The sequence below is a fragment of the Capra hircus genome, chromosome 13 (genome assembly GCF_001704415.2).
Source record: "Capra hircus breed San Clemente chromosome 13, ASM170441v1, whole genome shotgun sequence".
Classification (NCBI taxonomy): domain Eukaryota; kingdom Metazoa; phylum Chordata; class Mammalia; order Artiodactyla; family Bovidae; genus Capra; species Capra hircus.
Genome location: NC_030820.1, coordinates 72,650,909 through 72,780,142, shown reverse-complemented (window position 1 = coordinate 72,780,142; position 129,234 = coordinate 72,650,909). Strand labels below are relative to the sequence as shown.

At 49.7% G+C, this 129,234-nt stretch overlaps 3 protein-coding genes across 4 annotated transcripts; 1 reads left to right on the top strand and 2 right to left on the bottom strand.

Annotated features, from left to right (window-relative positions):
* RIMS4 (regulating synaptic membrane exocytosis 4) lies at positions 19,087-90,303 on the top strand. The gene is made up of 6 exons (XM_018057912.1): positions 19,087-19,242; positions 66,465-66,603; positions 79,760-79,872; positions 80,155-80,256; positions 80,873-81,012; positions 85,783-90,303. Exons 1-6 carry the CDS (start codon positions 19,146-19,148, stop codon positions 85,999-86,001), a joined length of 810 nt encoding a protein of 269 aa, XP_017913401.1. The 5' UTR covers positions 19,087-19,145; the 3' UTR covers positions 86,002-90,303.
* KCNK15 (potassium two pore domain channel subfamily K member 15) lies at positions 91,138-96,766 on the bottom strand. The gene is made up of 2 exons (XM_018056901.1): positions 96,484-96,766; positions 91,138-92,073 (listed from the first exon to the last, which is right to left on the bottom strand). The coding sequence occupies exons 1-2, from the start codon at positions 96,764-96,766 to the stop codon at positions 91,391-91,393; spliced, it is 966 nt and encodes a 321-aa protein (XP_017912390.1). The 3' UTR covers positions 91,138-91,390.
* On the bottom strand, positions 114,125-128,932 carry WISP2 (WNT1 inducible signaling pathway protein 2). 2 transcript variants are annotated; one of them, XM_013968914.2, is made up of 5 exons: positions 128,335-128,932; positions 128,079-128,193; positions 123,823-124,039; positions 117,314-117,568; positions 114,125-115,308 (listed from the first exon to the last, which is right to left on the bottom strand). In XM_013968914.2, the coding sequence occupies exons 2-5, from the start codon at positions 128,136-128,138 to the stop codon at positions 115,088-115,090; spliced, it is 753 nt and encodes a 250-aa protein (XP_013824368.2). In that variant the 5' UTR covers positions 128,139-128,193; positions 128,335-128,932; the 3' UTR covers positions 114,125-115,087. The 2 variants fall into 2 exon arrangements, with proteins under 2 accessions (XP_013824368.2, XP_017913396.1); XM_018057907.1 differs by having other exon boundaries at positions 128,079-128,932.

Here is a 129,234-nt window from a genome sequence, read left to right as displayed (position 1 = left end):
AACACCAAGTAAATGCTAAACTGTTATTATTCATCCTGTGTTCATTTCTAATTATTTCCGTAGGAAAAATTCCTAGAAGTGCTGGATCAAAAAACATCCTTGTCTGTAGGGTTTTGAGTACAGTCTGCCAAATTGCCCTCCAGATAAGCTGTGCCAATTCACAGGACTACCAGCTGTGTGTGAGAGTGCCCTTTCCCTGGTCTCTCAAAGATGAGTATCATCATTAAAATAGAAAGTAAGAAAAAACAAGAAGCAAGAGGAAGGAAAAAGAAGAAGGAAACCTTGCCAATCAGATAGGGGAAAAGAAATCCCTTATTTTTGTTTTGCTTTCTAATGAAGTTGAAAAACATTTTTTTGTATTAGCCATTTGTTTTTCTTCATTTGGAAATTTACCTGGTCAGGCCTTTGCCATTTTTTTTTTCTGCTGGGGACCATGTTGGTGTTTCCATTCAAGAAATCATATTCCATCCTAATGAGCTGCAATCCCTGTAAGAGGACTTTGGCCTTGGTCCCTGTTCCCAAGTTTCCATCTGGTGGTCTATCTGGTTTCTTGGTTCTTCTGTGTGTAAGCTTCTGCTTCATGCTTGCTAGGACCCCCAGATATCTGGTGATCCCTTTTTCCTGCAACGTCTAGGTGCCCAGAGCAACCAATCATTCAGTGTCTGTGTTTTCTTTAAATACGTGCTTGTTCAAGGTTTGTTTAGAAACGGGAGCGATGCATGAAGAAAGAGCTGAGATGAAAGGCTCCTTGTGGCGACAAGCAATTCAGTTCTGGCCCCAGATTTGCATATCTCTTGATGAAACTAGCACCCTGCAGTTAAACACACACATCCACATCTTCCTTAGAAGGCAGTTTAATGGTTCAAAGCATCTCTTTCCCCCAACACCCCAAGTAGTTTTTGAAAGTATCACCTTCCATTAGGTATAGTGACACACCTGAGAGGAATTCAGGTCACTGTAATACTGTAAACCTCATTTCATATCTAGAGGTGATTTTTAGCACCCCAGGGATGCTTCTTCTATAGATTGATACTCTTGGCAATTTCCCATTTAACTAGTGCATTACTGGTTTTGCTTAGTCTGTATGGGGCCCTGGGTTTCCAAGATGTTTGAGGTTGTTCCTTGCGAATGAGGTGATCCAGAATACAAGGTTATAAAGGGAAGTGTACAGAAAAACGTGGCTCCCCTGAAAGAAGATACCATTCCCATTCATTAGATCACAGAGCATTTTTTTTTGAAAAAGAGAAACTTAATTATCTAGAATTTAATTTAGTCAAGCATGCCAGGTAAAACCTACAAAAGGAGATTTTTATCTCCTGGATCAATAGAGAAATATACTATGTGTATGGAAAGACAGGCATAACATTGTAACGGTATCAATTCATGGAATTCTCACTAATATTTGAGGGAGAGGAACTGGATAAGCCAATTTAAAAATGTGTATGGAAGAATGACTTTTCACAAATAGCTAAGACAAGTCATCTCAAAAATAAAGGCACAGGGAACTCTGCTCAGTGTTACGCGGCAGCCTGGGTGGGAGCGGGGTTTGGGGGAGAATGGCTAAGTCTCTGCTGTGCACCTGAAACTATCACAACACTGTTAGTCAGCTGTACTCCAACAGAAAACTAAAACTTAAAAACTGTAACTCAAAGGTGGGAAACTTCCCCTGCTAAGCTGCTAAGTCGCTTCAGTCGTATCCGACTCTGTGCGACTCCATAGACGGCAGCCCACCAGGCTCCCCCGTCCCTGGGATTCTCCAGGCAAGAACACTGGAGTGGGTTGCCATTTCCTTCTCCAATGCAGGAAAGTGCAAAGTGAAAGGGAAGTCGCTCAGTCATGCCTGACTCTTAGCGACGCCATGGATTGCAGCCTACCAGGCTCCTCCGTCCATGGGATTTTCCAGGCAAGAGTACTGGAGTGGGGTGCCATTGCCTTCTCCTACCAGATATTAAAACATAAATTCTAATTTTCAAAGTGTGCTATTAATGCTAGACCAATGGGATGGAAGAACCCAGAAGCAGACTCACATATATGGATATTTGGTATGCAGTAGAGGTGGCAACAGAAGTCAGTAGGGGAAAGGGTACCTTATTTTCATGGTATTGGGGAAAGTGGATCCACTGTATGGAATAAACAAAATGATATCCTATCTCATACCACAAACCTCAGATGGTTTAAGCCGCTATAAAAAATTCAAGGTAAATTATTATGATGTGGAATGAAGAAAGTATTTCTTTTTTGTTTTTTTTTTGAAAGTATTTCTTAAATAAAACACATAAAGAAAATGATTGATTCTGTTCGATAAATGACATCACAGACACAGTTAACAAATGAGTAACAGATTGGGAAAAGGTATCTGCAGCCTATTTGCAACAACAGTCATTAAAGAATGAAAAGCTAAGATGCACAAGAAACTCAGTAGTAAGTCAGCAAGAAAAAAATCTAGCAACCCAACAGAAAAATAAGCAAATGTACTTTCTGAGGAAATCAAGTAGTGAATAAACAGGTGAAGAGAAACTCAACTTAGTAACTAGAGAAAGAAAAAGTAAAACAACAATGACATACTGCTTTACATTCATCAGACTGGCAAAAAAAAAAAAAAAAAGATAATTTCAAGTGCTGAGTAGGATGTAGAGAAAAAAAACCTAATGCCTTGTAAATTAGCATAGCTATTCTGAAGAGTAATTTCAAAGCATGTAGTGAGACCAAAGACATTTTAATCTATTATTTTTCAAATTGTGAGTCATGGCCCATTAATATGCTAAATAATCTGTTTAGTAGGTTGTGATCAAAATAGAATAAAATAGACTTAACTAGAATAAAACACATCAGAATGCTTTTCTCATGATAAAGATAGGTATTATTTTATGAAATTTTTGTTTTACTTGTGTGTGTGTGTAGGCAGCCTTACCAGATTATGATATAAAATGTATTTCTCATTGTGAGTCACAGTCAAGGAAGTTTGAAAGACCCTTCAACCCTACCATCCAGGAATACCTCCCCTTCTTAGACACTCTAGCAAAGACAAAAAGATAGGTATTGGGTTGGCCAAAAAGTTCATTTGGGTTTTTCCATAAGCCTTGATGGAAAATCCTGAATGAACTTTTTGGCCAATTCAATATAAATATATCCATCACAGCATTGATTATAGGAGTAAAATGATGGCAAACACATCAGTCTGAAAATGAATTTATAAAAAAATGAAGAGAAACCTTAAACAGTAGTTCTACTTAAACATAAATTGGAGTTAACGCAAATCTCAAATACCGTATTGATTGAACAAAAAGGGACAATAGAATAAAATATATGACACGATAGAATTTACATGAGGTTTAAAAAATGCCCTCCCAAAGCAATACTGTATATTAGTGTGGATACATGTATATGTAAAGAAAGGTTTCGAGGGTGGATTGTTTAAGTTTATACATGTGACGCCTCAGAGTGGGTGGGTGTCTGGTGACGGTGGGAGCTGTGAAATCACGGCATTGTGATGGCAAACAACAGCAACAACAAAACCACAAAGACGAACTGGTTTGAGAGAATGAGGAAGAATGTACGTGTTCCTGGCGAGAGTAAAGAATGCTCCAGTATTGTTGGGGCAGATTTGTCAATGTTTATTAAAAGCTTTGAAAACACGCATCCTTTTGACCCAGAGGTTCCACTTCAAGGGAACCCACTCTGGATGTGTCACCAATATAACTGGGAGAGTCGTTCTTTTTTTGTTTGCCACACCAAGCAGCTTGCGGGATTTTTTTTCCCCCGACCACGGATCAAATCCTCACCCCCCACCCCACACTGGAAGCACAGAGTCTTAACCACTGGACCACCAGGGAAGTCTGAGGTATATTTATTCCTGTGGGAAGATGTTTACAACAGAAAGTTAAGTGGGGAAAAAACAAACACAGGCCATGAAACTACTTAGGGTATGAGAGCATTGAAATGCACTTAGATGGAAAAAAAAAAAAAGGAAGAAAACAGATTTTAAAATAGCTATCTCTGGGTAGTATGTTTTTTCATTTTTCCCTTGTGCTTACTTTTCCCCTAAATTTCCTATCATGGGCAAGGGTGTTTGCAGGTTCTCTGTGCCTGGGTATGAAACCAGGAGGTAATATCATCTTAGAGTCAGCCCATAATAAAGGGTAACTTAGAGAAGACAAGTCAAAGCAAGACGGTCTGAGACTACAGAGTGCAATGGGGATTCCCTGGTGGTAGGGTGATCAGCCATCCTGGTTTGTTTAGAACTGTCCCAGTTATGAAAATACGTGTGTGTGTGCGCGGGCGCACATTAGTCACTCAGTCGTGTCTGACTCTTTGTGACCCCATGGACTGTGGCCTGCTAGGCTCCTCTATCCATGCAATTCTCCAGGCAAGAATACTGGAGTGGGTTGCCATTTCCTTCTCCAGGGGATCTTCCCCACTCAGGGATGCAACCCATGTCTCTTGCATCTCCTGCACTGGCAGGCGGGTTCTTTACCAGTGAGCCACAAGGGAAGCCCTTAATTATGAAAGTACATCCTGGGAAACCTCAGTCCTAGGGAAGCCAGAACTGTTGGTTACCCTACCTGGTAAAACACAAGAAAATGATTTTAGGTGACCTGCATTTTACTGAGAAAGTCTTCTTTCTGTGCTACTGTGTCTCTTCACTTCTCTTGGTTGTCAATCAGCCTTTTATCAAAGAGATTGCTGACTTCAGACTCAAGCCTTCTGCAAGCCACAGCTGCTGTTCAGTTGCCGAGTTGTGTCTGACTCTCTGTGACCCCATGGACTGCAGCATGCCAATCTTACCTGTCCTCCACTATCTCCTGGAACTTACTCAAACTCATGTCCATTGAGTGGGTGATGCCATCCAACCATCTCATCCTCTGTCGCCCTGCCCCCGCCCTCAGTCTTTCCCAGCATCAGGATCTTTTCCAATGAGTCAGCTCTTTGCATCAGGTGGCCAAAGTATTGGAGCTTCAGTTTCAGCATCAGTCCTTCCAATGAATATTCAGGGTTGATTTCCTTTAGGATTGACTGGTTGGATCTCCTTGCAGGCCACAGTATCTCCCTATAATTTAATATTGTTTCAGTTGTGTTCCATTTATTTATTCGGCCACCTTCTATTTATGGCATGATACTGGTTCTTATTCTATAGCAGTAGTATAAAATTTTCATTTCAAATCAATGTACTTAAACAAAAAGTAAGTCAATTTAAGGAACAGAATAAAATAGCAATATTTGTGGCTTACACCTATTGCACAAGTCAAGGAGCCTAGACCATCTTCCCACTCCTCTCTGTCATTGACTCTCTGACCACATGTTGTACCACCTTCCCTTTCATTCATCCACACTGGCCTCCTTTCCTTTTCTCTAACACACCAGGCACTCTCCCACCTTCGGGCCTTTGCACTTGCTATTGCCTCTGCCTGTAACACTCTCTCTGGTTATCTGCTTGAGTCACCTCTTCAGGTCTTGCTCAGATGTCACCTTTTCATGATGCTTCTTTGGCCATCCTGCATAACATTGTAAATCTGTCTCCAGACACTCCCAATCCTCCTTCTCTACCTTATATATATTTTTTTCAATGTCACTTTCTACCACCTAAACACTATGTGTGCATGCTAAGTCGTGTCCAACTCTTTGTGACCCCACGGACTGTAGCCCACCAGGCTCCTCTGTCCATGGGCTTCTCCAGGCAAGAACACTGGAATGGGTTGCCATGCCCTCCTCCAAGAGATCTTCTCTGCTCAGGGATCGAACCCATGTCTCCTGTGGCTACTGCACTGCAGGTGAATTCTTTACCACTGAGCAGCTGGGGATGCCCCTAAACACTATACACAGTTGTTGTTTTTTTTTAACTTATATCTCTTCTTCATCTTCTGTTTTTCCCCACAGAATATCACTTTCATGAGGACACAAATTTATTGTCAGTTTGGGCATTGTTTTCTGCACTTCCTAAGACCTCAAACAGTGCCTGGCTCAAAGGAAGTGCACAGTAAATACTCACTATCCAAGGGCTCTCTGATGTGTGAGTGAGTCAGCCTGGTTTGGAGGTACAAGACTGGGGAAATGGCTACCATTACCTTCCTCCTCTCCCACATGTTTCTCCCATGGTCCAGAAGAGACTTGCACCCAACTTTCCTCCCTCCTTCCTGCCCCTTTCTTCCCTGGAGCAGAAACAAAGACACCTGCATTAAAATTCACATTTAGAAGTGTCTTAGAGAAGCTCTGCCTGAGTCTGGGGTTACTTGGTTCCAAGAAACAAGACACAGAGAGGGTTTTAGTGCAGGGATACAGGACAATGTCAAAGACTCATTGGCAGAAAATACAGGCAGGTAAGTGTATCCTCCGGGATGCTTTTGGTGACTGAAAACAAAATCAAAAGGCCCCAAGCCATATGTGTTAAGCAGTAATGAAATGTACATGCTAACAATTACACTAAGCCACTAAGTAGGGCAGCTCCAAGGTTGGTTAATTCAGTGGCTCAATGACATCATTAAGGATCTGGGTTCTTTCTTTTACCTGCTCTGCCACCCAATTTTTCAGGTTTGTCCTAATTTAGCTTCCCTCCTGGTTTCAATGAGTATATGTCCAGCAATGGAACATATAAGGTGTTTCTTTCTAAGGTGTTTATTTTTGAAGAGTGAGGGAAGGGGCTTCCCTGGCGGCCCAGTGGCTAAGACTCCACACTCTGAATGCAGGGGGCTCAGGTTTGACCCCTGGTCAGGGGGCTAGAGCCCACACGCTGTAGCTAAGAGTTCACAGGCCGGAAGTGAAGATCCCACTTACCACAACTAAAACCCGGCGCTGTCAAATAAACAAACAAATATTTTTTAAAAAGCAAGTGAGAGAAGCTTTCCAAGGAGCTGCTTGTCCCTAAAATTTCACTCACCATCACATTGGTCAGAACTGCATCATATGCATAAACCAAAGACTGGCAGGAGGAATGACTGTATGGTGGAGGGTGAATTATCCAGATAAAAACAGAGAAAGATATAGGAAGATGGATTTGGGCAGGCAACCCAATATGTGTGTTTCAGACAGTTTCACAAATAAATGAAATTGAGGACTGAAAAAAAAAAACAAAACAAAACACCAAAAACTGGGCACCAAGGTTGCCCCCTCCCTATTTCCATAGCTTGATTTTCTTTTCATTTCTTATAGAGTTCTTTTTCAGCCTCCTGCTGCCCTAGGAAGTCTGGCTTTCCTTGCCCGCTATGGCCCATGGGGCAGACAAGGCTTCTTTGGCTCCAACTTAATTTCGCCTCCCAACTGAAGTACAAGACCCACTAGTGAACCTATTAGGCAGGCTAAACTAATGGCTGCAACAAAGTCTAAAGTCTCAGTGACTTGAGACCATCTAGCTCCCTGTACTATACAGCGGGGCTTCCCAGGTGGCGCTAGTGGTAAAGAACCAGGCTGTTAAAGCCGGAGACAGAAAGACATGGACTTGATCCCTGGGCAGGGAAGAGCCCCTGGAGGAGGCAATGGCAACCCACTCCAGTATTCTTGCCTAGGGAATCCCATGGACAGAGGAGCCTGGCGGGCCACAGTTCCTGGGGTCCCAAAGAGTCAGATACCACTGACTGACTAACTCAGCTATACAGTAGGATTTTGTCGTTATTCATTCTATGTTTACTAACTAGTTTGCCCCGGCTAACCCGACTCCCAGTCCATCCTCCCACATCTCTCCTCCCCCTTGGCAACCACAAGTCTTTTCTCTATGTCTGTGAGTCTGTTTTTGTTTTGTAGATAAATTCATTTGTGTCATATTTTAGCTTCCACGTATAAGTGATAGCATATGGTATCTTTCTCAGAACTACATTTCACTTAGTATGGTAATCTCTAGTTCCACCCATGTTGCTGCAAATGGCATTATTTCATTCTTTTTATGGCTGAGTAATATTCCATTGTATATATGCACCACTTCTTCTTTAGATGATGGTTAGTACTTATTGAGCTACTATATCTGCCAACTATCCTATGAGGTATATTATTTCCTCTGATGAAAGTGAAAGAGGAGAGTGAAAAAGTTGGCTTAAAACTCAACATTCAGAAAACTAAAATGATGGCATCTGGTCCCATCACTTCATGGCATCCAGTCCCATCACTTCATGGCAAACAGTTGGGGAAACAATGGAAACAGTAACAGACTTTATTTTGGGGGGGCTCCAAAATCACTGCAGATGGTGACTGTACCCATGAAATTAAAAGACACTTGCTCCTTGGAAGAACACCTATGACCAACCTAGACAGCATATTAAAAGCAGAGACATTACTTTGCCAACAAAGGTCCATCTAGTCAAAGCTATGGTTTTTCCAGTAGTCATGGTATGGATGAGAGAGTGAAGTCGCTCAGTCGTGTCCAACTCTCTGTGACTCCATGGACTGTAGCCTACCAGGCTCCTCTGTCCATGGGATTTTCCAGGCAATAGTACTGGAGTGGATTGCCATTTCCTTCCCCAGGGGATCTTCCCAACCCAGGGATCAAACCTGGGTCTCCCACATCGTAGACAGACGCTTTACTGTCTGCTGAGCACTGAAGAATTGATGCTTTTGAACTGTGGTGTTGGAGAAGACTCTTGAGAGTCCCTTGGACTGCAAGGAGATCAAACAAGTCCATCCTAAAGGAAATCAGTCTGGAATATTCATTGGAAGGACTGATGCTGAAGCTGAAACTCCAATACTTTGGCCACCTGATGTGAAGAACTGACTCATTTGAAAAGACCCTGATGCTGGGAAAGATAGAGGGCAGGAGCAGAAGGGGACAACAGAGGATGAGATGGTTGGATGGCATCACCGACTTGATGGACATGAGTTTGAGCAAGCTCTGGGAGTTGGTGATGGACAAGGAAGCCTGGCGTGCTGCAGTCCAGGGGTTTGCATAGAGTTAGACACAACTAAGCGACTGAACTGAACTGAAACTAAAGTTCAGAGAGGAAAGCAACTTACCCAATATTACACAGCTCGTGACTCTCAGAAGCCAGTTACTTTCAGTTACTCATTAAAAAAATATGTATTTATTTATTCTTGGCTGTGCTGGGTCTTGTTGCTGCATATGGGCTTTCTCCAGTTTCAGTGAGCGAGGGCTATTCTTCATTACGGTGCTCAGGCTTCTCATTGCAGTGGCTTCTCTTGTTGCAGAGCATGGGCTGTAGGTTTGCGGGCTTCAGTAGTTGCAGCTTGGAGGCTCAGTAGTTGTGACTTGCGAGCTCTAGAGCACAGGCTCAGTGGTTGTAGCACACGGGCTTAGCTGCTTTACATTGTGTGGGATCTTCCTGGATGAGGGATCAAACCCGTGACTCCTGCATTGGCAGGGGTCTTAACCCCTGGACCACCAGGGAAGTCCTAGTTACTGTTTTGAACTCCAGGCTATCCAACCTGAGGGAGTAAATTCAACAGAAGTGGAAGGAGCATCCAAACAAAATTAGACTCAACAAGACGTCAGAGCTGGGAGGCCTTTCAGTGGTCATGCTGTGCCACTTCCCTTTTGACAGGTGAGCACCAGAGAGAGGGAAGGTCTTCCCCAAGGTCATGCCATCCACTTGCGACAGAGCAAATTTTCATCTTCCCCTAGGTCTCTAGACCCCAGCCGGCTCCTTTGATCTGGATGCCGTCAAAGGAGCGCTTCAGATGCTGAGGTTGCCTGGTGGGAGAAGGGGTACCGAAGGAAAAGGTCCTGGGTCCTGAAGAGAGGAGTCTACCGTTCACACCCAGACAGGGCCTCCCTTGGCTTGGGAGAGCAGGTGATGGCTTGGGAAATGACAGGTGGTTATTTTGGGCAGCTAAGCTTCCCCATTCCCAGGAGCTGGACATGGAAGCATGCTCCCACTTGATCCATGTTGCTAGTGACAGAGTTAGCAGGGAGTTAAGAGAGTTAGTGTGCAGCCTTGGCCCAAGTAACACACGGACACTTCAATTATTTACAAATAGTTACTAATCACCCCTTATTAGGTGAAAAATGTACTTTTTTTTTTTTTTTTTGCTACACCACGCAGCTATGGGATCTTAAGTACCCCAACCAAGGATCGACCCACGCTCCCTGCAGATGAAGCATGAAGTCTTAACCATTGGACTACCAGAGAAGTCCATGTACTTAAGTTTTTTTATTTGGAAAAATACATATTCATTGTAAAAAACCTGACGCTCCAGCTCCAATATTTTGGCCACATGATGTGAAGAGCTGACTCATTAGAAAAGATCGTGATCCTGGGAAAGATTGAAGGCAGGGGGAGAAGGGGATGACAGAGGATGAGATGGTTGGATGGCATCACCAACTCAATGGACATGAGTTTGAACAAACTCTGGGAGATGGTGAAGGACAGGGAAGCCTGGTGTGCTGCAGTCCATGGGATCAGAGAGAGTCAGACATGACTGAGCAACTGAAGAGGAAGGCATAAAGCAAAGAATACTGACTCCCACCTGAAAGTTTTCTGTCTTGCTTCCCAAAGGAAACCACAGTTAATAGCTTCCTTCGTATATTGCTCCTGAAATTTTCATGTCTGTTCAAAGACATATATATAAGTATGAATATATATTTATATGTATATAGGTATATACACACATATGTATATGAACACACACAGATGGGATCATACTATATATACTATTCAGATTTTGCTTTTTTATTTGTGCATCTAGGATATCAGTGCATATGGAGACCTACATTGTTCTTTGAAATGACTGTACAATTCCTTGTATGGATGTATCATAGTTTATTTAATGGGCATGCGGCTTGTTTTTAGTCTCTTGCTATTATAACAATGCTACAACATTCTTATTTTATATATGTGCATATATGCAGGTATACCTATAGAATAAATGCATAGAAGTGGAACTGCTGAGATAAATAGTAAATTTATAAATGAAATTATTTGTAGATTTGAAAATTAAATAGGTACCAACAAATTAATCTCCAAGGCGTGAGTGCTTACTCACTAAATTGTGTCCAACTCTGTGACCCCATGGACTGTAGCCTGCCAGGATCCTCTGTCCATGGGATTTTCCAGCCAAGAATACTGAAGTGGGTTGCCATTTCCTACTCCAGAAGATCTTGACTCAGGGATCAAACCTGTGTCTCTGGTGTCTCCTGCACTGATAGGCAGATTCTTTACCTCTGAGCGACCTGGGAAACCCATAATCTTCAAAGAGTTTCCATCAATATATACTCCCAACACTGTGCATCTGTGTCTATTTCCCTATTCCCTCTCCCTACAATTCACTGTCAAGCAATTTCTTCTTTATTAGACTGGTAGGTCAAAAAAGGTGACTCGCTTTTGTTTTAATTAACATTCCCTTAATTGGGAGAAACACTGAATAATATTTTGCTGTTTACATGACATTTACTCATGTTGATACCAAGGGAATATTTCATGCAAAGATGGGCTCAATAAAGGACAGAAATGGTATGGATCTAACAGAAGCAGAAGATATTAAGAAGATGTGGCAAGAATACACAGAAGAACTGTACAAAAAAGATCTTCATGACCCAGATAATCATGATGATGTGATCACTAATCTAGAGCCAGACCTCTTGGAATGTGAAGTCAAGTGGGCCTTAGAAAGCATCACTACGAACAAAGCTAGTGGAGGTGATGGAATTCCAGTTGAGCTATTTCAAATCCTCAAAGATGATGCTGTGAAAGTGCTGCACTCAATATGCCAGCAAATTTGGAAAACTCAGCAGTGGCCACAGGACTGGAAAAGGTCAGTCTTCATTCCAATTCCAAAGAAAGGCAATGCCAAAGAATGCTCAAACTACTGCACAGTTGCACTCATCTCACATGCTAGTAAAGTAATGCTCAAAATTCTCCAAGCCAGGCTTCAGCAATACGTGAACCGTGAACTCCCTGACATTCAAGCTGGTTTTAGAAAAGGCAGAGGAACCAGAGATCAAATTGCCAACATCCGCTGGATCATGGAAAAAGCAAGAGAGTTCCAGAAAAACATCTATTTCTGCTTTATTGACTATGCCAAAGACTTTGACTGTGTGGATCACAATAAATTGTGGAAAATTCTGAAAGAGATGGGAATACCAGACCACCTGACCTGCCTCTTGAGAAATCTGTATGCAGGTCAGGAAGCAACAGTTAGAACTGGACATGGAACAACAGACTGGTTCCAAATAGGAAAAGGAGTACGTCAAGGCTGTATATTGTCACCCTGCTTATTTAACTTATATGCAGAGTACATCATGAGAAACGCTGGGCTGGGAGAAACACAAGCTGGAATCTAGATTGCCAGGAGAAATATCAATAACCTCAGATATACTGATGACACCACCCTTATGGCAGAAAGTTAAGAGGAGCTAAAAAGCCTCTTGATGACAGTGAAAGAGAAGAGTGAAAAAGTTGGCTTAAAGCTCAACATTCAGAAAACGAAGATCATGGCATCTGGTCCCATCACATCATGGGAAATAGATGGAGAAACAGTGGAAACAGGGTCAGACTTTATTTTGGGGTGCTCCAAAATCACTGCAGATGGTGACTGCAGCCATGAAATTAAAAGATGCTTACTCCTTGGAAGAAAAGTTATGACCAACCTAGATAGTATATTCAAAAGCAGAGACATTACTTTGTTGACTAAGGTCCATCTTGTCAAGGTTATGGTTTTTCCTGTCGTCATGTATGGATGTGAGAGTTGGACTGTGAAGAAGGCTGAGTGCCAAAGAATTGATGCTTTTGAACTGTGGTGTTGGAGAAGACTCTTGAGAGTCCCTTGGACTGCAAGGAGATCCAACCAGTCCATTCTGAAGGAGATCAGCCCTGGGATTTTTTTGGAAGGAATGATGCTAAAGCTGAAACTCCAGTACTTTGGCCACCTCATGTGAAGAGTTGACTCATTGGAAAAGACTCTGATGCTGGGAGGGATTGGGGGCAGGAGGAGAAGGGGACGACCGAGGATGAGATGGCTGGATGGCATCACCAACTCGATGGACGTGAGTCTGAGTGAACTCCGGGAGTTGGTGATGGACAGGGAGGCCTGGCGTGCTGCGATTCATGGGGTTGCAAAGAGTCGGACGCGACTGAAATGAACTGAACTGAACTGAACTGTGCTGAGAATCACATAACATAGATAAATATTTCTGACCAAGGATCAAACCCAAGTCTCTTGCATCTCTTGTATTGGCAGGTGAATTCTTTATCACTATGCCACCTGGGAAACCATGCCATTTATAAATTATATATCTGAGAACTGACTCTTCGTGACCTTTCTCCATTTCCTATTGGAGCAATGGCCTTTTCATAATGTTTTGTAAAAACTCTTTATATATTATATATATTAAGGAAGCTCTTTTTTTTTTATCCTTTGAAAAACTTACTGTAGTTTTGGGCTTCCCTGATGGCTCATTGATAAAGAATCCACCTGCCAATGCAGGAGACACGGGTTCGATCCTTGATCCAGGAAGATCCCGTGTGCCACAGAGCAACTAAGCCCGTGTGGCCCAGCTACTGAGCCTGTGCTCTGGGGCCCTGGTGATGCAGCTACTGAGCTCACCTCCTGCAACTACTGGAGCCCCATGTACCCTAGAGCCTGGGCTCTGTAACAAGAGAAGCCACTTCAATGAGAAGCCTGCTCTCCACAACTAGAGAAAAGCTCACACAGCAACGAAGACCCAGCAAGCCAAACATAAATAAATAAAATTACATTAAAAAACCTCACGGTAGTTTTACAATGTTTTACCATCTGATAGGGCTCAGTATCTTTTATTCTTCCCTACTCATTTTCCTGATGATTTTTACATGTTTATTTTCCCTATGAACTGTAAAATCAGCTTGTCTAGTTCTAAAGGTTCTTCTCCAATTTTTTCTCCATTATTTCTAAAACTCTTTGACCACATCATACCATTTAGCCTTGAAGTCACTGAATGAGGTTTGAAGTTTATTTTCCAAATGAAAATACAGTGGCTTAGCACTGCCTAAGGTCACACAGGAGGTTTCCTTCGGCCAGAATCTGCCCCTGCCTCCTCCTCCACCTGCTGCTCTGCATGTGCGTGCATGTGTGAGTGTGTGTGAATGTTTGTGTGTGTGAGTGTGTATGTATGTGTTAGTTGAGGATGATCCAAGAAGTGCAGCAGCGCCTGATGCAAGGGCTACTGCAGTAAGTCTTGCTTTGGAGAAGCTCAAACCAGGTGTGCAGTAAAGCCTGACCTCATTCCTTCCGTCTTCCCATCTCTAACTCTCTCTCTCCTTCTTGCTGGTTTCTGTCTCTGCCTCTTTTGTTCTCTGCCTCTTGTGTCTCTCTATTACTATGTCCCTGTCTCTTGTCTAGTCTGTCTCTTTCTACCTTTTGTTTCTTTCTTTCTCTCTCTCTTGTCCTAAAGGGTCGTTTTGGAGGGCAGAAATCACACTCCCTACCCAATTCCTTTATTATTTTTCTTTCTTTTTTTAGCCATAAGGCCCCTCACCAAATAGTAAGTGAAGATGTTCTTCCTGGACCAGGATGTATGTTCCTGCCCTTCGCTCCCTGCGCCCCCACGCTCATCTCCTGCCATGAGAGAATATCAAATGCTTCCCCAGAGGGAAAACAGAATCCAGCAGGGATTTGGAGGAAGCAGCGACCTGAGCCCCACAGTGAAAATGGGTCCTGGCTTTGTTCCAACTCTGCCTGACTCTCCAGATGACCCAGGACGGGCCCCTGCCATTCTTAGGCTTGGCAAGGGAGGGGTCCCCAGCCTGCTCCATAACTGTGCATAGCTCTTGGCAGTTTGTGAAGGTCAGGTGCACTAAGAATTTCCATAATGGAGGTGAGGCAAGTGTGCTCTCTCTATTGTATGGTCCAGAGCGGGCACAGGCTTTATCCAAGGTCACAATAGAACGTGGTGGCAGAGGCACCTAATGGCCTCTGCTATAGTAGGGCCCCACCAGCTCCTAGCTCAGGGCTGGCCTGTAGTAAAGTGCTGATGAGAATTTGCTGAAATATACCGGCTGCCACAATGATGATGATAATAGTTAATGTAGAAAGCACTTACTATGCACTATGCCATGTGGTTAGTGTTTTATATGCAATATCTCACTTAACTCCCACACCCCTACTTCCAGATCTATTGGGTATTATTCCCATTTCATGGATGAGAAAACAGAGACATAGAGAGATAAAGTCATTTGTCTAAGAGAGATAACTATGTAGCTAGTAAGTGTCACTATGAGCTAGCAAGTATCAGTGCAATTAAGATGAAAGGGGGGGAGGGTGGATAGTTGGGTGGATGACTGAATGGATGGTTGGAAGCATAAATGAATGGTTAAGACAGTTGTCTAAGGGACTTGGAATTAATAAAAGATCTTAATATCTCTATCCCCATCAGCTCAGTCTTGTGTTAGCCAACTAAACGCAAAAATTAATCCAAGAAGATGAGTCCCCTCTCAAGCTACCAGCCTACATGGACAAGTTCACAGACAGCAGCCTTCACACACAGTCAAGGATAAATTCTCACTACCAGGATTTAAGGGGACAGATACATACACACATGGACAAGAACAGACATCTGACGTTGATACCCAAATAAAACCAACACAGCCTAGTTACATACACACACACAAGGATCCTGATAGACTAAGAGGTGAAACAGATGCTGAGAAGCACAGTAGGAGACACCAGCCCACTCGAGCAGATACAGACCCACACAGACTGGGACACGTGGTGTGGATCACACACATAGAGAACGGACAAGTGCTCTCTCATGTCTCTGTCTCTCTTGTGTCTCTGTCACACACACACGCACACACACACACTCACGCACACACACACCAGTGCATACAAAGACCAGGAGGTATGTTGCATTTAAAGCCAGATTGGATTCACTTAACACAAAAACATGCATCTTCCAAGGACATATTTAGAAACAAGGTCATTCACAGACAAGGACACAGATATGCAGAAGTGCCCATCTATTCAGAGACATACCCACAGAGATGCTTACGCGCACACACACACACATATCCGCACACCCCTACCCCAGCAGGCAGAACACAAACAGGATCAGTCTTTTCCTTATCAGCAGCAACCAGGGCTCTCTTGGGTTCAGCTACCTTCCAGCTGCCTCTCCCTTCCTCTAGAAAGGTGCTCACCTGAGTCTTGCTACACACGGAACATTTTGGGGCCACTTCGCTTCGCGCTTCATCTTAGAGGACGGATGCTGAAGAGGAGGAGTTTCATCCATCTGTGCTGTTTTCTCTTGATGCTGCAAAGCTTGGCAGTGCCTTGCTCCCCCCTTCCCTTCCCGATCCTCACCCATCCAGCCTGCCTCTTAATCCTGCCCAAGGTTGTCTCAGCAACTTTCTCAGGCTCAGCCCTTCCTGCCCTCTTCCCAGCCTTGGCCCTTGCTGCCTCCCACCCCGGGCCCACAGCCTCCCATCTGGCCTCGGGACCCACGGTCCCCCCACCTCCTCCATTTCACCTTCCCACGGGACATTCTTTCTCAGCCTTCCCTTCCATTTGCATTTTAGAAACAATCAGTGGCTTTTGGGTTCAAATCAGGATTTATCTGAAGAGAAGAGGGGGAAGCAACCCGCTAAATTCACTCCAATCCATTCCTCCCAGAGCAGTCCCAGAGATGATTTTTAAATGCAAATGTGAGGGCAGTGACTTTATTTCATTTGCTGGTATTTATATCTCCAGGGCCAAGAACAGTGCCAGGCACATAGCATTTTCAGCTTAAATGTCACCTCTCCAAAGAAGCCTTCTTATATCCCCTCGGGCTGGGTGAGATACCCTCACACACACGCATGCAGGTGCACACACATGAACACACACGCACTATAAAACACATGCATACACATACATCTTACAAGTATATATGATACACACACAATATGTCATATATCTAGATGTGTGTGTCTATCGATATTATTGTTGTTGTTTAGCTGCTAAGTCGAGTCCGACTCTTTTGTGACCCCATGGACTGAAGCCTGCCAGGCTCCTCTATCCATGGGATTTCCAAGAACACTGGAGTGGGTTGCCATTTCCTTCTCCATACGATTTTCCCTACCCAGGGATGGAACCTGCATTTCCTGCATTACAGGCGGATTCTTTGCTGCTGAGCGACCAGGGAAGCCTGTCTCTCTATTAATATACACACACACACGCATATATATATATATATATATATATACACTTAATCTAATCACACAAGCACTTTAATAGCAGAGCTTTCTCAGTCCAGAAAGTAGAAGGGAGGTGAGAGAGATGCTAAGGAGGAGAAGTGTTCAACATCCTAATAACAATCTTGAAGATGAAGAGGCCATGTGCAAGGACCACAGACCTGTTTCTAGGAATGGCAAGAGACTTCTGGCTGAGAGTCAGAAAGGAAATGGGACCCTCAGTTCTACAACTCTGAGGAACCAAATAGTGCCAACAACTTGAATGACCTTGGAAGCCAATTCTTTTCAAGAGCCTCCAGATAAGAACCAATACCTTGTGAAGTCCTAAGCAAAGAACCCAGTCAAGCCTGCTCAGACCTCTGATTGAGAGAATGGTAAACTAATAAATGGGTGTGTTTTTTTAAGTCTCTTTGTTATACAACAACTGAAAACTAAAACACGTTATCTTACTTAATCCTCACCACCATCCAAAAGTGGGGCGGGGGTTGCATCCCTCCTGTACACATGGAAAAATAGGCAGGTGAAGGATAGCATCACGGTCTGGTGGAAACTGTGCTCTTGCCATCTCAGCAGGCTGCTTCCTGAAGCAGATGTAGGAACAGCTGGGAAAAGTTAGACATCTGGGCCCAACTGTGTAGGGACAGAGGTCTTGGGTCAAGGCCAGGGAATGGAGTGCAGGTTTCGAGTTATGACTGTGTTCATCTAGGGGGCTCTGCATTATCGGTGTGTGTGTCTGTATGTGTGTGTAAATCCCTGGGGGTTTATACGTGGGAGTGTCTGGCGGAACATGTGAGTCTGGTGGAGTGTTTCTCAGTGTCCCCGTATGAGTCTGCGAGTGTCGATGCATCAGAATGTATCCATCACCAGGAGTGACTAAGTCTGTGCGACTGTGTCTGGGTGTGAACCTGTGTGTGCCCACTGAGGTGTGTCTGAGTCTGAGGGTGACTGTGTGAGTCTGATGGTGTTTCTCAGGGTATTTCTGGGTGTGCCTGAATCTCTGTGAGAGAGATCAGTGTTGGAGGGGCACTGGTGCTCTACATGCAGGTCTGGTCACTGAGTATAGGTAGGAGTGTCTGTGAGTGTGGATTCTGTGGATAGGGTGGGTTCATGATGGTGTGTGTGTTCACTTGAACTTCTCAGTTCCTGTGGGTTCCGAGGGTCTCCTGTGTGGCCAAGGGTGTGCCTATTTGTTGCTCCGAGTGTGTCTCCAGGTCTCTGGGTGTGAATCCGTGTGTGTCCGTGGATGTACCTACCTGTGGGGGTCTTAGGGGTGTCTGGAGTCTAAGGGGTTCTGTCGTTTGGTTCCCCAAGTGTCGCTATGAGTGAGTCTGGGTGAATCTCTCTGGGTGTGTAAGTCTGAGGGTGTCCGTGGTGTATCTTGCACAAGCGGATGCAGTCGTGGGGGTGTCTGTTTGAGCTGCTCTGCGGGTTCACGTGTGAACCTGAGGGTCTCCAGTGCCGGTCACCGTGACTGTATCCCTTTCGACTGCGTTTCTGTCCCTGGGGTTGGCCAGTCTCAGGTGGGGACGGGATGCCTGGAATTCGGGGCGTCTGGGGGGCTCAGTGTGGGGGTCGGGACAGCGTGGGGCCGTACCCCAGGACTGGGGGCGCAGCAGTCGGGCGCGCTCGGCGCTCGGGGCGCGCACAACCTGCGGGGCCCGGAGGCGAGGAGTGGCCCCGCCCGCGCCCTCCGGCTCCCACGCCCGGCGCGCGGCGCCCCCTCCCCCGGGCGGCGCCGATTGGCTGCGGCAGCGGCTGGAGCCCGCCCCGCGCGGCCGGCTGGGGGCGCCGCGGGCCAGAGCGAGCTGCGCCGCCACCGCCGCCGCCACCGCTGCCGCCGCCGCCGGGAGCACCGCGCGCCTCGGGCTCCGCGCGCCGCCAGCTCCCGGCCCGCCCGCCTGCCGGCCCCGCCGCGCCCGCCAGCCCCGCCGCGGAGCCCCGGCCCGACCCCGGGCCGCCGCCACCACGCCGCGCGCCGTACTCCGCGTCAAGAATGGGGCGGCCAAGCTGCCCAAGCCGGCCGCCGCCGCCGCCGCCGCGGCCGAGGCGCCCGGCGCCGGCGCGGGCATGGAGCGCTCGCAGAGCCGCCTCAGCCTGTCCGCCTCCTTCGAGGCGCTCGCCATCTACTTCCCGTGCATGAACTCCTTCGACGACGAGGACGCGGGTAAGCGCGCGGCCCGCCCCCGCTCCGGGGCGTCCCGGGAGCCGGAGCCCGAGGCCCCGTCCCCGACCCGGTGCGCCCTCAGAGGTGGCCACTCTCCTCCCCACCCCCAATCCCAACCACGCTCGGGGATGCGCCCCCAGGGTCTAATTTCCCACCCACGGGCCCTCAGACTCTCTAGGGTGTGGGGTCTTCCCGCCTCCCGCCGCCCTCAGGTACCCAGATCCTCCGCATTCACCCCTTTTCCGCAGGTGGGCCCTTTGGGTCTCCTGGACTGAGCTCTCCCTACTCACCTGCGCCTACCGAATGCTCCCATTCTTGTCCCTGCATCCGACCTGCCGCCCTCCCCGAGCCTCCTGTCAGTGCCCCCTCCTCAGACACCCGGGCTCCGGCCGCCTCACCCGCGGGGCTCCGACGCGCCCCCCGCCATTGGAGGTGGCGCGCAACCTTCCTGCTCCATCTTTGTCTTGGCCGCATCCTGAGACTCCCAGTGCCAGACCCCTGCCCTGCGTCCGGGGCCTTGAGCGCCCCCCCGTTTGTCTCTCCTCCTCTTTCCCCAGGGGCGGGGGCTTCGGGCTCCAGGGCTGGGGTGGACCTTGAGGGGACCGGCGGGGGGACGGCCTTTCCTCTCGGTTCCTCCCGGCTGGTCCCGGAGGGAGGCGTAGGGCGGCGCCGACTCTACACCTGCGCGCCCTTCGGAGTGTGCCTCTGATCCCGGGTGCTCTTGGGCCTGGAATGGCCTTTCTGGGTGGGCTGGACCGGGCCACCATTCATCGGCCGGAACCTCAGGCTCCCAGGCCTGCGCGCAACCTCGGCCAGAGCCCAAGGGGCGGGGAAATGTGAAGAAACCCGCTCCTGGAGGCCCTGGGACCAGACCGAGGAAGCAGAAGGGCTTCGGATACGCTTTTGCGGTGAGGAAGCGAATCCACCAACAGGTGGGGTAGCTAGAGGGCTTTGGGTAAGAGTTGCCCAAAGAGTGCCAGAGAGGGAGTCGGAATCAGGCTCCGGTCTTGGACTTGCTTATCTCATTAGCCGTGACCTTGGGCGAGTCGTGCTGCCTCTAGCCTCCATATACTGGTCTGTAAAATGGGATGATGGTACCTCAGACACAAGGGTTAAGCTGAAAGTGTTTTATACGCTGATCTGAGAGTATTTTAGTTCAGTGAGGAAATGAAAGGGGAGGGGAATGTGTAGTGGGGGGGCAAAATGGTTTCCTGACGATATGGGGATCTTGATGACAATACGGATGAGTTCTCCCCCAAAAACATACACGCACCATCCAAACATTTTTGTCCATAGTTTTAGGGAGTTCAAGGGCCCTGCTTAAGACTCTCTGCCTGCAGGGACGCTTATCTGGTCAGCCAGTTATCTGATAAGCCTTGGATGGAGCGGTGGGTGATGGGTACTCACCTCTTCTGTTGGAGCAGGATGCAAGTGGGGAGAAAGTTCTGCAGCAGAATGTGTTGGCTGAGTGGGTGAATGGGGGCATGTGAGGCTGACCCCTGACACACCCTTCTTGGTGTTGACCTGAAGAGGGAGTGGAATGAAGATGGTTACGGCAGAGCCAATTTACAGAATCAGCGTTTTACAGAAACAATAACTGAAGCTTTGCTTCCCCCTTGATGCAGCTGAGGGGGGGTGTATTATTATTATTATTATGGACAAGGCAAGGTGAGGAGGGGTGGAGGAGCTCTCCTAACCCAGTGGCCTCCCCTGGAGCAAAATCAGAGAGAGGAAATCTGGCTCAACTGGGGGTTTGGGGAGGGAGCCCCACCTGCCTCGGTGGGCAGGCTCCCCCATCCCTCCCCTTGATGTTCAAGGACACTCCTGAAGTTCAACAGGCCACGTGGGTCTCAAGAGCCAACTGTCCTACCACAGGGACAGTTGGGTTTTTCTTCAGAGTCATGCTCCTTGTCATGATTCAGATGCTTTGGTTATTATCGTTGGTTGCAGGTGACTTGCTCTGGTTTCACTTAAGTTACAATAGGTAACTTCATGCAATATTAGAGATTTTTAAAGGTCCGCCTGATTCTGCCCCCCCCAGCAGATTTCTTCAAATTCTTAACTTTTTTTTCACTTGGGGGACCTATAAATCGTCTTGTCTAACGTCTCTTTGCCCCCAAATGGATGTGTGTGTGTTTGTGTGTGTGAATGTGTGTGAGATCGAAGTCCCTATGTGTGTGTGTATAACCCAAGGTCACCCAGTGAGGCGGGCACAGAGCCGAGACTAAAATCAGGTTTCCGGTTCTCTTTCCAGTAAAGCACTAGTGCTGTCTCTGAAAGATGATTTTTTTTTTTTTTTAAGTCAGATCTCGCTGTGTAGAAAATGGTTCCCAGGTGAAGAGGCTCCAGGGAGCAGCCAACAGCCAAGAGTTTGGTTTGGGCATCTTGTGCTCAACTGCTCATCTTAAGGGATGCTTTGAATTTGGGAGGGGGAGGAAGAAGGTGAAGTTTCATTTCCGGGAGGCTAATGAGTGTCTGGTGAGAATCAGAAGTAGGGAACATTGTCTTGGTTCTTAATTTTTCTTGTTCTTCTCAAAGTCATTAATTTTCTCCTTAAAAAAAAAACAAAGCCTTTTAGATTTATTCTTTTAGAGCAGCACCACACTGAACTAATTTCAAAAAGCAGTTTGGATATGTCTCAGATAGTGGACAGAGACTGCTCCAGTTGGAGCGCTGTCGGAACTGACTTGGCTTTCCCTTTCCCTTTTCTGCCCCTCACCTGACCCGTTTCATGCCCCTCTCTGTTCCTGGGGCCCAGAAGTGCCCCTGATGGTCCTCTGGCTTATCTGGGGTCCTCCCTTTGTTGCTGCTTCCACCTCCTGTCCACTGCATCTTTCTTGTCAACTCGATTGACTCAGAGCCATCTTCAGAGCTTATCTGCTACCCTTGAGCTGGTTTCCTGAGAAACTGTGAGGAGGAGACTTTCATTAGCCTTAACTGGGCCAGAGCACTTTCCTGCCTTGAGCTTGGGAACCTTGGACATTGTGTCAGCAAAGGAAGCTGCCCCTTCCTCCCCTTTCTACCCGCCTGGGGCTCAGGAGGCTGGTCACCGTGGATTCCTAGAATTCTTCCCAAGAAGCATCTTCCCTTGTGCACTCTGAACCCATTTCTTACACTGCTTTGCCCCTTTGCCTAAAGATACTGGGGCTTTAGAGAGGCATGCTTTTGGGAGGCATTTTTCATGTTTGTATCTTCATGGCTCAACCTGGCTCCTTCTGGCTTTGTAATTGAGGAGGGGTGGGGCAGGGGGGAGTTAGACATGTGACCTCTGCTTTCTTATCTATATCAGGAAGAAAATCAGAGCATGGACCACAGAGGGTAAACATTTTTTAAACGATTCCTTCTGCTAAGTATTCTCCTAGGCACTTTCAATATTGTTTTCTTTCCTCACAGCAAGTCTATAAAATTAACATTTGACAGTCCCCATTTTCAAATGGGAAAACTGAGACACAATTCATGTTAACATCCCCATTTTCAGAGGAGAAAACTGAGACGTAGAGAGAGTATTCACTCAAGGTTGCTGAACCAGGAAATGAGGGAGGTAGGATCTGAACTTGAGCAGTCTGCCTCAAGCATCTATGCAGTTGATTGTTGCGCTGTGTGTGCTACGGAAAGGGCAGAGTACAGTGCCTGACGCTAGACAGGCTCTCAGTAGCTGTTAGCTATTCATCTTTCTTCTTACCGAGAAGTAAGGCTTGTTTCTGAGCAAGATTGTAGAAAGGAATCTGTGGGTTTGAGGAAGGGGGTAAGCCTGGTTCTCAAAACGTTAGCTTATAAGCTGATTTTATTGGATTGTTATAGCTATTAAGGCAGAATTGGGCCCTCCTTCTTGGGAGGGGTTTGAAGATGGGGATTTGGGGAACTTGCATGTGGAACAAGACGGTGGGGAGCACCTAGCGCCCCATGTCCCCATTCTCTTTAACAGTTCGTTTTTATTACATCTTCAGTCCCAGACCTGCCAGTCTGCCTTGGGGCACGGCTGGGGAGCTTGTCTGGAGAGTGTCTCCAGTTTCCAGCAAGTGCCAAAGGGGGTTGCTACATTAGGGTCTGAAATTGAGGATGGTGTCCCTGAGTCTGACCAAGAGGTTTTGGCGTCCAGTTCTCCCCCACCCGCTCAGGAGAGGGGCGGAGAAGCTGGAGCAGCCAGCTCCGATTTGCCCATAGGATGCTTCGATCCAGTGCAGGGAGGAAGTTGCCATGGCAACACCGGCGGCTACTGGTCCCTCTCCTAGCAGTTCGGGCCACATCTCTGAGCTGGAAAGCCCTTCGTGGTACCGCCTTCTTCCGATCAGGCCAAATCTGATGGGTGGGGTGGCCTGGTGGCTGGGACCTACCCACTAGTGCCTAAACCCACTCCCCTTATTTTTAGATGGAGGGAAAATGGAGGGGGCTGTCTGCGTTACCTCTCCTTGCTGGTGGGGAGGAGATACTCATGTCTTGCCAGATAGATCTCAGCAGGGGAAACGAGAGCTCCAAATCCCAGCCCCACCCCAGGCACCTGGAATGACCCGCCCTGGACTCCCCCATCCTTCCCCAGTTTACTCCTCTTGGCAGAGTTTTCTTTCCCAGCCCCAGTGCTAACTTTTGTCCTTGAAATTTGACCTTATCTTTTTCTGGGAAACAGAATGTCCTGCTGAACCACCCCTTCCACCCTGAGGTGGTGGGAACAGAGAACTTAGGCCCTAAAGTGGGGCTGGGGCTGAGTGGATGAGGGGGAATGGTGAGGGGAGGAGCCTGAAAGTATCCTTCAGGATCTGGGCCGCTGGAGGGCGCCAGGTGGCACCTTCGTCCCTGGGGCATGCCACTTCCTGTCCCCCCTCTGCTGCTTTCCCTAAGCTACCACCAAGTGCTGTAATCTCCTTTATGGGCTGGGAATTGGGCAGAACTCTCCTGGATTTGGATAACTGAGGCACAGTAAAGAATGGAACCAGCTCTTCTCATAGTTCAAGCTGTGGGTGGGGTGAGAGTGTGGACCCCAAACTCTGCTATCTTGAATGACCCTGAAAGATACATCTCAGAAAAATAGCATACCGAGGAGTCATCCTTTCCCCCAGTACACAGTTCACTGGCCTCTGGATCTGTTCTGATGCTGTTAGAGCTCTTTCCAAAAATTCTCTCCCCCTTCTGGTGCCCCCTCTTCCTTGTCCCCAAGCTGCCAGACTCATAGCTGCAGCTTCCTTGGCGTTTGCAGCTATCAGAGAGGCCCCCCTGCTTGTGTTTGGTGGGAAGGGAAAAGGGGGGACCCGTTGCCTCGTCTCCCTTTGAGAACTCTGCGCTGCCTTCCTCCTTACCCACCTCCATCCAGAGGTGAGCAGGTTCTGACTGAGGCTGAGAGAGGGCCGGGCGGAGAGGTGGAGAACAGACACAAGCCAGATGACCCTCTCTCTCTCATCTCAGGTCCTTTCTCCTCCTCTGCCTCCCCTAACATCTCTTCATGGTGGCCTTCACAGCCATCACTTCAGCATTTCTTTTAAGTTGTTGGAAAGGCACAGTTTTGGAGAATGTGCTCAGAGGGTGTAGACGCACCCCCAGCCCACTGTCATCTGTGTACCTCCCCCCTTGACAGTCAAGCCCACTGTCTTCCTGTCGAAGCTCCAGTTCCCACCCTCACCCCCAGTCCCCTGGAATGACCAACTTGGATTTGACTCTACTTTGGTGGTAGGGCCTCAGGCAAGTCCCAGGCTTCAGTTTCCCCCTCTTGAAAAAGGGGTTAATTATCCTTGTCTGAGCACGTCTCAGCATTGTAAAAATAAAACTGCTTGAAGGGCTTGTTCTCCTGTGCACAGTGCCATAGTCTCCCTGAATCTTACAGCAGCCAGAAGGGATAGCTGCGGTTGCCGATGTACCCATTTGGCAGATGAGAAAAAGCCAGGCAGCTTGGTGTCGTTTTGTGGCTTTCTTGGGTTGCACAGTAGTGATTCAAACCCAGGCATGTTTGATTCCAGAGACCACCCTCTGCCTCCTGGCCTGAAATGAGATTCCAGGTGGGAAAGGGCAGTGTCAGGCCTGGCGGTTGTGCTTGGGCTGGCAAAACAGCCACTGACAAAGGTGAGGGTGTGAGGGCCTGTTCATCTTCAGATGCGCCCCTCTGGGATCTGCCATCCCGCTCCATTCCACCCCAGCTCATTGGAGTCCCTTCCTGCCCATCGGTTCCTGGATGATCCCCGTCACGGGGCTACCTGGCCTCCTTGAAGAATCCAGTTGTCTGCCCCAGCCCTGGGGGCCGATCTATCACCTGCCTCTCCAGACCAATGTAGGCCAGTGCTGGATTATATTTAACGCTGTGCTATTTCCACTTGACAGCTCCGGAGCGCCATCCCCCCTCCCCTTTTCTCCTTCCTCCCCCCTCCCCTTCTGATTCACTCGGAAACTGACAAGGCTGATGTCAGCGCCTTATTCTTAGCCCCCGTAATTGTAACTGCATTTAGCAGTGCGCACTTCATTAACAGTTTCTGCGACGGGGGAGTGAGATGACTGCGTGGCTGGGCAGGGATGTGGGTGGGGGTGGGGAGGGGGCAGCTGCTGCAGGGACCCTGGCCAGGTGCCTCTTCTGGATGGACCAGCTGGGCGGCTTCCAGGCCTGGCTTTCCTAGACTAGCGATCTTCGAAGGCCCCTTGGAGAGCATCTAGTCCACGCTCTTCTTTAGGCAAGGAGGGAAACTGAGGCTCAGTGAGGCAGAGCACCTTGCCAAGATCACCGTTAAGGATCCAGGCCTCTGGCCTTTGAGTCTAGGTTTTCTTCTTTGGTGGTATTATTTCTTCAACTCCTATTTAATTAGCTGCTCAGCGCCAAACATCTCTTTAGGTGCTGGGGCTATATCTGGGGAAAAAGTCAGACAGTTTCTGCTCTCATGGAGCTCTGTTCTGGAGTGGAAGAGATGGATAATAAACAGGGAAGCAATTAAGCAATAAATAATTTCAGTCTGTGTTAAGTGAAATGAAAAGACAGGTTGATGGGGTAGGACATGAAGTAAGGTAGTCAGGAAAGGCTCACTGAGGAGGTGACAGGTGAGCAGAGGCCTCAATGACAAAGAGCCAGCCATGGGAGTATGAAGGGCGAGAGGGATTTAGGCGTCCGGAACAGGTGGTGCAAAGGCCCTGAGGCCAGTATGAACTTGGGTGTTTAGGGAATAGAAAGCAGACCAGCGTGATTAAGCTGCATGAGGGGAGGTGAGGTCAGAGAAGTAAGCTGGGGGCACAAGTGAGCCTTGTAGACACTGATAAGGAATATGAGTGTGGGTAACTGAGGTTCAGAGTGGGAAGGAGAAAGACCCTCAGCTGGGTAAAGTCAAGAGAGAAGCCAAGAGCTACCGCCTCCTGAATCCCAGGCTTTTGAGTTCCTTAGACACAGGTGACTTTAAATGCGTCATGTGGCTTCCTTTCCCATTGTAGCTGGAAGGTCGTGTGGAGTCTGGGCTTCTTCTGCCCAGGCAAGCTCTCCCTGCCTGCCCCATCTCTTTTCCTCAGCTCTCATCTGTCCCAGCTGTATTGCTTTTCGGGGTGATATAGCTGGGAAACTCTGGGGAGCTTCCAGGGTGGAACAGAAAGAACGTGGCTTTGGAATCCAGCAAACCTGAATTTTTATCTCACCTCTGCCATTTCTGAATTGTGCGACCTTGGGCCAGTGGCTTCAGCTCTCTGGGACTCAGTGTCTTCATCTGTAAAATGGGGGCATAATAATGGTAAGTTCTTGGACTTTCCTGGCTGTCCCATTAGTGATTAAGTCCCTGTGCTTCCACTGCAGGGGGCATGGGTTTGCTCCCTGGTTGAGGAGCTGCGATCCCACATGCTGTGTGATGCGGCCAAAAAAAAAAAAAGTAAGTTCTTCAAAAGGTTATTGTAGGGAGTAAATTGACATAATGCACAAAACACACCTACCTCAGAGCTGGGCACGTGGTCCTCAGTTATAAGAACCCGTGAGAGTATGGGTTTAATCCTATGCACATAGTAGATGCTCAGTTAGAGGTTACCACTGGCGTTGTGGTTGTTACTTGCAGGTCAGAATCATCAAGTTGACTTGTTGAAACATAGATTGCTGGGCCTCTCTCCAAGTTTCTCCTTTAATCTGGGTTGCAACCTAAAAATCTCATCTATTTAAAAAACTTTTTTGGCCACACCACACAGCATGTGGGATTTAGTTCCCCAACTAGGGATTGAACCCACACCCCTTGTGGTGGAAGCTCAGAGTCTTAACCATGGGACTGCCAAGGAAGTTCCTGAAAAATCTCATTGCTAACAAGTTCCCCTGTGATGATGATACTGGTCCAGACCCTACTTGGAGAATCACTGGGTTAGAGAAAAAAGCTGGAGAGAAATGAAGGGTTCTTCTGAACTTGGGATGCCTCCTTAAATGTCTTAGATGCTTGGAACATTGGGTACCAGATTCGGTACCCGGGTGTAGTCTTCAGGCACACCTATTTCCATCACAAGGTCTCAGATGAGATGAGTCTCAGCTGCCGCCCTGCTTTGCACCGGGTTTAATGTGAAGGACCCCATCAATCCTTTTGGAAGCCATCTGTATAAATGATAAATGAGTCGACATGAATAACACATCAACCCATAATATCCTTTTGTGACATATTGGCCTCAGACAGCTCTGGAGATTCTGAGGGGCTCAGGCGTAGCACCTTTTACCAAAGGGAATAGGATGCCACCCCTTTCTTGCATTGAGGAAAGGCAGAACTATGTGTTAAAACCAGGAGGTTCATTTGAGGACAGGTCTCCGCTGGGAAGAAGTAAATTAAAGGAACCATCAATGTAAAAGGGTAAAAAGTAGGAAAATTCTACTGAGGGACTTTACTGAGTCAGTTTATTTAGATGTTTCTAAGAAAGGGATCACTGGTAATTTCTTAGGGAAGGGTGAGGTTTAGCTCAGATTCAAGGCATGGTGGGGACAAACTTTATGATGTGATAAGAATCTTATCCAGTCCCATACAGTTCAGAGTCTAAAGACAAAAGCATTCACCAATACGTTCCAGTTGGGATTTGTCCTCAACTGATGAGAAATACTCTTCCAAGAGGGGTGGCTCAGGATCATGAAAGAGCACGGACTTTGGAGGGCCCCAAACCCAGGTTTGAGTCTCTGCCGCGTCCTAGCTATGTCTCTCGACATGTCACTGTTCTGGACCTCAGCCTCGTCCTTTGTCAACTGGAGTGAGTAACTCTACCTTGTGAGAATGGGAGAAAATACCAGTGTGGAGCATAGAAGGCATCTGGGCCGCTGCAGCGCTGCCTTTCCTGCTGTTGCAGACATCCTGGGTGCGGGAGGGGCGGGATGGTGGGAGTGCATTCCCTGTGGTTGGGACTCCTGGCTCCGGTTCCAAACACAAACACAGTTGGTGTTTACTGTGTGCCAGGTGGAGCCTGAGAAGCTGCGTTAAGGAGTCAGGAGAAGAGGTCTCCGTTCAGCCACTGGATCGCAGCATCTTCTAAGGCCACTTCCCATTGTCTTTGGGCCTCTGAATCCCCGTTTTCAGAGCGAGGTATCTAGTGGGCTTAATTTAGATACAACTGGAGTCTCCCAACCCTGCATCTCCTCCTTGGTTTTCCTCCCCTACCTGTGCCTCTAAGGTCATTTTCATCCCTCGAGCATCCCCTCTCCTGCCAGAGTTTCTCTCTAGTTGATTCTTGGCTGATGGGTCATTGAATACCACTATTTTTAAATGAGTCTTCCCTATAGCTCAGACTGTACAGAATCTGCCTGCAATGCAGGAGACTTGGGTTTGATCTCTGGGTCGGGAAGATCCTCTGGAGAAGGAAATGGCAACCCACTCCAGTATTTTTGCCTGGAGAATCCCATGGAGGGAGGAGCCTGGCCGGCCACAGTCCATGGGCTCACAGAGTTGGACACGACTGAGCGACTAACACTACTACTATTTAAAATTCAAAAATTTTTTTTGGCTGCGCCAGGTCTTCGTTGCTGTGGGCAGGCTTTCTCTGGTTGCGGTGAGCAGGAACTCCTCTGTAGTTGCAGAGTAGTAGTGGCTTCTCTTGTTGCGAAGCACGGGCTCCAGGCGCGTGGACTCAGGAGTTGTGGCTCACAAGCTTAGTTGCCCCGCGCGGCATGTGGGATCTTTCTGGAGCAGGGATCAAACCCATGTCCCCTGCGTTGGCAGGCGGATTCTTAGCCACTGGACCCCAGGGAAGTCCCTGAACACTTTTTAAAAGAATGAGTATTATTTGGATTAAGTAATATATGCCGATGGTACATTTTAGAAGCTCAAAAATTACCCAGCTAAAAGGGCCCCAGGCACCTCCGTCTTCTGGTCCTCCTGTCCCTTCCCCTGGACAAACACTGTTTCCAGCTCCCACAACCCTTTATGCTGCCGTTACTGACTGTAACTTGTTACGTGGTGAAAAGCCAAACAGCATCAAAGGACACCCAGGGAACCATCAGTCTCCTTTACACCTCACAGACCTCGTCCCACTCCCAACCACCATCTCCGTTTTTTAGGTTACCAGTTTTTTCTTTCTTTTCCAGTTAGCAGATTCTTATTAAGCTGTTATGGTGGTGCCAGGTTCAATCTCTGGGTTGCGAGGGTGCCCTGAAGAAGGGAATGGCTCCCCACTCCAGAATTCTTGCCTGGAGAATTCCATGGACAGAAGACCCTGGCGGGCTACAGTCCATGGGGTTGCAAAGAGTCAGACACGACTGTGTGATAGCAACTATGATGGTGCCCAGTCCTGTGAAGATTCAAGAGTTGTCAGATGATACCCAGGGAGTATGGCATAGCGGTGGTTATGGTACACACTCCATAGCTGGGTGTCCTGGGTTTACCACTTACTGGCTGTGTGGTCTTCAGCAAGTTACTTCATTGAGCCTCAGTTTCCTCAGCTGTGAAAAGGGCTAGTAATCGCTCCTTCCGGCCTTGAAGATGTCAGGATGATTAAATGAGTACATATTTGTGACATGCTTTGTGGAGAGCCCACATGCAGTAAGGGTGTGTTAAGAGTATTAGCAGTTAACTGTCTCAGAACCTTTAAGCCAGAAGTCTCTTGAAGTCCTCTCACTGAGGCCCAGACAGGGATTGCGTGGTTTGCCCAAAGCCTCGCAGCAGGTTTCTGGCAAAACCAGGGGCAGAACGGATGTTTCTGGAAGCCCAGCCAGGGCCTCCTTCTCTCCCAGGGGATCCAGGTGGCCACCCTGGGCTTCATCGTCACCCGAGGCTCCCAGTCCATTTCCTGCATTTCCAGCCCTTGGGGTCCCTGAGAAATGCCACTTGGTAGTTGCCTTGGGTGGAGAAGGCAATGACAACCCACTCCAGTATTCTTGCCTGGCAAATCCCATGGACGGAGGAGCCTGGTAGGCTGCAGTCCATGGGGTCGCTAGGAGTTGGACATGACTGAGCGACTTTACTTTCACTTTTCACTTTTATGCACTGGAGAAGGAAATGGCAACCCACTCCAGTGTTCTTGCCTGGAGAATCCCAGGGATGGGGGAGCCTGGTGGGCTGCCATCTATGGGGTTGCACAGAGTCGGACACGACTGAAGCGACTTAGCAGCAGCAGCAGCAGTTGCCTTGGGGGCAGGTGGGGGGATGTGTCCCTAATTGGGGCCTGGAATGGAAATTCATTAGTTCCTCAGCAAATGCCCCGAGAAACATCTCTCATCTACCTGGGCCCAACACCAAGACCGCACCAGGGGCCTCGGGGGCCCACCCAGACCCAGGCCCACCCACCCTGCAGTCATCTGGCCCCTGGGAGCTGCAGCCACTTCTGCTTAGCTTCTGTTGGTTGTGCTGAGTCTGGGGAGAGGGACCCCCAGGCTGGGGAGCCCTGATGGGAGTCAGGTGGGTGCTGCGAGGGAGGGAGAAATGAACACGTACAGTGTTCTTAGTCTCCTCTCGGTGGTCTTCAAATTGAAAAGATTATAGAAGATGGGAGAATGCCCTCCTGCTCCTGCTAACTTGGGCTGAGACATAGCTTCCTGTGCAGGTGACACGCAGTGATCTCAGGTTAGACCAGGATACAGGATGAGCAGGAAAAGAAGCAACTGGGGGTTAAGACTTCACCTTCTGATGCAGGGGGTACGGTTCAATCCCTGGGTGGGGCGCTAAGATCCCACATGACTTGTGGCCAAAAAAATCAAAACAGAAAACTGAAACAATATAGTAACAGATTTAATAAAGACTTTTAAAATGGTCCACATCAAAAAAGAAATCTGGAAAAAAAAAGCAGTTAATAATGGTCACTTTGCCCCACGCCAGCCTCAGCCTGACCCGCGGAAAGCTCTGGAGGGCAGATGGCATCAGAAGGTTAATCAGCCACCTGTATCAGACAGTCCTGGGCTGTGGACAGCCCCACACGTGAAGGGCGGGGGACATAACTTTTGGGGCAAGGCAGCTCAGATATGCTCAGAGAAGTTCTCCAAGGAGGGGGCAGCTGGGAGCCAGAATGGCAGAAATTCACAGCAGCTGTGGGATAGATGTCCTTGGTGGAGGGGCTCTGGCTGGGCGGGTCCACCCATCCACTGTCTGGGAACTTCTGCCGACAGAGTGGGGAGAACAGGTGTGGCCAGCTCTGTGCTGGGCAGCGTCCACCCCTGTTACAGGTCGCCCTCTCTACAGTCCCGTGAGGTGTGCATGGCCATAGCATTAGGTGGGGCTGGAAGAATTAAATGTCTGGATGGATTCCTGGCTTGGCCACGGTCAAGCTAGTGAATGGTAGAACAGGGTTTCAATCTCAGTGCGTATGAGTATGTGCGCTCAGTTGGGTCCAATTCTTTGCAGCCCCATGGACTGTAACCTGCCAAGCTCCTCTGTCCATGGGATTCCCTAGGCAAAAATATTGGAGTGGGTTGCCATTTCCTATCCAGGGGATCTTCCTGACCCAAGGATCGAACCCCAGTCTCTGGCATCCCCTGCATTGGCAGGTGGATTCTTTACCACTGCACCACACCTGTCTCCAACACTTCTGAATTTTACAACACTCTGCTAGACCTCCTTGATGGTCCAGTGGTTGAGAACCTACCTTGCATTGCAGGGAACGTCGGTTCAATCCTGTGTTGGAGCTAAAATCTCATGTGCTGCACGGGACAGCCAGAAAACTAAGAAAATAAAAACAGTCTGTGCTGCAGTTGATTCTGTTCATGACTATGGATGTATATTTTGTGCTTCCCGGTAGGTTTCTTTCCAGGTACCTCTTTGAAAGGTGTCTGTCTTGGTTTTCTATTTTGCACCTTGCAAACATAAAAACCTTTTGGGCCTGACAGAGCATGTTTGCCTGTTTGATCTCAGCTAAGCCTCCTGGAAAATCATCTTGATTTCCAGAGAGGTGGGCAGGGGCCCTGACAGACTGCTTGAGGCGAAAGACTAAGGGGTAGCTAATTTGTCATGGAATGAACCATGAATTTGTCATAAGAAAACCGAGATTTGAAACCTCATTTTCCCCATTTGCCAGCTGAGTGAACCTGGGTAGGTCTCTCTTAGCCCTGCTTTCCTCTTTAGGTGAAACAAGTCCTTGACTGTAAGCCTTGGGTAGCCCGGAAGGTGCTCTAAGGACATTACATGTAGCAGTTCCCTGGGGGTGGAGTCAAGGAGTCCAGAACCCGGAGCTGACCTCTGCTGTGTGTGTGCAGAAACAGAGTCAGATCAGGGTCCATCTGTGAAATGGGCACAGTGACGCTTGTCTTGCTGTCCTAGCTTGTGTTTCCCACGAAACAAGCATTTGAGTACAAGTATTAGGTTGGCAACTTCCCTGGTCATCCGGTGGCTAAGACTCCATGCTCCCAATGCAGGGGGCCTGGGTTCGATCTGTGGTCAGGGAACTAGATCCCACATGCTGTAACTAAAAGATCCTGCGTGCCACAGCTGAGACCCAGTGCAGCCAGATAAATATTTTAAAAAGTGTTAGGTTGAACCATGGGAAACTGCCAATTATGGGAGTTGAAACAGCCAAATAGCAGTTGTATGTGGTTCACGTGGTTCATGATGGTGATGGGTAAAACTCTAGGAGGGGACTGAGAAAGGCAGTCGGTATTATCAGCCACGTTAACCCCTGACCAAGGGCAGCCAAGTCAGGTCGTATCAGGAGTTCTGGGAGGCCGTAGAACATGGCTCAGCAAACTTCTGTAAAAGACCAGACCCTGGATGTTTTAGTCTTTATGAGTCATAAGGTCACTGTCTCAGCTGCTCAATTACACAGTTGGAATACAGCCAAAGACAGTATATAAACGGATGCGTGGGGCTGTGTTCTAATAAAACTTTATTTACAAAATCAGGCAGAGAGCTGGATTAGCCCATGGGCCCTAGTATGCAGACCCCTGGAGTACAACATGTATCTCTGTTACCCCACCCCAGGAGTGAGGGGACTGGAGTGTTTATACAACCCCCATCGGCCGCTGGTTGAGGGGTGGGGATAGGGTGGGCGCCAGGGCTTGTCTGAAACCCTCAGCCAAGAATAACAGGGGCTGGCCCCAGGAGGTCAGGCTGGTGGTCACTGAAGTGGGAAAGGTGGACGGGGTAGGGGTTGATGGCTCTTGCCAGCTGTGAGGCCTGACTGTGTTTGGAGAGTGTATCAGAGAGAATGTGGCAAGATGAACAGGAAAATGAATTTTGGGGCACGCCAGATGATTTAACTTTCTAGCCTTTTCAGCCAGTTGTTACTTCCAGGCAAAAATCAGCTCCTCCATTCTTGGCAGCCCTGTTTGCATTTTCTATCTCCCGTGCCTCTGCAGTTGGCAAATTGGCAATTTCATCTTTCCGGATGCCCTCCCCCTCCCTTTCAGGGTCTGATGCCACCTCCTCCAGGAAGCACTCCTCTCTTGTCTCAGGTGGAGTTGATTGTTCCTCCTGGGTGTTCACCTGGCACTCTGAGCGTTTTTTCTTTCTCCAGCAGTTGCAAAGTTTGGCTGATACCAGTTTTCACTGCCACACTCAGAGCCCTTCCAGATCAGGGACTGTGTGATTCCCAGCCTCACTCCACTGGGGGCACTGATTTGGGAAAGGTGGGGGTGAACCCCAAACCTTCCCCAGCCTCCCTTACGCCCTCCCTCCATCCTCTCCCCTCCCTGTCTCCCCGTTCTCCAGTGGTTGCTGATGGCCAGGCCCTGTCCTAGGTGCTGATGAATCAAGACAAGCCCAGTCTTTGCCTTCATGGAATTTACAGTCTAGTGAGGGTAGGGGTGGGGTCAGACGTTCGAGAACCCAAAGGAACAATGAATACTTTGATCATTACTGTGCTAAGTGCCATACACATCAAGCGCAGGGTGCGGGGGGCTGCTGGAGCTAGAGGAAATGACCCAGGGGATGGGAGGGAAGGAGGCAGCTAAGCTGAGACTTCAGGGATGAGTGGAGTTGGCCAGATGAAGGCCGGGGAGGGGAGGGAAATGAGATGGAATGCCACGGCGCTGAGAGCACGGACTTGGGAGTCAGTTTTGGGAGTTGCGGGCATCAAATCCTGGATTCTGTCTGTCTGTGTGGCTGTCTCCCCCACCCCCTAATCTGTCTCTCTCTCCCCTCTTTCTCTCTAGCATGCACATATACATGCCTGCATAGGGGTGAAAATATTAACTGTAATTGCAGAATTATGGACAGTTTTTGTTTCATAGTTTGCGCTCTCTTGGTATTTTCCACAATGGATGTGTCATGGCAGTAAACGAAGTCTTCAGCGTCCGGAGACCACACTCCCACTGGTGGTTGTGTGACCTTGACCACGCTGTCTAATCGCTCCTGCTTCTGCCTCTTCCTCTCTAAGATGAAGACAGCGATGATTAACACACGGTGCCCATCACGCCACATCCTGACACTTTACCTCCCTTAACTCATTAGAGCCGCAGCTACTCTGTGAAGCAGGTACTGTCACCGTCCCTGTTTTATAGATGAGGAAACAGGCACGGAGAGGTGAAGCACGCTGCTCCAGATGACACTGCTAGGAAGAGGCAGAAGCGGCTCTGAAATCCAGATGTCTGACTCCAGGGTCTGAGCTTACCCACGTGACTCTACCACCTGCCTCACGGGGTAGGATGAGAATCCATGAGAGGACACCTGTCAAGCCCTTAGCACAGTGCTTGGCACACAGTCAGTCCGCTGTAGATATTAGTGCATTATCATCATTAGCAGCTGTGCCAAGGCCCTGGGGTAGGAGGGGCATATGGTTTCAGAGGCACACGTGCTTAGTGAAGTACGAGATCATGCTAGGTCTTTAATGTCAAGAATCTTGGCCTTGAATTTCAGGACACTTGAACACCTGTCGAGTTTTTGTAGCAGAGAGGTGACAGACTCACATCTGGGGTTTAAAAAGACCTCTGTGGCTGCGGATTGGAAGAATGGAGCCAAGAGGCCCAGGGAGGCTCCCTTTAGTGATAATGACTCTCCTCAAGTGGGTTGGACCATCCTAGCGTGGACTCCTCAGACCCCGGCTGTGATGATGTTCGGCTGACTAGGCTGGCCGTGTGGGCCAGAGCACAAGGCAGGAAGTCAGGAGCGTGTCACCAGGCTGGTCTGGTGATGCGGGGGGGCTGGGAAGTGCCAGTTTGAAGGCAGGAACAAATTACTCTCCTGGAGACGAGGCCGGGCCAGTTCCTGTCGTGTTGCATTATTAAATTTGTAATCTTCATTCTAATACTTCCCAGCAGTGAATAAGAACCAAATTTAAAATGCTGGCTTTACATTTCTGGAATGAAGCCCTTTGTCAGGGACTCTTGAAACCCATAATTTCTCTCCAGAGGTGAATGTCTACATCCTTAAAAAAATTAAAAAAAAAAAAATAAAGGAAAACCACTCTTTAGTTAAAGGTTGGGTTTTAAGGGTTGTCTGCAGCCCCAGCCCTGGCAAGAGTTGAGAGTGGGGTGTGTATGTTTCCAGCCCCAGAGAAGGCTCGGAGTAGGATGGGGCCTACAGGTGCCCTGGGCCTCCCAGGATATTTAAACCCCCAAATCTGGGCCTTGCTAGGGAAAGAAAAGTGGGAGGAGACATGTGCCCACCTCACCCCCAAACCTGTGGATTTGTGAAAGGATTTCATTAAGCACTGGACCACAGTCTTTAGGAGAATTGCCCTGTGTCAGGCTCCGATGTGTTTTCTCATGACTGGTTTGGTGGGTGGTCGACCCGATTGCTGGTTGAACCATGGGCTGTGTTGTTCCTGCCTTTGATCTGGGAGAGAAGGGCTCTGATCTGGGGTTCCCAGCACTATTGGGTTGATCTCCAGCCCTCCTCACTGGGTGAGGGATCTCTGGGGCAGTGGGTTCATGCCCACCTGGACCCGTCTTTCTAGGCCGTATTCCAGGTATGTGGGGCCCTGGAATTCCCCATCCAGATGGCCCTGAGTCAGTATCGGGTGCCTGCCCAGACCCTGCCCCTAGGCCCATCCTCCGTTGCTGGTGTCCTGATAACGTGGCCCTGAAGTAGCTGTTCGTGGAGGTGAGAACAGCACAGGTACGCCGAGTGGGCCTCCGGGTACACGGGGGCGGGGGTAAAGGGCCCCTCATATTCCACCCCTCTCTCCAAATTCAGCCATGGAACTCGGAGGAGTCTCAATCTGAACCTGGCCTGGCCTTCAAGGTCATTATGAAGGCACACTTGTCAGAGTGGAAGGATAGAACATGTTTTATTTAGGAGCTTGATTTATAACTTTTAGATATTTAGAATAAATGTGACTTACGGTCCTTTCACCCTGGACCCCACACTGTTGGGTGGGTGATTTGCACCATCCTTCGAACTGAGACTGAGAGCTGCCTGGGGGTGGCCCTTCCCCTCCGGGTACCACGTGTGGGCCCTGGTGCACACACATGGTTTGTACAGCGTGTTTGTACCCGGTAGACAAAGACACCTCTCACCCCCCACTCCAGGTGATTGGATTTAAAATAATACTACCTCCTGTGACTACCCTGGTGGTCCAGTGGCTAAGACTCCCAGTGCAGGGGTCCTGGGTTTGATACCTGGTCAGGGAACTAGACCCTACATGCCACAGTGAAGACTGATGATCCCAAGTGCTGCAACTGAGACACGGAGCAGCCAAAATAAAAAAAGAAATAGTACCTCCTGTAGGACGGGCTCCCCAACCTTTGGGATCTAAGGCCTGATAATCTGAGGTGGAGCTGATGTAATAATAGAAATAAAGTGCATAGTAAATGTAACGCACTTGAATCATCCTGAAACCATCCCTCTACCCCAGTCTGTAGAAAAATTGTATTCCATGAAACCAGTTCCTGGTGCCCAAAAAGGTGGACTGCTGCTGTAGGAGGGTGACTTAGAAGGCTTCCCTTCTCCAGCGCCTGTGGGGTGTGCTGCCTGGCCGTTGAAAACAGGCTGTATTTCTGCTCACCTCAGCTGGGCACGTTTGTGCAGCAGCAACTTGTTCAGTAGTCCATAGTGCTCCCAGGACCTGAACCAGAGAGGGGCCCTGAGCGAGACCAGAAGGGAAGGTGCTGACACTCCAAGGTCCCAAGATAGCCATTAAGTCATTTTACATTTTCAGTAATCATCTTCATCATGATAGCAAATGTTTATTTTGTATTTCTTACATGCCAGGTACTCTAAGCACTTTACCTGGATTATCCTATTGAAACCCCCTTCAGGATATGAAGGGGCAGGGTACAGTTGTCATGCCCATTGAACAGGTAAGGAAACTGAGGCTCTGAGAAGAGAGACTTATCTTTGGCCCAGGGTTGCTCAACAGTAAGGTGAAATGCAGGTCTGCCTGACCTGTGAATCTGTAGGCCTAAACCACTGCTCTGCCCTGCCCTTTCTTGTTTTAAAAAGTGTCATTTATGCACTCAGCATATTTACTGACCCCCTGCTCCGATGTGGTGGGTGTGAAGGGAGATGCCCAGTAAGATGGGGGCCTCCCTCAGCCAAAGAGGAGAGATAAGCAGAGCAGATAACTAGATAACTGGGTGACCCCATTCAGCAGAGGGTGCTCAGTAGAGCCTAGAAGGGTGAGAAGCTGTTTACCAGGCTGGAGTGGGGGTCAGGGAGGGAGGTCTGTAGGCCCCTGGGGGTCCTGTGTGGACAGGAGCACCCTGAGGTTTATTGATACCTTGTGGGTACGTGCATTAAGAGAGGTGTGGGTCTACAAAACAGAAGTAGAAGGGCTTCCTGGTGGCTCAGTGGTAAAGAGTCCGCCTGCCAGTGCAGGAGACAAGGGTTCGATTTCTGGTCTGAGAAATCCCATGTGCCTCAGAGCAACTAAGCCCATAAAGCACAACAACTGAGCCTGCGCTCTAGAGCCCGGGAGCTGCGACTACTGAATTCTGCACACCCTAGAGCCTGTGCTCCAAAACAAGAGAAGTCACCGCAATGAGAAGCCCGCACACGGCAACCAGAGTATCCTCCACTTGCCACAACTAGAGAAAAGCTCGTGCGGCAACAAAGACCCACCGCAGCCAAAAATAAATAAATAGTTTTAAAAAATAAAATCAAAGCTGTAGAAAACATGGTTACTAGGAGGTCGGGGGAGAGGTATAAATTGGAAGATTGGGATTGACATATACACACTGCTAAGTCACTTCAGTCGTGTCCGACTCTGTGTGACCCCATAGACGGCAGCACACGAGGCTCTGCCGTCCCTGGGATTCTCCAGGCAAGAACACTGGAGTGGGTTGCTGTTTCCTTCTCCAGTACATATACACACTATTTTATACATAAAGTAAATAAGGACCCACTGGATAGCATGGGCTCCTACCCTGGAGGAGGGCCTGGCAACCCACTCCAGTATTCTTGCTTGGAGAATCCCCACGGACAGAGGAGCCTGGCGGGCTACAGTCCGTGGGGTTGCAAAGAGTTGGACCCGACTGAGGACTAAGCGCACAGCACTGTATAGCACGGGGAACTCTGCTCAGTATTCTGTGATGACCTATATGGGAAAAGAATCCAAAAATGAGTGGGCATGTGGATATGTGTAACTGACTCACTTTGCTGACACAGTTAGCAAACGGACACACCTGAAACTAACACAACCTTGTGAATCAACTCTACTCCAATAAAAATTTAGAAAAAGATAAGTGTGGGGAAGAGGTGGGGCCAGGAGAGGGGGTGGGTAGGTCAGGAAAGGCTCTGGAGCCGTGTCCAGGACCCCGCCCTTCTTGAAGACCAGAGCTCTGTCATCCGTTTGGACCCCTGTCCAGAGGGGTGGTGCTTACCAGCCACCCACCAGCACCATCCTTTTCAAAGTCAGAAAAGCAAGATTGAAAGGGGAGGGAAGGGTCCTTTTGTGCATTTCCTGCCAGTTGGGTTTGGGACCCAGGCCTCCGAGTATCCCGTCCTCTGGATGTAGTCTAGTCCCTTCAGGAGCTGCAAGAGTCACTCCCTATCATTCTGGTTTCTTAAAACCGTCTTGTGATTTCACAGGTTACAAACGCGGCTTGTGGAGTTATTCTAGCTTGCGTTTTCTGAGCACACGCCATGTTCCCGGTGCGGTGCTAAGACTTCACACGTGTTATCTTGGACAGTGCTCAGAGTGAACCTTTGCAGCGGGGGGTGGGGGTGGGGGGTCCTGTTGTTATTCCCATGTTACAGATGATGAAATGAAGGACCTCTCCTAGGGTCACCCAGCTAGCAGATGGCAGAACCAGTTTCCTTGAGCCCAACCTCCTCAGTCTATGCTCTGTGTACCAAAACATTGGGAAAATGCAGAGAAAGCACACGGAAAGAAAATTAAAATGACTCCAGTTCTATAATCCAAGAGCAGAATGTTTAACCTTTGGGGTTGTTTCTCTCCAGTTGTGTGTGTGTGTGTGTGTGTGTGTGTGTGTGCGCGCGTGCGTGTGTGTGCATACAATGAGTATGTGCAGGAATGCGTGTTTAAACCAAGGCAGGGTCATGCTTGTGATACTGTTTTGTAAACCAAAGCTACTATTTAACAATCACCTTAAAAGGACCTTCACAGGCTGGTCTCTACAGGGGCACTGATTTCTAGGATCAGGTCTAAAACTACATCAGGCTTGCCAAGGCAAGACCCGAGACAGCAGCAGGCAGCTCACCCTAATAGCCCTGGTTCATTTTTGTCCCTGCTTTCCGCTCCTGTTCTTGTTAAAATAAAATAAATTTAAAAACTGACAGACCTACCCAGGATTTTATTCCATGCCTGGCCCGGCATTTAAATGCGAGAAGCAGAAGGCTTGCGATCTATAAATAGACCGGGCTGCTTCTGAACAGTGGCAGGGAGAATTTGCAGGTCCTGTTCCCTCCGAACCTGGTGACCTGGATTACTTCCTTCCTGCAGCGGTTACTTTCCTCGCTGCCTCCTCTGCCCCATCCTTTGTGGAACAGAGCAGGTCCCTCTCTGCAGATGCTTGGTGAGCATCTACACTGGTCCTAGGCCCTGGCCATACGGACTTGAGTGAGCCACCACCAGCCCCATCACAGCCTGAGGTGGTGGGGGTGGATATGAACACACAGGTCCGCACATGAAAATCTGGTTATGGGGGAAGCCCAAAGCAGGGAGGGTGTCCCTAGTTCTGGGAATCAGGGGAGGCTTCCTGGAGGAGGGGAGGCTGAAGCTGGAAAAGGGAAAGAGGAAACACGGAACCTGGAGAGAGGGGGCCTAGGAGAAGGAGTCTGTGGGCCTGTGGGTGTGATGCTTGGCACAGAGCAAGGTTTTGCCATAAGTGGTCGCATGCCTCTGGAGGGCATATGATGGGTTTCTTTGGTGGCTCCCATGGCTTCTAGGACTCTTCTGGGTAGAAGCTGCTCAGCGTTTTACTGGCCCAGTGATTCCTCACCTGCTCTGCCCATGTGCTTCCATCTGGAACTAGGATCCTGAGCCACTCAATTAAAAGTCTCAATGGAACCTGGAAATATACTGCTTCACGAGCTCCCCAGGTGATTCTGATGTTTGACCACATTGAAGATTCGTGGTGCTGACTGAGGCTCCCATCTGGGGACCAAAGCCTCAGACCCCCCGGTCCAGTCTCCCTCAGATGACGGTGAAAGGAGCTCACACCCTCCCAGGGCAGTCCCTTGCATTGACAGACAGACAGCCTGACTACAGGAAGGTCCTCTCCCCTTGTGCCCTGAGTCACCGTCACCATTAATCCTAACACGGTGATGACACTGAAAATCAAATTTGTACAGTCCTTTGTTGTCTGCAAAATGCTTATTGAATTTGAGATGCGATAGATTTTAAATTCAGACAGACCTCCGTTTAAACCCTACCCCCTCTTTTGTTCTGCTGTTGTGTCTTTTGTGTCCTTAAATGAATGACTTAACCTCTCCATGTCCCAGTGTCCTTATCTTTTTCTTAAAGATGTTTTGTTGTTGTTGATGTGAACCGTTTTTAATGTCTTCTTTGAATTTGTTACAGTATAGCTTCTGTCTTATGTTTTGGTTTTTTGGCCACGAAGCATGTGGGACCTTGGCTCCCTGACCAGGAATCGAACCTGCACCCCTTGCACTGGAAGGCAAAGTGTTAACCACTGGACCATGAGGGAAGTCTTCTCCAGTGTTCTTACCACTTAAATAGAGATGATAATGACGCTTACCCCTCAGGTCAGTGGGAGAATTGACTAACACGCATTCTGTAGGCTCGAGACAGTAGTAAGGCACTCACTGTACAATAATTTATTATGATGGTTATTACTGCTATTACTGTTATGTAAAATATTTACATGGTAAATTCACTATACACGAGGTTTTCATTGAGTGCTGAGTATGGGCCCTACTGTGGTTGATGATGGAGAAGGCAATGGTGCCCCACGCCAGTACTCTTGCCCGGAAAATCCCATGGATGGAGGAGCCTGGTAGGCTGCAGTCCATGGGGTTGCGAAGAGTCAGACACAACTGAGTGACTTCACTTTCATGCATTGGAGAAGGAAATGGCAACCCACTCCAGTGTTCTTGCCTGGAGATTCCCAGGGATGGGGGAGCCTGGTGGGCTGCTGTCTATGGGGTCGCACAGAGTCGGACACGACTGAAGCGACTTAGCAGCAGCAGCAGTGGGTGATGAGCTACATTGTTCAAAAGTCCCCACTAATTGGCAGTTATCATTATGAGTATCATTAGGGCTTCGCTGCTGGCTCAGACGGTAAACAATCTGCCTGTAGTGTGGCAGACTTGGGTTCAATCTCTGCAAAGGGAAGATCCCCTGGAGAAGGGCATGGCAACTCACTCCAGTATTCTTGCCTGGAGAATTCCATGGACATAGGAGCCTGGCTGGCTACGGTCCATGGGGTCGCAAAGAGCTGGACACGACTAAGCGACTAACAGACACGCAGGATGATTTGAGCCTTACAGAGTTGCTGGAGAAGGTGGTAGAGTCACCCACCTTTTACTGACAGGAAGATGAAGCTCAGAGGCGTGGCACGAGTGGTAAAAAGAACTCGAGCTAGTGCTAATGGAGGAGACGTAAGAGACGTGGGTTCGATTCCTGGGTCAGGAAGATCCCCTGGAGAAGGAAATGGCAACCCACTCCAGTATTCTTGCCTGGAAAATCCCGTGGACAGAGGAGCCTGGCGGACGGTAGTCCATAGGGGCAGCAGGAGTCAGACAGTGGCTGAAGTGACTTCGCGCAAGGTGTTTCTAAAGCCCGCTTGGCTGCTGAGAGGTGGGATGAGAATTTAATCCACGTCTTCCATCTAATCCTCTTCTTTTCCCCCAGCTTCAGGAGGCTTTTTGGAACAGTCAATTCCTACAAGAAGGAAGGGAAGGAGGGAGGGAGGAGAGGAGGGAGGGTAAGACCATCATGTGCAGGTTAAGGGGCTTCTCCAGCCTTCTCCCCCATGCCAGACAGTTTAGAGCCAACCATGAGTCCTTTCTCTTCTCTCGCTCCACAGCACTCCACCAGAGAAATCCAATTTTGTTGCCTTCGAGGCATAAACGGGTCCTCAGGGGGCTTTGTGCAGCCTGGCGGCTCAGCCATCTCCTCCTGCTGGCTTTGCAGCCCGAGTGCCGTCTGGGTCTTCTGGTCTACCCTGGCAGCCGTGGTGTCACCTTGTCCACTGTTTGCAGCTCTACCCCCTCCACCCCGAGTCACTGCCAGTACTTACAGCCTGGCGTCCCCAAGTCCAGACCCTACCAGATTTGCTGGGTCTGAAGCTTGTCCCGTCCTCCTTCCTGTCCCAGGAAAGTGGGCAGGAGCTTCAGCCACCGAGTTCTCTCTCCTGGGGAACTGGCCTTTCAGTGGGATCTCTGCAATGGATGGAGGACCCTGTCTCCATTCAAGAAACTACGGACTTCAACAAGGCAGGGAGAAACGTGGCCAGCAGAAAACTGAAAGTGTTAGTCGCTCAGTTGTGTCCGACTCTTTGTGAGCCCGTGGACTGTAGCCCACCAGGGACCTCTGTCCATGGGATTCTCCAGGCAAGAATACTGAAGTGGGTTGTCATTTCCTTCTCCAGGGGATCTTCCTGACCCAGGGATCGAACCTGGGTCTCTTGCATTGCAGGCAGATTCTTTACTGTCTAAGCCACCAGGGCAGCCGGTGACTAGCAGAAGGTCCCTATAATTAGACATACAGGCGGATTCCTTGCTGGCAAGGTGGGTCCCCAGCCCATGGTTCCTGTGTCTTTTATTCTGTATAAGAAGTCAACTTAAGCTTCCCTCGTTCAAGCCTTTCTGAGCTTGCTCTCTCCTTTGCACAGCTTCAGCTGCCCTGTTCCTGTCTCTCCTTCCATATATTTCATTGATCAGGCAAATCTAATTTCTGATAGCCTCTGACAGTGGGGAAACGCTGGGCCGAGGGTCAAGAGACCAAGTTCTAGATTGGTGCTGTCTGATAAGAGATTTCTGCCGTGGAAGGTTCTGTTTCTGCATTGTCCAAAATGGCCCTGGCCAGATGTGGCCGTTGAGCACTGTAACTGTGCTTAGTGCAACTGTGGGATCAAATTCTGAGTTTTTAAAAGTTGTCATTAATTTAAGTGGTCACATGTGGCTCGTGGCTGCTCTGTTGGGCAGTATGGATCTAGACCCAGCTCTGAATATGTTGAACTCTGAGACCTGAAGCACATTTCTTGCCCTCTCTGGCTAGATGAGGGGTGCAGTTCAGGAACCCAGAAAGGCTGTCTGGAATAGAGACTGAGGTCTGGGGTCAGCTACATCTGGAGTAGATTCCAGTTTTGCCCAATTCCAGCTGTGTGATCTTGGTCAAGTCATTTAACCTCTCTGTGCTTCAGTGTCCACATTTGTAACGTGGGCTTACTAGCCATCACCTCACAGGGTTAAATGAACTGCAGTGACTCTCTAAGTGCCTTACTCCTGGTAGACTCTTGACAAATTGTAGTATTTTTAACTAGTCTTATAGGAACCCAGGTTCCCCTCCTGCCTCTTTGGAAAGCTCTGACAATTCTTGCTTTTGCTACAGATGTTTGTAAAGGGTTTCCTTTGGGGGCCAGTGGTCATCACCTTGACTTTTTGAAATCATGTACAAGTTGTGTTGTTGTGCGTCTGTATTTTTTTTTTCTTGTAGAAAACCAGAATTTTTTTTTAAAAATGGAGATATACAGCTTTCAAAAGGTTTTTAAAGGAGTCCAAAAGGTTTAAGAACTCAGGGAGGGAAGGAGAGTGTAACTTGCAGGGTCTGTGCGACAGGGCTGGTATGATCAGAAGATAGCAGACTCTGGCCCCAGATGGCCAGCATTCCCGTTCTAGCCCAGCCACCTCTCAGCTGCATAAATCTTGTTGAACTTCAGCTTCTCCATCTGTAAAATGGGGTAATATAGAATCGGTTTCAATTATAGAATTCAGTGAATGAGTCCCTGTTAGTTGGGTAGTATAGCACCCAGCACATGCCCAGCTGCTTGTATCATCACTATCGTCATTGTGGTGGTCTTCATCATCACCATTGTTGCCGTGCGCTGTATGCCACGCTTGATGCAAAGCGTGTCTATTTCCCCAAGTCTGTCCTGCATCATCTCAGACCACTCCCCTCGCTCATTCTGCTCTGGCCGCTTTGGCCTCCTTGTTTGTCAGACATGCCGAATGTAAATCCACCCTGGGGTCTGTATGTTTGTGTCCTCTGTGTTGGGACCGCTTACTCCTGAAATAGATAGCCACATGGCTCCTTTCTTTACCTGCGTCATGTATCATGGTGAGCCCCACCCCCTGACCTCTGTCTAAAGCTGAAACACTCACCCCTCCACTCATCACCTTCTGACACCCGCTCTGTCTTCATGTATTTGTGGGCTTTGGTGTTTGCTTGCCTATCCTGGATCGGAGCTTCAGGAGGACAGATGGTTTCCCTTATTTTTATTCCCTGCTTTAGCTCCAGTGCCTAGAACAGTACTTGACATATAGAAGGTGCTCAGAGAAATGCTTGGTGAGAGAGTGAATGAGCCAATGGATCTCATTTAGTCTGAGACAGGCCCCTTAGGATCCTCAAACACCAGGCGATGTCACCGATGTAATGTTCGGTCGCTAAGTTGTGTCTGATTCTTTTGTGACCACGTGGACTGCAGCACACCAGGCTTCCCTGTCCTCCACTCTCTGGGAGTTTGCTCAAATTCATGTCACTCTGCTTATTTAACACATGCAGAGAACATCATGTGAAATGCCGAGCTGGATGAATCACAAACCTGTGTAATATGTGCAATCAATAAATCTCTCCTCTGTGCCAGGTTAAGTCTCAGGTTCTAGGCATAGGAAGATGAAGCACATCTCAGCTCTTGAAGAGCTCATAGGCCTGGGGGTGGGGATAGGGTCGCCGCAGCCATGCTCTCTTCCAAGCACTTACTGCAGTTGTAACCACTGAATTGTCCTGCCATCCTAGTCTGTCTTCCACCCTAGACTGGAAGGGCACAGTGGACAAGGACCCCCATCTTACCTGGCTTGACACTATGTCCTCAGCACTGGATGTATGAATGGACAGGACACAGTGGTGGTCGGGTAGGAACTGGCTGAGGGTCCGTGGTCTGCGGAGCCATGGAAGAGTTCACACGGGAGGTGAGGAACCCTCCCCCGTCCCTTGGCGGCTTGCCTTGACTCTCACAGGCCGGTGATGGAGCAACTTGGTGATGATGAGAGGATGGGGGCTTCCCCTCCTCAGGAGTCTGGGTGGCCCACTGCAGCCCTTCTATATTTCAGTTCCTGCTTGCGTCTCTGTCCTTGGAGTTAAAAATAACCAAAGATGGGAGCGCAAGGACACACTGTCCTTCTCTGCCATGGAGCCAGGATTCTTCTACCTCCTCTCAAAGGGGGCTGCAGGGGAGCAGGTTTGAGAAGCCAGCAGCTTAAAGAATTATCCCTTCCTGCCCCCTTGAGGACAAGCACAGACCTCACTTTCCCCAATCTGGGGTGACTCTAAATGAGTTATGGGTTGTTGCAGCTGGAAGGGCTCTCCAGTGTAGGCTAGTTACCTGGCAGGAAGCCCATAGCCCTCCAGGCCTGGGAGCTTGGCAGACATTACCAATCAATTAAGCACCCCCCCCCCTTTCCTGGGACCATGGCAGGCATCACCGATCAATCACAGCACCCTTTCTGCCAAATCTAGACACAGTCTAAGAATTCTTAACAACAAATATTTTAGGTAACAGCTATCAGAGTTGGCAAAAAAAGAAAAAACCTATTTATCATCAGAGTCTAGTCCAGTCCCCTCGTGGCGGGGAAACTGAAGCTCAGAGGGGGACAGAAACTTAGCAGATTTTACACAGGAGTCCACAGTGGAGCTGGGACCAGACCCAGGAGTCCTAACTCTGCTGGGACTTTTTCCCATCAGTCCTCTACCATATCCTCTTTTCCATGAGAACTATGGTTTGTCCAGGAGAAGTGTTTTTTAGCCCATGGACTGCAGGCCTCAAAATGTTATGCAGTGTTCTGTGTATATGTGCTGACAGGTGCTTTTCTAAGGAAAAGGAGAATAGCTTTCATCAGCTTCTCGAGAGGAGCCTTGTACAACCTAAGAAAGGCAAAGCCATCAGAAAAGAGAGAGAGCAGAATGGATTAATGTCTTGCTACTCAAAGTGTGGGCCACAGATCAGCAGCGTCCACCTCACCTAGGAGTTGATAGAAATGGAGATTCTCAGGCCCCACCCGCACCTACCAAATCAGAATCTGCGTTTTAACCAGATCTCCAGTTGGTTCAGGTGCACTTTAAAGTTTGAGAAGCATAGATCTGGATTTGGAAAGTGTCGCCTTTGGTTTCTTGAAGGTGTATGGAGTACCTGCTGAGGTCTAGACACCCTTGCCAGTCTACAAGGGGGCCATGAGCCTTGCTGTCATTTGAGGGAGTGGGAAGAAACCTAGGCTCCCTCTCCAAGATGGGTCCCAGCTATTCTGAGACTGTTTAGGCCAGATCAAAAGAGGGATTTGCTTAAAAGGAGGGATTTGTTTAAACAGGCCAGATCAAAGGAGAGACTTATTGAAAGGTAAAGGATAGAACTTCCATCCAGTGAATAGGAGACCCCGGCATGCACCGAGTGCATGCGTAGGGAGGTTCTCACCTGGAAGCCTTAGGAAGGTGCTGGGTTAGCTGCCCTCCTGTGCGGTGGTGCTTGGTTTGTTGTTCAGTTGCTAAGTTGTGTCCAGTTCTTTGCAACCCCATGGACTGCAGTATGCCAGGCTTCCCTGTCCTTCACTATCTCCAGGAGTTTGCTCAAACTCATTGAGTCGGTGATGCCATCCAACCATCTCATCCTCTGTCTTCCACTTCTCCTCCTGCCTTCAATCTTCCCCAGGATCATGGTCTTTTCCAGTGAGTTGGGTCTTGGCAACAGTTGGCCAGAGTATTGTGGCTTCAGCTTCAGCATCAGTCCTTCCAATGAAGGGTTGGTTTCCTTTAGGATTGACTGGTTTATCCCCTTACAGTCCAAGGGACTCTCAAGAGTCTTCTCCAGCACCACCATTTGAAAATGTCAGTTCTTTAGCACTCAGCTTTCTTTATAGTCCAACTCTCACATCCATACATTACTACTGGAAAAACCATAGCTTTGACTATACAGACTTTTGTCGGCAAAGTGATGTCTCTGCTTTTTAATACACTTGTCTAGGTTGGTCATAGCTTTTCTTCCAAGTAGCAAGCATCTTTTAATTTCATGGCTGCAGTCACCATCTGCAGTGATTTTGGAGCCCAAGAAAATAAAGTCTGTTACTGGAGGGACTGGTTTTTAAGCACTCATGGGATTTGGTTGAGTTGAGTGGGAGCAGAGCTGAAGAATCGATGCTTTTGAACTGTGGTGTTAGAGAAGACTCTTGAGAGTCCCTTGAACTGCAAGGAGTTCAAACCAGTCCATCCCTAAAGGAAATCAGTCCTGAATATTCATTGGAAAGACTGATGCTGAAACTGAAGCTCCAACACTTTGGCCACCTGATGCAAAGAACTGACTTATTTGAAAAGACCCCGATGCTGGGAAAGATTGAAGGCAGGAGAAGGGGACAACAGAGGATGAGATGGTTGGATAGCATCACTGACTCAATGGTCATGAGTCTGAGCAAGCTCCGGGAGTTGGTGATGGAAAGGGAAGCCTGGCCTGCTGCAGTCCACGGGGTTGCAAAGAGTTGGATACGACTGGGCGGCTGAACTGAATTGAGAGAGGCTGCAATGCTTGAGGCCAGCTTCTCCAGCAGCCTCTGGTGCTGAGAGCCACTCATCTAAGGTGGCTTTGGGCTGATGAGTACTCATGCCAGGTGGTTCCAGCTGGTACCAGTGGGTCTTAGGTGATCCTGGCTAGTTTTTCTGGGTCTGATGGGCTCTGAAGGAAGTTGACCCTGCGTACACCGAGGAAGGTGGTATTGGGAGTGGGGCACAGAAGAAGGTTTGCCGTGGTGGGGCTGTCATTAAGGCATTCAGCCCCTGTCTTCCATATGATCACTGCATGCTTCTTCCAGTGCCACAGCGGAGATCTGAGTATATGTGTGTGCTTTGAGGTCCAGACCGCACAGCCCAGGATTCATCTGGCCTTTGCGACAGGCTTTGTGTTCTGGCCTCTTGCTTAGCTGGAGTCCTCTCTTGCCCCGGCAGAGGCCAGTGGTGACCTGAAAAGCCTACTCACCTTGACACTGCCGGCCGCCTGATTCTCGGGTCAGTATAGACTAGGGGTTGACAGCAGGGCCTGGGAAACCACACACACACATGCACACAGACACAGAGCTTTACTGAGATCATTCACATACCATACAACTCACCTATTTAAAGTATACAGTTTGATGGGTTTTGCTACATTTGCAGAGGTATGCAGTCATCACCACAGTCAGTTGTAGGGTACTTTTGTCACCCCCAAAAGAAACGTGTACCCGTTAGTTGTCACACTCTAGCCCCACCTCAATCCAGCCCCTAGCAACGACTAGTCTGTTTCTATCTCTATGGATTTGCCTCCTCTTGGACACTTCATATAGTCACATCAATGGGATATGTGTTGTTTTGTGACTTGTTTCTTCCATTTTGCATATTTTCAAGGTTCATCTTTTGTGGCATTAATCAGTAATTCATTCTTTTTTATGGCTGAATAATATTCCAATGGCTGAATATATATTTGGCTTATGGAGTCATCCGTCGATGGACATTTGGGTTGTTTCAGTTTTTGACTATTGTGAATAATGCTGCTGTGAACATCTGTGTTCGACTCTAGGTATGGATAGGATGGGTTTGTTTTGCGCAGTCCCTCCATCACTCACCTGCTGTGGGACCTTGGGCAAACTGCTTCAGTTCTCAGAGGCTCAGTTTTCTGAGAATTTCTGGGACATGGGGATGCTGCTATCTATCTCAGAGGGAAAGGGTAGCCTTTCCCTCCTGCAGGGGATCTTCCTAACCCAAGGATCAAACTCAGGTCTCCCGCATTGCAGGCAAAGCCCAAGAATGCCGGAGTGAGTAGACTATCCCTTCTCCAGCAGATCTTCCTGACCCAGGAATCGAACCGGGGTCTCCGGCGTTTCAGGTGGAGTCTTTACGAACTGAGCTACCAGGGAAGCCATTATTGGTAACAGTGGCTATCATTTACTGAGTTCCTTTATCTTTTTTGTTTATTTGTCTGGTCATGTTGTGCAGCTTGAGGATCATAGCTTCCTGACGAGGGATCGAACCTTGGTCCCTGGCAGTGAGAGTGCTGAGCCCTAACCACTGGATTGCCAGGGAATTCCCCAGAGTGCCTTCATCTTATCATGACAGTCACTGTACATATGCTATATTCTAGAGTTCAGCCCTGCAAGGGGCATGAGAAGATTTATTTCACAGTATTAACTGTGGACTTCTGCTACAATGGGCTAAGCATGCTGCCTCGTTACAGGAGATCATTTCGCACCTTGATGAGATCTCCTTCCAATGTTTGTGCCAAGGGGGAGAACTTCCTTACCTCCCCTGCACTTTTGGCCTTTTCACATTATTGGGAGGTGTGTTTTTATCTTTATTTTTATATATTAAAAAATAAGCCTAGAGAAATATCCATAGAGAAGGGAGTGACAGAGGATGAGATGATTGGATGGCATCACTGGCTCAATGGACATGAGTTTGAGCAAACTCTGGGAGATAGGAAAGGACACACTGCAGTCCATGGGGTCACGAAGAGGCGGGTAGGACTTAGTGACTAATCGGCAACAATAGGGAAAAATGCAGTAACTAGAAGAGCTATCTCATGGTTCCATCATTTCTGTTTTCTCTCCACCATGAGAAGAGTATGCCCTAGGTAGGACATGCTCTTCCTTCTTCATCCTGCATCCCAGAAGAATTAATTCATGGAGTAGGGCCATACCTAACTCACAGAGGACATTTAATATGAGGAAGAACCAAACCGTGTTTCTATAAGCCGCTGAGACTTGGGGGTCATTTGTTACTGCAGCACACCCTAGTGATAGCTCTCCAATACATTTAATCCTTACAGCAATGTAAAATGGGTTCTATGACTAATTCTGTTTTTTGAGGGAACCGAGGCTCAGAGAGGTTCAGTAACTTCCTTTAGTTTACTCAGATAGTAGCAGAGGGGTGCTTCAAGTCCTAAGACCGGTTGTTCAGACTCCAGAGCCTGTGCTCTTCAGACGGAAGCATGTGGGCTGTTTGGCGAGTGGTGAGTAATCGGTGTGGAGCACCTGGTGTGTATGTGACGTCAGACCTGTAGTATAGGTTTGGGGCAGATCCTGGAAGCCCTGAAAGCTGTGTGGATTGTGAAGCTTCCTAGTGCCAGATGGAACCAGAGACTCTCCTTTTGCTCACAACCCAACTCTCCCAAAGCTTGCTCAGCTTGTCCCAAGAGCTGGTGGGAATGGCTTCCTGGGGAAACTTGTGGGAATTGTAAATGATCTTCCTTCCAGTAATGGCTGAGATGCCCCCCTCCAGGAAATCTTCCCACCCTGGAATCTTCCCATGCTCGAGATAGACTGGAAGCTTGAGGAGAGGGAATGGCTTTTCCCTGGACATCCTAGCCAAGTTATACTACCTTCCCCTTCCCCAAATGCATTTCCTCTGCTTTCAGAACTCTTTGTCCTCAGTTTGTATTTTGGTTTCACATTTTTGCCTTCCCTCTACGTGTTTTCCATTTGTCAGTATAGCCTTTGACTGTAGTCTCCCAAAAGGTAGCACTTCTGTCAGCAATAAAATCTTAAGGTTTGATTGGCAGTCAAGAATAACTCGGTGGCTAAGTAATTCTCCTTACAACCCAGACCCTGCCTCTACTTCCAGCGGTGTATTAATTACTCTTTTCCTCAGTTCTTGTAATATGGTGTGTATCTCTGCCCTTGAACTACACTATGTTGTAATTATAATGCCTTGTGTTAAGAATTGCCCCTTTACTTGGCTGACTCCTAGTAGACTGGGAGTTTGGGGCAAGTCTTGTTGTAGTTCACTTGTGTTAGGAATCTTCAGCACAGGCCTCTGGCATGGATAAGGCATTTAGTAAGTTTTTTTTTAATAAATGATCAATATTTCTGTTTCATCTCCCCTCCCTATTAATTATAAGTCCCTTAAGGACAAGGACTGTGTCTTAGAATCTGCAAGACCAGGGCCTTCTCTGGTGGTCAGTAGCTTGGACACCACACTCCCAATGCAGGGGGCCCGAGTTTGATTCCTGGTCAGTGAGCTAGATCCCACGTGCTAAAACTAAGAACTCTCAAGCTGTAACTAAGACCTGGCCCAGGCAAATAAATACAAATAAATATTAAAAGAAGAATCTGCAAGACCAAGAAAAGCTTGGTATAGAAAATGAGCTCAATAAATATATACTTCATTGGATAAGTGAGAATGACATTTCTGTCTGGGAACAGAACCCTTTAGAGTCACAAAGCTCATTATCCAGTTGATCCTCTGAAAATCTTCAAATTCTGCCTCTCTAGTGTTCTCAAATCCTCATCATGTGCTCTTTGCCTCCCTTGCTCCTACCTGTTTCCTCTGTGCATCTTCATGATTTCTCCCTCTTTCCCCTTCACATCCTCTTGGAAAAAAAGTCTGTGGGACTCTGCCCCCTCTTGCCCAATGAAAGGTGGCCTAAAGGGCAAAAATTACACTCTGATCTGCCCTGAACCAGGATCATGCTTCCATGTAACAGCTTTGCCATTTTGGGCAGGTTCACTAACCTCCTTGAGTCAGTTTTCTCTTCTGAAAATGGAGACAATAGTGGTTGTGTGGCTTGGATGAAGTAATGGATACTGAGTACCTATCATATGCTCTGGCTGAGCCGAGTAAGTAGTAGGAGTTTCTGTCTTTACATGGAAGGGTGGAATTGGAGACATCAACAAACCTGTGGGAAGGGACTGTGGTTCTAAAACAAACAGGGGCTAAGGTTACTTGGTTCTGCGGTCTCCCCTCCCTGTGAGCAGCTACCTCTGCCTCAGACAAGCCCAGAACCTCTGCCCCAATCAGCACCACGGACAGTTCCGTCTGCATGTGGTTGTCAGGCTAATTGCATCACAACTTTTATTTTTTGTACCACCGAAATAGATAAAAAACATGTCAGAATTTAACTCTGACATGCTCAGTTGTCTTTCACATCTTAATTTCATAGATGTCAGAAAATTTGTCTTAGAATCAATGAAATAATGACAACTTTGTGAGAGGTGGTATCAGTAGTAAAGAATCTGCCTGCTGATTCAGGAGACTCAGGTCCAGTCCCTGGGCCGGAAAGATCCCCTGGAGAAGGGCATGGCAATGCACTCCAGTATTCTCGCCTGAAAAATCCCATGGACAGAGGAGCCTGGCAGGCTACAGTCCATGGGGTCACAAAAGAGTGGGATACAACTGAGCATGCATGCATAGTGTCAGTGGGCCATTGACTCCTGACCCTTGAAGAGGTTAATTATAATCCCCAGCACTTTTTGAAAGCCTGCTCTGTCTCAGGCCTTTTCCACTTCTCCTTCTCTTGTCCTGGTGCTCTTTGCCCTCTGTACATTCATTTAACAAATACTACATTTGAGGAATGTGTATATAAGTCAGACAGTTAGTCAACAGTTTTCTCAGTATTGCTCCCAAAATATTCTAGCCCTGTACCTCATTTCTTCAGAGTATTGCTTCTTGCCGAAGGATAATCTAACGTGTTAAGCTTTCCAGTCCACATCATGCTTAACCCATTTAAAGAGCATGTCAAACGCATACCCTATGACCCAGTAATTTCATTCCTAGGTATGTGCCAGAAGAAGTGTACACAGATGGTCACCAAAAGACATGCACAAGATTGTATCTGGCAGAGCTATTTGTAATATCTCCAAACTGGAAGCTACCCAAATGCTCATCGACAGTAGAAAGAATAAAAATAATTTGGATATATTCATACAATGTTAGACAATGAAGCCATCAGAATAAATGAACTGCAGTGAAGCAATCAGCGTGGATGAATCTCACAAACGTAATGTTAAGTGGAAGAAGTCGGACACTGAAGAGTATATACTAGGTGATCCTGTGTATATGGAAGTACAAGACAGGTGAAGCCAATTTGGGCTGTTAGAAGCCAGGATAATGCTACTCTTGGAGGGGAAGTGACTGCTACTCATGAGGTGTTCCTGGAACATCGATAATCCTGTTTCTTGGTCTCAGTGCTGGTTCTATAAATGAGTGTACTTTGTAATGTTCATCAAGCTGTGTGCTTAGAGTTGTACACTGTGTAATTGTACATTCTGCATATTATACATCAACAAACAGTTGTTTTTAAAAGCATCTTTCTCCAGAGAGGAAAATGCTGAGAATTTCCTATGTGAGATGATAGGTAAGATATTTGGGGGGTAGTTGGTCATGTGGACTATTTGGGGTTACCTGAATTATTCAGTGTGAATGGAATGCAGAGCCCACTGGGGAAAGGGAGGAGAAAAGACCAGAAATGTAGTTTGGGACCAGGTCAGAAAGGCAGTGTGTGTTAATGCTATTGGGATGTATTCTGCAAGCAGTGGAGTATCATTGGAGATTTTAAATGGAAGAGATGACATATTCAGGACTGAGTTTTAGAAAGTTCATGCAGGCCGCAGAGTAGAGAACTGACAGAAGAGGACATTTCTCAGCTGGCGACACCAGTTAGAGTAATGGTGATCTCCTGACCAAGCATTTGAGTTATCCAGAGATTTCCCCAAAACTGCAGATTCGTGGTTCCCACCCTAGGCCTACTGAACCAGAATCTCCAGGAGAAAAGACCAAGTAATCTGTTTTAACCAAGTTCCCAACATATTCACACTGGCCTCTAAGCAGGTGCTTGGGAGTCTCTGAGTTAATTGACTCTGGCAGTCATCCAGGCCAGAGTAAGTGGGGATGTGAGCTGTGACCTTGGTGATGCAGAGCAGACTCAAATTTGTATCCCCCAAAAGGAGGCATGGAGGCAGTTTCAGTTCAGTTCAGTCGTTCAGTCGTGTCTGACTCTTTGTGACTCTGTGTGACTGCAGCACACCAGGCTTCCCTGTTCATCATTAACTCCTGGAATTTACTCAAACCCATGTCCATCAAGTCAGTGATGCCATTCAACCATCTCATCCTCTGTTGTCCCTTTCTCCTCCTGCCTTCAATCTTTTCCAGCATCAAGGTCTTATCTAAGGAGTCAGTTCTTTGCATCAGGTAGCGAGAGTACTGGAGCTTCAGCTTCAGCATTAGTCCTTCCGATGAATATTCAGGACTGATTTCCTTTAGGATGGACTGGTTTGATCTCCTTATAGTCTACAGGACTCTCAAGAGTCTTCTCCAACACCACAGTTCAAAAGCATCAATTCTTTGGCGCTCAGCTTTCTTCACAGTCCAACTCTCACATCCATACATGACTACGGGAAAAACCATAGCCTTGACTATATGGACCTTTGTTGGCAAAGTAATGTCTCTGCTTTTTAATATGCTGTCTAGGTTGGTCATAGCTTTTCTTCTAAGGAGCAGGTGTTTTTTAATTTCATGGCTGCAGTCACCACCTGCAGTGATTTTGGAGCTCAAGAAAATAAAGTCTCTCATTGTTTCCATTGTTTCCCATCTATTTGCCATGAAGTGATGGGACCAGATGCCATGATCTTCATTTTTTGAATGTTGTGTTTTAAGCCAACTTTTTCACTCTCCTCTTTCACTTTCATTGAGAGGCTCTTTAGTTCTTCTTCACTTTCTGCCATAAGGGTGGTGTCATCTGCATATCTGAGGTTGTTGATATTTCTCCCAGCGATCTTGATTCCAGCTTGTGCTTCTTCCAGCCCAGCGTTTCTCATGATGTACTCTGCATATAAGTTAAGCAGGCAGGGTGACAATATACAGCCTTGACGTACTCCTTTCCCATTTTGGAACCAGTCCATTGTCTTTTGTCTAGTTTTAACTGTTGCTTCCTGACCTGCATACAGATTTCTCAGGAGGCAGGTCAGGTGGTCTGGTATTCCCATCTCTTTCAAAATTTCCCACAGTTTGTTGTGATCCACACAGTCAAAGGCTTTGGCGTAGTCAATAAAACAGAAGTAGATATTTTTCTGGAACTCTCTTGCTTTTTTAGACAGTTTAGTTAATTGATTGATACATATTTGTGTGTCATATACTAAATAGTGCATACTACGTGCCAGGCCTTATTCTAAGTACCTAAGAGAAAAAATACTAATTTAATCCTTATAGACATCCTACGAGGCACATACTATTATATTCTTCATTTTTTTAAGAGGAGAAAACTGAGATACAGGTTAAATAATTTGCCCAAGATTACACTACTAATAATGTGACTGAGACCAGCTGTACAACCCAAGCCATCAGGCTCCATTGTCCATGCTTTATTTATTTTTTGCTGTACTGTGTGGCATGTAGGATCTCAGTTCCCAACCAGAGATTGAACCTGGGCCCACAGCAGTGGAAGCACGGTCTTAACTACTGGACCACCTGGGAAGTTCCATCCATTGTCCATGCTTTTAACCACTTTCCTTGGCTGCCCCTTGAAAATGCTTCAGAAATAGTCGTCAATGGCTGTTTACTGTGATAAGGAGCTGAGAGGCTGGTAATTAGGAGTCCGTGCATGCTAAGTCACTTCAGTCATGTCCGACTCTTTGTGACCCTATGGACCATAGCCCACCAGGTTCCTCTGTCCATGGGATTCTCTAGGCAAGAATACTGGAGTGGGTTGCCATGCCCTCCTCCAGGGGACCTTCCCCAGCCAGGGATCGAATCCGCATCTCTTACAGCTAGTGCCACCTGAGACCTGAATCCTAAAGCCAGCATGGCCACTGCCCCATGTCTCTCCTGGGCTTCAGTAGCCCTTCTGCACGAGGAAGGCATTGCTGTGGATGACCACTAAGTTCCACCCAAAAGAAATTTTCTCTGATTTTAAGGGAAGGCAGATGTTGCCAGTTCTGGAGAGAAGAGGGGAAAGGGAAAGGGTTCTTACTGAGGGTTTGTGCTTCCTTGACCTGTCCTTGGAGACACAGCCAGAAGCAGCATCAGGGCTGTGGAGGCCTGAGTTCCTGTCTATCAGCTCAGTCCTTGGTTTTCGGATGAGTTTTAGGACCTGGGCAGGGGGGAGACGTGAGACTTGAAGTCATTGGGAATAGCTAGGCCAGGAAGAGGCTGACCATGGAACCTCTAGGGTATTTATCTCAAAGGGACAGGAAAGGCAGGAGCTGTGGGAAGGGAGAGCAGTGAGCCACAGGGGATTATCCTAGCTTGAAGTAACCTTCTGACCCAGAGCTCTATGTATGGAGGACTTCACAGGCTATCATATGGACTGAGGCAGGACCAGTCACAGACATGGGATTACTGTGGACAGGGGCATGGTTAGGGGTTTTAGAGCCTGGGGACCTGCAGCAAGTCATACAACCGTCCTCAGCTTTGGGCTTCTCATCTCGAAAACAAGCTGTAAAGATCCATCTTGGATAAAATGTCAAAGTGGAGAATGGTTGTGTTCTTTCCCTCCTCTCCCTCCCATTTCCACATCACTGCAGTCTTAAGTGCTTAAGAATATATGATCTTACAGATAACCTGGATTTAAAACCTAGCTCTGTCTTGTCTGCTGTAACCTTGGGCCAATTGCTGAACTGCTTTGAGCTTGGCTCCTTTTTGTAAAATTAGGATAATGATACTTGACTCTCAGAGTTATGGCTAAATTTTACATGTACATACACATATAAGAACATATATAAGTATATAAAATATATATTTATGAATATATAATTTATATATTGGGCTTTCCAGGTGGTGCTAGTGGTAAAGATCCTGCCTGCCAATGTAGGAGACATAAGAGATAGAGGTTCAATCTCTGGGCCAGGGAGATCCCCTGGAGGAGGAAATGGCAACAAACTCCAGTGTTCTTGCCTGGAGACTTCCATGAACAGAGGAGCCTGGCAGTCTACAGTCCATGGGGGTCACAAAAACTCAGGCATGAATCAAGCGACTTGGCATACACACACACGCACAATTTGTGTATTATAATTTATATTAATTTAACATATAAGGGCTTCCCTGGTGGTTCAGTCGGTAAAGAATCTGCCTGCAATGCGGGAGACCTGGGTTCCATCCCTGGGTTGGGAGGATCCCCTGGAGGAGGGCATGGCAACCCACTCCAGTATTCTTGCCTGGAGAATCCCCAAGGACAAAGGAGCCTGGCAGGCTACAGTCCATGGGATCGCAAAGAGTCGGACACGACTAAGCGAATAGCACAACATATGTAAATACCATGCATGTATGGATGTCTATCTGTCTATAAAAAATAGTGTCTGGTAAAGAGTAAGTGCTAAAAATAATGTCAGTTAGTAATTTATTATCATTTATCCTGTTTCTTCACGGATACTTGCTTTTGAGAGGAGGTACAATAACACATTCATACTCAATATGGACAACTGAATGAGACGCACTTGTTTTCTTTACTGGAGGATTTACACTTTTCTTGAGGATGTTCTAAAAATAAAAGCAATTCAATTAAACACACTGTTAGTGGGATGGGCAATGCTGGGTGCTGTCCACGGTTCTGAAGGGAAATGAAGGAGGAATGAGCTTACACAGCAGACAGAATATCAAGTAGGTTGACCAAGGACTGCATTTCAAGGTGCAGTGGAATAGATACCCAATAAAAGTGAAGACAAAGTGCCCCCTGGGACTCAGAGAGTTTGATCAGAGAAGGGTTTGTGGAAGAGATGGCATTTGAATTCTGTGACAGAGCATAGTGAGTTTAGTGGTTCATTAAAAACATGAGTCAGAAAGACATGACTTGAATTCCAGTTCTGCCCTTAGTAGCTGTGTGTGTCCTTGGAATGGTTACTTAACCTTATTTATCCTTATTTTCTTATCCTATAAAATGGGATAATAGTTACCTCACAACTTATTGTGAGAATTAAAATGAGAAGATGCCTGTGTAAAACAGTAGGCATAGCATCTGGCACAGTAGTGATACTAATAGTTTTTTGGTAATACTAATGTTAATAATAGTCATCTTGTTGAGTGCTTACTGTGTGCCACAGCCCACCTAGGATGTCAGAGGATTAAATGTCATTATATTATTACATTACCTTATTATATTTAATCCTCATGACAGCCCTATGGGTTTGGTGAGTGCCTGATAAACTATTATTTAAAGCTTAACTCTGGAGTATGGTTAGAATTTTGATAGGGAAGGTGAGGACAGCAGGAAAGTAAAGGAGAGAGAATGGGGATGAGGAAGCTATAGAGGATGTACCTGAAGCAAAGAGCTGCTCAGCTGGGCTGGAGTGCAGAGATGGAGAGGAAACCAGGAGCAGCTGGGGGGAATCAGGTAATGGTGAGTCGTGAATACCAGGGTGTGAAGGAGGTGCCTCATTTGAGGGGCAGTGGGGAGCCATTATAAGGTTTTAAATAGGATCATGGCATGAGGTTATGATTTATTTATAAATTTATATTTTACCTTCATTTCCATTCTAGAATTCATACATATAACTATAAAACCTTGAGAAGATACCACAGCCTGCAAAAGAGAAATAAAATATCCCTACTGGGCTGATTGGAGTGTAAATTGGTACAGCTCCTTTGGAAAATCATTTGGCAGCATCTGCTAAAGCTGAAGAGATGCTTGCCCTATGACCCAGCAGTTCCACCCTTAGGTATATTTCCAAGATACACAGGTACAAATATTCAGCAAAGGCCATGTGCTAAAGTAATCACAGCAGGATTATTTCTAATAGCCCCAGCCTGGGGGGGGTGGGGGTGGAAATGAAATGCCTATCAACAGAACAATGGATAAGTAGGTTGTGCTCCAGAATATTCATACGGTGAAAGACTGTATAATAGTGACGATGAACAGTCTACAGCTACGTACAACAATGTGGGTGTATCTCATGTAGCCAACATAATGTTGAGCAGAAGCCAACCCTGCCCCCCCACAGACCATGCTCTGTGTATAAAGTTTAAAAACAGGCAAAACTGATATCTGATGTTTGAGAGCAGGCTGCCTTCTTGGAGTAATAGAGCCTGGAAGACTGGGCACTGTGGACTTCAGGGATCCTGGCAATGCTGTTCTTCATCTGGCTGCTGGATACACAGATGTTTATTTTGTGAAAACCCATCGAGCTCTACACTAAAGGTTTGTTCACATTTTCGTCTGTATCGTATGCTTAGATGGAAAAGTCACAAAAGGACTTCCCTGGTGGTTCAGTGACTAAGACTCTGCCTCCCAGTGCAGGGGACGTGGTTCGCTCCCCGGTCTAGGGAGATCCCACATGCTATGGAACAGCCAAGCCGACTGAAGCCCGAGTGCCCTGAAGCCCGTATTCCACAAGAGGAGCTTCCGCAGTGAGGAACCTGTGCCCTGCAACCAGAGAGGAGCCATTGCTCTTGGCGATTAGAGAAAACGCAGCAACGAAGACCCAGTGGAGCCAAAGATGGATTAATTTTAAAAAAGTTACCAGAAAAACAATCTTCTCACACACCCTCTAGCGATCGTCCTTCCTATCGTTATTCCCCATTAACAGTTTGGGTCATATCCTCGCAGGTTTTTCTGTGTCTATGCATAAAGAGAAAGATAAAGCTACACTATCTATAGCTTTACAAAAATGGTCTTCTGTTTTACATACCATCCTGCAGCGTGCTTTTTTAACTCCACAGTATGCTGAGGCAGTCTTTCTATGTCACTGAAGATGTAGGTCTTAATGACTCTTTCTAATGTTTGCAGTGTTTTATTGTGGGGATGTGTCATTTAGTAAAGCCATTCCCATTGACAGACCTTTAATTCCAGCATTCCATTGGTGTAAATGATACTGTGGGGAAGTCTCTTCTTGCATAGCTTGGTGTTCTTGTCTGTTTGTGAATTTATGAGTTACTAGGAAGGGAATTTTTTGGTCTGAAGTGGTATTTTAAGATTGTTAATCTGTTAATGACTTGCTGAGTGGGTGGGTTGGAAGCAGGGAGACTAGTTAGGAGGTTGTTAAAATAATTTAGACTTGGGATAATTAGGGTGGTTGGCAGTGAAAATGGACAGAAAAGGAGAGAGCTAAGAGATATTAAGGGCAAAGATTTGATACAACCTGGCATCTAATGAGAAAGGGTGAAAGGTCAGAGAGGTCCTTGGGGGTTCTGGGTCTGGGTGGCTGGGAAAACTGGGAACAGAAGTCAAAAGGAATTGTTTGGGGGAAGTGGGGTGGGACAAGTTGCATTCAGGAAGCCAGTTCATCATCCAGGTAGTGATGTCCAAAATGCAGTTGGAAGAATTGCTTACTTTTGATTCATACTACTACTAACTACTAAGTCACGTCAGTCGTGTCCGACTCTGTGCAACCCCATAGACGGCAGCCCACCAGGCTTCCCCGTTCCCGGGATTCTCCAGGCAAGAACACCAGAGTGGGTTGCCATTTCCTTCGCCAGTGCAGGAAAGTGAAAAGTGAAAGTGAAGTTGCTCATTCGTGTCCAACTCTTCGCGACCCCATGGACTGTAGCCTACCAGGCTCCTCCATCCATGGGATTTCCCAGGCAAGAGTACTGGAGTGGGGTGCTATTGCCTTCTCCATAATTCTATTTATTTATTTATGGCTGTGCTGGGTCTTTGTTGCTGCGAGGGCTTTTCTCTGGTTTCAGTAAGCAGGGGCTACTCTCTAGTTATGGTGTCTGAGCTTCTCATTCTCTTTTTTTGGGGGGAACATGTGGTGCGGTTTGTGGGACCTTAGTTCTGCACCAGGGATCGAACCTGTGCCCCCCTGCATTGGAAGCCTGGAGTCTTAATCACCGGACCGCCAGAGGAGTCCCACGGTGGCTTCTCTTGTTGCAGAGCATGGGCTCTGGGGCGTGTGGGTTTCCTTAGTTATAGCTCCTGAGCTCTAGAGCACAGGCTCAGTAGTTGTGCTTGCGTGTGGGGTCTTCCCAGACCAGGAATCAAACCCAGGTCTCCTGCACTGGCAGTTGGATTCTTTACCACTGAGCCACCACGGAAGCCCCAGAGTATTGCTCTTGACAGAGTTAAGGGCTGCAGATTGAGGCATAGGATTCCTTTGCTTAGGGTGGTCCTCATGGGGGCGGGGAATGAAATCAGCAAGGGAAAGACTCTAGAGAGAAAGAAAGCCTAAGGACTGGGTAGCCAGGGTCTCGTGCATAGGGTGCTGGCAATGCTCAGGCACAGGAGGGGTCCACTGGAATCCCCCATCATGGAGGCCAAGGGGCAGATCTGCAGTGACTGTCATTCGAACGATGTTGCCTGCATTAGTCTCCCTCCTATTACCCTCCCCTGGTGAGTGCTATCATTACATCTTTTTCTTGCTCCTCAGAACCCTTTACATACTTGTGATTAATCAGTGTGATGCAGTGTTTAGTGTCCACCTCGGCCTCTGGGCTGTGAGTTCCAGGGAGGCAGGAACCCCTTCATTCCCGTCCCCTCTTCCGTCCTCCTCAGGTGTGTGTTTGGCGTGTAGCAGTGTTGGTACCCGAAGTTGCTGCTGTGGTTTGCTGGGACTCTGGCTGTCCACACACACCCTCTGCCTGCTGCCTTCCCCCACCCCCAGCTACACACACACAAACACACACACACACTCTGCACAAGTTGGGAGAGGAGGGACTTAAAACCCACAGGGTACAGCAGGCGGGAGTGGGTGGCCAAAAATAGGTCATCCACACTCCATTTACTTGTACATCACAGTGGCCAGCTTGGGGCAGCCTCACAGTCGAAACCCAAAGTGTAGAGGACTCAAACTCCGGGTCTCTCCAGTAGAGCCTTATGATAACCATGGACAACAGAACCTCTCCTTTGACCCCGTTAACCAGCCCCTCGGAACTTCCATGCCTTCATCTTTGTGCAGCTGCTCTTTTTATCACCAGTTTTCTTGGAGGGAATGGTGTTTCCATTGTGATTCTGGAACCCACCTGTGCAACAGTGTTTGAACCTTAACTTCCTTAGGATAACAGCTTAGCCAGGTGTCTTAGGTCAAGTTTCCCCCAAAGGATTCAGAGATGAAATTTGTGTGTAGGTGTATCCCCGGTGTAGGGAGAGTGTTGTCCTTGGACATGACTGTGCTTGTGTCTCTGTGTGTGTGTATGTGTACATGCGCACGCGTGTGTGTACATGTGCATGCGTGTGTGTGAGTGGGGGGATGTTTCTCTGTGCCTGTGAGTCTGTGTGAATACGTGTGTGTTTCCGAATCTTTCTGTGCCCTTGACACTCCTGTACACAGAGAAACAGAGAACTGTTGGGAGAGGGACTTCAGATACAAACGAGGGAAAGAAGGGGCGGGATGACCGGAAGCACACAGGGAGACACACCTTCTCCCACATGGTCAGGAGACACCAGGGGACACACGCACACACACAGAGACACACACATGCACGCTGTGTCAGTTTCTCTGTGTGCTTTCTTGAGTGGGTTGGTGTACGCATCTTATGGTGACGCGTCTGTGTGTGACTGGCACACGCCCAGACACCTGCCCATTTAGCCTCAGAAGTAGAATGGCAGGTGTGCAGAGACCCAGGGGTGCGTGCGTGCTCAGTCGCTTCAGTCGTGTCCGACTCTTCGCAACCCTACAGACCATAGTCACCCGGGCTCCTCGGTGCATGGGATTCTCCAGGCGAGAAAGCTGGGGTGGATTGCCATGCCCTGCTCTAGGGCCGAGACCCATGGCAGCACACAGATGTGGACACTTAGACGTAGGGTAACAGACTGCATCTTTGCAGGCATATTCCTCTGTGTGTGTTTAATTTTCTGAGTACATGGGCATCTGTGTGCCTGAATTACGCAGATGTGTGTAGGAGAGGAACATGTGTGTAGGAGAGCATCTGTGTCTCTGTGTGTGCACGCATGTGTCTGTCTGCAGGTCAGGGAGGAAGGGGGCACCATCGTTGAGTTGGGAGGAGGGATACGGGGAGAAGTCCAGCAGGAGGTGCCCCAGCGTTACCCTCTCTCCCCACACACAGACCCAGCTCCCCATCCTTTTACTCAGCAGGATGATGGGGTTTGGGTGGGTCCATTTGTGAGCACTGCTGAAGGCCCTGAGGTCTATCAGCTCATCCCAGACTGGGGAGGCAGGGAAGGTCCCGCTAAAGATCCGCCTCCACTCCTAGAACCCACACCCCTCCAGGGTGATGGGAGACATAAAGTTTGCCTTGATCACCAGGCTGTGGAGCATGGAAGCAAAGTGACCCCTTGGGGTCAAATCCTCACCTCCCATGCCTCCACTTCCACCTTCTGGCCCTCGGGCATGGACCAGCCCCCTTAACCCCATGTCCTTGGTGCTAAGAGTGGAGCAGGCAGGAGCAGCTGCTTCCTGGGTGACTGAGGATTAACCCCACCCTCAGTGCAGACGCCTGTTCACCCAGCAGTTACTACTTGAGCACTTCCAAAGGCTAGGGGCTTCCCTGATAGCTCAGTTGGTAAAGAATCCGCCTGCAATGTTGGAGACCCTGGTTTGATTCCTGGGTTGGGAAGATCCACTGGAGAAGGGATAGGCTACTCTTTCCAGTTTTCTTGGGCTTACCTGGTGGCTCAGCTGGTAAAGAATCCACCTGCAATGCAGGAGACCTGGGTTCACTCCCCGGGTTGGGAAGATTCCCCTGGAGAAAGGAAAGGCTACCTCCTCCAGTATTCTGCCCTGGAGAATTCTGTGGACTGTATAGTCCATGGAGTCACAAAGAGTAGGACACGACTGAGTGACTTTCACTTTCCAATGGGTAGACTGTTCTTGGCCCTGGGGCTTCAACATTCGACACAATGAAATTCACTGTCCTCACGGGGTTTACCTTCTGTGTGGAGGAGGCTAGTCAGTAAACTGATGGTGAAGAACACATCACGGGTAGTGAGCGTCAGGAAGAAAACCACGACAGCACTGGGCAGAGAGAGGCCAGGCCAGGAGAGGCTCAGGAGAGCTGGGATCGGATGGTGTTTGATCGCAGTGGAAATGAAGATGTGAGCTGCCGGATCAGGGAGAGGGTGATTAGAGGCAGGGAACAGAAGGGAAGAGCATCGGCCTTCCTTGGCTGGCCAGTGGTCATATTTCCCCTGCAGGGGGCATGGGTTCAATCCCTGGTTGGGGAACTAGGATCCTACATGCCATGTGGTGCAGCCGAAAAATGGAAAAGCAGGGCAGAGGACCATGTTGTTCTCCCATACAGCTAAGAAAGTGGAGGCCCAGGGAGGTTAGTAATTTGCCCAAAGTCTCACAGTCTGTGAGAAGGAGATCCAGCACTTAAACCTGGGGCAGTGTGGTTTCAGAGCCAATGGTCTAGATGGATGATCCTCAATCAAGGGTGATCTTTGTCCCCACTCCAGGGGATGTTTGGCAGTGTCTGGAGACATTTTTGACTGACACGACTGACCTGGAAGGAGGACTAGCATCTAGTGGGTAGAGGCCAGGGAGACTGGCTAGACCTCCCACAGCACACACGACAGCGCCTGACGGCTATGCAGTAATGCATCCCCTTGCCAGTTGTGCTGAGGTAGAGAAATTCTGGTTTAAATCCACGAAAAGCACTTGACAGAGAATATGATACATCGGAGGTGCTCAGTAAATAGTAGCTAAAGAGGAGGAGGGAAATGGTTTGGAGAAGATTGCAGGGCAGAAACGAATTCAATAAACAGTACATGTTGGTTGAACCTAGAGAATATTATACTTAGTGAAGTAAGTCAGACAGAGAAAGACAAATACTATATGAGAACCTGTATATGTGGAATCTAGAAACAAGACAAATGAATCTATATACAAAGCAGAAACAGATTCATAAACATAGAAAAAAACTTGTGGTTACTAAAGGGGAGAGAGGGAGAGATTGGGAGTATGGGATTAACAGATTCAAGCTACTGTACATAAAATAGATAAGCAACAAAGATTTACTGTATAACACAGGGAATTAATTATAGGGCTTCCCTGGTAGTTCAGCTGGTAAAGAATCTGTCTACAATGCAGGAGACCTGGGTTCAGTTCCTGGATCGGGAAGATCTCCTGGAGAAGGGATAGGCTACCCACTCCAGTATTCTTGGGCTTCCCTGGTGGCTCAGACAGTAAAGAATCTGCCTGCAATGCGGGAGACCTGGGTTCGCTCCCTGGGTTGGGAAGATCCCCTGGAGAAGGGAACAGCTACCCGCTCCAGTAGAATTGCCTGGAGAATTCCATGGACAGAGGAGCCTGGCAGGATGCAGTTCATGGGGTCGCAAAGAATCAGACATGACTGAGCAACTTTCACTTCACTTCACTTCTTCACAGGGGATTATACTCAATATCTTATAATAACCTATAATGGAATTTAATTTGAAAAAAAAAACTGAATCACGTTGCTGTACACCTGAAACTAACACAATGTTGTAAATCGACTATACTTCAATTTAAAAAAAATACATGTAAATGAATCTGCCAGTTAGGAGAACTCATGTGATGCTGTTTGATGGGTGAGTATAAAGGGCAGGCTGCCCCTGGGAGGGTGCGTGCAGGTGAGGCTGGTGGTTGGAGGAGGTTGATGAACCAGGTGGGGCGTGAAAACCAATGCTGGGCAGCCACCAGCCTCTGAAAGACTAACCAGAGGCCTGGTCTCTCCGTTCCTCCCCATCCCGTGTCTCTCTCCCCATCTCTCTCGACCACTCTGCCCGGAAGGGGACAGCCGGAGGTTGAAGGGGGCCATCCAGAGGAGCACGGAGACCGGCCTGGCAGTGGAGATGCCCAGCCGGACCCTGCGCCAGGCCAGCCACGAGTCCATCGAGGACAGCATGAACAGCTACGGCTCCGAGGGCAAGTAAGTGTGGGGCCCACGGTCGTCTCCGGTGTGGGGTGGGCGGGAGGAACGGAGCAGTGCCCTCTAGGAGCCCTGGGTCATCCTTGGCCTTGGAAGGGAGGTGATGAAAGTCAAGGATTCTCCGAGGAGGTGTGAGTGAGGCATGAATCTGGTACCCAACTGTCTAGGTCTCAATCCCAGCTCCACTGCTCACTGACTGTGTGATGCTGGGCAAGTCACCTCTCTGTGCCTCGGTTTCCTCATCTGTGAAATGGAGACAGTAGTACCAACCTCATAGGGGGTGGTAGGAGGATTAAATGGGTTAATATTTATAAAACGCCTGGCACAATGGCTGCCACAGCAGAGGTTAATGAAGAAAGGGGATCAAGAGGGGTTTTGTTGGGATGGTGGTTATTTCCTCTTTAACTTTCTTAGTTTCCTTAAATCCCAATTGGTTTTTAAAAATATGTACTACTGCCTGATAAGGAGTTTCACACGCATCAAGTCATAGAACATTAGGTCCAGCTGGCTCCTCGCCTGTGTTTCTCTCCCTCGGCTGTACATCAGAATTGCTGGGAACTTGTTACAAATACCGATCTCGGGACCCTGAATCCAAGCTGCTGAATCGGAATCCATGAGGGTGGCGCCTGGAAGTTCCATTTTTAAAAGACTCCCTGGGACGAGATCAGTCTAGACTGGGGCTCTCAGGGTCGGGCTTCCCTGGTGGCTCAGGCCGTAAAGGATCTGCCTGCAGTGCAGGAGACCCGGGTTGAATCCCTGGGTGGGGAAGATCCCCTGGAGAAGGCAGTGGCTACCCACTCTAGTATTCTTGCTTGGAAAGTTCCATGGACAGAGCGCCTGGTGGGCTACAGTCTACAGGGTCGCAAAGAATCAGAGACGACCGAAGCTACTGAGACTGCACTTGCACTTTGAGAATTTGGGGAAAGTTTGGAGCCTGCTTTCCCCTGATAAATATGCAGATAAAGTGTGTACCCTAACACTCACACCTTACACTCATTCTCACATGCGTGGTCACACAGACACATTTCATGTAACTGTAGGGGGCTCCCAGACTCCCCTAAGCCCCCCTGGCAAAGAAGCTGTGACCCACAGTGACTTCTTCATTGTACAGGTGACCAGGGCACTCAGAGAGGCTGAGGGGCTTGGCCTGGATCACACAGCACATTCATAGGTCTGGAACCCAGGCATCCAGACTCTTAGCGGGGCTTGTATCACGGCACCCCATTGCTTCATTATCTCAGCCATCCTCAGCCAGGGAGGACAGGGCTATCGTGACCCTTGTCAAGCACACGAGAAGACTGGGGCTTAGAAGAGTCCAGTATGGTAGACCCCAGGCGCATGTGGCTATTTAAATGTAAGTGAATGAAGATGACATATTCTGTTCCTCTGTCGCTCTTGCCATATTTCAAGTGCTCAGTGGCAGCCTGTGTTCAGCGCCCACCGTATCAGACTGTGCAGGTGTTGGACATTTCCATCGGTGCAAAAAGTTCCACTGGATGGTCCTGGCTGCGTGGCTCATCCAAGGGCAGACCTCCTCCAGTTTCTGGCCCTGCCTTGCAGCTGGGGGCTCTGCCGCCTGAAAGCCTTCCCGCCCCCAGCCCCTCCTAAACTGGGCATCTCCGGTCTCTCTGAATGGCCTTGCCTTGGCAGATGCTGCTGGTCCGCCCACCTCCTAGGGAGACTTTCCGGAGGGCGAGAAGAGGAGGAGGACACGCAGAAGCGAGAGGGAGAAGAGGAGGACGAAGGGAACAAATGTTTGCTTTAACCTGAGAAGCTCGGCAAGACAGCGAAACTTGGAGAGAGATAGTCTAGGCATCAGGCTAGCAGTGGGTCCCTGCTGAGTTTCAGGGGATCGGGAGAGTTGGGTCCTGGTCCCCGCCTGGCCACTGACCCCGAGTGGCCTTGGGCATGTCCCTTGCCCTCTTTAAGCTTTAGGGAGGCTGATACACATCTTGTCTGTTGGCCTCATGGGCAGGTCAGAGGAACAGGTGGAGGAGGTGGTATCATGGTGCAGTGAACAGCAGCAGGGGGTCAAACCTACATTCCCATTTTCCAGAAGAGGAACTGAAGGCTCAGAGAGGCCACAGGACTTGTCCCTGGGGAGCAGCATAGGAGGGCATCGTGAGGAAGAAAGATGATGCCTGCACATGACAGGTGCTTGGGACGTGGCTCTTGTCATTTGCTGTCGTGTGCTTTAAGGGGCCAGAAAGTCAGATTATATTACAAACATGTCCAGAGTCAGGATTCTGGAGTCAGACAGTACTGATTGGGCCTCATTTCTGCTTCTTCGGAGCTGTGACTTTGGGGGACGTTACTTTACCTCTCTGAGCCCAGTTTCTTCATCTATAGAAAGAGGTCCAGAATAGTACAGACCATTAATAGAGCTGTTGTGGGGAGACAATGAACTAACATATGTCAAAGCACTTAGACACAATGTGCCAGTGGCTGGCACATTGCAAGCATTTTTATTATTATAGCTATTACTGATGTTTGTCGATTCAGCCACTGTTATTTGGGCATTTTGCTCCTTGTTATAATTGTGTCTAGAATGTGCTTAGCGCAAGGTAAGCATGGAATAAATGTTGGCGGTGATGATTATGATTTTTAAAAAATTATTTATTTGGCTGTGCCAGGTCTTAGCTGAGGCATGTGGGATCTTTAGTTGTGGCATGTGGGTTTCAGTTCCCTGACCAGGGATGGATCCTAGGCCCCCTGCATTGAGAGCACAGAGTCTTGGCCACTGGACCACAAGGGGAGTCTCCTGTGGTGATTATTATGGTTGTTAAAAGGTTTGTGGTGGGTGTCTTGAGACAGTTGAGGAAGGATCAGGTGGGTTTGAGGGTCCTTTGTCCAGCAGAGGGGAGATTCTTGTCCTCCTGAGAGGACACCTGCTACCCACCCCCAACACGCACTGGCTGAGGAAGGGAGGTCAAAGGGACGGGGGGACAGGTGGGGACACTGAGCTGTAGTTGGCCTCCTCTTTGTTTTGGAGGTATTTTGGGCACTAGCAGGACCGAGATGCCAGGCTGTGAAACAGGAGGGGGTGTGACCATCCTCCCCCTGGGCTTCTGCCAGCCCAGCTGAGGCTCACAGAGAGCCAGTGCCTTTGTGCAGCCCCCACCAGGCTGCAGCCCCTGGCGCTGCCGGGCATGTGTATTTCTGCAAGTGGGCCCAGGGATGCTACCATGCCGATATTCATTCAGCACCTACAGTATGCTGGACAGTCAGACTGAGCACCTCGGAGACCCTGCCTTCCACTGACCACGCAACTAGTAGTGTGGCAAGAGCTGCAAAGGACGGGCCCAGAGAACTTTGGAAATGCTGTGTCCTCACTAGGATTCAGGGCTGGGGAAGGGGTGCACATTGGGTTGGGCCATTCTGCCAGTGATGATCCTTGGGCTCCAGGTTACACAGTACCAGTTACAGTGGGTTGAGCCCTTGCTGCTCAAAGTGTGATTCTCAGCCCAGCAGCAGCACCATCCCCTGGGACCTTGTTAGAAGTATAGCATCTCTTGGTACTTTCCTGGCGGTCCAGTGCTTAAGACTTCACAGTTCCACTGCAGAGGGGAGGGGTTCCATTCCTGGTGCAGGAACTTAGATCCTAAGATCCTGCTTACTGTGTGGCACATCCAAAGAAAAAAAAAGAAGAAAGGAAAAGAAATGCATCATCTCAGGCTTCTAACAAGATCCCCAGGTGATTCGTGGGTTAAGGTTGAGAAGTTCTGGCTTAAGGGTAATAATGTTCTAGAGCAAACACTTTAGAAGAGCATTTGCTATGGGTAGACACTGTGCTGTTTTTACATTTATTGACTCATTTAATTCTCTCAGTAACCTGATAACTCTGGAACTGTTAGTATCCTCATGTTACAGATGAGGAAATGAAAGCCAAGAGAGGTTAATTAAATTGCCCAAGGTCACATAGCCAGAGTGGCTTCCCTGGTGGCTCAGACGGGAAAGAATCTGCCTACAATGCAGGAGACCCAGGTTTGATCCCTGGGTTAGAAAGATCCTCTGGAGGAGGGCATGGCAACCCACTCCAGTATTCTTGCCTGGAGAATTCCATGGATGGAGAAGCCTGGTGGACTACAGTCTGTGGGGTTGCAAAGACTCAGATATGACTGAGCAACTAACAGTTTCATACAGCCAGTGAGTGACATCGATTTCAGGGATTCAAATCTAGCATTTGGAATCTGCCCTTAACCATTCTGCTCGACTCCCTCCCTCACTTAATGGCTGTGTCTATCAGGATTTCCGGAGGTGGATGCTTCCAGCCTGGTTTGGTGGCTCAGTGGTCTCTCCATCCTCTCCCCTCTGCAGACTTCAGCATGGTGGACCAATCCTAGTTTATCCTTGGGGACTGGGGAATGGTTTTCCTTCCCAGTGCCCCTTTCTGCCTGATGGAAAAGTTGGTTCTGCATGTTAAGGATGGAAGGGAACAGCTATGAGTTGGGCAACCAGCCAAGCTCCCACTCCCCACCTCTCTGAGCATCTCCCCAGATAAAGGGCAAGGATTCAATACTCCTGAGAAAGGGCCAGGAGAACAGTACCTCCCCAGACCCCTCATCCATCCTGAGATACTTCCATCTGCTTCAGTTTGGATTTCCCAGAACCAGACACAAGACATGGATTTGAGTGCAAGTGTTTCACTTGGAAGGTGATTCTGGAAAACATGGTGGAGGAACCCATAAGAGAGACATAAGGCCTCCAGTAACATGTGTTGAGAAGCCAGCTGCCACTGTGTGTATCCAGAGCTTAACCCTGATGGGGTCTCAGAACCAGCCTGACACAGGGGCCTGAGAGTCACTCCCTGGGAGGCCAGGGAGCCGGAGCACTTAGACTGCCACTCTTACTGGTTACTGGTTGATGGCCGCTCACAGTTAAGTCTCCTGCCCTTCCTCTGGAAATGAGGACTCCGGAGACCAGAGAAATCCCTTGTGTGCCAGAGAAACGTAGCTAGAGGGATGCAGGTGCCAACAGTTAGAAGACTGTGAGCACTGACACGGTGGGGGTCAGGGGATGTGGGGGATGGCAGCAGAGTCTAGTACCTTTTCTGAATGCACAGCACCACTGTCTCCCAGCTGCCCAAACCAGAAAGCTCTCCCAGACGCCTCTTGCTCTCTCTCCGTATCCAGCCCTTGACTGGGCTCTACCATTTCTCTCCTAATTGTCTTTGACTCCGTCCATCTCCCCTTTCCCCCAGCCATGAGGCCACTCATCACTCTGTCCATCTCCCCTTCCCCAGCCATGAGGCCACTCATCACTCCGTACATCCCCCCTTTCCCCCAGCCATGAGGCCACTCATCACTCCGTCCATCTCCCCTTTCCCCCAGCCATGAGGCCACTCATCACCCTTGACTGGATACCTGCAAGTCTCCTTTGTGGCCTGAACTGCATGGTCTGTCACTCAGCACTTATTTCCTCTGGATTTTGCCAGCTTTCCCCCTTTCCCTCCCAAGCTGTGTGCCCCAGCTCCATCGCTGAACCTCTTGCCCTGCCCTCCGTCTCACCTCCTGGTCTTTGCATACATTGCTCCCTCCCCTGACACTCTCTTTCGTACACCTCCTCCCTCTTCGCCCCCTGACTCATTCCTCTTCCAGATCTCAGCTAAGAACATGAGCTTTATCTCCTGTGCCAACACTAGCTAATTGATCGTGGCTCCCTGGAGTGCTGTGTTAAGGATTCTGAAGTCCAGTCCAGGCATGGCAGGAGTGTTGGGGTTGATTGGCAGTGTCCGTCCTGGGAGTGGGCAGGGGAAACCCGCCACTCCTCTACCTCCATCTGCAGCTTCCATAGCCGGGTCTCCTCCCACCATAGCGCCCCGCAGTTCTGTCATACTTGTTACACGTGTCTGTCTGTCCTGCTACACACTTGAGTCTGGTGCTGTTCAGTGCGGGGCCTGGCCCGCAGGGGGTGTGCTGCAAATCTGGCTGAGTGATGGGTTGGGACTGTACAGAAGTGCAGACACGCACGCACGCACTCACGCATGCGCGCACACGCATGCCTCTCCTTCCCGCCCCTCCACAGCCTCCAGCAGCGCACATCCACCCTGTAAACCCGCAGCTCTCCACGCTGGCTGCCGGAGCCCTTCCTCCTCCTTCCCTCTGCCCCTCGTGGTCCTGTGGCATCTGGGTCATCAGCACACAGCTCCCTGGGTGACCGGGTCACAGTGCCCACAGCTCTGGAGAGCAGAGTGAGCTGAGGGCAGGGCCGCTGCAACCGGCCTCAGGGAGGCTTTCCGTCAAGGCTGTTTGCCTCATCACCGAAGGCCTGGGAGTTGGTGGATGGTCAGAACCTCCTTCCCTTTCGCCCCTTCTGTTGTTTCGCAGACGTCATGCCTGAAGGACAAACCACCACCGGATGTGGCCAGCGGCTAGGAGATAGGGTTTTTTTTGCTTCCGTTTTATAGGCACTGGTGTTGGTTGAATACTTGACTACACCGGAATCGGTTCTAAGGCGTTTATCTCAAGTAGTCCTTACGGTTGCACCAAGGGTGTGCTACCAGTGTTCACTCCTGCTTCGCTGAAACCCAGGGTCTGAGCAGCGAAGGCTGTGTCTGTACGACCAGTGAGTGGGGGAAGTCCGGACTCATATCCAGGCCTGCCTGACCCCAGGGCGTGGACTGCAGATTCCCGTGCTCTGCCCCGGGAAAGCCCGAGGTCCCTCTGGGACATGGAGACAGTGTAGCTGGTTGAGATGAACGCTGGAACCAGTTTCCCGGGTTCAGATCCCAGATCAGCCACTTACCAGTCATGTGATCTTGGTCAGGTTACTTAACATTTCTGTGCCTTGATTTCCCCTTCTGGAAAGTGGGCATTCATATAGTAAGTACCTAGCTTGCACAAAGTTGTTAAATGAGGGTTAAATGAGTTAATATTGATAACTTGGTACTATCAGCGCTTGGCTCATGGCAAGATTTTGATCAATAAAAAATCAAATCCTTGGCTTCATGCCCAGGAACTATACCCTCGTGGCCCAGGGCAGGTGGGAGGGGGAGGCAGGTTTGGGAATGTCCTGAAAGCTTGAGAAGCTGGAGTCAGGGTTGGCTGATGCTGTATATCCTGGCACACAGTCAGTTCTGCTACAATGCTTGTTTTGAAAACACAAATCTGTTCCAGCACGATTCAAGTATTCTGGAATAATTGGAGCACAATATAAATTTCGCCTTTGCTCAGGTGTGATTTCATCCATGAGAAACACAAGGGGAACTCAGGAAACTACACCCGTAGAGGGCTGCACAAAACACACCCCTTGCATCTGTCCCTTCCCTCAGCCCCCACCCCCTACACCTGGTGTTACAAGTTCCCACCCATCCGTTTGGAGAGCCCTCCATCACCACTTTGTAGTAACTCACACTGAAGATCTGCTGGCACTCATTTCCACAAGCAAATGTCAAACTGTCTTCAAGGTAGAGCACCATATTTATTGTAGTATCTACACATTTATTTCATTTTTAAAAGACTTCTTTTTTTATATTGGGTGGTTAGATACCATCACCGACTCAATGGACTTGAATTTGAGTAAATTCTGGGAGATAGTGGAGGACAGAGGAGCCTGGTGTGCTGCAGTCCATGGGGTTGCAAAGAGTCAGATATGACTTAGTGACTGAACAACAACATAGCCAATTAACACTGTTGTGATAGTTTCAGCAAAGGGACTTAGCCATAAATGTACACATGTATCCCTTGTCCCCCAATCGGTGCATTTCTTAACCATTTTACAGGGGTAAGACTGTGGTACCATTTTTATTATGTCTTTTATTGTTGATAAGCTTTTGGGGTGTTGTACCCCTGACCATATTTTCCCCATACTCTCAGATTTTGACTTCAGGACTTTGCCCTGCACTGTAGTGTTTAGGAATGGACGTTTCGAGTTACAGCAGAACTGGCTGTATTGCACCCTCTGCGAGGCTGTGGGGGGGGGGATGGATGGATGATGGACAGGTAGGGGTAGGCAGTGAATGGATGAATAGAGAGCCCATGAACCTTTCAGGACCACATAACCCATGCTCACCACGAGGGCTGGGCCACCTTTAATTTCCGATGAGTTGAGACGGGCGATCCATCTGGAAAACAGAGTAGACGTCAAACCCCCAAATAACCCAATTATTTCTTTAACCGTGGAGAAAACAGAAAATCCAGGGGCCAAACAGAGCTCAAAGGTTAATAATAAAAGACAAATGGGTTTCAGCCCCACAAACCAAACTAACAGGATTTGAGAGGCAGGAAATCTCATTTCACCATTAACACAAAATAAAAGGCCAGCAGAACACGAGTCTAATCCTGTTTCAGGTCTCTGCCTCTGCCTGCATGGCATGCGTCCCTTGGAAGAATCAGCTGCTGTAGCCGCCGCGCACCCCCTACCCCTACCCCCACCCCCCGCCCAGATGACCTGGGCTTCCTCTCAGGCACCCAGGTACTGCACTTCCTACTAGGTTTGAAATCAGAAGTACCATGAAAACACCACAGGCAGGGAGAAGAGGCTGTCCCAGGCCAGGCAGCAGAGACCTGCTGGCCACAGCGTCCCAGTCCTTTATTCATCCAGCCAATGCTCTGTACATTTGTTAAGCACCTTGCCTACAGTATCCTATTGACTGTCTCCAACAGCTTAGCTGGGTGATTTTATACATGCAGCTCAGAGAGGTTACCCAACTTACCCCAGGTTGCACAGCATTGGAATCCAAGGTCTATATGATACCACAGTTCAGTCTCAACCAGTAGGCTTTCCCAGTTCCGGGTCAGGCCAAGAGATGTGGGTTCGATCCCTGGGTCGGGAAGATCCCCTGGAGCAGGGCATGGCAACTCACTCCAGTATTCCTGCTTGGGGAATCCCACAGACAGAGGAGCCTGGCAGACTGAAGTGACTTAGCACACACAAGGGTTTGGCAGTAAATGCCCCTGCACAGCAACGAAGACCCAGAAGAGCCAAACATTAAAAAAATAAGAAGAAAACATGTATTGAGTTCCTACTGTGGAAGGCCTGGCCTCAGTAGTAGCGAGTATGTGGCCCTTAACAGTAATTCAGCATGCTCTTTCCCATTGGGAATGGAGCCGCTGAGCAGAGATTTTCAAATCATTTAAAACTGGTGTAGTGCAGGCAGCCAGCAAAGGAAGGAATGGCTGTACACAGTCTCCGCGGTCAGTGTGAGTTCATTTGCAGAAAAGATTCAAGGGCAGAGACACCAGCAGCTGGCCAGAGGTCCCAAAGCAAGCACTTGACCAGCGAGGAGTTAGAGCAGCCCAGACTGTATCTTCTGCCTTCTGTCCTTCTGGAAAGACCCCGAGTTGGAGCAGGGTCTCTGACGCAGTTGGTCCTCTGGCCAGCAGGGACCTACCACCACTTGATTGTTACTCCCTCCAGCCCTGTGGAGGATGGGATAACCCTTTCAGGGTTTCTGGGGCGTCAGCCTGGTTCCTTGGCAGCCAGCGAGGCACCCTGGGATGGGAAATCAGGCAGCCGCCCAGATATTATAAACAATTACCGCTAATTACCAGGCCTGCCAGTTCCCTATTGTCTGCTCACAATCCCACCAGACGCTGAGGAGCAGACAGTGAAGATGTTGGAGGAAACTTTCAATTTCAGGCTGTAGAAGGCCTTGCTCTGCCTGGGAGGCTGGGCCCCTTTGGTGCCTTAGAACCCATGAGGCACAGCCGTTTCTTGGGCTTCAGGAGCCCAGACCCTCCTAACAATGGATTCCAGACCTTCAGGAGGCTGAGCTGGAAAAGAAACGGATGTGGCAGAAAGGCCACGTCACCCACTGTGAGAGTCTTGGGGCTCTGTGAGAGGGCAGGCCATTCATTCACAGGGCTCAGTTCCTGTGACTGTTGGGCTTTAGGATTCTCTCAGTTTCCCAGAGAGAGTCTTTGTCTCACTGGGTTTGGATCAGCTGTCTGACCCTGGATCCATCAGCTCTGATCAGGGGACCAGGTATTGTCTTAGTTTAAGTCAAACCAGTTTCTTCAGTCAGTGACTTATGACTTAATATGAACGTGTATTTTTTGCTTATGTAAACTTCAGCACAGGTGTTCTGGTCATTGCATCCAGGCAAGCTCCTTTGCTCTTTCTTGAAATAATCCAATACGTGTTTATGATTCCTCTGTTTTCAGATATTTAGAGAGTTTCCATTTTCACTATTATAAACCATCCATGGCTAGATGCAGTCCTTTTCTCCTCCACATCCAAAGGCCTACAACAGTTGGTTTCCCTCTTTTTCCCCCAAGTCTGTCCTTTCTGGTGTTCTACGACATTGCCTGAACCCGCAACATTGACCTTCTCCAAGGTCATGAACTAGACTCTCTTGCCCCTGCCTTGTCTCCATCACCCTCTTAGGAGAGAAGTACTCTCTCCTGCTCCTTACTGGGCTCCTTCACTCTTGTGGCGTCACCATCCTGAGGACCTCAGGACTCCCTGCTGATGACTCTGCTCAGTGTAGAGAGAAAATAGTATGTGGGAGGTGACCGCCTTTCCTCTTGCCTTGTTACTGGGCCCTGTGTAACCTTTGGCTCCCCTGGTCAAATTCTTCTCTCCTGGTCCATTCTGGGCCACTGCAGTCTGCAGCGATTCTTCCGACGGTCTCTCAGCTCTCACAACTCAAGGTGGGCAGGTAGGGGACTGGTTGTGTCTCGTAAGAAGGCAGTCGTCCTCTTTAGTTGTTTCTTTGGGGGCAACACGTTTGTATGCCCAGCAGAATGGTAAGTTCTTTGTGCATGGGGTCTTCTCTTATTTGTTCCTGCAGCTTGCTTGGAATTTTATACGTGAAGTCGCAAATATTATTGGGCAGTGGCCTGGTGTAGCAGCGGGCACTGCCAGTTTTCTAGCCCTCAGGCAGCTGTCTTTCTCACTCTGGGCCTCAGTCTTCCAATCTGTGAAATAGGGAGGCTGCTGGGTCACAGGACACTTTTCTGTAACTATTTGCAGAGCTGGAGAGTGAACTCTTTGCCAACTGTGAGGATTTGTGAATTAGCAATGAGGTGTAAAGGCAGACAGCTGTGGTTCAAACATCAGGGAGTATGTCTAGGGTGTGAAGAGCTGGGTACAGTGAGTCATTGTATCCAAAGAACTGGAGCCAAAGTAGACAAGCAGAGTGGTTCAGAAGCAGAAGGGAATATCCTTAAGGTGGAACCAGATACCCCTTGGGTTCTCCTCTGGCTCCTTCAAGGCTGACAGCCCAGAAGGTTCCCTTGGAAGGAAGCTGGGGACAGGGTAGGGGGCTGCTCCTAGGGCAGGAAACAAAGCGTGCAGTGCCCTCAGTCAAGTCCCGAGGTAGTCGCCCCTTCCTGCTAAGAGACCCTTTGGCTTGCTGCTGTGAAACCTGGCCCTGTATGTGCTTGTTCAGAGTTAGCTGTTATTCTTGGAACATGCCCAAGTGGAAGGTCACCTGGGGTTGGCCTTAAAGGTGTTGTATCCATGTGCTGACATTGCCCTGTGAATTCTGGCTTCAGATTGGGCCGAGTCTGCCTCTTCACATGAATAATGCTGATAAAAGTTAAAAAAAAAAACGAAAAATGAAAAAACCCTCAACCTCCTTTGGCTGTGGCGAGGATCCTAAGAGAAAATGGGTTACAAGTGCTTTACTTCTGAAGATAATAGGCACATCAAGCTTGATGTTTATTTAGTGCCTGATCTCATTAAGTTTTTCCAGTAGTCATGTATGGATGTGAGAGTTGGACCATAAAGAAGGCTGAGTGCCAAAGAATTGATGCTTTCGAGCTGTGGTGTTGGAGAAGACTCTTGAGAGTCCCTTTGACAGCAGGGAGATCAAACCAGTCAATCCTAAAGAAACTCAACCCTGAATATTCACTAGAAGGACTGATGCTGAAGCTGAAGCTCCAGTACTTTGCCCACCTGATGCAGAGGGCTGCCTCATTGGAAAAGACCCTGATGCTGGGAAAGATTGAAGGCGGGAGGAGAAGAGTACGACAGGATGAGATGGGTGGATGGCATCACTGACTCAATGGACATGAGTTTGAGCAAGCTGCAGGAGATGGTGAAGGACAGGGAAGCCTGGCGTGCTACAGTCCATGGGGTCACAGTCGGGTGTGACTGAATGACTAAATGACAACAATAACTCGTTAAGTACTTAACAGGTCTAGGAGATGGGAGTGTTATTGTTCCCATTTCAGAGATGGGAAAGAAAAAACTAAAATTGGCTTTAGCAAAATAATATAATAATAGTTGTTGTTGACTTAATAACCAGAAAGAAAAAGAAGTATCTCTTGCTTCAGGTAGCATTTGATCCAGGAGCTTATGCAGTGCTGCCTGTGTGATGGCCTCCTTCATGGGCTGCCGATGGCAGCAAGGGAGTGGCCAGAGGCTCCAGGCTTCTGTCTCAGGTTCGGATCTCGTGAGAAAAGAGAGTCTCTCACTTCCTACAGTTCAAAGAAAGCTTCCTGGGCAGATTCTTGTGGGCTTGGGCGAGATGCCCAACTCTCAACCAGTCACTGGCCAAGGAAGGAATGGCCTGATTGGCCAGGCTGAGCCCAGGTGAGCTTCTGAAGCTGGGTCTGCTCTGCTCCACGGGAATTAATGTCCTGAGGAGGGGCCTCCCCAAAGGAGATTTAAAGTCTGGTTCCCAAAGGAAGGGGAGTGGATATTTGGGAGCCCCATGGCAAGGACAAGCGTGAACCTCTGAGGCTGAGCAACTGGCTCTGTATATTTCTAACTGTCTAGTGCAAACAAGTCCTCTGGGGCTCCTGTTAGAAGGCAGTTTCTGATTCACCAGCTGGGGAGTGGAGTGGATCACCTTTCCCTTTCTAATTAGCTCCCGGGCAGTGCTGCTGGTCCCTGGACCACACTCTGAGTGTCACAGCCGTAACCCATAGAGATAGGCATGGACAAGCATCACCTCCTGAGAGTCCTACCTGGAGAGGCAAGTGGCATCATACCCATTTCATGGGAGAAGAACCTGAGACTTGGCAGGGAGGGGTCAGACAGGACACAGAAACTAAGCCCTAGAATTTTGGAGTCAGAGCAGAGATTTTAGGGCCATTAAAGGAGAAAGAAAGAAGCAGAGAGAGGACACTGGCCTGCCTGAGACTGGGAGATGGATGTGGACAGAATCGCCATGGAATTAGGGAGGTTCTAGAGCTGACTGCCTGAGTCATCAGAGTCCTCAGTTGGCCCCCGGGAACGTCTGTTTTTGTCTCATTCTTTCTTGCAGCCTTAACTATGGGGGAGTTTGTCTGGCATCGGATGCCCAGTTCAGTGACTTCCTGGGCAGCATGGGGCCGGCACAGTTTGTGGGCCGCCAGACCCTGGCCACCACGCCGATGGGTAAGTGTCCCAAGACCTGTTCCAAAGGGGGTGGGGGTCCCCACCAGAAACCCCGTGTCTCTCCTCTGCCAGGGTTACATCCACTGAGCACTCAGCCTGGAGCCCAGGTCACACTTGCCAGGTGCTCTGCAGAGCCCGGGCACTCGGCGTGGGGGTTGGTTCTGGTTTGTCTGTGGCTGGGAGCAGGGGAAGGGAATTGCATTCTCAACAGAGATGGGGAGCCGAGTCCTTGATGGAGCTTCCAAGCCACTTCCTGGTCTCAGCTCTCGGGGCCTGTTGCAGGGGACGTGGAGATCGGCTTGCAGGAGCGGAACGGTCAGCTGGAAGTGGACATCATCCAGGCTCGGGGTCTGACTGCCAAGCCAGGTTCCAAGACACTGCCAGGTGTGGGGGCTGCCCTCCCGTCTGCAAGGTGGGGGTGGAAGTCTGGGAGGATGTCCTGAGGGGTAGCTGGGTCTAGAAGAGAGACGATGGTGTCCAACTGAGGGTCTCCCTCCCCCCAAAGCTAGTGACTCCTGTGTCACTGGCGGTTTAGAATTTATTCTGGAAACCCAGTTGAAATTGTCCATTGACCTTGTCCACCTTCTTGGCTGCACTGAGCTCCTAGGGGTTCAGAGACCATCTTTGGTTTTTTTTGTGGTTCTACCATTTGTGATTCTACCCTAGCACCTGGTAGGGTGCATGGAATGCCTTGAGTGTTCAGCAAACATCAGAGTGAGTGGGTCAGCCATGAGTGTGTAAGCCCGGGAAGGGTGGGCAGGCCAGGGACTGAGAGAGGGAAAGGGTGAGCAAGGAAAGGGTGAGCAAAAGGGCAGGCAGGCAGGACCACTGGAGAGGGTAGAGTAGACTCCAGCCAACCCTGGCTGCACCCCACCACTGTTCCCTCATCCCCGGACTCCCTGGGGGCGTTCCGGTCCCCAGTAGCAGGTCCCTCTGCTGCACCCTCTGCCCGCCATTGGAGGCCCAGGCTACAGCTCACCCTGCTGACCTCTGTCCTCAGCGGCCTACATCAAGGCCTACCTGCTGGAGAACGGCATCTGCATTGCCAAGAAGAAGACCAAAGTCGCTCGCAAGTCGCTGGACCCACTATATAACCAGGTGCTGCTGTTTCCTGAGAGTCCCCAGGGCAAAGTCCTGCAGGTGAGGGGCCAAGGGGCCGGGCAGAGTCTCACCTGGAGAAAGCAGAGCACTCTGGTAGATCTGAGCGCCACCATTTGTGGTGTGACTTGGAACAAGTTCCTTTCTGAGCCTCAGCTTCTTTATCTGTAAAATGGGGATATTAATAGTAGCCACTGATAGAGTTCCGTGACAGTGGAATGTGTCCTTTGTGTAAGAAAGGTATTTGCAAGTTCGGCCTGTAGTAAGGGCTCTACAAGTGGCCACCATTGTTATTATCATGATTACCATCGTCACCAACCTCTGGAGACCAGGGGCTTGGCATGGAGCGCAATGCTAATAGACTGAAAGGTTTTTGAGGATCCAGAGGCCTTTGGCCCCCTGACTTTTAGAAAGATCCTAGTGGTCACCTAGGGCTTCCTTGGTAGTTCAGCAGAAAAAGAATCCAGCTGCCAATGCAGGAGACATGGGTTTGAAGAAGGAAATGTCAACACACTCCAGTACTCTTGCCTGGGAAATCTCATGGACAGAGGAACTTGACAGGTTACAGTCCATGGGGTCAGAAAGGACTTAGCAACTAAACAAAAAACAACAAAAGATGTTTGCTGAAACTAGCGTTAGCTGCCCATCATGGGGGCCGGGCTGGATGCCTTAGGAGCCACATGCCTACTGTCTTTGAGCTGCCATTTGCTTTTGTTTGTCTTTGTTTTTAAAAATACTTATTTTTTTTTTGGCCACTCCAGGTCCTAGTGCAGCACGTGGACTCTTTGTTGCAGCCTGTGGGGTCTAGTTCCCTAGTTTACCAGGAATCACACTCGGACGCCCTGCATTGAGAGCGTGGAGTCTTACCCACTTGACCACCAGCGAGGTTCCTCAGAGCCGCTGTTTGGGCATCTCTAGTTTATACCTCAGTTTCTTGCTCCTAACCTGAACAGGCAAAGCACACAAGGGTAGGCCCAAGGTGTTCCAAATCTCCAAGACAGCGGGCTTTTGCCAAACTGGAAAGCCCAGGTCCTGTCTAGGGCACAGTCTTTCAGTTTATAGGTTGTGACCCATCAGCAATTTATGAACTCAGTTTAGTGTTTTTTTTTTTTTTTTTTAATGGAATGGAATAAGAAGTAGGAAAGAAATGGAAAATAGGACTAGGAAAGAAAACATTTCTCATTCTTAGTAAGGCAAGTCTTATTTGGTGGAGCCACTTGCTTCAGTTGTGAATCTCATGTGTTCACTGGGTGATTTAAATGTCTGTCTTGCTGTATATATCAGTCAGAACAAAGTTGGGAAAAATCTTTCTGGTCTACAGACATTCAAAGACAATTTAAAACAACCAGAAGGCCATCTGGGGGCCACACCTGGCCCACTGGACTAAGGTCTGTGTTTTCTGGCCTGAGCATCTTTGAAGAAGCTCCAGAGCACATCCCTGCCTGGGATGCAGAAAGATAAAAAAATTTGGCATGGGGGTCCTTGCTGCTGAGCCTTCTGACTAATGTCAGGGCAAGACAGACCCACCACGACTGAGCGATGCCAGCTGTGTTCATCTGCTAAAGCTGCCATAACAAAACACCATAGACCTGGGGTCTTAGACAACAGAAATTTATTCTTAGAGTTCTGGAGGGTAGAAGTCCAAGATCAAAGTGTCACAAGTTGTGTTTCTTCCGAGGCCTCTCTCCTTGGCTTGCAGACGGCCACCTTCTTGCTGTGAACTCATACGGTTCTTTTTCTACACGCAGGCATTCCTGGTGTCTGACTGTGTGTCCTAATCTTCTGCTCTTATGACACCACCAGTTAAAATCGTAACCCACACTAATGGCCCATTTTAATGTAATCACCTTAAAGGACCAGTCTCCAAATACAGTCATGTTCTGGGGTCAGGGCTTCAATATGAAATTGAGGGGCATGCAGGTAAGCCCATAATGCCAATGATAACAAATCCATAGACATGGGCTGCTGCTTTTTTTTTAATTGAGAATATAGTTGCCGTACAATGTTGTGTTAGTTTCTGCTGTACAAGGAATGAATCCGCCATATATATACATATAGCCCCTCCCTCTTGAACCTCCCTTCCACTCCCCACCCCTCTAGGCGACCACCAAGCACCAAACTGGGCTCTCTGTGCTCTACAGCAGGTTCCCACTAGCTTTCTGCTTTACACATGGTGTCTGATCAGTTACCTAGGGGGCATTGACGATTTATTAGTTGAGTGACCTTGGGCAAATGATTTAACCTCCCTGAGCCCCAGTTTAAACAGCTGTGAAATCAGAATCCTTTTTTATAGTGTTACTGGGAAGATTGAATCTAGGGTTGATTTGGCCTTAGACAGTTCCTGACGTGCAGTAACCAATAGCCGTGGCCCACATTGTTTGTATATCTCTCTGCATGCTTGAGGAACGGCTTACAGCTTACAGTGAGCTTCCATATTTATTATCTCTTGTGAGCCTCGCCTGCCAGGTAAGCTGAGTGTGGATGATTCCATTTACAAACAAGAACCCTGAGTCTCGGCGAGGCTAAGTGACTTTGCTGAAACGACCTAGACAAGACTGGAACTTGACCCTACATATGTCTGACCCCAAAGTGTGTGCATCAAGACAATAGGTCTTGTGAGTGATAAGCCAGCCCACATTTAGAGAGGGGCAGAGTTACAACCTGAGGAGAGCAAATGAGGGTCCTGCAGCCACAGAGACCACCTGTCTGGCCGCTCTAAGAAAGAGAGTTTGACCGAGAAAGGGGGAAGGTCTGTTGAAAAAAAGGAAGGAGGCTAGTATGTGTGTTCTACATGTGGCCACCTTTAAAAACTGAAGTATAATTGATTTACAGTATTGTGTTAATTTCAAACATGCACCAAAGTGATTCAGTTAGTTTTTTCAGATTTTATTCTACTATAGGTTATCATAAGATACTGGGTATAGTCCCCTCTGCGTGTGTGTGTGCGCTTAGTTGCCCGTTGTCTCCGGCTCTTTGCGACACCCATGAACTGTAGCCCGCCAGGCTTCTCTGTCCATGTGGATTCTCCAGGCAAGAATACTGGAGTGGGTTGCCGTGCCCTCCTCCAGGGGATCTTCCCAAACCAGGGACTGAACCCAGGTCTCCTTCACTGCAGGCAGATTCTTTACCATCTGAGCCACCAGGGAAGCCCATAGTCCCCTGTGCTATGCAGTAAATCCTTGTTGCTTTCTATTTTAGATATGGTACTTTGTTAACCCGTACTCCTAATCTGTCCCTCCCATCTTCCCTTCCCTTCCCCTTTTGTAACCATAACTTTGTTTTCTGTGTCTGTGAGTCTATTTCAGTTTTGTATATACATTCACTTGTATTATTTTTCTGGATTCCACATTTAAGTGATATCATATGGTATTTGTCTTTCTCTGACTTCTTCACCAAGTATAATATGTTCTAGGTCTATTCACCTTGCTGCAAATGGCACTATTTCATTGTTTTTAAAGCTGAGTAATAGTCCATTGTGTGTGTGTGTGTATGTGTGTATACATACCATATCTTCTTAAGCCAGTTGTCTGTTGATGGGCACTTGGATGGTTTCCATGTCTTGACTATTGTAAATAGTGCTGCTATGAACATTGGGGTGCATGTATCTTTTCAAATGAGAATTTCCGTCATTTTCCAGATATATACCCAGGAGTGGGATTGCTGGATCATATAGTAGCTCTGTTCTAAGTTTTTTAAGGACCCTCCATAGTGGGCTGCACCAGTTTACATTCTCATGAACAGGGTAGGAGGTTTCCCTTTTTCCGCTGCCCTCTCCAGCATTTATTGTGTGTAGACGTTTTGATGATGGCCATATTGTCTGGTGTGAGGTGATACCTCATTGTGGTTTTTGATTTGCATTTTTCTAACAGTGATGTTGAGCATCTCTTCATGTGCCTGTTGGCCATCTGTTTGTCTTCTTTGGAAAAAAATCTGTTTAGGTCATCTGCCCATTTTTTTATTTTTTTCCCCAATATTGAGTTGTATGAGTTGTTTATCCATTTTGGATATTAACCCTTTGTCAGTCTTATTTTCTCCCATTTCTGTCATTTGTCTTTTTGCTTTTTGGTGGTTTCCTTTGCTGTGCGAAAGTTTTTTGTACGTTTGATTAGGTCCCATTTGTTTATTTTTGCTTTTATTTATTTTGCCTTGGGCAAGTGATCTGTGAAAATATTGCTACTGTTTATGTCAGAGAATGTTTTGACTAAGTTCTTTTCTGGGAGTTTGATGATGTCATGTTTTAGGTGTTTAAACCATTTTGAGTTTACTTTTGTATATGCTGTGAGAGTGTTCTGATTGCATTGATTTACATGTGGTGTTTCTAACCACTTTTATTTTTTTATTTAAAAAAATTTTTAAATTTATTTATTATTTTTATTTGTCTGTGCCAGGTCTTAGTTGGGGCATGTGGGATTCAGTTCCCCAACCAGGGATCCAATTCAGGCCCCCTGCATTGGGAGAGCAGAGTCTTAGCCACTGGATCACTAGGGAAGTCCCAACTACTAATCCCTTTTAAAACCTTTATTTCTGAGGATCTGGAAGCAGAGGGCAGATGGATGAGGAGGTAGGTAGGACACTCACAATGTAGGGTCAGCCCTCAAGGGTAGGGCTCAGAGATGGGGCAGGTGGAAAGAAAGAGCAAGACTGGAGGGAAGAAGCCATCATCCAAGAGCATCTGGTGGGACTTGATGCACTTTAAGGAGGTGGACTTCCAGGACCCGGAGATGAATGAGGCACACGGTGACCCCAGGTTCTGTTTCTGGGCCTGTGAGTGGCGTTGGCAGGATCTGAACCACTGTGTCTCTTGCCCCGCAGGTGATCGTGTGGGGGAACTACGGGCGGATGGAGCGGAAGCAGTTCATGGGCGTGGCCCGCGTGCTGCTGGAGGAGCTGGACTTGACCACCCTGGCCGTGGGCTGGTACAAGCTCTTCCCCACCTCCTCCATGGTGGACCCAGCCACGGGCCCCCTGCTCCGGCAGGCGTCCCAGCTGTCCCTCGAGAGCACCGTGGGGCCCTGCGGAGAGCGATCTTAGTGCCGGGGAGGGGGAGGGGCTTCCCGAGATGGTCCGGAGACCCAACCTGGGACCCCAGGCCCCGGGGTATATTGAACTGAGGAGGCCGGGGTTCTCCCCCACCCAGTGGGGAAGCTGAATGGGGAGACTTGACCCCCCAGGGCCCCTCCTCACCCCTTTTTTGCCTCCTATTCCCCGAGACCTTCCCTCTCCCGATGGGATTGGCTGCACTTTTGACTTGGCCGGTTCTTGACCTGGTGGATGTGTCTGCAGTCCGGAGAAAGGAAAGATCGAGGCGGCAGAGCACACCATCCTCCTGCCCCCGACTCTGTCCGACCGCACCCCCTTTTTGCCTCCTTGGAAGCTCGCTGCCCGGAGTCACGTCCAGAACCCAGCGGCCATCTCCATGGTGCCAATTACCAGCAAGTGTCTTTCCTGCGGCACCGGGTTCAGGCAGCTACTCCTGCCCCCCGAGCCTACGGGGCAGCTTTGCAAGGATCCGGCGCCAGCTCCGGGGGCCCCGCACCCCCGGCTTGAAGAGGAGCTCAGGCCTCCCTCCGCCTGCCCATGGAAGGAGCTCTGCTGCCACCTGTTCGAGTACATCTGTCTGTCCCCTGCCTGTTTCTCTTTTGGCGGCTCTAGGACATGGGATCCAGCAGGGACCAGGGGAAAGGAAAGGGGTGCCCAGGCCTGGCAGGGACCCCCAGGGCACCTGGCTCTGTGGGGTTGTAGGAAGCTAGTTTGCACACTGTGGGCGGACTGGAAAGAACTCTGTTGGCTGTGTTTCCACCGAGGAGCTGCAGGACCCTAATTTTCGAGAACCCCAGCCCCAGAGAGCTCACCAGTCTCTGAATTTGGGGGATGCCGGTTTAGAGAGGGAGTGTGAAGAAAGCTGGGATTGGGTGCCAAGGTGAGGGGTTCCCAGGTAGGAGAATCCCTCCTTGTTGGATGAGGTCAAAGGTCATCTTGTCTGGCCCTCTGCCTCCAGGCTAAGGGCCTGGGGAGGCACCCGAGCTCCCCAGTTTTAGTCTTTTTAAACAAACCATCCTGTACTAAGGGCAGAACCCACTGCTCCGGCCTCAGTGACCTTGGCTCAAGGAGAGAGAGAGCGAGGCGAGACAGGAGTGTGAGAAGGGGAAGATTCCTTCTTGAGCAGGCCTGGGGGCTGCCTTCCCGGCCCCACCTGGCCTGGTCCTCCCTGGAGCCTTTGGAAGCCCTTTTGCATGCGGGGAGGACACAGGCTGGCCCCTTTCTGTAGAAGCACATTTCTGCCACCTCCCCTGGGAGGCACCCAGCCACCCACTACCCACGCACACTGCTCCCCCCCCATCATTACCCAGTCCTGCTGTGTAGGACGTAGTCTTGGTTAGCCGAGTAGGCTTAGAGTGCCTGGCCCTGGGCCTGGTCTTAGCTTCACATAGAGTCCTTACAGAGGGGATGGAGAAAATTCCAGGAGGCAGCCTTCTCCATGCCGGCCCAGCCTGGGTCCAAGCCTGGACCTGGTTCAGGGGAGGCTGGCCCCTCCTCCTCCTCCTCCTCCTCCTCCTCCTCCTTTTCCTCCCCCTCCTCATGTAGGGTTGTAGCCAGAGCCGCCCATGACACTCAGATGTTCTGATTTATTACCCTTGGGACTGATTTTATTTAGGAAGCGCTCCTGATGATGTGGGCCTTGGCGGGGCCGGGGCTCCATCAGAGGAGGTGGTTTCCACTGAGGATTGCCCGGCTGTGTTCTGTCCCACCTTATCCCCACTCCCCCACACCACCACCCTTTTAGGCTGTGGACCAGGTGAGTCCTCCCACCTGGAACTCCCCCCACCCCTGGCCTATTCCCAGCCCTGGGCATCCTTCGAGGTTCTGGTTGAGTTATAGCGCCCCCCTGCATAGGAATGGGGAGATGGAGGCGCCCCCTCCTTGGTCCAGGAGGCCTTCTGACCTTCCTGGAATCCTGGCGGCTGGAATCCCAAGGCTGGGGAGGAGGCAGCGGGGCTCAGAATCAGCCCCTCCCCTGTGCTTTTTTTTTTTTTAACCAGTGTGATTTCTCTGCCGTTTGTTTATTACTCACCATTCGGAATATTTTGAGCCAGGAGAGCGCCTTCTCTCTCCAGCTGTCATTGCTCTGGTAGTTCAGGGGTAGCATTTCAAAGCCGGGGTGGGGCCTGGCTGTCCCAACCTGAGGACGGGGGGCACAGCCTTGCTCCCCAACCTGAGCCCGCCCTGTTCGGGGGTGGGTCTGCACAGCCTTTATAAAGAGAGAAGGCGCTCCAAAGCAATAACATCCTGAGGGTGGTCACCGAGGGCCCCCCTCAATGACTTTGTGTTTGTTCTGTAGTTTCTCAGCTCACCTCCCGGAGGGGTGGGGTGGCACGGGGGCTGGAGCCCTCTTTCTTTGTATCATCGTTGTGAGCACATGGCTGCCTTCCAAGGGGCTCCGACCATTGGGCATGGGACCCCCCCATCTGTCCTCACCCAGGAATGGGGGCTTGGGGAGGGAGTGGCTGTTCTCATCATTAGCTTTGGGGAACCTTCCAGCCCACTCCCGTCTGGTCTTTTGTCAGCTCAAACTCCCCTATTTGGAGAGGAGCTGAGAGGGTGGCACTGGGGAATTAGGGGTATGAGGAGCCTGGGGGTCTATAGGGGACGATTCCTTTTTCAGTCTCTGGGCCAAAGGTCACATGCCGGGGTACGGTGGGAGGGAGTCATTTCCACTTTCCTTCTCCAGAATCTGCCTGTCACACTAAAGGGAAAGGAGCTTTGAAATGATTTCCATCTTAACAAAGAGATCACAGGCCCCTGGGGTCACCTGTGAGTTCACGACACTGGCAATCTGGGCCTCCTCAACCCCCAGAGGCTGAGCTGGAGCCAGAGCAGGACCAAGTGGGGCCACCATCTCCCCCCCTACCCTGCAATATTTCCTCTGCCCTTCTCTCCGTGGCCTTCTCCCACGGGCCTTGAAAAAGATGGGCAGCGCCGATTATAGTCCCATCTGAGAGGGCAGGAAACCAAAGCTCAGAATCAGTAAGTGGCTTGCCCAAGACAAGACCCCTCAGCAATGAGGCCAGAACAGAAGCAGCTCTGTCCGTCCTCCTCCGTTGCTCCAGGGCACATGCCATAATAACGATCTGTGACCTTTAGACCCTGGACCACCCCGCCCTGCTTGCTTGCATCTCAATGGGTCAGTGACTTTTCTGGGCCTTGGGGGGAAGGGTTGCCATAGAGACCTTGCTCTCCTGGGTGGGGGATGGGGGGGTCTGCCCTGATTGACAGGAGGCTGTGCAGGCTGTGGTCCTAGTCTTGATGCTAAGTGGGGACTCCCCCCAAGGGACCACCCTGAGGGAGGCCAGACACCACTTCCTGGGGCTGTGTGGGGGTGAGGGGGGCAGTGGTACACCTCACCTTAAGGCATTCCCCCCCAAACCTTCAGATGGAATAACATGGGAACTTCTCGGAGTGCTTTTCACACCTGTTTGTTTTCAAAGTGCTTTTATCTCGGTGTACCCTCCCAAGAGCTCCCAGCTGTCGGTGGAGGCCTGGGTGAGTTATCAGCCCCATTTTACAAAAGAAGCTGAGGCCCGGGGAGGGAAGGTGCTCACTAAGGTCCCACTGGGAGTTGGTGGCTGAGCCCAGGGGAGAACTCAGTTCTCCAGCGGTTCAGAGCTCTTTTCTTCAAATTGGGGCAAAGCACAGTTGAGGTCATGCACTTGACTAGCTGATCCACCGTCCAGCTCCTTACATCTGGAGCTCATGGGCACATCGCAGCGTTGAGAGGCACCGCTGAGCCCCGCTGCCCTTGGAGCACAGCTGTTGCATGAGGCAAGGCCACCTGCATTTATTTATTGAGCAGCAGCCCTGTGCCAGACCCAGGGGACGGGGTACCCCGACTCCATCACCCACTGTCCTGCAGTGACTCATCTGGGCTCCAGGAGGCTCCAAGTCTTATAGCAGCACCTCTGAGTGGACGGAAAGCTTTCATGTCCATGAGCTCATCTGACTCACAAACCCCGCCCAGGAGGCGCTGACCATGCCCGTTTGACTCATAGCTTCTGTGAGGGCAAAGTGGAGACGAACCCGGGGCCTCGGACATCATCTCTGAGCCCTTTCACCGCAGCACTGCCTCCTGAGGGGGTGGCAGGAAGGCAGACCCCTGGTCCTCAGGCCCGCTCTCCACTCACCTTTCCCCCTCTTCCCTCTCCAGGAGCAGGAGCCCCTCAGGCTTTGGGGGAGGGAGGGTTTCTGGGGCCCCTGGGTTGGAGCAGGTCACGTTGCATTGTGTTCATGACCATGTAGCTCATGTTGAAAATTAAAGTTTTTGGCTTTTCTAACCCAGCTTGCTCTGTTTTGTGTTGACGCAGTTCCCTCTGGGATGCTGAGGGCCGTTGATTTTAATGACCTGAATGCTGTGGGGTGTCAGCTTTGTTAATGTCCATTTATGGGTCTGGGGCCCATCCCAGCACCACTTCCAGAGGTGCACAGGAGGGAACAGGATACTGGGTGAACTCATTTTACAGATGTGGAAACTAAGGCCCAGGGAGGGGATGAGAATTCCCTGAAGTCCCATTGTGGGTGATTGACAATAACCAGACCTCACAGTTCTCACAAGAGACTGGCCCAGGGACTGCCTTGGCAGTCCAGTGGTTGACTCCACACTTACAGAGTAAAGATTTGATCCCTAGTCAGGGAACTGAGATCCCACATACTGTGCACAGCGGCCAGGGTTGGGGGTGGGCGGGAAGACTGGTTCGGGTAGTCCCAGTGACATGGTGAGTGTCAGGAAGACCCCCTCCCCATCCGAAACGGGCTGGCCGAGGACAAAGAACATGAGATTCCGGGCTGGGGCCAGTTCCACTCTACAGCCGAGTAAGAAGGCGTGGTCTTTAAATGGTGCAGTTTGCCCAGTGGTCCCCGCTGGATGGTGGATGTTTCTCTTCGGTCCGTCTGATCCCCGTGCTTCTCATAGTGGGAGCAGCTGGCCTCACTGGTTAGGATTCCAATGTGGGAAGTCGCGCATCGCCCCCACAACGCGGAAAACCCACGTCACGCAACAGAAAAACGGGCCTGTGGAGAATGCGTGTGGCCACGCCTTCCTAGAACAATTGGGGCCACAGGGGACTTGCACCTACGGGGCAACTTAAGAGTCGTGCTTTTGCTTATGATGCGACTTTTAATGTCTTTTTGGAGAGGAGAGCGGGGCTCGCGCCACAGAAGGGAGTGAGAAACTGCTCGTAGCAGAGGACGGCATTGAGGCCACGGCCCCTCAGCCCTTCTCCAAGCTCTGGGGAGGGTGCGCGGACAGGCGAATCCAGACCTTCAGGTTCTAGGATCGACCCCCCGGATGAGTCCTGTGGGACGAGTCCCGTGATTTCTGGGGCCCATCCCAGGACCACTTGCAGAGATGCACAGGTGGGAAGGGCTATCAGATGGACTTCCGCCGGGCCGGGGGCCTGCCGGGTCTGCCGCCGCCCCCAGCCCCGGGGCTGGCGGGGGGCGAGAAGCCGGGATTGTCGCGGGCGCACTGCTCCAGCCGGTGGAGGCGGCAGGAGATGGAGAGGAGGCCGGCGCGGTGCGCGGGCCCTCGGCTCTCGGGCGCCCCCGGGCGGAGCGGGCGGGCAGCGCGCTCAGGCGCGTCAGCGCCGGCCGCCAGGAAGCGCAGGACCACGAGGTTGAGGAAGGCGCCGATGACCGTGAGCCCCAGGAGGATGTACAGGAAGCTGAAGGCCACGTAGGGCGGCTTTCTCTGCAGCGCCTCGTCGTTCTGCAGCGCCACAAAGTCGCCGAAGCCGATGGTGGTGAGCGTGATGAAGCAGTAGTAGTAGGCGTGGAAGAAGGTCCAGCCCTCGAAGTGCGCGAAGGCGGCGGCCCCGAGGGCCAGGGTGCCCGCGCACACCAGCAGCCCGGCCACCACCATGTTCTCAGGGGACACGCGCGGCCGCCGCAGGCCCAGGCAGCGCTTGGCCGCCAGCAGGAGGCGCCGCACCAGCGCGTTCAGCCGCTCGCCGAGGCTCTGGAAGGTGACTAGGGTCAGGGGGATGCCCAGGAGCGCGTAGAACATGCAGAAGACCTTGCCCGAGTCCGTGCCCGGCGCGGCGTGGCCGTACCCTGGAGGAGGAAGGAAGGGGAAGGCTGACGAGCGGCCGTCTCCTCACACACAAGCCTTCTTCCTGCCGGGTCTCTCTCCCCATCCTCCAGAGCCCGCAGAGCATGTTGAAATGCTGGTTCGAACTAGGTCATTCCCCCGGCTTTAGAAACCTTGTGTGGCTACCCATAATCGGCCCAAGTTGTAAACAGCCTAAAATATCCCTCTCCTGGGGGAATGGATAAACAACCTGTGGTACATCCATACAACGGACTAATTCTTTTCAGCCACAGGAAGGAAGGAACTGCTGTTTCCTCAGCAACAGAGGATGGGTATCAAATGTTTTATGCTGAGTGAAAGGAGCCAAGCTCAAAAAGCTACATATTGCTGGGTTCCATTTAAATGACATTCTGTAGGATAACTGGCAAAACTTCTGTGGCAAAACTGTAGGATGAGCGAACAGACCTGTGGTTGCCAGTCCTTGCAGCTGGGAGAAACGAGTTAACTAACTACAAACAGGCACGATGGAATTTGGGGAGTGGTAGAGACGTTCTGCCTTGAAATCATGGCTGCAGTTACACGACAGGTTTTCATTTGGCAAAACCTGCACAGGTGTACACTGAAAAAGAATGAATTTGAATGTCTGTAAATTGTGCCCTTGATAGAAAAAAAAAAAAACTGTTGTGGCTCCCCAGTGTCCACAGGGTACAGTCCGCGCTCGCAGGCAACGCCATGAGCTGAGCCCCCTCCCTCTCCAGCCTCACATGCTGTTTCCTCGCCGCTCTGTCCTTTTCTCACGGTTCCCCTCCCCTCAGTGGTCTTTCCCCCTTGCTCACGTCCACGTCGCTTTTCCCAGTTCCTGTACCAAGCCAGCTCTCATGAAACACCTATTCAGTCTGGTGGAGTCCCTCACTGAGTCCCCTGAACTGTGTCGGGAACACAAACATGAGTGGGCTTCCTGGAGTCTCGGCACACAGAACAATCATTGTGGGATTAGTGGATGTGTATCTCTTCCAGGACCCAAGGTCCTGGAAAGTGAAAGCTTTCATGGTATTCTCAAAGGACCCCATAACCCAGGAAAAGTCAGGTGTCCCTTCCCCAATAGAATATGCCTCTTCTAGCAAATTGGCCCCATCTGCCAAACGATAAATACACCTTTGGCCTGTGCTGTTCTACAGTGAAGAAAGTAGTCCTCTAAAATACACACATGTGCAAAGTGATGTGTGCATGTGAGTTGTCCTTGCCACAGTGTTGGTGACAGGAAAAATAAGAAACAGCTTAAATGTTCATCAAAAAGAGCCTGGTGAAGCCAGGCATGGTGCCATCCAATGATGGTTGTGGTTCCAACTGAGGGCGATTTAGCCCCTGAGGGGACAATTGGCAATGTCTGGAGACAGGTTCGGTTGTCATACCTGGGAGGTGGTGGGATGCTGCTGGCATCTGGTGGGTAAAGGCCAGGGTCCTGTTCAACATTCCTTGATGCATAGGACAGTCCCCACAATCAGAATTTGTCGTGTCCAACTGTTGGGGTCCATTGACTGTAGCCCACCAGGCTCCTCTGTCCATGGAATTCTCCAGGCAAGAATACTGGAGTAGGTTGCCACTTCCTTCTCCAGGGGATCTTCCTGATCCAGGGATCAAACCTGCAACTCCTGCATTGGCAGGTGAATTCTTTACCACTGAGTTACCAAGGAAGCCCACCAGAATAGCCAGTCCAAAATGTCAGCAGTGCCAAAGTGGAGGAGCCCTGCTTATCAGCCATGAAAAAGAGGACACAGTTCTTCAGGGACTGATGTAAAGAAATCACCAAAATATACGAAGTGAAAAAAGCAAGAAACAAAAAGGCATGTATAACATAATGTCTCTATCAAGTATAAAAGTGAAAGTAGCTCAGTCGTGTCTGACTGTTTGCAACCCCATGGACTCTATACAGTCCATGGAATTTCCCAGGCCAGAATCCTGGAGTGGGTAGCCTTTCCCTTCTCCAGGAGATCTTCCCAGCCCAGGGATCGAACCTAGGTCTCCTGCATTGCAGGCAGATTCTTTACCAGCTGAACCACCAGGGAAGCCCAAGAGTACTGGAGTGGGCAACCTATCCCTTCTCCAGCGGCTCTTCCTGATCCAGGAATCAAACTGGGGTCTCCTGCATTGCAGGTAGATTCTTTACCAACTGAGCTACCTATGTGTGTTATAAAGGAATATCCAGGCAGAGAAGATACTTGGAGTTCAGTTCAGTTCAGTCTCTCAGTCGTGTCCGACTCTTTGCGACCCCATGAATCACAGCACACCAGGCCTCCCTGTCCATCACCATCTCCCCGAAGGATACTAAAAAAACAGATAACTGCATTTGATCCAGAGAAAAGAAATTTATAGGTTGACAGATGCGGAGAAAGGGAGACTTCCTTTTCATCCTATACCTTTTATACCATGTGAAGTGTGTGCATATATAACATTTGAAATGTCAACACTGGATACATATATTATATTTAAAGATCTATGACTCCACATTCATGGCCCTACTTCATGGCCCTATCAGTCTGCCTCTATCTGTTTGCAGGGCAGGGACTCTGCTGCCACTAAACTGTGAGGCCCTTGAGGTCAGAGTCCAATCTAGTCATTTCTCATGTCCCTGATCACCAGTGTCCTGCACAAAGAGCTCAATGAAAGTTTAATAATCAGTAATAATAGTACTCAAACCAGATTGAAGGAGGTACAGAGTGTGAGACAGAGGAGCGTCTTTAGGAATAAAAGGCCAGGCAGTGCTGTTTCCAGCCATTTGTCTGGTTTCGACAGAGAGGAAAATGAATAATGATAATAACTAAGCATGCTAGGTACTCTACATGGATTATTTTATTTAATCGTCTCAATGACTGTATGAGGTTACTATCCCCATCTTAAAGATAAGGAAACTAGGCTCAGAGGGAGAAAGCTGCCCAGAGGTCACAGAATTGAGCTATTAACCACTAGCCTCCATAGCTTCTCAGTGGCTCTTTTCTGTTCCTGCGGAGCTCAACCCCTGGGTTCTGTCGCCTGGCTCTGCAAGGCTAGCTTCTGCAGCCTGGACCACACAGCCATACTGGCGCCCCCACGTGGCCAAAAGCGGTAAAACGGCTATTTCCTCAGTCTCTCCACACCCTGGTCGCTACTCCCTCCCCATCCCAGGTGCAGGTCAGAGGCGAGCCGTCAGAAGTGGCGGCCACATCCAGCTGGGAGGCCTCCAGAATGTGGGGGAGGGCAGAGGAGGTGGACAGGGTCCCACACCACTGGATGCAGTGACAGGGAGGGTCTTAGGCTGAGCCAAGAGAGAGAAGCAGGGGTGCCCAGGCTGACAGGAGGGGTCCAAAGGGCTGAATAGGAGCTGGGCCCACAGTTGGCAAATAATGAATTGTCATTATTGCTAATTAACAGTCCCTACTTAGCCTCAGGACTTGTGCTATGCATTTTACCTGCTTGACCTCACTTAAACCTGGCAATCACTCAGTAAGATAGCAACATATGCACTTTGTAGCTGAGGAAACCAGGGCTCAGAGAGGTACAATCAATCGCCAGAGAAGGCAGGAGGCAACAGAGATGAAAACCAGAACTCTGGCCTATGTAATTTCGGAATGCAGGCTTTCAACTCCACCGCTAAACCCACAAACTCACACTGACTTGCAAGAGCATTATGGAAGAACTTTCTCTGTAGCACTGGTTTCCAGGGTGGTGGTCCAGGCCCAAAGAGACACTGGGACCGCCACAGCCAGCCTGGGGGAGTGGCTGGAGCCCCGAGAGCCTGCTCCCCTCCTTTTCTGCTTCCCCAGGCTTGGGCTCCGCAGGAGTCGGTAGCCATGGCAACGGTTGGCGGTCCAGATGCTGCAGAGAAAGTGCTCTGAATCCCCGAGGGTGAGGTCCAAAGCTGGTGGTAATCAGTCATTCCTTTAACAAATATTTATTGAGTGTCTACTACAGGCTAGGCACTGACCATATTGCAGGGACTAAGACAGATTAGGCGCCCATTCTCTTTTTTGTTATAACACAAAAATCAATCTCCCCCCCACACACACACCTTTTTTTTTTAGTGCTTTCTACTTGTCAGGCCCTGTGCTAAAACTTTCTACATATATTATCTCCTTAATGAAAACTGTCTCACTACAGCCTTGAGATAGGGCAAGTAAGCAACTCCAGCCACTTGGGCTTCCGACTCCACTTTATCAGTCTCCCGGCCCCTGCCACTGCCTCTTGGCAAAGGGGCCCTACTGGCTCCTCGCAGCCAGGCCTGCTTGGAAACCACAGAGCCCACCCGACAGAGGGAAGCAAGTGAGGCTCGGCGAACTGAAATGACTGCTCCAAAGTCACCCCGCCTGGCAGAGGCAGAGGTGGGACTGAAACCCCGGGACGCCGCGGGCGCCTGGGGATGGAGCGAGCGCCGAGGAGAGGCTCTGGGGGCCGCTCACCGATGGTGGTGATGACGGTGATGGCGAAGTAGAAGGAGCCGGCGAACTTCCACTGGCTGCCGGCGCGGTGCGGCTCGGCTTGCAGCGCCAGGCGCTCCAGCTCGCGGTAGTCCTCGGCCGAGAAGGCGTACTTCCTCCGCAACTCGCTCCGCTTCTGGGCCAGCAGCCGCTTGCGGCCGCTCTCCGCCTCGGACTCGAGCGCGTCGAAGACCGCGGCGCCCACCAGGAGGTAGGAGACGATGCACAGGACAAGCGCGGCGGTGCGCGCGCTCTGCTTCCTCATCGCCCAGCCCCAGGCCCCGCTCCCCGGCCCCGCGCCGCGCTCGCCGCCGCCCCGTCCATGCGCCCCGACGGTCGCCCCGCGCCGCCCTCGCTGCAGGAGTCGGGGCTGCGAGCGGCTGGGGTGTGGCACCCCGGGGCGGCGCCTCGGCGGGGCGGGGCGAGGGGGCGACAAGGGCCCGGAGGGCTCCTGCAGCTGCCACCTGCCTGCGCCTCCCCTGCCTTGGTTTCCCCGGCGGCGCCCCGCGGCTGTAGCGTCTGCAGGTCATGACAGCGGGACCGAAGCGCCCAAAGCCCAGCTCTCGCCCTGTCTGCACAGCCCTCCTCGTCCTGTGACCTTGGGCAAGTCATTCATTCCTTCGTTCGGTCTGTCATCCAGCAAATATTTACCAAGCACCTGCTGGTATACACAATCTATTACATTCCTGGTATAAATAGAGCTGATATCCTAGGATAGAGAGGGTTGGATGAAAAACAAACAAAAAGATAATTTAAGAAAAGTGTAAGGGTCTTCTCTGGCGGTCCAGCAGTTAAGACTCCGCGCCTCCACTGCCAGGGGCGCGGGTTGGATCCCTGGTCGGGGAACTAAGATTCCTACAGGCCCATGGCACGGCCAAAAAAAAAAAAAAAAGCGTGAGAAGGAAAACGTCCTGTCTTGCAAGGCGGGCGGAGGGTGGGAGCTGAAGGGGCGCTTACAGCTGAGATGGTGGGAGAAAGCGTCCCCGGGGAGCGACTGGCAGCATGTGCGGGCCCTTCAAGCAGAGAAGCCAGTGTGTCTGGAGTCACAGAAATTGGGGTGGTGGGGGGTCAGGGTGGGGGTGGGGATGAAAAGGAAGACGGAGAGTCCACTTCACAGGGGCTTTTACAGGCCCTCTGAAAAGTTCCCTGGTGGCTCAAACGGTAAAGAGTCTGCCTGCAGTGCGGGAGACCTGGGTTCGACCCCTGTGTCAGGAAGATCCCCTGGAGAAGGAAATGGCAACCCACTCTGGTACTCTTGCCTGGAGAATCCCATGGATGGAAGAGCCTGGGGAGCTACAGTCCATGGGGTCGCAAAGAGCGGACACAACTGAGTGACTTGACTTCACTTCTTCAGTGCAATAGAAAACCCTGGAAAGGCTGTAGGCAGGAAAACAAACACCAGTGATCTAATTGACTTTTTTTTTTTTTTTTTTTTTAAAGAGCATTCTGCTTATCGTTCGGGAGAGAGATGGTGGCCCAGAGTGAAGGCCAGTTAGGAGACTCTTGTCCTCCAAATGTGTGCTGAGGGTGCGATGGAGATGGAGACGAGTGGGTGGGTCTGAAATGCTTCGGAGATGGAGCCAGGCACACTCGGCTAGCCGCATGCTTACATGACGATGGAGTGAGGGCAGAGGTGACCTGTGTCCCATCCAGGCCTGGTCCATAAACCTGCCCCACATGTCAGGCCCCCACTGTTCTTCCCCAACCACAGACGATTTGGACGCCAACCAGCCCATCCTAAAGGAAATAAACTCAATATTCATTGGAAGGACTGAGGCTGAGGCTGAAGCTCTAATACTTTGGGCCCCTGATGCAAAGAGCCAACTCATTGGAAAAAAACCCTGAAGCTGGGAAAGATGAAGGCCGGAGGAGAAAGGGGCGACAGAGAATGAGGTGGTTGGATGGCATCACCAACTCAATGGACATGAGTTTGAGCAAATTCCGAGAGATGGTGAAGGACAGGGAAGCCTGGTGTGCTGCAGTCCATGGGGTCGCAAAGACTAAACAAGTCTTTAGGCGAGGACAGAGCCACAGGGTGGGAGGAGCTGGGGAGACACACTGCAAAGGATCCCCCAAAGGAACACCTATTCTGAACTTCGATGGCATTAAGCCCCTGACGTCTGGAGTTTATCTGTAACTGTAGCTAGTATTACCCAGATGCACAGAGCAAAGGACATGCTGGTGGGTTAGATGTGGAGGGTGAAGAGGAGGACTTAAGGATGATCCCAGGGTCGCTGGCTTGAACAGCTGGGCGCTTGGGGCGCCTTCCATTGGCAGCACTCCCTGAGGAATCTACCCCTCCCCACCGGCACCAACATGACGCTCATGTCAGAGTCCTAGGTGGGCAAGCATGGGTGGGCAGAGCCCTGGGCAGCCTCTCCTGCAGCTGTCTGGACCCCCCACCCTCCCAGCTCTCTGCTGCAGCTAAAAAAAAAAAAATCATTTATTTCTTTGATGGGTCTTAGCTGTAGCACACAGGATTTCGGTCTTCTCATGGGATCTTGGGTCTCCCTTGTGGCATGTGGGATCTTTAGTTGCGCCATGCAAACTCTTAGTTGTGGCATGTGGGATCTAGTTCCCTGACCAGGATCAAACCCCGGGCCCCTGCACTGGGGAGCCCAGAGTCTTAACCCCTGGACCACCAGGGAAGTCCCTCTGCTGCGTCTGACATGCATCGCTTGTCCCCTGTGATCGCTCCAGCCCCTCTCCCTGCTGCCCCTTTGCTTTTTTTTGTTTTTTGTTTTTTTTTGCTCTGTCTACATTCAACTTTCAGTTCCTTCTGCAACCCCGTGCTTTGCTTAGAACAGCCTTCTCCCCAGCACACTCAACAGCCAACATTTATTGAATGCCTGCTAGGAGTACGGCATTGGTAGAAGCACTTTACATGTATTAAGGCATTTAATCCTCACAACTTCTTTATGTAGCAGAGGCAGCTGGCTGACACTCTGCTTGTCCTGTACCCCTGCCTTAATGGGACGTCTTCCCTGACTCCTCAGGTGTCCCTCCTCTGGGCTCCTCGGAGGCGTCCCGGCTCCTGCCGTCTTGCATTCTTCCCACTGAATTCCCTGTGTGTGTCCCCCTGAGGGCAGGGATCCCATCTTGGTCACCAGTCTGCCCCCAGCACCCAGATGTGGCACAGAGCACATATCCAGGGACTGTGGACAAACAAGCAGCAGAAGCTCAGGGCGGGGACTCTGCACCCCCGGTGCCTGCGGTCATGTCCTACTTTTGCTTACCAGTTGTGTGAACTTGGGGTGCTTCAGTCTCCCTAGTCTCTGGGGGGTTAGAAAAGCTCCAGTCTTAGAAGATGCTGTGGTCAGCAGAGTAATGCTCCCCACCAAAGATGCCTAGCCATGCTGTCTCTTCAGTCGTATCCGACTCTTTGCAAGGCTATAGGCTATACCCCACCAGGCTCTTCTGTCCATGGGATTCTCCAGGCATGAACACTGGAGTGGGTTCCCATGCCCTCCTCCAGGGGATCTTCCCGACCCAGGGATTGAACCCACATCTCTTACGTCTTCTGCATTGGCACTGGGATTCTTTACTGCTAGCACCACCTGGGGACGCCCCTCCGCCCCGCAGAAAGATGTCCACATCCTATCCCTGTGAATATGTTAGGTTATATGGCAAAGGGGAATTGAGGTTGCAGGTGAAATTAAGGTTGCGAATCAGCTGACCTTGAGATGGGCAATCATCCTGATGCTCTGGGGGGGCCCAGTGTGATCAAGGGTCCTCAGAGCTGGAAGAGGGAGGTGGAAGACACGGAACCAAGGTGAGAAGGACTCGGCCTGATGTGTCTGGATTTGAAGATGGGAAAAGAGAGCCACATGCCAAGGACAGCAGGCTGCTTCTAGAATCTAGAAAAGGCGAGGAAACAAATTCCTTTCTAGAGTCTCCAGAGAGGAACACAGTGTTGCCAGTGTCTTGATTTTAGCCCAGTGTGACCTGTGTAGACCACCACCCCACAGAACTGGGAAGTAATACAGTTGTGTGTTCACGCCGCTTTGTTGTTATTTAATCGCTCAGTCATGTCCGAGTCTTTTGCGGCCCCTTGGACTGCAGCCCAGCGGGCTCCTCTGTCCGTGAGATTTCCTAGGCAAGAATACTGGAGTGGGTTTCCATTTCCTCCTCCAGGGAACCTTCCCGACCCAGGGATCCAACCCATCTCCTGCACTGGCAGGCGGATCCTTTACCACTGAGCCACTTGGGGAGCCCACTCGAGGCCCTAAGTGTGTGATCATTTGTTATGGCAGCGACAGCGCAGTAGTACAGCGGTTGCAACGGTTAAACCAGCCGCTAGATGAGCCTCCTGAGAGCAGCGCCTGGCCTGCGGACCCACGTAGCGATGCTGCCTGTGTTGCAAGCATCACAACAGAGCAAAGGCCCAGGTCTACACAAGGCTAGACTCAGCTCCTGCCCTGGCTCAGCTCTCGGGCAGAACTGGGGTCCAGTGCTTAGGAGAGGGGCCTTGGACTCCCCCTCTTCTGAGAAGCTGGAGGCGCCAGCTCAGTGGCCCAGAAACGAGGGAGCTTGTGCTGCTGTCTCAGCCTTATTTTTGCTGATGGCATCAGCAAGTTTGATTTTCGGATTCCTGCTCAGACTTCAGAGGATCAGAAACCTGGCTACAGTCTCAGACTGGGGTGGGTGGGGCACCAAGGACCTACAGCCTGAGAAGGGCCTGAGAAGAGCTTGTGGGGACAGCGTGGGGGTAGAGGAATGGTTGCTCTTAGGAGAAGGGCCCGGTCCATCCTAGGGACAGTTAATGAGTCCTGCTCCTGGACACAGCTCAGATCAACAAGGTCTGGATTTAGATACTTTCTACCTGAGTATCTATGGATGGAAGACTTTCCCTTTTCTGTTCCTTGGTTTTCCCATCTGAAAAATGGGAGTAATGCCCACCTCCTAGGACCATGTCAAGCATTATAAAAAAGACACTCATGTGTCCCTTTCCAGATGCTTAGTAGCCACTGTTCATCCATTTTTACGACTGTCTGCCTGCAGATGCCAAGAATTCTTTTTCCAGAAGCAGGGGCGAAACTAAGACTGTAGGAACACTGTCCGCACTAGGCACATTCACAGATGTTGCTAAGTGGGGTCCTCACTTCCCAGGGCAGGAAGCCGGGGGCAGAGGTTGGGAGAGAAGAGACCCCATTTGCCAAGTCCTCAGAGCCGGGCAGCGGCTGAGTCAGGACTTGAACTCGGGGCTGTCTGGCCCCCAAGGTCACAGTCCTTCTGATACATGGTGCCGCCTTATCAGGAAAGAGGCTGGGGGCTTTATCACCCTCCGGTGGCCTCTCTGGACCTCACTTTCCCCATCTCAAAGCGGAATCTGGGGACGGGGGTTGCTGGGAGGCTGCCCGCCCCCACCCTTGTGACCATCTTATGAGAGGCAGCTGAGAAGTGCTTTGTCAAACGGGCCCTCTGAGGGATGGGCATTATTGGGGCCACAGGGAGCTGTCTGGCCCTGCGAGGCAGGTGACTCTGCCCTGTACTTGGCGTTTTCGGTTCAGCAGCTCTATTTTAAGCCAGAAGAGGTTAGAGTTTGTTATGTGTGTTTCTCAGCTTGGAGGGCCGTCAGCTGAGCAGTCACCAAAAACAGCAACACCCCATGGCACCCCCTGCGGCTCCTCCTCCCTCTGCCTACCCCCTGCTTTTTCTTTTGGGAAGCTGAGCAGACCTAGTGATTTTCCTCCATCCCTCCAGGCTAGAGTTGCACCCGGGACCCATCAACGAGGCCTTCCAGAGCTGCAAGATTGCCCGCCTTGAGGACAATGAGAGAGGTGGCTCCAGTCCCCAGATGAGTCCTTGACGCCTTTCAAAGCACTTCTCATCCCTGATGAGTTAAGATCTTTCTGGAAGCTGTATGAGCCAGGCAGGCCTTGTCATTCCCACATCAGTGAGAGAAATGGGCATAGACAGAGAGAAAAGGCTGCTGTCTAAGGCAGCACGTGGTAGGACAGGAGTTAATAAAGAACACGAGCTTCCAGGCGAGTCAGATGTCAGTTTCGTCTTGGGCAAGTGACCACATCTTTCTGAGCCTCGGTTTCCTCATCTGTGACGTGGGGATAAAAGAATCTGCCTCAGGACTTCCCTGGTGGTCCAGTGACTAAGACTCCACTCCCCTCCTGCAATGCAGGGGGGCACAGCTTTGATTCCTGCTTAGGGAACCAAATCCTGCCTGCTGCCACTGAGACCCAGCACAGTCAAATAAGTAACAAATATAAACATTTTAAAAAAAAAGCATCTGCCTACCAGTGTTCCTGGGAGGATTCAATGAATGCATGAAGGGGTACTCAGCACAGATAAGGTGCCCAGCAAATGTTAGCACCCCCTCCACCCAATTAATTTCTTCTTTCTCTTTTCTACACTGGTTATTCCCTAGACCTACTGAGATCCTAAGGGATTGATTTTTATAGTTAGGATATATTTCACTAATTTTCTAGACGTTCAGAAGCCCTGAGCATTTTCCCTGATAAGATCTCTGGTCTCTCTCCTAAAAGAATGGATTATTTTGGCCTCAGGGGAGAATAGGTATCAGCTCCTTTGAGATGTCAGCTGTGGATTTTCTGTAACCTGAGCACTTCTTAGGGATATGGGCTACAAGAAATTAAAAGCTGCAGCAGGCTAGCCACTGTGGTCCATTCCATGTGAGCACAACACTCTTGCCCCAGGCATAACGCATGCTCACATCTAGGAGGCCACTCCGGGCATCCTTGCTCCTTTCTGCTCTCTCTCCCTTAGAATGGTGTTTGGGGCTGAAAGCTGTATTTCCCCCCAAATTCATACATTGAAATCCTAACACGGGCTCCCCTGGTGGCTCAGTGGTAAGGAATCCGCCTGCTGATGCAGGAGACACGGTTCAATCGCTGGTCTGGGAAGATCCCACACGCTGCGCAGCGACTAAGCCCATGGGCCACAGCCACTGAGCCTGTGCTCTAGAGCCTGGGCACTGCAACTCCAAGGCTCATGCACCCCAGAGCCCACGCTCAGCATCCAGAGAAGACACTGCAATGGGAAGCCCCAGCACCGTGACTAGAGAGTCGCCCCTGCAAGCTGTGAAGCTAGAGGAGAGCCCGCCCAGCAAAGAAGACCCCGCACAGCCAATATGTATACACATATAAATTTAACAGAAAGTTAAAAAAGAGAACCCCAACCCCTCAATGTAATGGTATTAGGAGGCGAGGCTTTGGGGAGGTAATCTGGTTATGAGGGTGAAGCCCTTATGGATAGGATTAGTGCCCTCTGAGGAAGAGATATGAGAGAGCTTGCTTCTTTCCTCTGCTCTCTGCCAGGTGAGGATGCCACGGGAAGGTATCTGCCCTTGAGAAGGCAAAGAACAACCTCCCAGTAACTCCAACCAAATGGCCCCAAACACGTTAGGAATCCTCTGAGCAGCCCTGGTGCATCCCAACAGCTAGAGACACGGTCATGCTCAGACGGCTGTCATAATACTGTCAATAATACTGTCGCCAGCCTGCGAACAATGGTGTCTCCCACACAGGTGTGGCTATGGGCTGATTAAACAGACATTAATAAAGAGAGCTTCCTTGCCTCACTGACTCTGTCAAAGACTGTAGTGTAAGACTTCGAGGATGAACTTATGGTTGGGGGGAAGGTTGGAGGGAAGGGAGAGTTAGGGAATTTGGGATGTATAGGGATGCACTGCTGCTGCTAAGTCACCTCAGTCGTGTCCGACTCTCGCGACTCCATAGACGGCAGCCCACCAGGCTCCCCCGTCCCTGGGATTCTCCAGGCAAGAACACTGGAGTGGGTTGCCATTTCCTTCTCCAATGCACGAAAGTGAAAAGTGAAAGGAAAGTTGCTCAGTCATGTCCGACTCTCCGCGACCCCATAGACAGCAGCCCACCAGGCTCCCCCGTCCCTAGGATTCTCCAGGCAAGAACACTGGAGTGGGTTGCCATTTCCTTCTCCAATGCACGAAAGTGAAAAGTGAAAGGAAAGTTGCTCAGTCATGTCCGACTCTCCGCGACCCCATAGACAGCAGCCCACCAGGCTCCACTGTCCCTGGGATTCTCCAGGCAAGAACACTGGAGTGGGTTGCCATTTCCTTCTCCAATGCATGAAAGTGAAAAGTGAAAGGAAAGTTGCTCAGTCATGTCCGACTCTTCCCGACGCCAGGGACTGCAGCCCACCAGGCTCCTCCATCCATGGGATTCTCCAGGCAAGAGTACTGGAGTGGGGTGCCATCGCCTTCTCTGATAGGTATGCACAGCTATATTTAAAACGGATAACCTGTAAGAACCTACTGTATAGCACATGGAACTCTTTTCAACGTTATGTGGTAGCCTGGATGGGAGGGGAGTTTGAGAGAGAATGGCTATATGGCTGAGTCCCTTCATTGTTGACCAGAAACTATCACAATATTGTTTATTAATCAGCTATGTGCTGTGCTTAGTCACTCAATCGTGCCCAACTCTTTGTGACCCCATGGAATGTAGCCCACCAGGCTCCTCTGTCCATGGGGATTCTCCAGGCAAGAATACTGGAGTGGGTTGCCATGCCCTCTTCCAGGGGATATTCTTAACCCAGGGGTCGAACCCAGGTCTCCCACATTGCAGGCAGATGCTTTACTGTCTGAACCCAATACAAAGTAAAAAGTTAAAAAAGAAAAAGAAAAAAGACTGTAGCGTAGAGTTGTCTCTGGAAGACACCTGCCCAGCCAGAGACTACATTTCCCAGCCTCCCAATCCAATGGAGTGGGGTTACTTCTAGGTGGGACCTTTAGGAAGGAAGTGAGCTTCTCCATTACTTCCTGCACTTTAGAAGCAGCAGCCTCCAAAGCTCAGGAACTGCTGGAGCTGTAACAAGTGAGTCACCTGGCTCATCACGTGAAGGAAAGCTGCCCTCCAACCAGGAACACCTGCCTTGGAATATGAGGTGAGAAGTAAGCTTCTGTTGTCCTAAGCCACTGAATTTGGGGGTTTGCTTGTTACAGCAGCTACAACAAAGTGAACTCTAATGAATAAACTTACCTTCTGGGGCCAGTGCTAGCATTAAATTGAGGATACTCATGTAAGAAAGTCTTTTTAAAAAATTTGTATTTGTTTGTTTGTGTGTTTATCTTCGACTGTGCTAGGGCTTCGTTGCTGCGCATGGGCTTCCTCCGGTTGTGGAGGCGGGGTGGGCTGCTCTCTAGGTGCGGTGACGGGCTTCCCACCGCGGTGGATTTTCCTGTTGCAGAGCTCCAGGACTCAGTAGTTGTGGCGCACGAGCTTTGTTGCCCAGCAGCATGTGGAATCTCCCTGGACCAGGGGTCAAACCTCTGTCCCTCACATTGGCAGGTGGATTCTTAACCTGGACCACCAGGGGAGTCCTCACAGGCTGGCAAATGGGATTTTCCCTGCTGTCCTATATTTCCAGTTAAAGCCCCAGTGCTAGGACGCAGGGTTCTGAACACCCCCATACTCCGGAAACCACCAGACACAGCCTGTGGGGCTTTTTTGGGGATGTTGTACCAGCTTTTCTCCCACTCCGTCCCCACCTCTCAGCCTCCGTGAGCAGAAGACCAGAATTTGAGAACAGGGAGAAAGGATCAACCTTTTCTGCTCCCTTGGGTGAAGAAAGGAACCCCCATCCCATCCTGAGAGGTCCCACTGGTAGAGATTTGGGGTTCCTGCCAACAGTGGTGAGAGGCAGCTGACTCTGACGGCTCACAAGGCAGGCTTGCAGGTCCGCCCTCAGTGCCTGAGCAGGAAGAAAGTGATTAGGAAGATGGCAGAACAACAGTCATCCTGTACACCCACCACTTGGCCGAGCAAGAATGAGTGAGCTCCCTGTGAGCTGAGTGGGTGCCGGGCCACCTGACCAGGCTCCGGCCCCTGAGCGATGATTCTTGTGCTTCCCAAAACCTGGCAGAAAGAGGCTGGGATATGCGCTCCTGGGGACAGGGTCTGAGAGAAGTCAGGGGGTTCAGATCTCCTCCAAGTCAGGAGACACTACAGGGCCCCCTGAATAAGCTGGTCATGTGGTCTAGGAACAAGAGGCTTTAAACACTTGCCACTGAGAAGGAATCCATCTCCCAGAGCGGACTCGAAGGGAGAGGGGACCAGCTATGTTTTTTCCTTCTTGCCGCCACTGATCTTTCCAGGCATCGTAAACAGGAGAAGCTAGAACTCAGAAGGCGAGGATGAAAAAGGGTTTTGGAGACCCTCATACTCTCTCTGCGTAGGACTGTAATCAGAGATTCAGGGTGAGTTTCTGGAGCCAGACAGCCTGGGTTTCAATTCTGTGTCTCTGCCTCACTAGCTGTGTGACCTTGGGCAAGTTACCTCACCTCTCTGGGCCTTAGTAGCTGTAAGATGCCACAAATAATAGTGTGTACTTCATAACCTCATAGGATTGTAAGGTGCATGTAATTAGGCTATTTAGTAGTTTGTTAAATAACAATGCATTCTTGAGGTGAAGGGTCAGGCTTGATTTAGAGGAAGTGTTAAATAGTTTATTATTAGATGTTCAATCTGGACTGAAAGGCATGGGGCAAGGAGAGACTTGAATGGATGTGGTCAAAAACAATGGTTAAAGAAAAACCAGATCCATCTATGTCTGTCCCTCACCAAGTTCAGACTGCTCATTAAGCCAGTTACACATGTGAAGTATTTAGGTCAGTTTGGGACACACTGAAACCCTCGAAACATGGGAACTATTAATATTATTCAAACTTGTGCCAGGTCAGAAATCAAATCCTTTCAAAGATTTATTAGTTTTGAGGGATAATAAGAATGGCTATCTTTGTAGTGGCATAAAGCACTTATTCTCATACTTTTGGGGCTTCATAAAACCACCCAGTTGCATAAAATGTTTGTGAATCCAGATCACATTGCCAACTCCATTTGCAAAGTAAAAACAATGGGGGAAATGCACAAGTACTATATTTATACTCCTCATTTCATAAAGGAATGAATTCCATTACCCTTCAAATGAGGAAGGTCGCAAGTTCAGAGTAAAACGCGGTCTTACAGATGGAATACATTTTCACTTGATGAGATTTCACTGTGTGGTTCTTCTTTTTAGTACCAGTTGAATGGCTGGAGCTTGAAGACCTCACATATAAATTCCCATAGAGTTTGCACACATCCAGAGCTGTTCTCCCCTTTCATTCTCAAGACTACCCTGTAAGACTGGGACCTTGGTCTACATTTTTTTTTTAGCATCTGGAGGTTCAGGGCTTCCCTTGTGGCTCAGCTGGTAAAGAATCCGCCTGCAATGAGGGAGACCTGCGTTCAGTCTTTGGGTTGGGAAGATCCCCTGGAGAAGGGAAAGGCTACCCACTCCAGTATTCTGGCCTGGAGAATTCCGTGGACAGTCCATGGGGTTGCAAAGAGTCAGACAGACTGAGCGACTTTCACTTTCACTTTCATATGGAGGTTCAGAGGTTAGCTGGCTCATTCAGGGTCACCCAGCTAAAACAAAGCCTGGCTTCAGACTCTCCATCTTCCTGGTAAAATATGGTCTTTTCCTCCGGTCTGAATACACGTTGGAGGGGCCTCTGCTCTACATGGTCATCCAGACACGAAGGCTCCTTCTCTTTTGTAACTGTCCTGTCCTAATGTAGAGATTCTTTTCCCAGAGACAATACCCAAGGGATCTGAGGCAAAACTCAGGGATTCCTGAACTTGAAAGGGAAAATATTTGCATCTTTTTGCTGACCTCTAGCTAACACTTGGCACTTCCTTTGATTACTAATGGAGAAAACAAAGTAGTATTATGAGTACCTATTTGTCACCAACAAAATCCCTAGAAATCAACATATCACAAAGTTGTTATTGCAGATATTGCAAAGTACTGTTTATACTATTGCCACTTTGCAATTATGGTAATTATGTAACTATCTCACACACATTTCTGTTTTGGTTACCATGTTTCAATAACTTGTGTCCTTTGTAATCCCATGTATTTGATTTTATGTGTTTAATACAATGAGTCTGGGAAGGAAGCTCATAGACTTTACCAGTTGCCCAAGGAGTCCTAGGTTCATAAAGAAAAGTTAAGGGCAATGTTCTAGAGCCTTGAGGTCCTCCATAGGGTCCTCTGCATGTGAGCAGCGGAGGTGGGCAGAGAGCGAGTGTGGAGGGTGGAGAGGGGCAGTATGGTCTGGGTCTGGAGTCATCACCCAGGGCCAGACCTTGGCCACCACGACTGGGAGATGTGGTCCCTCTCTGGGTGCCCAGAAGGGGAACAACTAGCCAGCTGCTGCACCATTATCACGTCGTTTGCAATGGTTCAAATTCAAGGAGAGACTGGGACCCCTTGTCCCAGGGATTTCCAGTGGGGAGGGCACGCGAAGTAGGCGCTGGACACCAGACTCCATCTTGCTTATCTCATCCGCAGAGGCAACAAGTCTAGTGTTGCACGGGTGCGGCACGGAGGGCAGTTAGAGTCGCTCTTCTCAGCTCTTCTGCTCCAACAGGCTGTCTGCTTTGTGCCCCAGGAACCCACAGCCAACAGAAGGCTGAGGAAATCAGGATAAAAATGTACATTCTTGAAAATGTAATTGTGGCTCCCATGTGTGCAGAGTACTAGAGTTTGCTAAGCACGTTAGTAAGCGTTGGGCTTCCCTGGTGCCTAGCTGGTAAAGAATCTGCCTGCAATGCAGGAGACCTGGGTTCGATCCCTGGCTTGGGAAGATCCCCTGGAAGAGGGAAAGGCTACCCACTCCAGTATTCTGGCCTGGAGAACTCCAAGCCTGGGCTCACTTTGGCCTTTCTGCAGCCCTCCGGGAAGGCAGGGCCAAGAGAATCATCTCTACTGTGCAAAGTCAGAAAAAGAACTCACAGAGGAGAATTAAATGCTCAAGGTCACAAACTGGAGGCACAATCAGAGCTACAACCCAGGCCTCCTGTCACCATTCTGCACTGCCTCACCCTGAGGCCATGGGTAAATCCCTTCCCTCCTTCCTAGCCCGGCCGGTGGCCTCTCGCCGGCTCGTTCACCAAAAAGCCACAAGGGGGCAGCAGTACATCACCGTTTTCTTCTGTTCTTGTATGAAGCCGCGCTATTAATCTTACACAGATTTTAAGGAGGCGGATGGCTTGTTAAACTACAGATTTCCGGGCCTCACTTCCAGTTTCTGTGGGTCTGGCATGAGGCACAAGATATTTGCAATGCTAGTCATGTATGGATGTGAGAGTTGGACTATAAAGAAAGCTGAGCGCTGAAGAAATGATGCTTTTGAACTGTGGTGTTGGAGAAGACTCTTGAGAGTCCCTTGGACTGCAAGGAGATCCAACCAGTCCATCCTAAAGGAGATCAGTCCTGAGTGTTCACTGGAAGGACTGATGTTGAAGCTGAAACTCTAGTACGTTGGCCACCCGATGTGAAGAAGTGACTCATTGGAAAAGACCCTGATGCTGGGAAAGACTGAAGGTGGGAGGAGAAGGGGATGACAGAGGATGAGACGGTTGGATGGCATCACCGACTCAATGGAGATGAGTTTGAGCAAACTCTGGAAGTTGTGATGGACAGGGAGGCCTGGTGTGTTGTAGTCCATGGGGTCGCAAAGAGTCAGATACAACTGAGCGACTGAAATGAACTGAACTGAACCAGTTCCCAGGCTACGATGATGCTTCCAGATTGGGAACGCCACTTTGAGAACTAGCAAGGTTGAGAATTGGGAGCAAGGGTCTGACATGACCTCTGACCCTCACAGACAGGGCCACTGGGAAATCACTGTGAAACGGGCAGCCACTCCCCTTGGTCAGTTGCATATTGACTTTTCAAAGCCCCATTAAATCCCTTTTTAAAAAGCAAGATTTATTTCACTCCTTCAATGATGACTGGGCTTGGTCCATCCCGAGCACAGTTCTAGGTCCTGGGAATCCATCAGTGAATGAAGCAGACAAGTTAATTCCCACCGCTTGTGGAGTCTGGCAAAAAACAGTAAATGTTATAAGTAAGTTACCTAGTATGTTAAAAGGGGCCACGTGCATCTGGGGTATTGAAAGATATATGATATTTCTCAGTGAAATGATGACTTGTGAGTCAAACTTGAAAGAGACCAAGGGGATTCACCATGTGGATGTCTGGGGGAGGATGATGTCAGGCAGAGAGAGAACAGCCTGTGCAAAGGTCCTGGGGTGCGAGCAAGTCTGGCATATTTGAGGGAAAAGAGGGAAGCAAATAAGGTCGGAGCAGTGTGAGCAGGGAGAGAATAATTGAGGATGAGGACACAGAGGTCACAGGAGCAAAGGGGGAGGGGATGGTAGATCTTGCAGAGGCTTTTCTTTATTAAAATTGTTATTTTTAAATTTATTTTTGAGTGCGCTGGGTCTTCATTGCTGCCCCACAGGGTTTCTCTAGTTGTGGCAAGCAGGGGCTACTTCCGCAGGGCTTGAGCTCTTGAGTGCAGGCTCAGCAGTTTGTGGCACATGAGCTTCGTTGCCCCAAGGCAGGTGAAATCTTTCCAGACCAGGGACCAAACTTGTGTCCCCTGCATAGGCAGGTGGATTCTTAACCAGGGAAGCCTGTGCAAAGGCTTTTCTCAGAGTGAAAAAGAGTGGCATGATCTGACATGTTCTAACAGAATCCCTCTGGCACCCTCTGTATGGAGCAAGAGTGAAGCCAGGAGAACAGACGGCTCCCCAGTTATCTGGGCAGAGATGATGGTGGCCCAGTCAGCGGGGAGCAGTGGAGCTGGAGAGCGTGGTAAAAGGTCACACACACACACACAGCCCTGCGTGCTGTTTCATAACTAAACCAACTGGTCAGTCTAATTATCCACGCCTCCCCCCTGTCCAGGTGGCCCACACTCTCAACCTGAACTCTTTTCTCTACGTCCAGATCTGTCTCGTCTTTCATCTCCAACTGCCTCTAGCCACACTGCCCTGAGATGACTGCTGCTTCCCCAAACTCAGAACATCTAGGACACCCCCTCCTGTCTGCCACCAATGCAGGCTGCCCTCTGCTCTTCTCGGTTTCCAGTGACGGACCCCCCTTCTCCCCATCCTCCAGCAGAAAGCCCAGGGATGTGTTTAGCATCTTACTTCCCCTGGTCCTCACATCCATCCTTCCAGCAAGATCTCACAGGCATGGTCAGGCCCTGCTGGATTCTCTCATCTGCTTCTGTTCCTTCTTTCCCACTCCTACGGGCCTTACCTCTGAACCCTGCCGTGTCTGCATTTGGGGTAGCCTGGTGGCCAAGGCAAGGGCTCTGGAGCAGGACTCTCTGGGTTTGAATCCTGGCTTTGACAACTTTGAACTATGTAAATGTGGGCTGTTTCTTGAATTTCTCTGTACCTCAGTTTCTCCATTTATGAAATGGGTATGATTACACTTACTTCAGAGTGTTATTGTGAGAGTTAAAGTGAGTTGTTACATAGAAGACGCTTGGAACAGAGCCTGGCATGTGCTTAGCACACAATCAATGTTAGCTCTCATTTTTATTCTTTTAGCAATAAGTCTTTATTGAGTGTCTATTACGTGCAGAGACCTCCATCATGCTCAGAGATAATCTGACCCAGAAGAAACAGCATAGGCCTTGAGCCAGCAATTCTATTCCTAGATGCGTACCCAACAGAAATGTTGGCCAATATCCACCAGAAAACATGTACTAGAATGTTCACAATGCCTTATTCATAGAAGCCTCAAACTAGAAACTACCCAAATGCCCGTCGAGGGTAGGATGGATAAATAACATGTGCTCTATTCGCATGATGGAATCTTCTACAGTGACAAGAAAGAAGGCACTACCCTTACTTGAATATCATGGATGCAATTAATATGATGGGGCATGGCTGGGCTGGGTCCCTCCTAACTCTGGCTTCAGTGGGGGTGGCCTGAGTTTCACCTGGTGACCTCTGTTCCCAGCACCATCCCTCTTCACAAACAAGAAGATCCCCAGTCTTTGCCTTCACATCAGTCCCTAACTTGCAAAGCATCACTGAGGCAGGATGATGACAATAGCTTATTTTCAGGTGAACATAAAGGAATCACCCAACATTCACAGCATGTGATGGGCACTCACTCAACGCAATGATGCTGTAGGGTGGGTATTACTACTTATGCCCATTTTACAGATGAAAAAAGCCAAAGCACTAAGAGGTCGAGTCAATGTAATGATAGCTAAAATTTTCATTTAAATCACATAATACTCTCGACAGCCCTCTGTGTTGAGTAGTGCTATTATCCCTATTTTAGAGACTAGGAAACTGAGGCACAAAGAAGTTTAGTGTCCTGCCTGAGATCACAGCAGACAACCAGCCAGGAACAGGTGGGCAGGTTGGCTGGGCCCACTCTTCATGGCTCTGCTTACCGCTTCTCAGGGGTGAGGTCATGGGCCTTGTAGCCAACCTGGTCCGGAGTCCAGCAGCACAACCCCAGGACAACTCATTAATCACTCTGAGTCTCATTTTACCCATCTCTAAAATGGGAACATCAGTAGCACTTTCCTTTAGGGATGTCCCAAGGGTGACATGTGATTATGTGGGTAGCGCTCTTGGCAGAGAGAGCCCCAAATGCGGGAATAGTTCAGTGAAGGTCCATGGTTCTCTCCTGGCTCTCAGGATGTTATCAGACTTGTTCCGGGTAATGTCTGAAGAATATACTCATATAGAACCAGACACACCAAAGCTCTCAGGGGCCTGTGGTCAGATAAACTTGGCTTGGACTAAAATCCCACTTAATCGTAAACCAGCTTTTGGACAGATCATACTTCAAGCTGCTTCCTCATCTGTGAATCAGAGTTAGTTCTATCTTGTGAAGATTAAATGGTTCCGAACGCTGCCTGTGATTTCTCAAACTGGGGTTCCCGAAGGAGGTGGTACCCAACAGAAGTGCTGGAGGCCAGCGTACTGAGGAGCAGGTCACTGACCGCCTGTGTGCTGGGGATTGCCTGTCGCCCGGCTCGGCTTTGAACCTCAGGGCCCTGCATTCCTGGACTCCCTGGTCTGCCCAGGAGGTTTGACCAATGGGAGGCACTTCTGGGAACTGGGGGCTGGGAGAGAGCAGAAGCCACGGTCTCTCTCCCCGTCTCCATCTGCCTTTTGTTAGGATCAAGGTTACATCTCCATGGTGGCTTCCGCCCCCAGCAGACAGCCCTGCAGTGAGTCCATCTTCCTTCCGCCTTCTGCTCCTGGCTTCTGGGCTCTGCCTTCTCTCTGCCTCTCCACCCTTAGGGCTGGTATTGAGGGAACGAAGCCCTTCATTAAAGAACACCTACCGTATGGCTCTACGTGAAGTTCAAGAACACAACAACACTTCATCTATGATAGAAACCAGAACAGCAGTTGCCCTTGGGGGTAGAGAGGCTCACCTGGCCAGGGGAAATTTTCTTCTTGTTTTAAAATCTTTGGCTGTGTCACACGGCATGTGGGATCTTGGTTCCCCTACCAGGGATCGAACCTGTGCTCCCCATATTGGTAACTCAGAGTCTTAACCACTGGACCACTGTGGAAGTCCTCGGAGGAAACGTTCTGTGATGATGCAAATGTTTTACACCTTTGCTGAGGTGTGGTCATATAGGTGCATACATTTGTAAAGACTTGTGAAACCATGAGCTTAAGACTTGTGCATTTAACTGGGTGTGAATCATCCCTGGATCAGATTAGTTTAATAAGAAGAAATCCTGGTGAAATACCAAGAATATATTCTAATGTCCTGGTGGGATTCTGATGAAAACATAGTTTTTATTTTTAAACAAATACAGGTAGACTGCAGAAGAGGACATAACATTTGTATGTGGCATTTTCGTTTGTTTGTTTTTACACTTGGGCAGACCCGGGAGATGGGGAGGGACAGGGAAGCCTGGCTTGCTGCAGTCCATGGGGTCGCAAAGAGTCGGATACAACTGAGCAACTGGACGAGAACAGAGAAACAATAAAACATGTGACTTCAAACAGGATTTCACACGAGGGTTGGTTTATTTCAGGCCGTGTTCCCCGGTTTCTGGGAGGCATCCTTCATCCTCCCTTGCTGTTCTCTAGTCCAGAGTGTTTCCCAGCACTGACTTGTATAATGTGTAGCTTGGCCTGGCGCATGGCAGAGTCATGAAAACAGTTAATTCTTACTAATACAAATTGGGTTTGATGGGTCCCTTTAAGGGACATTTAAGGGTCCCATTTTGACTGTCTTCAAAACAGGGTGATTTACGTAGAATTCAATCCCTGAATTCTGCCCAGGGTGGGGAGGGAGGGTTTTCTCAGCACAAGTGTGACACACAGATGTGTGTTCAGGGATGTTCATACCTCACTCCAGGAAAGGAAGCAGGAGGTTGAGAATCTCTTTGCCCCTCTTCGCCACACCCCTAGAAAAACAGCCCATCCAGCCCAGCACCTGCTTCACTCTAATGATTAAGGGGGAGATGGTTGTCCATCTCCTGGAAAAAGCTCTGTGTGCATCTTTGATAAAGGCTGTGAATGGCTCAGAGGAAACCTGGCCATTCTCCCAGGCTGTGAGTGAGAGCGAGGGGGACTAGGGAGTGCTTCCTGCGGCATCTCAGGGTCCAGAGGGACCAGCTGGCCTGGGAACACGCTTGTCCTCCAGGGCCCGGATGGCAGACCCAAGCCGGACTGTGGCCTGCAGCCCAGACTGCCTGCCGAGCGGCTGACATAGAGTCTCCATCCTCAGCCTGGCTCTAAAAGGCTCTGCTCCTTGGGCTGTGGCCCCTGGCGGGTGGGCAGGGCCCCAGTACGCACAGGCGGCGCTGGGTTTCCAGGCGGCAGAAACGGTTCTGATTGGACACTCGGGTGGCCACGCCCAGGCCGCAGGTGGTCGAGCAGGGACCCCAGGCGGTGCTCCATTCCGGGCAGGAGACGCCAGGGGCTGGAGGGGCGACAAAGCCAGAAAACTGGGGTCCTGGGGGAGAGAGAGGGGGTCAGCTCGGCAAGGTTAGGCAGCCAACTCTACCCACTGGCTTGCGGTGCAGTCTGGGTCACGTTGCTTAATCTCTCTGGACCTCGGTTTCTTCCCTGTAAATTTCCTAATAGTTGATCGTTAGGCGTGAATAAAATAGTGGAGGTGAAGTGCTTAACACAGAGCCTGGTTCTTGTCAGCATTTCCGAAATATTGGTTATCGGGCAGCTATGATGGGATTGACCATGACGGTCCTCCAATAAAGGGCGAGTGTCTCACTTCTGTATCCTCCGCAAGTCCTGTGATAAGTAGCATCGTACAGGGAGGAGGTTGGGCCTGTGTGTGTGGTGCTGCGCGTGACCTGGCGGCAGGGATGCTGGGGCCGGCGAGGCCGGGTCTGGAACAGGGTGGCGGGTTCACCGGGGTCTAGCTTTTCCTCCTCCTCCAGGCTTGCTCTGCTCTGTTAATATTTGGTGTCCTTCCTTCCGTTCTTTTGTAACCCGTGCTTCTTAACTGGGGACCGTTTTGCCCCCTGGAAGATACTTGGCAGTGTTTGGAGACATGTTTTACTGGTCACAAATGAGGGGTGGGGGCTACTGAAGTCTAGCAGAGATGCTGCCTAACATCCTACACTGCACAGGACACCCTTTCACAGCAAAGACGTGACCTGGCTCAAATGTCACTAGTGCCCTGGTTGACACACCTTGTGTTATCCACACGTGTGTAGTATGTAGGATGTCTGTGTCCATATGGCTGTAGACACACACAGTGGAGTTCAAATTACATATACGTTGCCCTGTCCTGCTTTTTATATGTAAGGCAAACCTATCGGCGTTCACCAACGTACTGGGTTGGCCAAAAAGATCCTTCGGGTTTGTCTGCATCAGCTTAAGGGAAACCTGAAGGAATTTTTGGCCAACCCAATATTTAAACAGATGTATCATATTCCATTGTTGGGATGATCACAGCTAACATACCCTGGAGTGCTGTGTGCCAGGCTCTGTCCTAACTGCTTTGCTTGCATTTACTCATTCAGGCTTCACAGCAGTTCTGTGAGGTGGATGCACTTATTCTTATGGTTGGAGGAACTGAGACACAGAGTAGGTAAGCAGTTTTCTCAGAGTCACACAGTTGGGCTTAGAACTCAGGCAGACTCCACGCTTAAGCCACCACACTCTAGTGCCTCGCCAGTGGCACCATCTTCTATGCAACCAATGCTCTCTTTTCGGTTGCCTTAAAAAATCATATTCATATAATAATAATAATAGTTTCCCTAGTGACAATATGTATAATTATGGCTGATTTGCATTGTTGTATAGCGAAACCAGCACAACATTGTAAAGCAATTTCCCCCTAATTAAAAATAAAGTTTAAAAAATTTAAAAAAAAATGCTAGTGACCTACCATACGTAACATAGTCTCTCAAACTCAAGAGTTTACAGGCTGAGGTCACTGTCTTTCCTGCCCACCCCTAGGCCCACATTCCGGAGGCAACCACCTTGCCTCATTCAGTTTAGAATTCCTCTTTTAATAAACCCCAATAATGACATATTAACAATATTATATAATATTTAAACTGTGTTATATTAATATGTGTCCATGTCAGTATAATGATAGTCTATATTACAATAATATACCTCTACATTATTCCTCTGCTGTGAAATGTGAGGACTTGGTTCAAGTGTCCTAACCCTCCTTTCCTCCCTCTACTCTGCCATCAATTTTTAATTGGGTGTTGTTTAAAATCATACACTTGCACCTCTGCATCTTGTTTGGTCAGTTCCACTCTCCTAAGAGTCCCCTGAGCCACCTGCCCGTCCTAGCTTTTGTCAGTATAACCTTGGCTTTGATGTATCCAGTTGTCCTGGTACCTGAGGGGCCCCGCCCCGCCCCTTTCCTAACTCCTCCCCCAACCCCTCCCCATCCCCCATTCCAACCCCACCCCCACCCCCCGCCCATCGCCCTCCTTCCACCACCCCAGGCAGCCCTGGACCAGCCCGGCACTCACCTTGGGCTGGGAGGGGCTGGACTCCCAGCCCTCCTCCCTGGTCGCACACCCACTCAGGGCAGCACTTGCCCGGGACCTCCACCCTCCTGGGGTGCGGACAGTCCCAGCTGGGGAGCCGCACGTCCTCGCTGCACAGGGGCACACACGTAAAGCCGCCGTCCTCGCAGCGGCAGCGGAGCCTGCAGTGAGGCTGAAAGGTCTCCCCGTCCCGGTAGAGGCGGCCGTTCACCTCGCAGCTGCCGTCATCTTCTCCCCCTGCGGAGAAGAAACCGGACCTCCATCGGCGACCTCCCAACTTTTCCCTGGGCAGGGCTGCGCCCGCCGCCTCCTCCGCGGGGTCCTCTCTGCAGAGCTGGTCTGGAGGCGCTGGGGACGCAGAGCCCTTGGGGAAACTGAGCGCTGCAGGGGGCTCCGCCCCTCCTCCACCCCACCCCACCCCCAATCAAAGCGGTCCTGTCCTGTCACCTGCAGGAAGACAGCGTGACAGGCCACTTCCTGGAACAGGCTTTGCAGGAAGACTGGCCTGGTTTCAGCTCCTTTGCTAGCTATGGACCTTGGCCAACTGATTCTACTTCTGGTTTGTTTCCTCACCTGCAAAGTGGGTTATGAAGTGAAGTGAAAGTCGCACAGTCATGTCCGACTCTTTGCGGTAACCCCATGGACTGTATAGTCCATGGAATTCTCCAGGCCAGAATACTGGAGTGGGTAGCCTTTCCCTTCTCCAGGGGATCTTCCCAAACCAGGGATTGAACCCAGGTCTCTCGCATCAGAGACGAATTCTTTACCAGCTGAGCCACAAGGGAAGCCCAAAGTGGGTTATAATGGTACTTATTTAAGTGTGATATGGACTATAAATGAATGGTGTTTGGAATGAATACAACATGAAGGAGACCTTCAATAGATCCTAGCTGCTCTGTTGTTATTATTATTTGTATAAATTATTATATATTATTAATAATATAAATATTAATGTATTGCTGACAACTGCTCAGTTGTGACCGACTCTTTGCAACTCTATGGACTACAGCCCGCCAGGCTCCTCTGTCCATGGGATTTTTCCAGACAAGAACACTGGAGTGGGTTGCCATTTCCTTCTCCAGGGGATTGTCCCCACCCAGGGATGGAACCAGGGTCTCTTGTGTCTGCTGCATTGGCAGGCAGATTCTATACCACTAACATCACCTGGGAAGCCCATATATAATCGAATTAATAATATGTATCAATTAATATAAACATATAAAATATTACGACTATTATATACACACCGAGATTTCATGCCACAAACTTTCCTTGTCCATCTGCTGTGTTACAGTTATCACCATCAGGTCAGGGCTTAACTTGCTAGCTGTGTGACTTGGGGTAAGTGACTAAACTTCTCTGAGTCACTTTAACAATAGCAACGATGAAAACAGTAATTAGAACCTTCAGTGATGCAACATCTAGCGCAGGGTTAGGAATTCAAGAAACACTCTTTGGAGGAAGCCCTCAAATATTATGGGCATCACAGCCTCTTCCTCCCCTGGGCATGAACTCCTTGAGGGCTGGGGCCGAGAGTGTTCATCCTGGCATCTCCTGTGCCAGCTCAGAGCACGGATGGGACACACAGAACCACAGGAAATGCCCCTGGAATGAATGCCTGGTGCAAGACTCAGCACATGAGAGACACTGATAAAATAGTTCTGCTTCCTTATTCCTTTCAGATACACCGCGCCCTTCCTGGGTACCACCCACTGTGCTCCCACACAGGACCGAGAGCCAGTCCTTACCCGGGAGGGACTCAAGGGTCAATGCAGGGCACAGATGTGGATGCTGCATCTCCAAGACAGAATAAAGCGAGAGCCCTGCAGAGGGGTCTGTGAGCCACTCAGGAAGTGCAGAGAAAGGAGGGTTTCCTGGAGATGTGGGTGGCACTTCAGCTAGATCTGGGAGACAAGACTCATGGGAAGCTGCTTTTCCCAGCTCTGCTGAAAAAAACCTCAAATAGGGCCACACACATGAGGGAATTTTAGAACCGCATAGACCTGGTTCAAATCCCAGGGGATAATAACTTTAGCAAGGTTTCCTGGCATCTCTCCTGGGTCCTCCAGTTCAAAGCTGATTGGGTGGGGTGGGGGGTTATGATCCTGGGCAGCTGGTCCCCACCCTGGGATCTGTGCGCATCATGTGCAAGGTCCCAGACACCATGAGGCACCTCCAAATGTACTTGCTGTGAGACCCCAAACACCTGTGAAAGTGAAAATGAAAGTGAAGTCGCTCAGTCGTGTCCGACTCTTTGCGACCCCATGGACCCACACCTGTACACATGTATAAAACCCTTCTCCTTCTGGGCTCTCTCCAATGGTCTCCTTGTCCAGCAGCTTCCCCCAAATAACTTCAGGGCATAATCTTGTCACCTGGTAATTTCTGCATCCCTTTCCCTCTGAGAGTCCCTGGCAGGAGAAGGAACAATGAGGTTTTTTGTTTACCTGCAGCTATTTGCATATTAGTAAAGAACCTGCCTGCCAGTGCATGAGACATAAGAGATGCGAGTTTGATGTGAGTTTGATCCCTGGGTCGGGAAGATCCCCTGGAGAAGGAAATGGCAACCCACTCCAGTATTCTTACCTGGAGAATCCCATAGACAGAGGAGCCTGGGAGTTTATAGTCCACGGAGTTGAAAGAATCTGACATGACTGAAGCAACTTGGCATGCACACACTTGTACATTGTGGGACCTTAGGCAGGTGACTTAACCTCTCTGAGCCCCAGTTCCTTCACCCTCAAAATAGTGATAATACCTCATTATTGAGGATAAAATGAAATCATGTATATAAAGGACTTGTTCATAGTACCTGCTCCATAATTGGTGCCTGTTACTGAACCATTATGCCACCAAATGGTACCTGTCACACAAGCCCCACCAGAACTGTCATTATTATTCATGCATTCAGCAATTATTTACTGAGTGCCTACTATGTGCCAGACATTGTTCTAGGCAACTTGTGACATAGCAATGACTGAAACCAGCCAAATCCTGCCCTCACTGGAACTTTCGCTCTAGTGGAAACAAACAAGAAACAAAGTTGATTTGTGACATCAGATGTCAATTAGTGCTCAAAAAATAAAGGAGGGCAGGATTGAGGAGTAGAGCAGGGTTGTAGTTTTGAAATATGGTGATCAGGGAAGGCCTTACTGAGCAAGTGATGTTTGGGTAAAGATGTGAAGGAGGCGAGAGAACTTGCCGTGCAGAAATCTGGGGGAAAGAATGCCGGTAGCAGGAACAGCCTGTGCAAAGGCCCTGAGGTGGGAGCGTGCCTGGGGTATCTGGGAGGCCAGTGAGGATGGCGCAGAGAGCAGGAGGGTGTTAGATATGGTCAGAGAGAAAACAGGAGCAGGGTACTTGTTGCCCACTGAGAGGGCTTTGGCTCTTACTCTGAGAAGATGGGAGGCTGTGGGAGGCTTTTAGGCAGAGGAGGGACTTGACCTGTGATCTGATTTACGTATTTAAAGGAGCCCTCAATCTGCTGTGTTGAAAACAGACTGGGGACCAAGGACGGAAGCAAGGAGACAGTTAAGGGGCTTCTGCAAAATCCAGATGAGTTACGGTGGGGATCAGACCCGGTGGAAATATTGTGAAGGATTTACTGGTGGGGAGTGAGTGAAATGTGGAAAAAGATGGGAGAGAAGTCAAGGATGACTCCAGAATTTGAGGCTGAGCCACAGAAAAGATGGAGTTGCCCTTGGCTGAGCCTGGGAAGCTCTGCTTTTAAAGCCAGAGAGAAGGGCTACGCTGGTGCTGCACTGGTTAAGACTTAGCCTTCCAAAGCCGGGGCTGCAGGTTCGATCCCTAGTTGGGGAGCTAAGATTCCACATGCCTCAATGTCAAAAAACCAAAGCATAAAACAGAAACAATACAGTAACAAACTCAATAAAGACTTAAAATGGTCCACATCAAAAAAAAAAAATCTTAAAAGAAAGTGAGCCACACTGAACATGCACACAGCTCAGAGGCAGTCCCCTGAGAGAAGGGTTGTCCAGCTAGTGGGTGGGAGGAGAGATTTGGGCCAGCATGTTCCCTCCAGAGCCAAGACCCAGACTCAGCCTCGGTACAGTCTTAGTCCTGCCTCAGCTGTGGCTTCCCCAGCTCCCAGCCTCCAAATTCAGTTCCAGTCATTGGACATTCACGAGCACCTGTAAATTACACATTCATGAGACACATTTGGTGTCACCCAGCCAGAGCTGGAAGTTGCAGGAAGGAGCAAGGACCAAATAAATTTTTGGCCTCCAGGTATTCAAAGTCCGAATCAGGGCGGAATAGGAAAAGCCTCATAATAAATTTAGTGACAGTAACTAATCATATACTGAGTGTCAGACAGTAGAGTGAAAGAAACAAAGATTGTGGAGTCAGCTCCCTGAGTTCAAATCCCAGCTCAGCCACTTTTGAGATGTGTGACCTTGGGCAAATTACTTAACCTCTCTGGGCCTCTTTTTTCCATTTACAAAATGGGGATGACATTAGGAGCTACTTCATATGGTTGTTGAGAGGTTAAATGAGGTGATATTTTGAAACTCTGGTGCCTGGCATATGGTAAGTGCTAGGCATGTGTTCAATAAATAAATTTTGCCAAGTGCTTGACATATGTGATGACTTATCTAGATAACAGCTTGATAAGCTAAGGGTTGCTTTTCTGAGTTTTTTCTTTAGATACATTTTTTTCTCCCTTCATAGGTGATATTTATTTTATTTTTTAAATGGAAGTATATCTGATTTACAGTGTTGTGCCAATCTCTGCTGTATACCAAAGTGACTCAGTCATACACATAAAGACATTTTTTACATTCTTTTCCACTACGGTGTACCTATAGGGAATCCCATACAGTTCCCTGTGCTATACAGTTGCTATACAGTAGGACCTTTTTTGTTGTTCATGCTTTTTAAAATTTTAATTGGAGGATAATTACTTTGCAGTAATGTGATGGTTTTTGCCACACATCACCATGAACTAGCCATAGACATACATGTGTCCCCTCCAGCCTGAGCCCCCATCCTGTCCGTCTTATATATAATAGTTCATATCTACTAATCCCAAACTCTCAGTCCTTCCCTCCCCAACCCATCTCCCTTGGGCAACCACATTTTTAGGTACTTTTTTATACCAATCATCTCTAAGTTTATAAAACACATCACCCCTTTCTCATTATTACACTCCTCTTATCATAAAAAAGAATTTAACAGGGGTTTACCATGGATAACTTTATGTCTATAAGTCCTTTTTTTTAAAAAAAATCTGTTTGGCTGTGTTGGGTCTTAGTTGCAACACGTGGGGTCTTCCATCTTGGTTGTGGCCTGCGGGATCATTTTAGTTGTGGCATATGAAATCTAATTCCCTGACCAGGGATTGAACCCAGGCCTCCTGCGTTGGGAGTGTGGAGGCTGAGCCGCTGAACCACCAGGGAAGTCCCTATAAGTTGTGTTTCTCTTTTCAACAAGTTTTTTTTTTTTTTTCCTACAGACGGATTCATTGTCAATGATTCATGAGCCTTTCTTCCTTTCTCTCTCCCATTATGCACAAAGATGAGAGTGGCACAGTGCTCTGTAAGGCTCATTTAAAAAGAAAAATAGAGCACAGAGCAGTCCCTCACCCCTTTCTATTTCTCTAAAGCACTGGTTCTCCACTGGGGGCGATTTTTCTCCCCAGGCAACATCTGAAGGGAGGTGGTCACGACTTGCTGTTTGGGGTGCTACTGGCATCCAGCAGGTAGAGACCCGGAAAGCTGCTTTAATTCCTACCATGCACAGAACCACATCCCACAGCAGAGAATTACTCAGTCCCAAATGACTTGGGAGCAAAATTGAGAAACCCTGACCTAAGGCCCACCCGGAGGGCACAAGGGTAGAGTGGTGGGAGGTGTAACATGCTCAAGGTTGCTAGCAAATAGCAAACTCAGGATTCACAGGTCCAAGGGGCTCCCAACCCCAGAAAAAGACAGAACAGAATGCTGCTTCAGAGCCTGTTTGACCCAGGCCCCAGCTGTGTAACATTAAACATGTCTGTCAGTATTGTGGGGCCTCCGTTTCCTCATCTATAAAATGGGTCTGAAAGTACTTACCGCAGAGGATTATTATGAGGATCGTGTGACTTAGGAGGTAAGTGCTTAGCTCAGGGCCCGATAACACCTTACGCCTGAAATAGAGAGCTGCCCTTTCATTTTCCTAAGAGTGTCGTGAGGGTTCTGAGAAAGGGTGGTGACCTCTGGTTCGAAGAATCTGGGAGGGCTGATCAGGGGAGGAGGTGTTTGTGCTCAGCTTTGAAAGATGGCTAGATCTGGATGGATAAGAAGGGAGGTAGGCTGTTTGGTTGGTGGGTGTGATCTGAGCAAAGACAAAAGAAAAGAAGTGGGGAGTGGGCTTAGGGAACCTTGTGTCACCAGGTTTGGCTGGGAATGAGAAGGACTTCTCCTGGACTCAGGACCTGAAGGCCTTGACCGCCTCCCCATCACCCCCTCCACCAGACCCGCAAACCTGCTTACAGAGGCACACGGCCCCCCGGCCTCCAGGGCCCGCCCCGGGCTGGCAGACCAGGCCCTGGCTGAGGTCGCAGACGTGGAGATGGTCGCAGGGCTCCCCCAGCCGCCGCGCACATACCCGGCAGCAGTTGCAGCCGTCCAGCACCAGGGGCACCCCCAGTGGGCATCGGGGTGGTGGCCAGGGACAGGCACATGGTGTGGGGCACAGCTGGGCACACACCTGCAGAGAGAGAGACCTCCCTCAGCCAAGGTCATTCAGGGTGGGCAGTGAGACCCTCACGACTGACTCCTTCTCTGCCAGGCTGTGCAGTGTAGCGCCACACCTTGGCCCCGGAGTGACACAGACCTGGCCTTGAACCCCAGCACCCCCACGTCACTCTGTATGAGACGACATAGCACTGCGGTCATGAGCAAAGGCTCTGGATTAGAGTTCCAGTCTTAACTCTGTCGCTTATTGGCAGAGCAGCCTTAGGCAAGTTACTTAAGTTCTCTGAGCCTCAACTGCCTCATCTGTGAAGAGGGGGCAATAATATATAACTCAGAAGATTGTTTTGAGGAGTACATGAAATGAGGCATATAAAACCTTTAGTACATGGCCTGCCATGCCGGAGATGCTCCATGCATTTAGCTATGATGACTGCTGTGTGAATTACAATAGCGGGCTTAGCCTCTGCCTCCTGGGAACTTACAGAGGCAAAAGCAACAGAACAGAGGATTAAAATGACAGGGTTTTCTAGCAGGAGAACTGTGGATATTTATCCTGAGGGCTGAATAAATCAAACAGTGTCATGGATGTTTTTGATCTTTGGAACAATCTAGAATATGTTTCCAGATGAGCCTCAAATCAGCCAGGAAAACTTGGCCTCCTGTGGGACTTATCAATTCACAGCTTCCAGAGGCCCAGCCCTGGAATCTATGTTTTTAACGAGCCATCCAGGGGTGTTTGATGCACAGCGAGGTTACTGGTACCTCACTTCCACTCTAACCACTCTCCCCGCCATGTAAAGATGGGGAGACTGAGTTCCAGAGGGAGGAAGAGACACAGTCCCCGTGGGTTAGCTACATGGCTGGGAGCGTGCTTCCCCACTGAAGACCCACGGACCCAGAGTGAGTGCAGACTTCCTGTAACAGGGAAAAGCCCCAGCCAGGGTCCCACCCCCAGGGGCAGGCTCAAGGTATCAACCCAAGTGTCCTGACTGCCCCTCCTCACTTAGGACCGAGAACCAACCAAACCAGAAACCAGATACTCTGGGTTCCCCATATGTCCATTGGAAGGTAGGGACCAAGGGCCATGCATAATTCAAGGTGTTACTAGTGACCCACCCCATCTGGGGGCCCTTGGAAGTCTGGAGGGTTTTGTGTAGAGGATGGAAGAACTGGATGCAGTTTAGGAAGGTGAAATTAATAACCTCCTATGTCCTGTGTGCGGCCCCAAAGCAGGCAATGACCTCTCTGCCCTAATCCCTACTTTTCCCACCCCTAGGACTTCCGAGTCCTGCAAACCTCTCTGCGGCCTGCAGTTCCCACCGTGGCCACTAGGGGCCGTTCCAAATTGGCAGACCAGCCTCCTGTGTGTGTATGGGAGGGTGGGTCACAGACCAGGAAGCAATGACAGGGCCTATCCACGATGGCACCGGTAACATTAGATGCGAGTGTGCAGCAGTGTGCCTGGAGCCTTGCCAGAGGACGAGCTCCCATCTCCGCAGGCATTTCAAGCAGGAGACTGGGTGACACCAGATTCTAGAGAGGATGGTCTAGCCTCACCCCTCAAAGTGAGGTCTGGACCCGAAGCAGCATCACCTGGAAGCTTGTTAGTCATGCAGCATCTAGGGCCCTTCCTTATGACTCTGAATCTGCATTTTCATAAATTCAGATGTGATCCACACAGCACCAACCTGAGAAACAATCAGCTGGACTTTGGGTTTCCTTCCTAAACCCTCAGAGGCTGAGCTCCCTGAGTTGGTGGGAAGTAAGCAGGGTGAGGGGCAGGCCTTTGACCAGAACTGGCTCTTGGGTCCTTTCCTCCTGAAAGCAGAGGTGCCAGGACATAAGCCACACGCTTGGCACCTGGGTTCTCACTTTGGGCTCTCTCTACCGGGCAAGCTTGACAGGGCTGGATGTACAGGAGGGACCACTGATGACGCCGACGACTGTGACTGTCATTCACCACGGGCACACCATGTGCTGAGCTCTGTAACGTGCTAGCTGAACCCTCCAGTGGGAGCTACAGCATTATGCCTCTTTTATTTATTTTTTTGGCTGTACCATGTGGCGTGTGGGATCTTAGTTCCCCAACCAGGGATTGAACCCGTGCTCCCTGCAGAGGAAACATGCAGTCTTAATCACTGTACAGCCAGGGAAGTCCAGCATTATACCCATTTTAAAGACAGGGAAACTGAAGCTTAAAGCGGTATAGCGACGTCACCAATAACAGGTCGATCAGGAACAGAATCAAGGTTCATGTGCATCCAAGCCCAGGCTCTAAACTGCCACACCCACCTCTTGTCACCTATGGCTCTGATGCCAGCTTAGCCTCTGGGTCAACTTACTGTTTGTTCAAAAGGGATGGGGACAAGTCAGGGAGGGTGTTTCAGCACAGCCAAGGAGAGAGAGGTCCTGTCTAGTCTCTATCTCTATGCCCTTTCCAACCAGCCCACTCCCATGTTCAAGCTGCTCCATCACACTTGGTTGTCCCAGACCTCTGCTGTGGTCCCCAGCGGGGCAGGAGCCCTGGACAGGGAATCTTCCAAGCAAGAGTTGAGATCCAAGTTCTACTACTGACTCGCTGTGTGGCCTTGGACACTTCACTGCTGCACCAAGAGGGAGCAGTTTCCTCCTAAGTAAAATGGGGTGGAGACCACCTATCTTGGAAGCAGGGATTTAGTGAGGTCACAGGCAGCTTCTGGTCAATGTGGCCTGGCTTGTTTCCAGGTCTCTGCCACCTGCCCCTGTCCACAGGCCTGAGCTCAGGAGCTCACAGCCTGCCTGCAAGACTTGCAATTCTCTCTCCGAGGATTGTCACGGCTTTCATGTGCGTGATGACTAAGCTCCTGTGTTCTGAGGGGGATGTTGCCTGGCTCCCCGGGGCCTGGGAGGAATGGAGGGCCGGGGGAGAGAACAGTGAGTCTAGGACTGCTTCATTTTGGCCTTTCCTTTAATCCCAGGCCCAGAACCCCAAGTCTCCGGCTCCCATGACCCACGCTGTGCTCTCTGGTATCATGTCGTGCTCATCCCGGTTTGGAAGAACAGAAAGCAGGGTTAGGATGCCAGCAGGGTTCTCAGCCTTCCCCCAACCACTGCCTGGACCCAGGAGAGAGGCGTTCCTGCCTGCGATTCTCAAAAGAGCATGAAAATATAGTGAGATCATAGCTTGCAGCAGGGCCAATCCCCATGACACCAGGAACTTGGCATTTGCTAAGGTGATGGCAGGCTCAGCAACGGTGGCCTCGGTCCAGGTTGGAGGTGGAGAGATACAGACTGCAGTCCCCTCTCCTCACACCCAGGCCAGTCCTGGTCTCTGCCTCCTCTGTCGCTCTGTTGCTGTGTGGTTTCAAGCAAGTTGCCTACCCTCTCTGAGCCTTGCTTGACTGAAAACAGGAAATAATCATTCCTGATGAGGTTGTTGGGCATGTTAAGCAAGGTGGATGTTCCACAAGCCCTTTGAAAATATCCCACAGGAGAAGGTCTTTATTCTCTAGAGCTGTCTTCCTACCCCCTCCAGCTAGGGTCAGCAGGCTACTTACTGCCTGAGGGCCCGACAGCATTAAGGCCTTTGTATGAAACTTCCAATGGGCTAGGCACCCAACATCCATTCAAATCCTAGCTCCTAGTTAGACAAAGCAGGCCCCCTCTTGAGGCTCCCCATTTATAATGAGGAGACCCACTTCTGTTTGTAGAGGGACTTTAGGGATTGGTAGTCATAAAAGTCCTCTCTTAAACATTTGTCATATTCCAGGTCCTGTGCTAGGCCCTGGAGATGAACTATGATAAATGACCTTCCCAAAGGCCTCATGAACATTATACCCATTTAACTGAGGAAGGAGCTAAGGCTCAGAGAGGGGAAGGGATTTGCCTGAGGTCACACAGCAGACTTGGCTGGAGGGAAGCAGCTCTCTGGGCATCAGGGAGGGAAGCCCAGCTGAGCCCCAGCACAGGAGGCCCTCAGGAATTCTTCCAGGGGGTCCTTGGCCGTGATTTCACCTCTCCCCCACCACACCAAGGAAGCCAGTAGTACATTTCAGGGCCCAGGGCCCCCTTACCTTGGAGAGGAGACAGAGGAGGGAGAAGGCGAGGAGGTGGGTCTGAAATGTGCCTCTCATGTCACTGTGTCCCCCACGGAGCCAGCTTTGAGCCTCGGAGGCAGGACCTGTAAGTCTTTATGTTCCGGCGGCTGTGAGGTCACTCCCAGGCACGCGCACACACACACACACACACACACACGCACACACACACAGGCTGGCCTTTGTAGCCCTGCTTCTCTCCCATCCTCATCTTCCCACTGATGAGCCCATTTACCTGGAGGTGAGACCTCCGAGGCCACCAAGGGGGTGCTTGGCAGTGTCTGTGTGTGTATGTGTGTGTGCGTGCGTGTGAAAGTCAGAGCCAGTGCCAATGCCGAGAGCCTGTGACAGGCTGGCAGGGGCCTCACTAGCTCCTCCCAGCCCCAAAGGGCCTACCCAAGCTGCTGCTGGAGCCGCTGGAGCCCTGCCCCAGACCCCCTGGCCGACCCTGGCAGTGGAGGGGGTGCTGTAGGTCCAGAAAGTGCTCCGCAGACACCCCCTTTGCAGAGTTGACCCAAGTCCTCCTAAGCCCCGTGGTCCGGACTCCCAGCGGCTTCAGCGGGCCTGCGGTTTCTGGCAGGAAGATTGGCAGCCGTCCAGAAGCGGGTGTGACCCACAGCAAAACTTCCCTGGGCGGCCTGTTTGCTTTTGGCAACCAGGAGCTTCCCCATGGCCTGCTTGCTAAGCTGGGGATGGTGGCCTGCGGTGGCTGAGCCCACGCGGGCTGGACCTAGTGCGCGCTCTTGCTGGGCCCTGCTACATGGTGGGGTCCTCAGCAGTGATCTGCAGGAACCAAATCCTTTTTGTTGAATTCAGTCAACTCTGAGGCCCCTCTGTGGTATCTCCAGCTCCTGAATAGGAGGTAAGCTGAGAGGGGGAATGGACAGTAAGTGGGGGCAGGTGGAATTTCAGGGAATATAGAGTAAGGGTCCTGTTCAGACAGAGGGTGAGGGTGAGCTCTGTGAAGCGGGAGCCAGGGATGATGATGGGAGTGAGAGAGAGCGATGCTCCAGGCAGAGAGAACAGCACATAGATGCCTAGAGGTGGGGGACCTCGTGATAGCAGGGCCTATTCTGGGAGCCAAGAATGCCTGCTGTGTCTGGAGCCGACAGTGAGGTGGGAAACGGTGTCGCAC

Excerpts from the sequence above, each read along its gene's own strand:
- RIMS4 (XM_018057912.1), top strand. The coding sequence starts at position 19,146 with ATGGAGCGCTCGCAGAGCCGCCTCAGCCTGTCCGCCTCCTTCGAGGCG. Across the intron at positions 79,873-80,154 it reads CCTGGCCACCACGCCGATGG|GGGACGTGGAGATCGGCTTG; the intron begins GTAAGTGTCCCA and ends GGCCTGTTGCAG. Across the intron at positions 80,257-80,872 it reads AGGTTCCAAGACACTGCCAG|CGGCCTACATCAAGGCCTAC; the intron begins GTGTGGGGGCTG and ends CTCTGTCCTCAG.
- KCNK15 (XM_018056901.1), bottom strand. The coding sequence starts at position 96,766 with ATGAGGAAGCAGAGCGCGCGCACCGCCGCGCTTGTCCTGTGCATCGTC. Across the intron at positions 92,074-96,483 it reads CACCGTCATCACCACCATCG|GGTACGGCCACGCCGCGCCG; the intron begins GTGAGCGGCCCC and ends TTCCTCCTCCAG.
- WISP2 (XM_018057907.1), bottom strand. The coding sequence starts at position 128,138 with ATGAGAGGCACATTTCAGACCCACCTCCTCGCCTTCTCCCTCCTCTGT. Across the intron at positions 124,040-128,078 it reads TCCTCTGTCTCCTCTCCAAG|GTGTGTGCCCAGCTGTGCCC; the intron begins GTAAGGGGGCCC and ends CTCTCTCTGCAG. Across the intron at positions 115,309-117,313 it reads CCAGCCCCTCCCAGCCCAAG|GACCCCAGTTTTCTGGCTTT; the intron begins GTGAGTGCCGGG and ends TCTCTCCCCCAG.